Source organism: Nannobrachium achirus (genome assembly GCF_963921795.1).
Source record: "Nannobrachium achirus genome assembly, chromosome: 15".
Lineage (NCBI taxonomy): Eukaryota > Metazoa > Chordata > Actinopteri > Myctophiformes > Myctophidae > Nannobrachium > Nannobrachium achirus.
In genome coordinates, this window is record NC_137822.1 from 19,623,468 (window position 1) to 19,756,925 (window position 133,458).

The 133,458-nt window shown below is 41.9% G+C and overlaps 6 protein-coding genes across 7 annotated transcripts in view; 4 read left to right on the forward strand and 2 right to left on the reverse strand.

The window, feature by feature from the left end:
- Positions 1-27,960: 27,960 nt before the first annotated feature.
- rnf208 (ring finger protein 208) lies at positions 27,961-28,752 on the forward strand (the record flags this gene model as incomplete). The annotated part of the gene is made up of 1 exon (XM_080742966.1): positions 27,961-28,752. The coding sequence occupies one exon, from the start codon at positions 27,961-27,963 to the stop codon at positions 28,750-28,752; it is 792 nt and encodes a 263-aa protein (XP_080599092.1).
- A 13,773-nt stretch (positions 28,753-42,525) lies between these two features.
- Positions 42,526-48,030, forward strand: cimip2b (ciliary microtubule inner protein 2B; the record flags this gene model as incomplete). The annotated part of the gene is made up of 6 exons (XM_080743468.1): positions 42,526-42,590; positions 44,881-45,113; positions 45,613-45,770; positions 46,261-46,390; positions 46,923-47,129; positions 47,936-48,030. The coding sequence occupies 6 exons, from the start codon at positions 42,526-42,528 to the stop codon at positions 48,028-48,030; spliced, it is 888 nt and encodes a 295-aa protein (XP_080599594.1).
- A 2,669-nt stretch (positions 48,031-50,699) lies between these two features.
- LOC308299678 (AP-4 complex accessory subunit RUSC2) lies at positions 50,700-63,249 on the reverse strand (the record flags this gene model as incomplete). The annotated part of the gene is made up of 9 exons (XM_080743469.1): positions 50,700-51,370; positions 51,491-51,537; positions 52,254-52,359; positions 53,011-53,185; positions 53,984-54,060; positions 59,522-59,692; positions 60,191-60,541; positions 61,054-61,339; positions 61,885-63,249. The coding sequence occupies 9 exons, from the start codon at positions 63,247-63,249 to the stop codon at positions 50,700-50,702; spliced, it is 3,249 nt and encodes a 1,082-aa protein (XP_080599595.1).
- A 4,724-nt stretch (positions 63,250-67,973) lies between these two features.
- On the forward strand, positions 67,974-85,472 carry scarb2c (scavenger receptor class B, member 2c). Its single transcript, XM_080742961.1, has 12 exons — positions 67,974-68,191; positions 69,205-69,362; positions 71,004-71,148; positions 71,865-72,062; positions 72,377-72,468; positions 73,613-73,732; positions 74,843-75,021; positions 76,197-76,315; positions 80,243-80,316; positions 80,501-80,555; positions 81,013-81,165; positions 82,544-85,472. The coding sequence occupies exons 1-12, from the start codon at positions 68,069-68,071 to the stop codon at positions 82,595-82,597; spliced, it is 1,470 nt and encodes a 489-aa protein (XP_080599087.1). The 5' UTR covers positions 67,974-68,068; the 3' UTR covers positions 82,598-85,472.
- A 4,389-nt stretch (positions 85,473-89,861) lies between these two features.
- On the reverse strand, positions 89,862-95,466 carry LOC308299679 (glucose-6-phosphatase catalytic subunit 1-like; the record flags this gene model as incomplete). The annotated part of the gene is made up of 3 exons (XM_080743470.1): positions 89,862-89,937; positions 90,724-90,818; positions 94,426-95,466. 3 exons carry the CDS (start codon positions 95,464-95,466, stop codon positions 89,862-89,864), a joined length of 1,212 nt encoding a protein of 403 aa, XP_080599596.1.
- A 2,160-nt stretch (positions 95,467-97,626) lies between these two features.
- The window catches only part of rai14 (retinoic acid induced 14), a 69,501-nt gene continuing 33,669 nt past the window's right edge, over positions 97,627-133,458 (forward strand). For both annotated transcript variants that reach the window (XM_080742957.1, XM_080742958.1), the window contains exons 1-3: positions 97,627-97,945; positions 100,567-100,646; positions 129,292-129,422. In XM_080742957.1, coding sequence (XP_080599083.1) covers positions 100,611-100,646; positions 129,292-129,422 — 167 coding nt within the window. In that variant the 5' untranslated portion in view covers positions 97,627-97,945; positions 100,567-100,610. The remainder of the gene's footprint in view (positions 97,946-100,566; positions 100,647-129,291; positions 129,423-133,458) is intronic.

A 133,458-nucleotide genomic window follows, 5' to 3' on the forward strand; every position in this document is an offset into this window, starting at 1 on the left:
AACCTCCAAGGACCCCCGGAGTTTCGGGGACCCCCAGGTCCCTGGGGGACCCCCAGGTGTAAAAAATTACCAAATGTGCAAAAATGACCAAATGACCACCCCAACGGGGCTGCTCACGGGGCATTCCCGGGGACCACCCACTCCTGGTGCTCCAGAACGGATGCAAAAGTGGTGGCGCCCCCAGTGGAGGACCCCCTGCCACTGCAGCTCACATAAAATGCCGTAACTCGGGCTAGGAGCGACCGGGAGAGCCGGGGCCGGTACCTATTCGTCCGCCTTGGCGGCGAGGAGACCCCACCCCTCATTTCTCACATGGCCCTCTAGCGCCACCATGAGGCCGATTCAGATTTTGCCCTAAAATCACGAAAATCACTACACAGTATGTCTACACTCATGTCAACAACATGGATCAGGAAGATTTTGGAAAAACACATTTTTGCTCTATTTATGGAGATAAGCGACCAACGGTCGCTTATCTCCCGATTAGGGAGTCTTACTGGTGAATAATAACTCAAGGATTAAGATCTGTGAATGTCCCTCTACTATAGAAATTACACAAAACACAATAGAGCTCTCTTTAGTTCCCTCTACTGGTTCGATGTTGCACATGCTGGATTACAAAAATGGCTTACAATGGGTTACATAATTTCCCCTTACAACATTTTCTCTTGTTTAAATCAACATGACATGTAAACACCATGGCACAGAACGTGATGTGGAAATGGAATTATGGCCCTTGTATACCCTTTACATTGTGTAATAAAGCTTCAGTGACAAAGCAGTTTAGTAATAAAATAGGGCTACAATATGCACATCACTGACAGTATGCCATATGACTGCTTTGTTTATTCTACCTTTATATGTCCTATAACCCTCTTCTTTAACCACATACCCAGGGGTAGGCAATCTTAGGCATGGCCGGTGCCATGCCTAAGATTGGCCGGTGTGGGGGGGGGGGGGGGGGGGGGGGGGGGGGGGTGAGTTACTAGGGCCCAAGGTGGAGGGTCCTTAATTATTTTATTTAATTATTTATACTTTAGCTATTGAAAAATAGCAGATATACAAGCTCACAGCGCGCCACACGGCGAGCTTGTAGATCTGCTATTTTTGAAAAGTCAACATCGTGAAAATGTGTGCAAATCTTTTAATATATTTTAAGCAGACATTTGTAACTCAAATTTTGTTCTGGGGGGTCCCTGGAACTAAATATTTTGAGGTGGGAGTCCGTGGCCAAATAATTTTGGGGGTCCTTCACATGAAAAAGTTTGAGCACCACTAACATAGAAACATAGGTTTTTCAAAAAACCTTAGAAGGATTTGAAATATTGAAAGACTTTAAAAAGATTTCACGAATTTCAAAAATAGCAGATCTAGAAGCTCGCTGTATATCTGCTATTTTTCACTAGTTAAAGCACACAATAATTGTGCAGGGGGCCCACAGTGAATCCTTGTACCCAGAGCCCAGAATTTGGTGCAACACCCCTGAGCATTGGCACAGGGGAGGGTGATGACTGGCACACTGGCAGAAGTGTGTGAGAGAGGATCTTTTAACGTGGTTGTTTAAATTAGGTCAACTAATTTACAGCAAAACATCCTGCACATAATTCTATACATTCATTAAAACTCTGAAATGAAGGTGGATTATGATCGTTATAACAATGTCATGCCAATCAAAATAGTGTTTGATGGCGTATCATAAAGGTTTATGTTGACATGGCACACTGACTATCTTTAAAATAAAAACATGGCACTTCATTTCAAAAAGGTTGCTGACCCCTGCCCCAGCGTCCCTATTCTGGGGTGAATATTCGGCTTAATAGCTGATCTACAAGCTCACAAGGATGTTGCAACGTGAGGCACTGTGAACTTGTAGATCGGCTATTACTGGCGAATATATTTGTTGTAGAGCGGAAAGAGGAGTGGGCCTAGTAAAGACCCCTGGGGGACCCTGGTCAACAAAGTTTAAAGCAGGGAACTTCAACCCCTATATGGAGTCTCCACGGGGAATATTAGCTGAAAATAGCAGATCTACAAGTTCACGACGGATGTTATAAGCTTGTAGATCGGCTATTTTCGGCAAAGTGGTTTGGTGTAGAGAGAAGAAGGAGCAGACCAAGTACAGGCTAATGGTCAAGTATACTTGGTATTGAGGGTTTAAGTGGTTAAATGTCTGAAACAAGCAAAAAATATTATCCCTGCATCTCTCTCTCAGCTAAGGGGTCCTTGGCCCAAAAAAAGTTGATTTTGAGTTCCCTGGTATAGAGTTTAACAGCTTAAAGGAGTAGTTCACCTCCAAAATGTTTTTTTTCTATTGATTACTCATGCCATGGAGACTTGAGTTCAATAATATTTTTAGTTTTTTGTCACATTCCTAAGACAATAATGTGATTACAATAAATGTACCCCCCCATTGAATCAATGGGGGTAAATTTACTATGTCCAAATCAATAGAAAAAAATCACACCCGTGTGAAGTGGAGCTGTGTGTGTGTGTGTGTGTGTGTGTGTGTGTGTGTGTGTGTGTGTGTGTGTGTGTGTGTGTGTGTGTGTGTGTGTGTGTGTGTGTGTGTGTGTGGATCATGTGTCCGATTTTTGTGACATTTGAAGAAAATGTGTAGGAAAAGGAGCAAAAAGTGTGTTTTGGAGAAAATTCAAGATGGCGGAAAATCTATCATGGCGCAAATGGGCGTGGCCTATATGGGGATGCGTCATGACCCAAGGAATCCAGGGAAAAAATATTTTTAATTTTCCGACCTACGGTTCAAGAGTTACAGGCCAAAACGTAAAGTGGGGTGTTATGGCGCCACCATGCGGCCAAATGACACAATTATTTTTTATTTAATCCTTGAAATCATTATGAACCTCCTCTCCAAGTCTTGAAACTCTAGCCCCTATGGTTTGCGAGAGACAAATAATTGAATGTGAGTTTTTGCGATTCCCATTATAAGTCAATGGGGAAAATTAATTCACTAATAAATTAATATCAATTAAACTATTGAACCTTTCTCTTAGCAAGTTACTAGCCCACGATTCCCGAGTAAGCCGGTCGATTTGACATATGGCGCGAGTGTGTGGTGGCAAAACTGTGGGACTAGTAGCGTGCCGAAGTTTAGGAAGTTCAGGCTACATACAGACACACACACAGACAGACACACAGACAGACCCACACGGCCACGTATAGGGAGCCTGTGTTTCACACAGCTCCAAAAAGTCATTTAACTCTGCTCTCTCATGCAAAATACTGTACTCTATGGTTTTCAACCAGTGTTAGAGTTATTTTGATCAACATTTGTCCGGTATCTCTCCTATGGTACCAGCATGGAATTGTGGACAAAACTTTATCCAACCGATGACAAAATCTTTTGGGGTCCGAGAGGCTAAATCTCATCAAAGCCCACAATACCCCCGCGTAGCCCTAGGTGTACACCCCCATTCGAGAAACACTGCTCTATAGGTGTGGTTCTCAACCTTTTCAGGCCCCAAAATAATCATATTTGAACTGGGGACCCCCCTACAGTTGTAAGACTTGAGGAATTACATTTTGTTTAACACGGTTCAATTTCTGCCTCTAATATTTGACAATATGGCCAATGTTTAGTTTTATTTAGAGGTATTAAAAAGTCCTTAAATTTACAATTTTGAAATCTGCAGATACTGTGTGTTGGTTTGCTTACCGTTCAGTGAGGAAAACAATGTTTCACATTAAGCAAATCATCTGGGGACCTCCCAAAATAATTTGGGGACCCCCAGGTTGAGAACCACTGCTCCATAGTATACCATATGAATGATTCTGCCGGTGACACACTCACTCTGCCCATGTGTGTAGTGACTAACTGTAAAAGACTACAGGTCAAAAGATAACATTGCACCCTCAGCCTCACCAGTATTGAGAGGAGCCATTTCTATTCCAATGCCACCTCCCCAACACCATCTGTCAACCCCCTTACCCTCTGCCATGAATATCGCGCACAGTCAACATATTTTGAATTCCTCCGAGATGAAAAAGGCATGAGATAAATAAGCCCCAGTGTGACAGTCCATCAATGCTTGTCGTATGGGGGAAATGATCATTACCATGCTGCATGGAGGCTTAGCTCTTACAGGAAGAAAGCACAATTTGAGGATATCTTACAAATTAACCAAAGCAAAAACTCTTCCAGATGTTTGATGAATAGGTTTTGAGAAGTAAATAAAAAGGTAATAAAGCATACTTGGTGACATAAAGTATTCATCATACCGTATAGGCCTTTTGCTCATGTTCTCTAATAAGTGATTATTGTGCATACACAGCCAGGGGCAGGCATGCTCTATCAATGAATTGTACCGTAAACTACAAAGGCTGTCCACTATAAAATAGATTGGACTTCACTTTCCAAATGAAATGATGAAATAGTGTGGTGATGGTGTAGTAGCATGTGGTTCTGAAGCCTATTTTACACATTGATGTATGACCACATCACTAAATGAAATACTGTAAATGATAGGCTTCTACTTTTGGCATGTTGGGGCATATCAGGTGCAGATGTTAGTGACCAGAAGGGATATTAAAGAGTACCCCTATATATTTAGAGGCATATTTAACATCTACTCAGGCTTTTGGGAGCACCCCAGTATGTTTTTAAGTTGCTTGATTCAGTATTTAGATATTTGATATTCAATTTATCATACACTCCCCCTTCCTATGTTATAAACAAATCCGTTGTAACTTCAAACTCCATTTTAACCATGAATCATGGATTCATTGAAAACACCCGTCCTTGGTTCTGGTGACTGACAGGGGTGTCAGAAGGGGGGGACTGTGGGACTGAGTTACTTAATTATGTTATACTTTAGCTATTGAAAAATAGCAGGTATACAAGCTCACAGCGCGGCACCAAGTGCCGCGCTGTGAGCTTGTAGATCTGCTATTTTTGAAAAGTCATGAAAATGTGTGCACTTATTCAATTTTATTATAATTTGATACATTTACCCCCAAAAATATAAAAATAGTAGTAGTAGCTTGTAGATCTGCTATTTTTCAAAAAACCTTAGAAGGATTGGAAATATTACAATTTTCAAGATTTTTCAAAAATAGCAGATCTACAAGCTTGCAGTGCAGCACTCGGTTCCACGCTGTGAGCTTGTATATCTGCTATTTTTCAATAGTTAAACCCCCCTCCTCTATGAAGAACATTCATGGTGGGCCCGCACTGAATCCTTGTACCCAGGGCCCAGAATATGGTGCGACACCCCTGGTGACTGATATTGTCCTTCTAATACTTGAGGAGACTGTGGTTTTTTGAATACTTATTCCATTTTATTATAATTTGATACATTTACCCCCAAAAATATAAAAATAGTAGTAGTAGTTGTTATTGTATTTAAATTAGTTTGTCGCATGTTCCAGCTCCTAAAAGTGGCAATGATTAATTGTGCGCTGGCCCACGATCTAATGGCTTAAAGAATTGGCTTGGCTTGAGGCCAATAGTCTACTTGCAGGAGACTGTGAACCTCCTCACTGTCAGGTGAAAAGAAGTGGCTGGCAACCTTATGTGTAAACCATTCCTAGGAGTTGGCTGTGACAGGGACTATATCGTCATTGTCGGGTGGAAACCTTGTATGTCCAAAACCGTTCGTTTTGTATTTATCATTTATAAAATGTTTTGGAATATATAGTGGAAAAAAGCAGATCTACAAGCAACACCTCTTTGTGTGCTTGTAGAGCTGCTATTTTTGTGCAGCAGTCTTATATGATGAAGCAGGGCTTTGAATTTCGAAAGATTTTGCAAATTTGAAACTTGGAGATACAAGGTTTCTGCCGGACAATGACAATACTATACATGAGGGGGGAGTGCACAGATTATGCAAGGGTATCTCTATAAATGAAATCGTCTTTTTTCCACTGTTTTTTCTTTGCTGCAGTGATCTGAGTATTATTAATTAGGCCTAGAATTATTGAATGCTTTAACCAGTGAGCGTGGCACCGAGTGCCGCGCTGCGAGCTTGTAGATCTGCTATTTTTGAAAAAGTCGGGAAAATGTGTGCAAATCTTTGAATATATGTATTTTCAAAGCGAACGTTTGTAAATCAAATTTTGCTTCTGGGTGGTCCCTGGAACTAAATATTTGGAGATGGGTGTCCGTGGCCATGTACATATCATTTTGGGGGTCCTTCACATCAAATGGTTTGAGAACCACTGACATAGTAGTCTCTCAAGAACAGACCAACTGAGCTCCAGTTAAGTGAAAAGGACCTTTTCTTTGACGATGGCTAGCCAGATTGCTGACATAGAAACAAAGGTTTTTCAAAAAATCTTAGAAGGATTCAAAAGACACTTATAGAATCGGGTCAAAATTCTAATTTTCATGATTTTTCAAAAATAGCAGATCTACAAGCTTGCAGCGCGGCACTGAGCTTGTATATCTGCTATTTCTCAATAGTTAAAGCATAAAATGATGATACACATAATGTGTACCCGTTCTAAATGGGTTAATTTGACAGCATCCAAGCTTGATCAGATACTAAACAGAAATCTCCGAGTTATGCAATAACCTGTCTGCAGTGGTATTTCTTCTGAGGACACTGCTTTTACTCTGGCTGCTTGTGCATGTGCTTATTTTATCTACAGGTACTCGGTGTTCTTGAAATGTAAACCATTGTCACTCAAAAAAAAAACATTCAGCGGATTCAAAGGATTGTTGCAGTGTGGAGTGCAGAAAACTAGGTCTCTAAGCCAGTGGTTCTCAATGTGGGGACCCCCTGGGGTCCGTCCTTGAGTGGCTTCCAGGGGGTCCCTAGCTAAATGATTGATTGTTAGGAAACAAATTACAAGTCTGTAACTCAGAGTGTATACTGTGCAAAGGTGATACAGTATACATTCTGAGAATTAAATGAACATTGAGGATTTTGCAGTGTAGATTGGGGTCCATGGCCTAATGCATTTCTAACAGGTGCTCGAAATAAAAAGTTTGAGAATTTTGTTTTTTTCCGCAATAGTCAGTACATACAATTTGTCCTGGAGATGTTGACTATGATAGATTTGTTTTGTTAAGACTACCAGTCAATACTCCACAAGAAATTAATTTACGGGCTTGATTTATGTTTGTTTTCCTTCCTGTGATCTCGCGCCCTCTGTGGATTACATCTATTTGCACCAGCTTCCTGTATTTCCTGTGTGCCCGCCTGGCCAGCGTGTAGAGGAGAAGAGAGAGAGAGAGAGAGAGAGAGAGAGAGAGAGTGCGTGTGTGTGTGCGTGCATGCGTGCGTGCGTGCGTGCGTGCGTGCGTGCGTGCGTGGGTGCGTGCGTGCGTGCGTGCGTGTGTGTCTGTGTGTGAATATTGCATGCTGAATATGATTCATGGCAAGGTACACAGCCGTCATCTCTAGGCTGTGACTGTGTGAGTGTGTGTGTGTGTGTGTGTGTGTGTATGTGTGTGTGCGTGCGCCTGTGCACATATTTGCGTGTGATACTTGTGTGTGTGTGCGCGTAAGTGTGTGCGTGCGTGCGTGTGTGTGTGTGTGTGTGTGTGTGTGTGTGTGTGTGTGTGCCTGTGTGTGCCTGGAGAAGTGGGAGGGCAATGTTCAGGTTCCTCATTGGTTGAAATATTTTCACTGGCAAGTAGAAAACGTGATCCAGCCTGCAGAGGCACTGCAGCAGATACTGCAGAGAGAGATAGAATGAGGGAGAGAGAGAGAGAGAGAGAGAGAGGCAGAGTGAGAGAGAGAGAGGGAGGGCAGAAGGGAGGGGGGAGCAGAACAAGCTACATGCAAAGGGAGGGAGCCAGAGGCACGGGTCTGTGTGTGTGAGCGTGAACCACGCTGCGCGCGCGTGTGATTGTGACTGTGCGTGTGCGCGCGCCAAGGCGCACTGACTGGAGCAGAGAGACAGAGGAGGAGGAGGAGGAGGAGAGGAAGAGAGCGGAGGTAACGGACGGCAGCTCAACGCAGAGACAATAACAAGCAGGAGGGAAGGAGGCAGGAGACTGAAAGGAGGGAGGACTGGAAGAGATGCAGGTTCACCTGAAGACCTGAGGGTGGGACACCAAAAGGGAGGGAGGGAGAGAAAGAGAGAGAGAGGACATATACTGGGAGAGGAAAAAGGGCAGCACCGGAGTGATTAGATGTATACAGCCTGATTCTTCTTACTGGCTGACAACAAAAGGTGAGCGAGAGAAGCAGAAGGGATGGAGGAGAGAGCGATGATGCTACAAGCCCCGGCTCAGACACGGTGCGGAGGAGGAGGAGAGGCAACACGGGAGGGACAGTGAAGGACAAAGGTAGAGCCAGCATCATCAGCAGAGAAGAAGAGAAGAGGGGGGAAACACAGCTCTCATTCGGAAAAAGAGCAGAGGAGGACGTGACGCATTCCTCCCTCTCTGACAAGCCTCCTCCATCTTACCTTGCTGTCATCCTCTCCTCCCTTCGCCGCCGCTGGCCACCGTCCATCCCCCTGTAAGCACGCCACGGACAGGAGTGGGCAGCTTCCATTCTTCCGTCCTCTCTGCTCAACATCCGCTGCCTCGAGGTACGCCAAGTCCGGAGAGGTTACCTTCGAGGAAGAGATCTGGTCACTGTTGAGCCTGCATCACACTTGTCATCGCTCCCCGGCCCCCCTCTCTCTCCATTTTCAAATATCAACAGCAAGACACAGCAATAACCAGGTCGGAGCGAACAGCAGGCACAAGGTGTACAGTATAAGGACTGGAACACGGCAAAGGCAGAAATAATCAGGTGAGATGCAGAATTAGGTGGGTTTGATGTGTACATGAATGACTTGGTATGTGTGGTATGTTATATACTGTATATTTCTTGCATATTGCATACAGTGTATTGCGTATTGCATATTTGTGTGTCTGCATTGTGTGAGTGCTTCTTGTGAAATATCCCCTGGCAGGTTCTTTGTTGCCTATCAGACAGTGGTTTACATGGCTGTTGCATCATAACCATCTCATGCAAATATAAACACACATGCACATACAGAATGAGGCACGCACAAAGAACCCACACACGTATGCACATACATACATGCATGCATACAGTACATACATACATACTGTACAATACATACAGTACATACTGTACATACATACATACATACATGCATACATACATACATACATACATACATACATACATACATACATATCCATGTTGTCAGATAGGTAGCTAGATGGATGGATAAGGCAGATAGATAGTTCGAATGCATCATCACAATACCTATTGTGTACGCATGCACAGTGACAAACAATGATGAGAAACCGTGAATATGTTCCAAGAGTGTGCAAGCTCCTGGGTATCCTAATCTCCAGAGAGTATGACAAATGACAAACCTCTCCGGAGACAATGAGACAGAGACAGACAGACAGACAGACAGACAGACAGACAGACAGAGAAACGGGGAGGTGGGGGGATAATGAGGACATGGCAGGAACGGCCTGTTCTGTCGCTGTCAGCAAGACTAAAGGCATCTCCATATTGACCATGCATTGGCGCTGCAGTCAAAGGGGGTTTGCTGCCATGCTGGTGATTGCATAACTGCTGCTGCTGCTGCTGCTGCTACACTGACAGCAGCCGCCCCTCCCACATGCGAAGCAGCCAACAAGCCAAGCCACACTAACCTAGTCCATCTCACACAGACAGACACCATCCATCACCCCCCAAATATCTCTCACCTCTGCTTAGACCAGTGGTTCTCAACCTTTTCAGGCTGCGACCCCCCAAAATAATCATATTTTAACTGGGGATCCCCCCACCCTCACGGTTCTATTGTGAAAATAGCAGATCTACATGCTCACAACGCCTCGCGTTGCGAGGCGTTGTGAGCATGTAGATCGGCTATTTTCCCAATTCTCTGCCTCTAATATTTGACAATTTGGCAAATTTTTAATTTGACATTTTAGAGATATTAAAAAGTCCTTAAATTGTCACTTTAGAAATGTGCAGATACCCTCTATACACTTAAACATTATGTTGGTGTGATAACTGTTGAGAGGGAAAACAATGTTGCACATTAAGCTAATCATCTGGGGACCCCCGCAAAATAATTTGGGGACCTCCGTGGGGGTCCCGACCCACAGGCTGAGAACCACTGGCTTAGACCTTCATTCATGCACAGCTGCATGTACTGTACCATGTCCCCACTACCACCTTGTGTTTGAGCCAGCTACAAGCAATGCCGTATAATATATACTTTGTCGTAAAAGGCATCACTTGCCACAAACAGCTGATCTACAAGCCAGATGCCACGATGCATTGTGAGCTTATACTGTACATTGTCTGTTTTAAGCCCATCCCCCCCAATAAAAAGAAAAAAAATCAATTGCCTCATTCAACCAAGCCACTGTTATGATTGACTCTGTGCTCAACATTTCCTCTATAAATCTCCTCTGTGTCAGGACTCAGGAGAGGCTATTATTATTATTAGGCCTATTATTTTATTATTATTTGCCAGTGCGTGTGTGTGCGTGTGTGTGCGTGTGCGTGTGTGTGTGTGTGTGTGTGTGTGTGCGCGTGCGTGCGTGCGTGCGTGCGTGCGTAGGTGCGTGCGTGCGTGTGCACACGTGTGCGCCCTATGTTACCGTGAGAGCCATCAGCCATAGAGGCGAGAACAAAAGGGCACTTGTTAATGAATAGCAAGGCAAAATGGCCGATGTTTTGAATGACAGGCTGACTTGAGTTATTAATAAAAACAACTCCCACATCACATGGCCTACTCTCACATAAGCACATTCTGCTGCGCTCATCCTAAAGCTTGTAGATTCATGGCATGGGGGCGGGGGGGCACTGATATAAAAAGAAAATACCGGTACTTCACCATCTTTAAACACAATTAAACAGAACAATAAGCTAGTAGCCACTATGACTAAATTCATCTGTGTTTATATTACATTTTATATGATTCTTTTACTGTTTGAAATGTGATACAAATTAAGATTAGCACATGTAAACCTGCCACACAGACCGGTACCTTGCTTAAATAACCAGAAAGAAAACATATATTGCGATATAAAGCATTGCTCAATCAGCTGCAGACAGTTTGTATACAGTAAATCTGGGGATTTGACCCTAGCAGGGTCGATGTAATCACAACACATCATAGCCCACGACAAACAGAAATACTGTTATGCCCTTATACGTGTTTATTTGTCAGTTTGCCAAATGAGGGTGTACACATGTACACCATTTTGTAATGTCCTTTGAGCGGCAAACAACGCTCACTGGAGTTAAAGCGTATCTTAGCATAGCATGCATATTTGGCATACTACTTCTGCGTGTGGTATATGGGCAGTGGCACCACGCATTCTGCCCTTTCCAGTTCTGGTCAACTGAGCAATCATCTTCTCTCAACACAGGGGATGGAGATGTGAGAGGAAGAATGTAGGATGGACGGACAGACAGACAGACAGACAGACAGACAGACAGACAGATGGACGGACGGACGGACAGGCAGGCAGGCAGACAGACAGACAGGTTTTTAGCACAAAGACTGACTGATGGCCCTCTGAATCATTCAGAGCGCTGTGCACTCCCGCTCTCTGCCCTGCACAGGTGGAATGCATCCAGGATGAAGGCATGGACAGGGTGTGTACTGTATGTGTGTATGTTAGTCTTAGGGGAGAGAGAGAGAGCAGGCACGTGTCGTGTACACATAGACATCAAAGGGGGCTTGAGAAACTATCTGTCTGTAAAAAGTGCCCTCTCCAGACCATGAATGCAGTTTTGACTATATGGTGAAAGAAATGCAAAATAATCCCCTCTTTCCATGCCATACCTGAAGGTGGCATTCAAAAGAATCGCCTTGTCCAAAGTCTCCTGAACTTGAGCACAGCATCTTATGTTGAAAGAGTTGCCCTCTCTATGTAGAAATCAATGCCGTACACGCCAAATCTCTAGTATTGGCTCGATTATGCTTAGTTCAGTGTGGTATCAACTATCATTCACAGAAAATAGCCGCCCTCCAGCTTGGAGTTCGGCTATTTTCAATATTTTCACCAAAAGGCACCTTTAGAAATGTCTGCCCCTGCCTCTGCCTCTCCCTGAGAGAGAGAGACTGAGAGAGAGAGAGAGAGAGAGAGAGAGAGAGAGAGAGAGAGAGATGAGGGGGGAAGAGAGTTGATAGAGCAGGACAAGATAGATGGGGAAAGAGGGAGGGAGAGAGAGGGAGAGACGGAGAGAGAGAGAAAGTGTGGGAGTGAGAAAGTGAAGGAATGTCTGAGGTGTTTTTGGGTCATGTGTGTTTCTGCTGTGTATATTTTTACTCCATTCATTATGAATGTACCTGGCTCAGAGAGCACACAGGAGTGACTTGAACAAGTGAAGGTTTGAGGCAGACATATTCTAATTCTATACAGTATATACGTCTGTGCATGTTTACGGCCAGTGTGTGTGTGTATGTGTGCGCACACGTATGCACGTGCAAGCCTGCTGGAATGTCGATGACGGTGACGTGCACGTGATGGGCAGAGTGATTGGGCTAGAGTTAAGATGGTGCGTGCGTGCGCATGTGTGTGTGTGTGTGTGTGTGTGTGTGTGTGTGTGTGTGTGTGTGTGTGTGTGTGTGTGTGTGTGTGTGTGTGTGTGTGTGTGTGTGTGGGCTTGCAAAGCTATCTTTGTGGGGACCTCATGTCCCCACAAAGATAGTAAAATCCAGGGAAAAAAACGTGTGGGGACAAATTAATACGTCCCCACAAGGTCTTTAGGGGTTAGGTTAAGGGTTAGGGTTAGGGTTAGGGTTAGGGTTAAAATGAATGGAATGTCCCCACAAAGATAGTAGACTATGTGTAATGTCCCCACAAAGTAGCAATTGCAAACCTGTGTGTGTGTGTGTGTGTGTGTGTGTGTGTGTGTGTGTGAGAGAGAGACACACACACATGCAGGAATGTGTGTTTGTGAATCTTGTTGAAAGGTGGAATTTGGCAATACACTGCTAAACTCTCAGTGTTAATTCATCCATTTGTGACTCTGCCTCTGTGAATCTAACCAAACGGTCCATTTGGTTACATGTGAACACTCTCATGTTAAAAGAACACTCAGGACTGTACAGTGTGGGGCGCCTGTTGGCCTACTGGCCCAGGTGCATACCACTTAGGCATTGCTGCATATAGGCATGGATGCCTGGTGGCGTTGCCGGTTCGATTCCTGATCCGGACGACCTTTACCACGTGTCACTCCCCATCTCTCCCCCCATTTCCTGTCAGTCTACTGTCCTATCAAAAAGCCCAAAAAACTAATCTTAAAAAAAAAGGACTGTACATTGTACATTACCTGGATGAGCGACCAAGGTGGACAGTCTGATGTTCATGTCGTTGTTGTAGGGTGGAAACCTTGTATGTACTAAACCATTCGTTTTGTATTTATCATTTTAAAAATGTAAACTAGTGAAAATAGCCGATCTACAAGCACACAACGCCTCGCATTGCGAGGCATTGTGTGCTTGTAGATCTGCTATTTTCACTAGTTTGATGCGACAGTCTTATATGATGAAGCAGGGCTTTACTTTACGGAAAAACATACAAATTTGGAACTTGGAGATACGAGGTTTCTGCCCGACAGTGACGATATGTCAGTATGTTTTGTTTGTTTACACAGATGATTCCATTGGTACGCACGCACACGCATGCACGCACACACGTGAATGGCCAAGGCACTCAAAAACACACAGATGTGTGTGTCTGTGTGAGAGTGCGCGTGCACGTGCACAAAGCCCCCACATGGCAGGCAGGGCTATGGGATTGCGGCTGCAGTTTTTGCTGCGTTAATACGTTGGCTAGGTCAAACATGAGCCTCTTACATAACTGAAGACGCACCACGGCGGATAATGCAGTGCACAGCGAAATCCTCAGTGTTCGTTTAACTCTGAGAGCATACAAATGTGACCAAATGGACCCTTACGAGTTGCAAATGCAAATAACAAATGCATTAACTCTGAGGACTTTTACTGTGGCGGGCGGGCAGACAGCAAGCCAACATCATCAGCCCCCTTCTGTGACGCTGTCACCAATCAAATGGTCATTTTTAGATTCATTAATTTCCCCCAGGCTTAGATGCTCCTTGGGTAGAAGAGTCATTGTCAGGCAGGTCTATTGTCACACACTGACGACTGGGTTTTTATAGCCTAATACCATCTCATCCAGATGTTGGTTATTATTAAAGATTGAGCAAATATGATTTCCTCTAATTCATATTTTGGCTCAGTTGATAGGCCTGTCTATCTCAACTATTAGAATAGAAGAAAACAAAAATAAAATACATGACCATATGACATGACAGAAGGAAACAATTAAACAAAAACATTATCATTATTTGTATTTTCTTTTCTTTTTGTATTTCTTTGGGGGGGACATAGACCATGGTGACCAACTTACATTTGCTTAAAGGGGAAGACCAGTTCTTGGCAACACAGAAGGGGGGGAACTTTTTGAAGCGGTGAAAGCCGCTTCCAAGGAGTGGCTTTGTCTGTCCCGTACCTGTTTTTTTGAGGATTCCCATAGTTCCTCAAGGAGTGAGAATGTCTGTCCCGTACATGTCCCGTACCTGTTTTTTTGAGGATTCCCATAGATTCTCAAGGAGTGAGAATGTCTGTCCCGTACATGTCCCGTGCATGCAGAATTGAGGATTGGTCAAGCTTCACATGCCAATTTGGCCCTCCAGACAAAATCATTCATTCATTCAGAATTAATAAAAAATCGCACCCGTGCGAAGTGAGCGGTGCAGAAATATTTAGGGACATATATGATATAATGTGGACTTTGATTTTCAAGCCTTTTGTTTAAATAATCATAAATGTTTTTCCCTTTTAAATTGAAGGTATTAAATAATATCTTTATCTTTTACTTCTTTATCTTTTAATCCTGGTCTTCTGGTCTTCTTGTTTTGTATTCTCTTCTCACAGAGTCTAAAGAGAGTCTTTCTAATATTAGTATGTCTAGCTTTAGACAAATACCCAAGGATTCTCCTGGTTTTTTCTAACTCAGCTGTCAACAAGAGAGTACTTGGTTGTACTCTCGGTTGTACTTGGTTGTACTTCTCTGATATTCAATGATCCTTTAGACACAGACTCCTGGTCTTCTGGTCTCAGAGACTCAAAGATTTCTTTGCTAACTGAGCTGTCAAAGACCGTCTTCGTGTCTTCTGTAATGTCCTTTGTAAATACTTGGTTGTACTTGGTCCGCCTTCTCCGATATTCAATGATCCTTTAGACACAGACTCCTGGTCTTCTGGTCTTCTTGTTTTGTACTCTCTTCTTAGAGAGTCTAAAGAGAGTCTTTCTGATATTGGTATGTCTAGCTTTAGACAAATACCCAAGGATTCTCCTGGTTTTTTCTAACTCAGCTGTCAACAAGAGAGTACTTGGTTGTACTTGGTCCGCCTTCTCTGATATTCAATGATCCTTTAGACACAGACTCCTGGTCTTCTGGTCTCAGAGACTCAAAGATTTCTTTGCTAACTGAGCTGTCAAAGCCCGTCTTCGTGTCTTCTGTAATGTCCTTTGTAAATACTTGGTTGTACTTGGTCCGCCTTCTCCGATATTCAATGATCCTTTAGACACAGACTCCTGGTCTTCTGGTCTTCTTGTTTTGTACTCTCTTCTTAGAGAGTCTAAAGAGACTCTTTTTGATATTGGTATGTCTAGCTTTAGACAAATACCCAAGGATTCTCCTGGTTTTTTCTAACTCAGCTGTCAACACGAGAGTACTTGGTTGTACTTGGTCCGCCTTCTCTGATATTCAATGATCCTTTAGACACAGACTCCTGGTCTCAGAGACTCAAAGATTTATTTGCTAACTGAGCTGTCAAAGACCGTCTTCGTGTCTTCTGTAATGTCCTTTGTAAATACTTGGTTGTACTTGGTCCGCCTTCTCCGATATTCAATGATCCTGGTCCTCTGGTCTTCTTGTTTTGTACTCTCTTCTCAGAGAGTCTAAAGAGAGTCTTTCTAATATTGGTATGTCTAGCTTTAGACAAATACCCAAGGATTCTCCTGGTTTTTTCTAACTCAGCTGTCAACAAGAGAGTACTTGGTTGTACTTGGTCCGCCTTCTCTGATATTCAATGATCCTTTAGACACAGACTCCTGGTCTCAGAGACTCAAAGATTTATTTGCTAACTGAGCTGTCAAAGACCGTCTTCGTGTCTTCTGTAATGTCTTTTGTAAATACTTGGTTGTACTTGGTCCGCCTTCTCCGATATTCAATGATCCTTTAGACAGACTCCTGGTCTTCTAGTCTTCTTGTTTTGTACTCTCTTTTCAGAGAGTTTAAAGAGAGTCTTTCTGATATTGGTATGTCTAGCTTTAGACAGATACCCAAGGATTCTCCTTTTTTCTAACTCAGCTGTCAACAAGAGAATACTTGTTGACAGCTTGGTTGTACCTGGTACGCTTTCTCTGATATTATATACAATTATAGCTTACAGTTTTCTTACAGTTTACTTGCACAATAATGTTATACTACTTATTTTGTATAGATTAACATATTATATAACGTTTATTGTGATATCACAATAACGTCATCTCTCAGATGAAATGTAATTGGTTTAATACTAATATGTAGACTACATACGTAACCTACATACATCACAGTAGATGATATATAGGAAACATGATCAGACCTCCAACAATTAAGAAGTGTCCATAATAGAATTAAGGTAAGAGTTAGGGTTAGTGTCATAAGACAGTGTTGTTAAAGAGGTGGTGCCAATATGTTGTCTTGAGCTTGATATCTCTATAATACATGAGAACAAACCACACTTTTAGACAGGGCCCTGTGATTAAAGCGCTCTGTCTAAAAGTGTGGTTTGTTTTCATGTATTATAGATAATACATGACTCATACAATTGAGAAATTCAAAGAACGTCCTGACCTGACTCCTGTCCTGTCCGGGCAAGATGAGAGACCGATTGTACAAAATTCAACAGTAGTTGCAGATCCAAAGAAGAGAAAGAGATGCCAATATGTTGTCTTGAGCTTGATATCTCTATAATACATGAGAACAAACCACACTTTTAGACAGGGCCCTGTGATTAAAGCGCTCTGTCTAAAAGTGTGGTTTGTTTTCATGTATTATAGATAATACATGACTCATACAATTGGGAAATTCAAAGAACGTCCTGACCTGACTCCTGTCCTGTCCGGGCAAGGAGACCGATTGTACAGAATTCAACAGTAGTTACAGATCCAAAGAGGAGAAAGAGGTTCTACTGTTAGCACCGCTCAAATGATTTTTTTATGACGTAATTTAGGCGGCCTAAACGCGTTCTAAGTCAGAGTTAACCAATCGGGTGCCTATGTGACTATGACATCATGGACAGATCAACAGAATCGAAGTGTTTCATTGGTCTAGCGGACTCATGTCATCATCATTTGTGACATCATTTGTGACATCATTTTTTCTGGGCGGTCTATAGGAGCGGTTAGCACCGCTCAAATATAGAACTAAAGCACATAGAAAGTATAGATCTAGAACACAGAATGTATAGATCTAGAACACATATTTGATAGCTCTAGAACACATAGAATAAAAATTCACCGCTTCACTTCGAACCGAGGTTTGATTTTTTTCTATTTCCACACAACTCCTCTAAGGTATATTAATGACATAGTTCAATATTGAAAATGGGTGGTCTTCCCCTTTAATGCATCTGAGCTGCTGGTCAGCAGTAGTCCAGGTCAGAAAAGAACAAAGCATCAGAGCACCCTTTAACAGTGCCTATACAACAGGTGTCTACAATGACTCTAATATCTGAATATGTGTTTATTTTAATCTACAGCAAAGGAATGCATAACAGTCGGGCATAAAGCAGTGCTATTGACATGAAGTAAACAAGAACTAGAAAGATGCAATTGGAAATTGCAAGAGTGGTTGCCTTGAGGCGAATCACACTTGCAAATATCTCTGTATCTGTCAGTCCCTGTCCCTATTTGAGTGGTGCCATTCCGTCCTTGTCCCTTTTATAAGTTTATCTAGGAAGGGAAAATATTATACCAGCTTGTGCTAAGCTAAAACCTTAATTAAAAGAACAGCAATCAGGAGTCAGGATGGGATTATATGAGATAATAATTAAAAGATTAATAAGAAAGAAATATGCAACAGTCAGTGTTCAGAGTCGAATATGTTATTTAACAAGAAATGACAAAAGTCATTATATATCAGGTTGCACTTAACGCAAATTACCAAATATTATCACAGGAGAAAGTGACGTGAATTTCCAAAGCCATATTTTTCTATGGGGCCAGCCAATGAGGAGAAAGTAACGTGAAATGACAAGGCAATGACTAGATGACTAGTCTCTAGTCACCCCATATTTGGCTATGGGGCCACGGCACCAATGGCACATGCCATTGAAATGACAAAAGGGAGTTGTATACAACACAGTTTCAGGAGTGGTGACCACCCTCTGCTTATCACGGCCACTCCCCTTTCCCAATCTACCACACGCCTTCACTCATTAGCCATCACCCGTATCCACGACTCCCGCCTCCACTCACCACAGCCAATCCTTGTTGCAATCACTCGGTATAAATCACCCTGGCCACAATAGGCGATGTAAATGGCATGAAGCTGCAGACACCGGAAGTGTCGCGGTTAATGGAAGTTACGTCATGCGTTGCAGTCTTCCGGTGAAATTCTCCCGGCGGAAGTAGCACCGTTTCATGCCGTTTCAGCCTATTGTCGTAACCAGGCTTTTCTCTTCGCAGATGAGTAAGCCTGGCTACGCGAGGCTAGGTATAAATACACCTGCGTTCTCTCGACCGGCTTCTTTGTTCCGTTTCACTACAGATCGAAGTTCGTCCTCCTCCACCCCAACCGCCTCCTTCCTCCTCAATTTTCGCTCTTCCTCCATCTGTCTCTATTTCTGAAGGAACCCAGAGCAGCAGTGACGGAGCAATGATGGCAGTCAGCTCCAGAGACTACACCCCCACATTGAGTCTTGCCTTAATTGGGTTCCTCACCCAGTTTAACATTCATCTCATTACGTTTCAATAAACTTAAGCAGGGGTGATGTGGTCTCTTACTAGTGAAATGAGGAGGTGACGAGGTGCTGGAAAATGTATAGATCAGGTCTGTTGACCTGATGATAATACAGCTGTTTTTATTGGAAGTAATTGTAAGTTATGTTTTGTTTAGAGTTAGATGTTGGATTGCTTGTGTCTGTAAGAGTGCATGAATAAATCCACTAGTTAGAAGACGCACAGGGTTATATTTTATTTAGCAGTGGGATAAAGTCGGTTCCTCATTTCGACCCCGGGTATGGACTAATGTTTTATTTTATTAGAAGTCTATTGGCCTATTCGTAAATCTTTACCATGCCATACTGGTGCCCTTACGTCCGTTCAGAGGATGGGAAGGCACTGCTGGAATCACTACTGGTGCAGTGAATTATAGACCAGCTTGGCAGAGCTTGCTCCACATGCTGCTAAAAAGAATGAATGGGGAGATCTGCTTCGCTCCATGACTCAGCCCTCCTGTAAAGGTGAACGTTGGATGTGTAGATTTGAGGCAGAATATGAGTAGGAGTTCAAGCTTTTATCAATCAATCAATCAATCAATCAATCAATCAATCAATCAATCAAACAAACAAACAAACAAACAAACAAACAAACAAACAAACAAACAAACAAACAAACAAACAAACAAACAAACAAACAAACAAACAAACTATCTCTCTCTCTCTCTCTCACTCACTCTCTCTCTCTCTTCAAACTCTATCTATCTAACTATCTACCTACTAGGGCATTCACCAAATATTAGAATATTCGAATATCAAAGTCACTATTCGACGTTGTTCACCGAAGTCGAATATTTGCTTATATTATTTTATTGTTTTCTCTTTAAGAAATATATAGTTTATAAAACTTGGCTAGATAGGAAGTCATAAAAATGAGTTGTCAATGCCCCTGGTAGATGAATTTGTTAATGCTCTATACCAGGGGTTCTCAAACCTTTTTAGGCCGTGACCCCCAAAATAAACATATTTGAACTGGGGACCCCCCACCCTGACAAGCACTTGGAATTGTAGGTATTACACTTAATGTGACTCGGTTCCGCAAATAAATATTGTGAAAATAGCAGATCTACATGCTCACAACGCCTCGCAACGGCTATTTTCACAATGTTCGCCTCTTGCTTACTTAATATTTGACAGTTTGGCCAGTCCTGTCGAATATTCGACTATTCGAATACTTTGAGGTCGAATAATGCGAATACTAAAAATCACTATTCGTGAATGCCCTACTACCGGTACCTACCTACCTACTGTACCTACCTATCTACCTACCTACCTACCTACCTACCTACCTACCTACCTACCTACCTACCGTGATTCTATCTGCTACGATGTATGTATGTTGTATGTGCTGTCGACTTGCACAAGAGTCTGTCTGATATTCTGCCTCCTTCCCCTTCTAGTTTTATTTTCTATTTCGACCATGCAAAGTTCAAGCACCGCACGCCAGCGACACGGAAGTGTTTGAAAAAAAAAAGAAGTGTGTGAAAAGAAGATTTTCACACACTCCTTTTCCTTTATGCCAGTAAACCGTGTCAAGAATGTATACATCCGCATTTACAGTAGTACTACCGTGTACTGTATGAGTGTGAGCAGGAAATGTGATGGAGAGGAGGAGGAAAGGGTAAAAAGAAGTGTTCTTTTAGAAAGTGTTGCAGCATTGCGGTGCCGGAGGGACAGCTCTGCAGGAAGAGAAGAATTAATATGTGTGCAGTCTGAACCTGTCAATACATTCATCAGTAATGGATACACGTGGGTGGGTGACGTGACGTAGCGTTTTCGCTGTCCTCGGTGTCAAACATGTATAAATAAAAAATATATTTGTCAAAAACCTTCTGAATATTGTGCAGGACATTAAGCTTTATGTGAACTTACTCAAGATTAAAACATTTCATTCCTCATTTCTTCAGAATCTTCAACCAAACATGGTAAATGTCATCTGGTGTGACTGTCCCGACCTTGTTTCTCAAAGTGGGAACTTGAATAAAACTAAGAAAAAGAATTGCTAAAATTCATTTAAAAATGAATTTAGGCAAAAAAAAATGTCTATTTGTGAGCCTATATCTTTTCAAAGTCCAAGCATAATGTTTTCAGTCATTTCTGATCAAAAAGATTTTGTCCCCCAAACCAAAATCATCTGGTGTGACACTAGTTTGGAAAAATTAAACAGGCAATAATTTGGACACCTACTGGGCTAGAGAGGTCCTTCTTCTGTAAGGCTATTCAGCACTCCCAGCACAACTGCAAGACAGGTGTCTGAGGTGAGTTATGATTTTAACATTTTCATGAAATGCCATCTTGTTGAAACTTTGACAAGTGTGGCACTTCTGGATGTCATCTGGTGTGACACCTTTTTCATTAATAAAGCAAAAGTTATTTGAAACTTTGGTCATAATTACATGTAAATCTAGGTTGTTTTGTTATAGCTAGCATGTTGTTAGCATGCTAATGTGTACCTGGTAGCCTCAAGGTAGTCCTAAATGCAGAAAACGTCATCTGGTGTGACACTTCGTCATCTGGTCTGACATATCTGCTTGTCACGCCAGATGACTTGATTGTCACACCAGATGATATATACTGTATTTTCCTACAGACATAACAATAAATAACAAGTCCCATGTTTCTTTTGTCCATTTAAAACATTTTAACATGTTTAAAACAACGTTTTAAACATTTTTACATAATTTAATTTAGCTTCATTCGGTGATACAGCAAATTCATCAGACAGAGCAGAAACCCCTTCACAGAAACCTAAACCTTATATTGTGGTAACACTTTATAATAACTATCCGTTATAAGCAGTTAATATAAGACACTTGACAACAGAAAATGGGTGGTAACCGGAATCGCACAAACTGCTTCCTCATGAGCAGCATTCCTTATACATGGAGATTCAAGAGGGTCACCTGGAACTTTTCAGAGCGTTCCCATGGAAAGGGCGCACCTGATGGTGTGGGAGGGGTGCTGAAGCGTAAGGCAGACATGTATGTCCTCGGAGGCAGTGACCTACAAACACCGAGGGATCTGTGTGAGTATTTACAGAAGTCCTCTGAAAAAGTCACTGTCATGTGGATCGAAGAAGAGAAGATATCCAACATGGATGAAATGGTCCCTCCATCAGTGCGTCCAGTGACTGGCATCAGCACTACGCACCAGGTTCTTTCTATCTTCCCGGGAAAGATAGTTTACAGAGACCTGAGTTGTTTCTGCCAGTTTCCTCAGATCTGCACCTGTCACAACCCACGGAAATTACAGTTCGACCAAGTCTCCAGGGCTGAGGTGCCAGGTGACAAGACAAGTGATGAGTAAGTATAACTAAATCATTCTCTTTGCCAATTTTATGATACCTGTAATTGTACCTGTTTAATGACAATAAAGTAACTTATGTCATCCATTCATTCCTTTTCTTCCTTAACTAAGTGGTGGCCCATCTGCGGAACTGCCCCCTTCCCAGGTCAGCTGCAGGCCCAAAACAGCTTCCGGAGCTCAGTGAGTATAACATACTTGGCAAACTTGAGGACTTGCTAGTAATTACATTTTACTACTAAAAACAATCTACCTGACAAATAAATTACATTTAAATGTCTCCTCCTGAAGGTCTTCTACTCAGGTGCTGGACACAAGTGCATCTATTGGAGAGGCCCAAGCTGAGGATTCAGACACCTCCTCAGATGAATACACACAAGGACAGTTTGTCATAATCAAATATGAGGGAAAGCCATATGTGGGGCAGATTGTTACCATTAATAAGGAGGGGCTAGAGATAAACTGCATGAATCAACTTGGAAAAATGAAAAATGGTTTTGTCTGGCCAAAGGGGCGAGACTGCATTTTCTACAAAGAGCAGGAAGTTGTCTGTGGCATAGCAGAACCGCAACAGGGCAAACGGTTTGCTACCCTCACCAAATGTGACTGGCTGATGTACAATACAGTCTAAATGTCTATACCCTCACCAAATGTGACTGGCTGATGTACAATGCAGTCTAAATGTCTATTCTAATCTAATCTAATACTTTTGTACTTTCACTCACTGGACTGGACAATGAGGTAAGGTAGGACCCGAGACAAACATAGCGAAAATAGCTGATCTACAAGCTCTCAACGCATTGTGCTGCGAGAGCTTGTAGATCAGCTATTTTCGGAGTTGCACAACCCAGCACTCTTTAGCTAGTGGAGATGTGATTCGTAAATAAATTTGTTCAACTCAAAATGCTGTGTTCAAGTTCAGGAGACTTCGGAAAAAAGTAATACACCTGAATGCTGAGTTGTTTCCAATAATTGGTGTTAATAAAATGTTGCCTTGGCTCCCAGTGTGGCTATGCACCTTATTGTCTCTTTAAGATCCTTCTGCCGTGGGCCGGCAGAAGACTTAGGTGTGCGTAGCATTCCTGTGCACATCCTCATCATCCATCTACTACTACAATTCTTTGTTATCCTATGTTAAGGCCCAACAATACTATCCTGTTCAGAAATATTAAGGCCATGTTATTTAATGTTAAAGCAATTTTACTGTTGCTGTTTTTCCTGGGTAATTGTTTAATCAATCAGTAAAGTTCAGTACTCACTAATAGGTAGGTTAAAACACAGTTTGCTTTGACACATGAAGATATGGTCATCTGGTGTGACACTAAGTCATCTGGTGTGACATTCCAAATAGTGAGAAATCATACCTTTATTAATGATGAAACCGAAAAAATGTGTATGGTTTACATAGAAAATAGTATCAGGAAGAGTCACAAATATTTGTGTAATTTTAAAGAAAGTTTTTGTCAGAATAAAATTAAAATATGTTGAAAGATCGACAACATGGGCCTCACACAGAGTGTTGATTATGAAAAAAATATACAGATTCAATTAATTTTCACAAAACTATAGTGGATCACAGGTTAGTTATGATAAAGGACTTTGATAAAGTGAGTAACTTAAGAAAGGTGTACTCCATTTTCATTTTATGAACAATTATTGTCATGTCACACCAGATGACGGTTTTAGGCACAAGTACAACAAACTGCTCAATAAAGTCTGATTCCAATAAAATATCTAAAAACAAAATGTGTTTCCATAAAGTTGAGAGTGAGTAGAACAAAAGTAAATAATTTTTATGCCTGCTATTTAAAGTTTTTTAAAAAACATGTTTTTTGGGGCGTCACGTCACTGACCCACAGGAGCCTACACAGCAAAATCCTTAGTGTTCGTTTAACACAGACGGTTACCATTTTTACCACACTCTAAGTCAGTGGTCCTCAACCTTTTCAGGCCGCGACCCCCAAAATAATCATATTTTAACTGGGGACCCCCCTATCCTGACGAGCACTAAGAGTTGAGGCATTACATTTTGTATAACACGGTTCTGTTGTGAAAATATTTTCACAATTTCTGCCTCTAATATTTGACAATTTGGCCAATGTTTAATTTGTCATTTCAGAGGTATTAAAAAGTCCTTAAATTGTCACTTTAGAAATGTGCAGATAGCCTCTAAACACTTAAGCTCTATGTTGGTTTCTTAACTGTAGAGTGAGAAAACAATGTTGCACATTAAGTTAATCATCTGGGGACCCACAGGTTGAGAACCACTGCTCTAAGTGGATGTAGTGTGTGTGTGTGTGTGTGTGTGTGTGTGTGTGTGTGTGTGTGTGTGTGTGTGTGTGTGTGTGTGTGTGTGTGTGTGTGTGTGTGTGTGTGTGTGTGTGTGTGTGTGTGTGTGCATAAGTGCGTGTGTGTGTAGGCTATGTGTGTGCTTGTTTTTCCAAGGGACATATGTTATAGCTAAAAATGATTAAGGGGTGCCGTCCCGGATTCGATTCCCGAGCCCGTTGGACCTTTGCTGACCTTTAGGCGTTTAGTACGCTCTTAATCCAGAGCGATTTACAAAATAAGCAAGGTAATGAATACAACGTCAACATCAATACATCAAAGTGCACCATCAATAAATGCAGAAAAAAGCATGTAAAATACAGTTGTGCTTAAACAGTTGAAAAAGATTCCGTTTAGGGTTAGGATCAGGAATCTGGAGGCCGTGTTTAGGGGCTACGATTAGAGTTCAACCCGATTATGCTTGGATGAGAGCCAGTGTCATCATGCACTGAAAATAGCAGACATACAAGTGTTGTGACGCGCTGGGAGCATGTGCGTGTGCGTGTGCGTGTGTGTGTGTGTGTGTGTTTGTGTGGTTACTGGGGGTGGGCACTTCCTTCAGTTACGTACATCTCTCCATTTACTCTACAGTATGTGTGAATCTTCAGCAGTGGTTGGGGGGGATGTGAATTGCATAGATAAAGAGACCATAAATAGATGCCATTCTCTGTCTGTCTGTCTGTCTGTCTGTCTGTCTGTCTGTCTGTCTGTCTGTCTGTCTCTCTCTCTCTCTCTCTCTCTTCCTCACCATTTAGGTCACCTCCTCTGTTCTCTCTCTCTACCTCTCTCTCTCTCTGTCTATGTCTCTCTCTCTCTGTGCTTCATCTCGACTGAAACCCACACACTGAACAGAAAAGATGTGTCATCTTCCTACTGTTGTTTCATCATCAGGCTCTGTTGAAATCACACACACACACATGCACACGCACACACGCGCGCACACACACCACACGGACACAAGGACCCACTCACATTATTGACTATTTTCAGATTTAACGTCAGTCTGTAACTAAGCAGATGCCATCTCTATGAGGATGCTAATGAGCACTGCTAGCAGGGTGGTATACAAGCTCACCACTGTTGTGAGCTTTGTGTGATTGTCTGTGTGTGTGTGTGTGTGTGTGTGTGTGTGTGTGTGTGTGTGTGTGTGTGTGTGTGTGTGTGTGTGTGTGTGTGTGTGTGTGTGTGTGTGTGTGTGTGTGTGTGTGTGTAAGAGCTGGTTTAGTTTGGGGAAGTAGGCCTACCGGTATGTGTACTTTAGGCCTATGTGTACTATGTACACATAGGCCTAATAGTACTGAGTACAATATCTATAACAGATTTAGCAATTAGGCTACTATTTCATCAATAAACATAGCTTGGGAGCGTGTCGCTGTTACTACATGTCATCTTTTCGAAACCCGACTCTAACCCTCACCCTAACCCTAACCTCCGTGCAGTGAGTCGCTAACCCTCCGGTCGAAATGATGGGCGTTCGCCAAAGCGAGATTTCCCCCATAGCTTAGCCTACTTGGTTTGAGACAGAGCTTTTCTGTTCAGGTTTACTTTAGGTCGAGCTACATAAACGACTGTTGTTACAGTATACACATTAAGCATTGTTTTGCCTTATACACTCTGATCTACTTCCAGATCTGTACCCATGTGTCAAATATCTTAGGATCATATGACACATGAAGTGGGATATGTATACAATTTATAGCCTACCTATCATGTGATCATTTTTCCTAATGATTAATGTCTTCCACAAATCAACCTAGTTCTTCCAGTGGTGTCAGTTCAGAAAAAGCTAACATTTATTTTAGGAAGTACATTTTATTTCCCCCCCGTTTCTACGGTTTCTTGGGCTGGATATGGCAGCCTGGAACGGTTGTTCAAGTGCAGCTAAACGTGTTAGTAAACGTGCCTCAATTAACAATAATGCATTGCACCTGTGCAGCTGACCTGTGGAACCTGGTAATAAAGGCTACCATTTAAAAGAGAGAGAATATAATTATAAAACTTTAACCTTATTAAAGTGACCATTTTGTTACATTTTGCATATAGTTATTTTACTGTAATGTACAGTAATAACATAATAACCAGCACAGATAAACCAAGAGACATTCATGGATTTATATTTAAAAGTAACTTTTATTTTCCCCCCTGGACCCAGGGTATGGCAGCTGCATACCCCTGCCATACCCAATTGACGACCCTGAGTTCTCCCTCCTCTCTGTTAGTGCATTTGCCACATAAAATGGTGTTCCTGTTCCTTGAATGTCTTGTGTTGAGATGTTGTGTAATAATAATCAGTCACCTTTTCTCTCTGTCCCCACAGACAGCGGGCCCCATACATCTGGGCGACATCTGGGCTGCTGACAGAGGCATCCTTCAGACTTTTATCAGCCTTTTTACTCAAGTGGGAGGACTTGCAAAGTCAAGCAAACCCTTCACTCCCACCTCCGTGGAGCTAAGATTGGAGCGAGGGAGTCATCCCAAGAGCTTTTCCGTTGCCCCTGGAAAAAACACCTCTCCAAAAAAGATCTCCTTCTTATCAACCGGTTGCCAAGAGTGTCGTAGGTCACCTGACCATATTGGTACAAAAGCCAAGAGGGGAGGTTGTAGGTTGTCTTTCTCGCACGCTCGAGGGCAGCTTTAACACACGCTTAGCTTAAAATAGGAAGGAACTGTTGGTTTCAGGCAGCAACCGCCATCGAAACACGGCTCAGTCTGGTCGGAAAGTCAAGAGTTCCCCTTAAGAGGTGCGAGATAATAACTCTTGAACTTTTTTTAAACTTCCTGTATTCCTTCCCTCCATTTTGTGAACAAAGACCGGTACTATATCTGTATGTGTGAACATCACTGTATGTGCATTTGAGAATATTTATTGGTGTTATCACTGAATGGAAACACGTCTTTGTGCAAAAGTGCTAAAAAATATTGTGTTGTGTATGAACATACATGTCTGTGTTAGGCACCATTAGTGTATATCAGTAACAACAACAACTACCTTTATCTAGTTGACGTCACTGATTGGCCATAGCAACACCACTAAGCTGAACTTTCAGAGTTAGAATAGAAGTTACTGCTTGAGTGCTATAGAAATAGGTGCTACTGCTGCGTCCGTTTGCCAAAAGCATCAACGTCGGGTGGGGTGGGGGGGCCTGAAGGAAACATGGACAGAACCATCCGTCCTCACGTGCCATCGAATGGCTGACTGTGAAGACCGACCGGTGCAGCTCCCAACCTCACCCCCGTACCCACAGCTAGGAAGGGCTGCCCAGCGCTGACTCCAGCCACAGCCCCCCCCCCCCTCTCTCTCTCTCTCTCTCTCTCTCTCTCAGACGCCCGGCCTCCTCACAAGCGAATGTCCTGCCTCAGGCGCCAGACCGTTACCATCCCCATGGACACCGTCAAGATCATCCAGTCCGAGAAGTTCCCCAGAGAGTGCCCCGTGCCCGTCACCCAGCCGCGCTATGCGCCGCCCCCCAGAGTGGCATGGGACGGCGGGGGCGAAGGCGAGATCATCGTCAACCAGGCCTGCAGTGACCTGGCCCTGGAGATGGCGGGGGCGGCCATCGTCCCCTCCTCTCGCCCCATGGCGGCTCCCTCGGCCCCCGTGACGCGCCGGGAGCAGGGCTTCCTGGCCCAGCGCAAGGCCAGCGCCTCCGACATCTGCTACCACCAGTTCCACTACAAGATGGAGGACGTCATCGTGAACCAGTACGTGCTGCGCTCCTCGTCCACGTCCTCGTCCGCCTCCTCGTCCTCCTCGGGGGGGCCCGTCATGCCCTGCGAGCCGCTGGACTGCCCCACGTGCGGCCACACCTACAACTTCGCCGGCAAGCGCCCGCGCATCCTCTCCTGCCTGCACTCGGTGTGCGAGGAGTGCCTGCAGATCCTCTACGAGTCGTGCCCCAAGTACAAGTTCATCTCCTGCCCGACGTGCCGGCGCGAGACGGTGCTGTTCACTGACTATGGCCTGGCTGCCCTGGCCATCAACACCAGCATCCTGAGCCGCTTGCCCTCCGACCCCAACGGGCCCGTGCAGTGGGGCGGGGAGGCGGACCGCAGCTGCTACCAGACTGTGCGCCAGTACTGCCAGTCGGCCTGCACCTGCCAGATCGCCAACCCCCTGTCCTCCTGTGGCATCATGTAGACCGGTGGTTCTCAAACTTTCAAGTTTCAAAGGTCTCCCCCTTAACTGTACAAATGGAACCAAATCATTTGGTTCCATTTGTACACTGTCAGAGTTACAGACTGGTATGAGGCAATTTAGACCCCCCCCCCCCCCCCCCCTAAAGGAACCCACAGAGTCCCTGGAATCCACTTTGAGAACCACTGATGTAGACCAAGGTGACACCAGTGGTGGACAGTCACTAAGTAGTATCTAGTACCTTTTTATTGTTTTATTTTTTTACTTTCAATCCACAACATTTCAAACAGAAATACTTTTGACTCCACTATATTTCTAGGATTGGTCTCTTGGGAACCAATCGTACAAAAATATATCATGAATTGACCACTTAAGCCTTATTTCAAATACATTGAAAATAGCCGATCTACAAGCCCACACCTCATCGCACCTCGAAGCGCTGTGAGCTTGTAGATCTGCTGTTTTCCTATTTTTAGTTTTACTTTTTAAACGTTTATGTTCTAAAATTCAATACAGCAATGCATTGATATTTAAAGAAAATGTACTTCATAATTTGTACTTTTACTTATACTTATAGTATGTACTTGAGTATATACTTTGTCCACCACTGGGTGCCATTCTACAAGCTCACTGTGTGAGGTGGTAGATCGGCTATTTTGGGTGCACGACAACATCGCACGGCGGGTAACGAATTAAGCATTGCCCCCCCCCCCCCCGCCCTCTTCATCAATTCCTCTATCGCTCACATACATAAATCCCTCCACAGATGTATATGTATATATTTAATAGCACAGATGGATGCTGTGTGGGACTAATGGATCCTGATGGATGGACACAGGTTGCAGATAAAACAGGGAGAAATATAGCAAATAAATGTATTTTATGTATGGACTGGAATCCTATTCACCCTCTCTTGTTCGGATGTGTTTGTCATTGACTCATCTCTTTACATGGGAATGCAAAGGGGAGCTCTATCCCTTCTACCGGATACAGGATAGGTGGGCACTAGGGACATCTGGGCACCTCCATGTACAATTGGCTATTTTGTCCATTATGTTAAAAAATACAATATTTGAAAATTGTATAGCATTGTTTCCCAAACAGTGGGTCGGAACCCATTGTGGGTCGTGGACTCATTTTTATGGTCCCTTCATTTTTGTTTCCTACATTGTTTTTAATTATTTCAAAACATTTTCAAAAAACATTACCAAAGAAACTAAGTTTTGTAGCAATTTGCAGCAATTGTTGAAATATTAGACCTAACAGTCGAATTTTTAAGCATGTTCTAATCATGAAAAAACTTTACTTTACTTAAAAACATTTGACCAAATATTTATTTTTATTACATTTTGGAAAAAAATAGACAATTTAACACAGAGGTGCCCACTCTTCCTTGGTGCCCACCTATCCCGTTACCCTTCAACCTAGGTGAATAAAGATTAATCTAATGATAAAACTATCTGTTTGGTCTCGGCTATTAATTATCTGTCGATTCACAGTAGTGGTATTTGGGTATGAGGGCATCTTTTCAGATTTCGGAGGGGAACGGAAATATGGACACAAATATAACCAAAGAGAATGAGCATACCAAAGAACTATGGTTTGCCTTTTGGTAATCTCTCTGCCGATCTCTATTCAGTAAAGATTAAGACACAAAGCACTCATATGATATGATCATAAAAGAAGGCTTTTGATAACCTTCAGCAAGGCACTTTCATAAAGATCCAGAATGAGAAGCCACTGTCAGTGGTGTAAATTAATTAAGTACATTTACTTTAGTACAAGGCACGGGAAGTACAATTTTGAGATATTTGTATTTCCAATTTCCAATAGTTTTACTTCTACTCCATCCACTACGTCTCGGATCCAAATATTGTATTTTACTCCACTACAATTATTTGAAATGTTAGTTACTAGTTTTAAACTTACTTTGCGGATATGAATTATAATATTATATATATTATATATTTTATAATATTATAAAACATACATTAACCACTTTAGCCCCATTTTATACCTAGGTTATGTGAAAATAGCCGATCTACAAGCTCACATCGCGATGTGTTGTGAGCTTGTAGATCTGCTATTTTCAAACATTTTGTACCTTTAATTTTGGTGCTTTAAGTAAATTTGATGCCAATCCTTTTGTAACATTATTATATTAATGTATTTCTACATTGCAGTATTGATACTTTTACCTAAATAAAACATTTGAGTATTTTTTCCACCACTGGCCAGTGGCCACTGTATTATGCAATTATGCAAGACACTCGTACCATATCAACCACTTGAACCATCTAGTCTTAGTGTGTTGCAAATCTACCCTTTTCCGTCTCTTTGACAAAAATAGGTGATTGACTAATGTTCCCCCCAGAATATGGATGCTGGTGTTCGAGTGGGTAAGTCAGACTGCATTCAACAACTGTGTCGTGTGGCAAAACAAAAACTACATTTTTCAGTTTAATATGCATCATTTTTGCAATGCAACACAACCGCTCGATGAAGTACAAATGAGCCTTTATAAGCATGAACAAAAAAAGACACAGGTTTGAAGCTCTGTGCATTATTGTCTCTGTGTCACTGATATGTAATCATTGACAATATACCGGTATGTTACAAGGAAAACACAATTCACTGTATACAGTATATATGTTACGGTTAGTTTGGGTAACTCGGTTAGACTGTGGTAAGAGCGCTTGTTTTGTCGTTCACCACACACCAATCACCACCAGATGGCGACGACAGCCATTCACTAGTGAAGGCGCTGACGTCACTCGTTTGCGACTCTCTTTCTTTATTTACTAGCCTAGCCTAGCCTAGCCTAGCCTAGCCTAGCCTAGCTTGCCCAGGCCTTACGGCCTGGGCATAAATATAACGATTGCATTCACCACGGCTTCGTAACTCGCACGGCGCTCCGCGCCGTGCGAGTTACGAAGCCACTCGCGCCTGCGGCGCTCGGGGGCGAAGAGCAGGACCAAGGTCCGCTGGCCTTCGCACCGCTTGCAATGTCGTGGACAATCGAGCGGCTCCGCCTGGAGGACGTTGTTGTGGCGACCGCTTGTTCCGCCCTGTGCGGCACGGCGAGCGCTCCGTTTCTCTATCTAACCGTTTCTCTATCTAACCGTGACATATACACATGCACATCTATCATCGTGCCTGTCACACACGTACACACGCACACGCAGATGCACGCGCGCACACACACACACACACACACACATGCATGCGCACACACACACACACACACACACACACACACACACACCACTGGAGTATAAATAAGGAGGGGAAGCATGCCATGAATAATAAATAAACATGGGCTACGTTGCATCAAGGATGGCATTTTCACAGTAGCAGAAGTGTCATGTGTTTTTGTCCATCACTTGTTTAAAGAAAATGCTTTCTGTTGATGCAAGCTGGGTCCAAATCAATGTCCCAGGCGGTTTCTGCAGACATGACAACAGTGTGGTCCTTTCATATGGGAATGGTTTTCCTTCTTCTCCGGAACAGCTGGCTCAGCCGATGCCTGCTAGCCTTTTTCTGGGATGGACGCTTCTGTTGGCTTCAGAGAGGGGGTGGGGGTGGGGACAAGAAAGGGCTCATTAAAACTTAAATCCTATATTGTCACTGTCTGGGTGGAAACCTTGTACGTTCAAAAATGTTACTTTTCAGGAAATGAAAAAAAGAAAGAAAGGAATCTATGTTCCAATGGAACCACCATAGTTATTAATTACTCACAAGCTCTTGTTAATACTTTTCATTGGTTAAATATTTATAAACTCCCAGACACACTCCACTTTCAACCACTTTCACTTTTTTCAAAAATAGCAGATCTAAAAACACATATACAGTACCATCTATTTTTGCTACTTTAGCACGACACGCTTGTGCGACAAAGTAGGGCACTATAATTTAAGAAAAAACATGAAATGTGGAGATTTCGGACCGAAGGCAACAAGTACTTCATTGATTAGGGTCACCCGGGGGTCTGTTTCTTTCCTCTATTTTCTCTCTATACAAAATCTCTGAAAATAGCCAATCTACAAGCTCGCATCAGCACATCTTGTAGATCTGCTATCTTCACCGAACCTTCTCGTATTTGTGCTGAATGTTGGCCTATTATGACACGTTGCAGGGTAACGATGCTGGGGTTCATTAAGGATAGCATGAGCAGGTCATTTTTATTTCACTCAGAGAGTGTGAAAATGTAACCAAATGGAGTTAATGGACCCGTAATCAGTATGAAAACTATGACGGAATTCGGCGGCATAGGGGCTACACTGCAAATATCCTGAGTGTCAATTTAAGTCTGAGTCTAAAAGCATAGTCCCATAGTGGTCAAATTACAATCCCTGAGATAAATGAATGCTCCGTATTTTGCAGTATAAAATAAAGTAACCAATGGTGTGCAGGAGGAAGGAACAGATGCTCTCACTATATGCCTTTGAGCACACTGTGCATTAGCTCCGGACCAGTGATCCTGTAAGGCAGGCCCACTGCCACTGTATTCAATTATTATCTCAACCTTTTCAGGCCCCAAAATAATCATATCTGAACTGGGGACTCTCCAACCCTGACAAGAACTAGATGGACTTGTAGGAGTTTACAATGTTTGCCTCTTTCTTATATTATTTGCCAATTTGGACAATGTTTGACCATTTTTACAGTATTGTTTGTTGACTTTTGATGCAGTACAGTAATGGTTTTCTTTCATTTCTTTTTTTTAGGTAAATCGTCACTTCACTGTCATCTGGGGACCCCCCCACCAAAAAAATAAAAATCATGTCGGGACCCCCCTGGGGTCCAGACCCACAGGTTGAGCACCACCAAATCTGGTCCAAATCTGCAGTGGTTGGAGGGGTTTCCCTACTCTACCATTGAGAAATGTTATGTACGGTAGACCAGTGGTTCTCAACCTTTTCAGGCCATGACCCCCCAAAATAATCACATTATAACTGGGGACCCCTCCACCCTGACGAGCACTAAGAGTTGAGGCATTACATTTTGTATTACATGGGACAAGAAAATAGCAGATCTACATGCTAGTCTAGATCTGCTATTCTCACAATTTCTGCCTCTAATATTTGACAATTTGGCCAATGTTTAATTTGTCTTTTTAGAGGTATTAAAAAGTCCTTAAATTGTCACTTTATACATGTGCAGATACCCTCTATACACTTAAACTTTATGTTGGTTTGTTTACTGTTGAGTGAGAAAACAAAGTTGTATATTATTAAGTTAATCATCTGAGGACCCCCCAAAATAATTTGGGACCCCCCCTGGGGGCCCCGTCCCACAGGTTGAGAACCACTGCGGCAGACCTTGGTCTGTCGTGCGGGAGATCAGGTTTGAATCCCGGATTGGACATGAAACGTGTGCATTGCAGCTTTAAAGCCGCACAGACATTTCATAATGAGCATCATGCAATAATAAAAATCTATTATAAAATGTAACTGAAAAGTACTGCAACAGACATCACTGTGCAACGTACTACAGTATATCTCACCTGTTTGTCTCTGTATCTGACAGCTGAGCTGTCTCATCTCTTCTCAGCGTTCCTATCTTCAACTTCCTGTGTGTTTGTTTATTGGTTTCCTCCTTTAAGTCACGAAGAGAAACAGAAAGCAAAACATTTCATCAAAATACAGGCTGATTATCAGATACGTGAAATAAATTCCCCTCATGTGAGTATATTATCAAAGCCATATTAAATCAAATCATTCTGTAAGTTAGATGAAAATTTCATTTAATACGAGAGTCACTGCAACATATCGTCACTGTCGGGCAGAAACCTCGTATCTCCAAGTTTAAAATGTGTTTGTTCTTTTGTAAAGTAAAGCCCTGCTTCATCATACAAGGCGGTCGCACAAAAGTAGTGAAAACAGCAGATCTACAAGCACACAACGCCTCGCGGTGCGAGGCGTTGTGTGCTTGTAGATCGTCTGTTTTCACTAGTTTAAATCATTTTTAAAATGATAAATGCAAAACGAACGGTTTTGGACATACAAGGTTTCCACCCGACAACGACGATATTTGCAAAGCCAAAGGCTTGATTATGTCATTTTTACCTGATTTTCATGGTCCTCTGCTTGTTCAAGCAAGCCATTTATATTAACATGCTGCCCCCTAGAGTTTGGTTTTACCTTTCCTGTAACAAATTACAAACATTAGCTACACAAGATCAACATTGTGCACATGAAACAGGTCAAATCATTTCCTTGAGGGGATATGATAGGAAATGACTCAAATGAAAAAGAGGTCACTCACTTAAATGGTGTGCCAGGATATTAGTATCTGAAGCTGACCTCCTCCGAAAATCATGGTTATCATTATTATTCTGCCACTGTGTTTCTGTGGAAATATGCTCCTCACTGTTCATTTCACAGGTTTCACTAGGAATGGGTTCCTCCGCGATAGCTTTGCAATCACAGAAGAGGGATTCTGAAGCCTAAAAAGAAAGGAAATGGTGATATGGTTTGTGGTAAATAAATTCACTAACAATGCATTAAAGTCCTAACCTGACTCCACCAGTATTTTATACTTTATCATATGACTGTGAACTGTCAGATATCTAAAAGAGACATGCCCCAAAAGTGGTCAACTCTATGATGTAATCCTACATTACCGTATACCGTATGAGTGTTGAGAAAGTAGCTTCCATGCTGTTCAATAATTCATAATCACCACAAATACTGATATGATCTACAGCTAGCGAGGACAATTTGCCAGGACTAAATGGAATTAAGGTAATCTCTGGAATCATAATTACCTGCGCTGACTGCTTAGACTCCAGGAGGGCATCCATCTCCAGCTGTAATCCACGATTATCTTTTTGAAGCCTGGCAATTTCCTCCAACATCTGGCACACTCGCTCTAGGTAACTCAACCCAGGACTGAGGCCTTCCTTCTGCTTGTCACCCTGGTTCTGCACAGTGCAAAAACATGGAATGGTTACATGGGAAACATTTAGAAGGTGGTTTGACATAAATGGTGCATTTATATTGCGCCTTTATCCAAGGCGCTTTACAGAGATTGTGCATTACATTCACCCCTTCACACACACACACACACACACACACACACACACACACACACACACACACACACACACACACACACACACACACACACACACACACACACACACGCACACATACACACACACACACACACACACACACACACACACATTCATACACCGATGGCAGAGGAAACCATGCAAGGCACCAACCTGCTCACCAGGAGCAACTAGGGGTTCAGAGTTTTGCTCAAGGACTCTTCGACACTAACTCTAATACAAGGTTTCCACCCGACAACGACAATATATACATTTCTTGATGTGATATTAAGCCACAAAATCAGCAGGAAAGTCCATAATGTGAGTGCTAAAAGCTGGCAAGAAGCATCACAATCCTGGGAAAACGAGTGACTCATTCTGGATCACAAAGCATTGTACACTCTGTATTGTTCACTTGTTTTGCCAGATCCCATTATTGTGTATGGAGTAACACTTATAAATGTAACCTGGATACAAACATTATACATAATGCAAAAAAGAGCAATAAGGATATTTAACAATGAAGGATATCACAAGCACAACTCAACTAGATGTTCAAAGCAAGAAATTATTACGATTGTGTTCATACCACTATAAAGAGTCTGTTAGGTTCATATATGGAATGGTTTGGAGGTGGATCTCAAACAAAACATAAACATTATACAGTCTAAGAAGATGTGTAAAAGAATTATGCTTAATTGATGTTGAATGTATTGGCTTTTTTATTTTAGAAAATAAAATCGACACTGGGTATCTATTTGGGCTGCACTTGCAATCAGGGTGACCGTTTCCAAATTAATTAGAGAATATAAATACATGTAGGATAGCTATAAATATAATACTTCTAAATGTTATTTACTCCCTGAAAATACCGTTTCACAAAATGTATTAAATATTTTGTGTGCCTCAAAATATGTTATATATAAATATGTGAAGTATTTATTTAATTTATTTTATTTATTTATCAGTGTCATTACGTCACTCCCACCCACACAAATAGTCCGTCTGAGCTAGCTGAGCTCACTGATGGCTCAATTCCTCTCATGCCTGCAGGCTATAGAGCGAACCTGAACAGACTGGTTTATAGTCTGAAACACCACAGAGGGACTCATGACAACTCTCTGCCATGAAAGGGATTCTGTCCATGTAATTACATGCCTGTCGTCCTGTAAAATGTGAAGGCACGTTTGTGTGTGTTGCAACTTGCTCTAGGTGGAAAGGGAAATGGAATTAGAGCACGTCAGTGACTTTCTTAAGGCAGCAGAGAGGTTCCTAAACATTTTCATGTCAAGGAACCCAATTTTGATATGTATTTGGCTGCGGATCCCCATTTGAAACATTTTTGTGCCAGGGGCCCCCATTATCCCATAAGAGAAGATTTGTCAACCTTTGTCAACAGACAGATTGTGAGCTTGTAGATCTGCTATTTTTGAATAGCCATAAAAACGTCCTCATGTTGCTGGGCGTCCCCTGGAACCCCCTCAAGGACCCAAGGACCCACTTGGGCACGAGTGACAGTTATTTAAAAATGCAAAAAAAGCAGTCCAAAACAAATAGCAGTAATTATTTGCTTAGAGGAGTAAAAACGTAATGTCAAAATGGACACATAATCAATTTCTACAACTATAACCACAGTCAGTTCAGTTCAAACAGCATGCATCTCTGTCATGGCTGGCCTGTAGTAACTCACCTTTGTAATGATCTTAGCCTTAGGTAGGCTGTGATGCAGGGACAGAGGTCGTCTAATATGTCCAGATGTGTTCTGCAGGCTTGTGTTCTTTCTGCCCAAACTCCCTGATCTTTGGCCTGTTGTGTAGTCCTCTGATACCTGTCTGACCACTAGGGATGACTTCTGACTCTGTTGCCTGAGCACCACTTGGGGCGAGGGGCTCTGCTTCAGACTCTGCGACCTGGGGCCCGTCCTCTGCAACGCCTGCTCCACTTTGCAGTGCAAGGCCACGGAGCGCTCCCGGGACGACTGTGCTCTGACAGGACTGGTCCATGGGGAAGAGGAAGAGGTAGAGGGAGAGGACGGCGGAGACAGGACAGGAGTCTGTGATGTCGACGGCCGTGTGAGTCCATCCTCCTCTCGTTGTGCTGGAACTGGGTCTGTTTCTGGACTCCCTGTTGTTGACGGCGCCGAGAAGCCCGGTGAAGGGAGTGATATGTCCGAGCTGGCCAGCTCCACCCCAGAGTCCACCGATTCGGAGCGCACACCTATCCCCATGTCGGACACGGACGTCAGCGTGGATCCCGAGACCGTAACTGGATTGCTGTCGTCTCTCCGAAGCCACGGTTCCTCCTGCGTGTGTGAGTAAGGCACTCCCTCAGCCACCCAAGTCTCCAAAAGGTTTCCAAAGCTCCTGTATAGATTCATCTTCCTCACACCTCTTCCACAGAATGAAAATGGTAAAAACCGTCTCTCAAGTCACTGCTTCAGACAACCCACGCAAAAATGACTAACTCAGTCAGTGAGGTGAGGTGGTGATGGAGAATTCAAAACATCTCTGCATTTCCGCCTGTGCTTGTTCACCACACCTCCCCATGCACCGTCTGGCAACACACAGCTACAGTATATGGTGCTGCTTGTGGGTTCTTGCTCATTCTTGTCACTGTAACATGGGGGAGGGGAGGTGACTCACCTGTACACTATTTGAACCTGCAGACTTGCATTGCACCCCAGCCAGTGCCAGTGGTGGAAAGTAATTCAGTTCATTAAGTACTGTACTTAAATAAAACAAATATATATATATATGTTTTTGTTTACTTTTTCAATACTTTATACTTCTACCCCACTATATATTAGAGGTAAATATTGTTATTTTTACTCCACTACACTGAAAAACTAAAACAAAACAGAGCACTTTTTTCACCTCTGGCCATAGCTGCATATCCCAGGTACGGCAGGGACAAGTCACAACACGGTTGAACTCATAAAACTTACTCTGTGCACACACAGTGAATTCCACAGTGTTCATTTTAACTCTGAGTGTACAAATGTAACCAAATGGACTTTTTTACTTCACCTCGACATCGATTATTCACAGAATAGACTACATGGGTATTTTTGGGTATTTGTCACATTCCTAAACCAAATATAATTTGATGACCAGCAGTGGTTCCCTAGGTCGGAGACACAAAGAATCTCCTCAAATTATTGGCCTAGGAATGCGATAAAAACAAAAGAATATCCATGAATTAAAGTCTCCATGGGGTGAGTAATCGATAGAAAAAAGTCATTCTTGGGGTGAACTATCCCTTTAAGTAAAATAGTCAATACTGCAATGTAGAAATACTCCGTTAGAAGTAAAACTCCTGAATTCAAAATTGACTTGTGTAAAAGTACAAAAGTATTGCCATCAAAAAGTACCTTTAAAGTAGGCTACCAAAAGTAAAAAGTACTCATTATGCAGAATGTCCCATTTCACAAGTTCTCAAATAAATCTTTTGAAAATAGCAGATCAACAAGCTCATTTCATTCATACTTGACATAAATGTACAGTACTGTAATGTCACTTACAGGGGTGCCCTGAGCCAAAAATGTTTGAGATCCACTGCTTTACACCAGTGGTTCTCAACCTTTTCAGGCCGCGACCTCCAAAATAATCATATTTGAACTGGGGACCCACTCCACCCTGACGAGCACTAAGTTGAGGAATAACATTTTGTACAACACAGTTCTATTGTGAAAATAGCAGATCTACATGCTCACAACGCCTTGCGTTGCGATCATGTAGATCAGCTATATTCACAATTTCTGCCTCTAATATTTGACAATTTGGCCAATGTCTAATTTGTCATTTTAGAGGTATTAAAAAGTCCTTAAATTGTTGCTTTAGAAATGTGCAGATACCCTCTATATACACTTAAACTTTATGTTGGTTTGTTTACTGATGAGTGAGAAAACAATGTTGCACATTAAGTTAATCATCTGGGGAGCCCCCAAAATCAATCCACAGGTTGAGAACCATTGCTTTACACCAGTGAAATGGATGAATTACCACTACTGTGCATGTGATGATAGAGAGCACTGTGGGATCCAGACCGGCGATGACAGAATGCTGAGATAGAGAAGAACAATACGAATATGACGTATGTGTGTGAGACAAGCAACACAGATACCGGATTTATGGCATACTAGAGGAAGCAAAGATTTGCGATATGTGTGTGTGAGGATACGTATAGGTAGAAGAATTGTACACAGAGGGCAGAGGCTGAAACACTAAACTGCATTTCATAACAAAGAGATATATCTCTGAGGATCTGGACTTCTCGGAATGTGTAAAATACACATGCCTTTTTGCTGATATGATCAGCATTCCTGTCCCCAGGTGACTAGTGACGGTATGGCTCATCAGATCAGAGACACAGACTCATAGATAAACATACCAGCACATACAAATATGACAGACTATCACTTTGCTCTGTATCTATATGTCAATATGTCATGTTGTTTGTACTATAGGACATGAGCCACCATGCCATAAGATAAGTTGATAAGTTGTGCTTTAAGTATTGCTATTTGTGTTGTGACTTGACACTTATGAGCGTTGACTGTTTTTGGCACTTTATGTATAATTTCTTCTTTTTATTGTGCCTTTTGACTAGCACTGTCTGACTGTTTGAACACTTTTGTTTGGCATTGCATTGATAAGTTGTGCTTCAAGTATTGCTATTTGTGTTGTGACGTGAGTGTTGACTGCTTTTGACACTTTATGTATTCCTCTTTTTTATTGTGCCTTGCCCTTTTTTACTGCACACAACAGTACTTTTTCTTTTTCATACTTCTCTGTAATTTGTAAACCTTAAAACTGTTGTGCTGCCTCCGGGCGACTGATTTTTCCCCCTTGGGATAATAAAGGTATCTATATCTATACAGTAGCCTATAGGCATAGTGACAGATTTCGATATATTTTCAAAACATCTCTAAAAAACTGGACTGGCTGATCTAATGTGGAAAATGTTGATACCCCATCGTCACTTAAACCGACTTCACTCACTCACACATAATGGCAGTGTTCAAATAGTGTCACATTGTGAAATGTACGTACATAATGTCAGCAATAATACACAAAATGATACACGAAAGAAGAAGCAATTACCTGTTTTTGATATGTGCTAGCCGCTCCAAAACGTTACTTTGTGTGTAATAAGTATTTGATACAATGTCCATATGTATTTGTACGTCGCCTATCCAAGTCCCTTTTCTAATTGTTCAATATGCCCCCTGTGACATCATGTGGGTCTATATAGATACACTAGTAAGACACCTCAGGGCGACATGCGACGTCGCGCCAATTCTTGACCATCTGGCAAGTGATATACCCATATATGACCAGTTACCCATATATGGTGATTCATGCATGATAGTCAACAATGTGATGTCCGAATATGCCCAGATATGGGTATTACCAAATATGGGCATTCCCAGATATGCCCTTGATATTGATGACATCGGGACAGGGATCTCCATATATGGGCATAAAACCAAGCCCCCAGAACCCAGGGCTAGATTTGAAGCAACCCCGATGGTGGCCAAAGTTGGAACTGCAGCCTAAACGCGCATTTTGGCCCCGCCCCCTCCACTCCAGACAGGAGAGGAGAGCAGCGTGACGTCATTTTGGAACCACGGTGGTTCCAATTCCCCCAGAATGCACCTGGATTTAGCTACATGCTAGCACGTAGCCGTTGCTTCAAAACGCCACTGAGCACTTGCATTGAAATGATAGTGGGGGCGGGGCTCGTCCGCTCTCTATTTTATATATACTCTATGCATAAAACGGACAAGGACGTAATTAATTTGCAAGTGTTTTCTGGGAATACCCATATATGGGCATGTTCTGACATCACATTGTCGACAAGGCCTATATATGGGAATAAAATATATGGGCATAAAAGGGACATCAAGCCAGAGCGTGATGTCAGAGCGGCAAACCCCTTCTGTTAAGAGTGGTTTAAATTAATTATTACTTAATTATAATTATTTGAATAGGCATCTGTTATTCTTATTCATCCATCCATGGCTGATTTTCTCCACTTTGTCCATCTAGTAGGCCTATTAGCTCCAGTTGTCAAGAATCAAGAGGTGTATGTGTCACTACTCACTATTCTGTAGAATCAGAGTCAGAGAGAGGTAGAACCATAGAATGCTTGTGGTAAGGTCAGTCAGTACTGAAACGTGACACTAGGGGTCATCCTTGACCCAATCTGAGAACCCATTCGGTAAAAAATAAAATAAAAAATAAAACATTGTTTACCTGAAAAATGAAAATAACAACGACAATAACAAAATTAATGTCACATTGAAATATTGAAATAGTTCAGGCCTACGGCCAACTAGTAAACTAATAACAAACATACCTAATTTTAGTTTCCGTGAGTTAAATAGGGCCTATTTGAATAATAATAATCACTATTCAGAAATCTGACATTAGCTAGAAAAATGCTCGGTAGGATATAGATTCGGAAGCAGTCCTCATGGAAGGCTAACAGATATCATGTCATTAAGCTCCCCATGCCAACAGGGACAATTAAGGAGAAACAACGTGCCCAATTCTCTCAAGTGCCCGGGCACTTGAGAAAAAACCGTTTTGATAAGTGACACCGTCGTACTGCGGATTGTAAATGAGGGTTTTGTGCAGCCTACATGTCTCACTCCTCCCTACCTCTCTCTAGCAACCAACAAACAATGCTCAACTTTGCTATTCGAGGCTTTTAACATGGACGAATTTCCCCCCAAATTTAGCAAAGTTCTGGTGACAGCTGATCCACAATACATACCAGGGTAAGTAGGCCTTCTGCGACTTCATTCCTTCATTCAAATAGCTTAATGGCCTAATCAAACCAGGCAGCAGGTGTTCTCAATTATGCAACAACAATAGTCTACTTCTTCAGGATATAGTCCATGGGCCATACGACATACGAGTTGTCGGTATCAAAAAGGTGGCAAAGGTTATCATGCATTTTATAAAAGCTCTATATCTGTAGATTATATTTTGGTATGATAACCCTTTCTTAGACACAGCTAAATTGGTGTTATCAGCCGCTAGATTTGTTGTCCCATTAACTTTACATTACAGGAGAAAAAAAAGCAAAAAATGAATCTGCTTTAAGTAGCATATGAGGGGTCAAACTAGGGGGGTTTTCATGATGCTGAATCCATTGCAAGCATCTGTTTTGCACAAAAGCACATTCCTTGGGCTAAAAACTGTCCCACAAGACTATGGTTTAGTGATGAAAAGTGATGAGTCATCACTTTTCACACTTTTGTGGGGGGCGTTTTAGCCCCACGGATGTTTTTCGTGCAAAACAGATGCTTGCAATGGATTCAGCATCATGAAAACCCCCTAGCTAGTTTGACCCCTCTTATGCGACTCAAAGCAGAATAATTTTTAGCTTTTTTTCCCTGTAATGTAAAGTTAATGGGACACCAACTCTAGCGGCTGATAACACCAATTTAGCTGTGTCTCAGAAAGGGTTATCATACCAAAATATAATCTACAGATATAGAGCTTTTCAAAAATGCATGGTAACCTTTGCCACCTTTTTGATACCAACAACTCGTATGGCCCATGGACTAATAGTGTAGGCTAAGCCATGATGTTCATGAGCCGTCAAATTGATTGATTGATTGATTGATTGATTGATTGATTGATTGATTGAAGTATTTATTAGAAGTTTGCATAGGGAAAGGTACAGTTTCATGACAGTACAGCCCATTGGTACAAGGTCAACTAAAAGGAAACTCATCCAGGTAAGACAAGGCTTATTGTCTCCGCCAGGCCGAAAAGGAAAGGCTGATTGTCTCCACCAGGCCGAAAGGCATGGCTGATTTCTCCACCAGGCCGAAAGGCATGGCTGTAATTATGATTTCGCCCCTGTCCGCGTGTGTGCGTGTCCCCGTGTTTGTGGACAGCTAATCTCCGGCATCGTTGGCACGATGGTATTGAAACTGTGCACGCACAATATTCTTTGCATGGGCCTATAAGCCTGCATGGGTTATAGCACCACCAGGACAGTTTTATTGGACAGTAGCCTACTCTTACAGATTTAGCCCAAAATCACACAAATCGGTACACAGTAGGCCTATCTCTATAGTCATGTGATCAAGACTGATCTCTCCGATATTTCATATTCCATCCTAATTGGCTTACTTTGGCTTCCAAAGTTTGCAGGATTGGTGCGTTTTGATTGAACAAATTGCAAATTGCGTGCGTTACATTTTGCACGCACATTCCCACTAGGTCAAGGAACAGATGCCACCCTTTTCACATTGGTTATAGCGCCACTAGCGGGTCAACTTTTGCTAAATACATTTTTGTAACAAAAAGCATCAAATCACTCCTATTATATAGCGCCACAAGGAGGCCAAAAAAACCTACCTGACCTGGCGAAGACCTGTGCTCAGAAGAGCACTGCTTCTTTAACTCATGTGTTGGTGCATATAATATAACATTGAACAGACAGATGGATCACAGTACTATGTAGTAGACATCATCATAAAAACAGTTGTAAACAAAAATACTAAAACAAAAATATAAAATGTGTAAATTGTAACCAAAATAAGTCTGACTTGGAGGAATTTTGTGACACACAAATAAATGGCAACTAATATAGCTTAGGCCACTGTTTCCCTAACAGTGGTTCGGGACCCATTTGTGGGTCGCAGACAGATCTTAATGGGTCCCTTTGTTTTTGTTTCCTACATTATGTTTATTAATTATTATTATTACAAATATTTAAAAAGAAAAAAACATTTCCAAAACAGCTATTTTCTTTTTTTTTTCATGTTTTTTAAAACAAAAATGATCAGTAAACTAATTTCTCTTTTGGGTCACAAGCTAAACCACAAGTTTAACCACTGGCCTAGGCTATATACTACTACAGTATATGCACACACACACACACACACACACACACACACACACACACACACACACACACACACACACACACACACACACACACACACACACACACACACACACACACACACACACACACACAATGAGCACACAACTGTCATAAAGGTGTGGTGGTGGACTGTGCCTTTATTTATGTATGGCTCCTTTAAGTTACGCAGGTTACTGCCCCCAGCTAAAGTTTCACCTGGGTCAAACCTATGGGCAGCTCACAGCCAAGCTGTTGACCAGTCCTGACATGATGAGGCACTCCCAGCGCCTGGTGCTCCATACGGGACGCTTCCCGTCCACAGAAGAGGACACAGGTCCACGGGACGAGATCTGGAGGAGCTTTCATCACGTCGGGGATCAGAGGAGTTTGCAGAGCATAATACCTGGATACACAGGTATCGCATGTCGCCGTTGTCGAATGGAAACCTTGTATGTCCAAAACCGTTCATTTTGTATTCATCATTTTAAGAATGATTTAAAACTAGTGAAAACAGCCGATCTACAAGCACACAACGCCTCGCGACGCGAGGCGTTGTGTGCTTGTAGATCTGCTGTTTTCACTAGTTTTGTGTATGATGAAGCAGGGCTTTACTTTACAAGAAAAAACATACACATGTTTAACTGCCCAACAGTGACAATATGCACATGTAGCCGATCAGTCTACAGTACAAGCTCACTACAACACACGTGTTGTGTGAGCTTGTAGATCTGCTATTTTTGGTGTGTGACACCAGTATATGACGGAGCATAAATTAGTCAATGCTCTTACACGAACACACATGCACGCATGCACACACACACACACACACACACACACACACACACACACACACACACACACACACACACACACACACAATTGTGTTATGTAATGTTTACCGGTTCTATTCACAGGCTTTGTTCCCAAAAGCCAAAACTATTTTGCTCACACGTACGCTGAGACGTGCAGACGAGCGCTCACGGAGTTCCAACGAGACCAGAAAACCAGGGCTCACAACATGCAATCAAATGACCTGCCAGTCCTCAGAAGCTACTCCAGCCCAGAGTTTCAAGTAACAACTCCTTTAACAAACAAACAAACACACACAAACACACACACACACACACACACACACACACACACACACACACACACACACACACACACACACACACACACACACACACACACACACACACACACACACACACGTGCACGCACACACACACACACACACACACACACACACACACACACACACACACACACATGCACACTCGCACACACACATGCACACAGTGTCACAGTCACATGAACACTTGTTGTCATCAAACGCCTAACACACAGGTGTTTAATCATTCATGGTGGAGATACAGTGTCAGTTAATTGTGATGCACCTTTCTCTAAGAGTAAAGCCTAACAGTAGAGCAGACCTGTGGGAAGCTTTCCAATCAGACCACTCAGATTGAATGATTATGTGTCTGAGATTCACATTGATTGTCCTTTATTGTGGCGGTACGCGAAGATGAGGTGCTGTATGTCCGTTTGTCCATCCCCCAAAGGCCCGGGTACCGACCACCCCTCTGACAGCCATCACCACAGAGCCGTTCTCTTACAGGCCTAAGTCTCAGACGGATATGGGATCACCGTACTTCATGGATGACAATAGCCCACACAAGTACTTTATTTCAGGTACAATATATACAAATGCAAAGAAATATAGTATGCAAAGGTTGCAACAAGTAGCATATAATGATACAGTGAGAATACTCCTTAAAAACCCAGAGGGGGCAGTGCTAGTCAGATGTTTGTTACTGCTGCAGTGAGTACTTTTAAAGCACTTGTAAGACATTTAATGTTCAAGTTCATGCAACGGCTGGATGCATCTACTAACAACATCATTGTGGCGCTCTCCAGCCCCATAATGAGCAGTTCACAGTATGTATCCAGACTTAGGGTGCACTGGCTAAAATGCCTGTGAGTTTTGCCTGTGGGTTAAGTTATGGACTATTTATTTTAATTTTGTTATATTTTCTTTATTGTTTATTCCTTGTATCTTGTTATTATTTGGACCTGAGTCCGCTAATAATGATTGAATTGAATTCAATTGAAAAAAAAAAAAAAAAAAAGATTATGTCATATGTGATAGCTTTATCTTTGAGCTTTGGTTGTTACTAAGACGTTCCATTAGCTCACGGACTGATGTCTGTCTCTCTGTGTCCAGGTTTCACTGGATATGTGCCAAAAGCTCGTTTCTTGATTGGCACTGGTTACCCCATTACCACTAATAAGGCCCTGATCCAGTTTGGAAGGCAGTTCCGGGGTGAACCCACCTCCCTGATCCCAGGAGGGATCGACACCTTGCCTCCAATTCCCACTGTGTATTCCTCCACACAGGGCCTGATGCCTTCATACACAGGACATGTGCCAGGTCTTTATCATTATCAACACTTACTTACTGTACAACACAATGGGGGTGGGCGCTATGGAAACATACAATATCACAATATTTTCCCAAGCTGTATCACGATACACAATCTTATCACGATTCTTTTTCATGTTGGTTTTTATGGTTATTTTTCAAGTTACTCAACAGTAACCACCTACAAGGTAACAAAAACTAAAAGAAAAAGGAGTAACAGCCCATTTATTTAGACCAGTGGTCCTCAAAGTGTGGTCCAGGGAGACTCTGGGTTCCTTTTGGGAGGTCTAAATTGATCCTTACAAGTATACTCTGACAGTATACAAATGTGTATACATTTTTTGTATACTGTCAGAGTTAAGGGGAGACCTTGACATTTTAAAGTTTGAGAAATACTGATTTAGACCAAAAGGCAGGTTTAAATGGATTCTGCATTGAATCTCTGTATTAACAATTCAACAGGATTGTTTATAAGGCTCCCTCATTGTATCACGATATATACGATATCTCTGAAAAGGCATATCGAGGAGACATTGTATCGTCTCAGCGATATTTATCACCATATCGCCCACCCCTACAACACAATGATAATCATTATAATATTGTCTGTCAAATTGCAACTCCCCTTTGGAACACATTGCAGTTCTATGTTGTGTATATAATGATAACTCTTATACCACTGCTGTGCAAGGTTTTGTTTAGCAACTTTTGATCAATTTGTGTGTGAATCTTGTCTTCATCTACTGTAGCTAGCAATTGCTTTACCATGATATGTTTTAAAAGTCAGTCATGTCTAACTTGATACCATCCTACAGGATACAAATTCAGATATGGACATACCTTCGGTCATCTTACCCACAACACACTAGGGATGGGTGATGCTCAGAGGCAGATAGAGGGAAGATCGTAGTGGAAAAGGCCAGCAGACCACAGCAAGAATCAAGAAAGATCTGATAAAATGATTTTATGAAATTGCATTCAAATTCAAATTGCATGAACTTATGATTAATTCATGTTATAAGAATTTGCACTGGATTCAGAATCATGTGATTAAATATGTGTGTTGACATTCTATTGAGTTTGTATGATTTATAGAGTGATTTCTGTTTAATTATTTGACTACTGTATGTACTGCATGCTTACCGAAGACTCCACAATACAGAAAAGACAATAGACATATAGACAATGCAATCTTTATTTAGGCAGATTGTCACTTGGGTCTAGAGGATGCATTCAAACATTGAGGGTAAAATATATTGTTATAAAGTTAAGTCATAATTATATTATTGTTATTATAGTTATATAGTAATAATTTCACTATGTTCAGTTTATTGCAGAACACTGAAAATCCTCATCAAATTAATGACAAGACAATTTCTCAGTCCCAATTCTAGCTTATTACTGTTCTATCAAAATGTACCTGACAGACTATATACCTGAAACAACCACATCATGGCTTATTATTTGTGCAACACCTCACAGAGAGACATACTGTACACTCCTAACAATTCCACTCATCTAAAATTCAGCTGCTAAAAAATGCCAACTATTCTACTTGTATTCTTTAATAAAAGCGTTAAGAAGCATTTGGAAAGTGGATTGAGGCATCTACTGTAGCACCTGCAATGTTTTCCATTTACTCATGCACATACATTTAACCATGCTTGGAATTACAGTAGATCAAAACACAGGTGGCCAGAACTGTAGACTTCACTCACAGTCCACACATGAAGGTGGTGCAGGGAATAATTTGGTACTACCAAGAATTATTGTTGGTTTGCAAGAGTGATGTTCATCTTTAGTAGAACCTTGGGTTGTATTGTTATGTGTACCCATTCCTGATATAAGTCCAAATATTGTCTGTCATCTTCATCAGTTGCTATACTTGGTGCAACAACTAAATCTGTAACCCGTTGGATTCTGTGACATTTGAGGGTGATGAATACAATAACACGATCACAAATAGAGAAATGTATTTTCTATGCTGACAGAATCTACAGTAATTGGTTCTTGTTTGTTTATATTGTTTGTATTTATGTAGACTACAAGTGTGTCATAAAATGTGAAAGATTGTTCATGGACAGGTATACAACCCAAGCTTCCAAAAGTTCAACATCACTTTAAATGAAAAGTACAGCAGAGGACGGATCTATAGATGCAGGATATGGATTGTTTTGTACCTCGAGAATGGTAGGAAGTCCTAAGGCAAGTGCATTAACAGTGACATCATTTGATAGAAATGCACGCAGGGTAAATGCAGAAGACAGCAACCCATAACAAGCATTTATACCTTATTCATCCAGAGAGCTAGTGCACGAATCTCACAATTGTCACAAATCTCACCAATCAAGTTCAGCAGTTCTTATGACAATCCTACTGTTTGTGCTTTCTGACCAGTGTGCCATGTGGTTCAACATTGTGCTTTAGAGTAACATGGACTAATGATCGTGCAATTTAAATATTTTGTATTAATTTTTGGTAAAGTGTATAGTCCCTCCTCTATCTTCCGTCCAAGGAGGTCTCAGGCTGGTGTGGTCCTAATTTCTGTCCAAGTGAGCTCCATCACTGACCACACAGATTGGGCCAACAGTTCCAGCTGTGACCTGTTCAACTGCAGCCACTCTGATGGTCGCCTATACAGGTACATGAGAGAGAGAGAGAGGGAGGGAGAGAGAGAGAGAGAGAGAGAGAGAGAGAGAGAGAGAGAGAGAGAGAGAGAGATCATGAGGTACAATACTGATCATGTGTTGCTTGCCATGCAGACAAAAAATAAGCACCTGGACAGATTCAGATTCAGCTAATAATTATGTGTTAAGCATATTTGCACAGAAGGAATTTCACTTGGTGAATCGTAATAAACAAACAGTCAAGCAGAAACCAAATATTTCAATATTATGGAAAAAAAAGAAAAAAAAAAAAAAGACTAACCCAAATAAAATACTGGATCACTGGACAGGGACTGCACGTTTTACAAATGTACTAGCTTCATAAACCAGCCTCCTGGAAAATCTACATTTTCATTTGTGAAAATGTAGATTTCCGTTAGAGGCTGGTTCACAAGGCTACTAATTTACTGGGGTGACTGATGTTTAGACTTGTGTCGGAGTCAAACGATTTTTCTTTTTATATTCAAATAGTCCCACTGTCTGAGCATCAAACCTTTCTACATAACTGGCTAAAGTGCGTTGGACAACTCTTTGTGACTTTATTTCAATATAACAGATTTTGTATTAAATAGATAAAGATAGAAATAAACGCTATAAAGGTTTTATGAGGCATAACAGCAAATATATAGCCCAGAATATATTTTGTGCTATACTAAACTCAGACCGCTCGCATTGTGAGCTTGCAGCTATTTTCGCCACCATTGTGTGACAAATACAAATCACGCTTAAAACAGCATTGTCTAGTCATGAATCTTTGGTCTGAACTAGGCGTTAAGTATACAAAGTAAATATATAGTATTTCTGAATAAAGACGTATTACTGCTGCATAGGTTTATGTCTGTAAAAAATCTGAGAAGAAAATGTAAAGGCATGGTTTTAGGGTTTCAGTCAGTACGTCAATGATAGCTAGTGCTCACCTTCTGGGCTGCTGCGTCCCACTGATGCTGCCTGACACCCTCGGTGTCCTGGTGGACGGATCCATAGCTGCTCCAAACAGTTTGGCCCAGCGCAGCCTGCCCTGTGAGGGACTCTCATCCTGGAACTCAGCCCCTGATGGTGTCGCCGTCTGCCTCTCACTATTCCTCTCTTCTTGTCTCTCATCTTTACCTCGCTGAAATGAAGGACGCGTTTCTGTAGAATTCTGGCAACAGTCCTCCCCTTCAACCACTCCGTCCGCGAAGGCAGGCTGCCTCTGCCACCATCCGGGACTACAAGCTGACCATAGATTTCTGTTAGGCACTGTTGCACCATTCTCCTCCACTTGTTGCTGGGATGACCCTTGCAGATGCTGAACTTGGTGAGGTGACCCAGTTGGTACCATGCTCTCATTGGCTCCGGCCTTTTTGTCGGCTTGTAGCAGAGGCCAGCTGGTCATTAAAAGGGTGGAGCAAGGTGGAGGGACACCATACTCCTCAGAGCACAGCTGTCTGTTGTATAGCAGTCGGGGCTCTAGCAGCAGGTTCAGGTCAAAGGGCAACATTGAAAGAGGCTGCAGCAGAAGTAGCAGCTCCTGGAACAATGGCTGGCTTTGCCCCTGTGTCATGGGCAGGAAACCCCAAGAATGATAGTGTGTTGTGACGACATCTGGGGAGAGGGAAGGAATTCAGTGCATGCTTTATGTGCAAAAAATCAAAATATGTTAGTGATATTTAGGGAGACGTTCATTATTATTGAATAGTGAAATATAAATTACTACGCAAATACCTTTTTGGCTCTGAAGGTGACATAGCCAGTATTCTAAAGCTCTCAGGCTAAAAGAGAGAGCAGGGAAATGTACAGTAAATAGATAATGAAGTCACACGGTGTGCCTCTACACACAGCACATGCATTAATATCCTTCTATAATCTATTGTAAGAAAAGGCTGTTCATATTTAACTAGGCTTATTCAAATCGTACTCTACAATTTATATTCTGTATGCTAATGTTTTCATCTGGCTGCAACATAATTATACTGTATCAGTAACCCAGGGAAGTGTTTACTGTTTTTCTTTTTTTCTTTTTCTTACATAGCTAATATTATTTAAACATGTCTCTGCTTTACACAATGCAGACACAAAACACTCATTACTTTTTATTATAGTAGGGGTAATGAAGGTTGACACGTAAAATTATGTCTATAAAAATGCTAATGCTAAAAATGCTATGCTTCTCAGACTGCTCATTAAGCCTTGGGGCCAGAAATGCAAAACCATGTATATTTATTATTCATAGACTAAGAAGGACTACATATGTATGAATATATAATATATACAATTGTGCCATCAGGACACAAGGCTTTGTATTGAGCAGTCTGTGAAGCATAGCATTGCAAAGATAACGTTATCTTTTAAATCACCACTTGAAATCCATTTTTGTAGACATTATGCAATATGACACTACTGTACAACATGACACTATGCAATATGACACTACACCATGACACTATACAATATTTATATTACTATATTTTTAGTATTCAGCACTCACTTAAGCAGGCCCATGATAAATGCTCTTAGCCGCATAGAGTAGTCTGCAAGCTGGGAACACTGATTGATTTTGGAGACCAGGCTGTTGAGGACTCGTGCACATGAACCTATAGATTGGACAAAGATAAAGACATTTCAAGCAATAATGCATAAGTGTATCAAACCAAACAACCTGTAATGTGTAGTCATGTAGTCGAGAGTACAATGATCACTGACTTTATTCGTCAGTATACTTTGCAGCATTCCCTCTTGCACAAAATCATCTTATACAGCAGGGGTCTTCAATGTTTTCAGGCCAAGGACCCCTTAACTGAGAGGGAGATGAAGCAGGGACCCCCTTCCCTCTACATATTGTATAACTGTTGTGATGGAGATTCTCATAGATTTCATAGATAGATTCATAGACCTTTTTGACACTTAACCACTTAGAATCTTAAATCGACGATACTTAGTAAACTTGACCTTTCACTCTATACTTGGTCTGCTCTTTTTTACCTCTACACCAAACCGATTTGCCAAAAATAGCTGATCTACAAGCTCACAACGCCTCGCAGCGTGAGGCGTTGAGAGCTTGTAGATCTGCTATTTTTGGCTAAAGTTCTCCTCAGACTCATAGTATAGGGATGCGAGGGTTCAAGTTGTTCATTTAAAATAATGATCCTATCACACAAGGATTTGGCAGCCCCCCTGTAGTAACTCTGAGGACCCCCTAGGGGTCCCGGACCCCCTGTTGAAGACCCCTGCTATACAGTATAAACCTGTCTGAGCGGAGGCTTCCACTACGCTCCAAGTGTGGTTACGACGCTGTCCAATGATGACGTCCAGCTTGTGATCCCTGAGTCCGTCCTCCAGAATGTTCTGGATTGTTGGGCACAAGTGTTCTAGGACCAAACCGCCGATGGTGGGACTCCAAGAGCTGTTGCCCAGACGCATCTGTGGGACGATAAGTTCACAGTGTTTTTGCTTAGCCAACATTCAACCTGGCGTCCCTGTTTTGGGCATGTCATTATGGGCGAACATCTTTTTCTTTTTTTGCTTAAAGGGACATTTCACTTAAAAAAAAACGTGGTAATGTTATCGTCTAATCAGGCTTTTGGGAACACCCCAGACAGTTTTTGAGTTGCTTGATTGAATATTTAAATATTTGATATTCATTTTATCAGACACGCCCCCTTCCTATACAAACCCATTGTAACTTCAAACTCCATTTTAACCATGATAGATTCATCAAAAACACCCGTCCTTTTTTCTGGGGACTCATTCTTCCCCCCCGATACGTGAGCTGGCCGTGTTTTGTTTTAAAAACATTTTTTTTGTTGAAAAAAAAAGAAATAATAAAAAAAAAAAAATATATATATATATATATATATATATAATATATATATATATATATATATATATACAAAAAAAGAGAAAAGAGAAAAAGAAAAACACGGCCAGCTCATGTATCGGGGGGAAGTATGAGTCCCCAGAAAAAAAGGACGGGTGTTTTTGATGAATCTATCATGGTTAAAATGGAGTTTAAATTTACAATGGGTTTGTATAGGAAGGTGGCGTGTCTGATGAAATCAATACCAAATATCTAAATATTGAATCAAGCAACTTAAAATCTGTCCAGGGTGATCACAAAAGCCTGAGTAGACGATAAAATGACCAAAAGGTTTTTTGAAAGTGAAATATCCCTTTAACCAGATGAACGCCAACGTTTTGCTGGTCCATGCCATGTCATACCTTGTCTTCAGGGTCTCTGCTGCTACCAAAATGAGACATGATCAAATCCACTGCCAGGCTCACAGATCTCAACAAGCCTAAAGACAATGGATAGACAGGAGGTTTGGGTAGTTGTGTGAACTCAAGAACTAATTTGTCTCCTAAATCCCATGAGGCTGGCATACCATGCCATACCTTTATTACTACTCTATATTGACATATAATACGATCACACATAGTGGGTCAAGAAAGATAGAAATAAGTGAGAATGCAATACTGTGTGTGTCATCTAACTATAAACAAGGACGTAATTAATTTGCAAGTGTGACTTGTGTCGCGGCAACCACACTGGTTAAACTGACTCAATATGTCCATATACAGTATGGGCATTCCCAGATATGGGCTTAAAATTGATGGCATAAAAGGGATTCTCTTGTATTGGAATTCCCAGATATGGGCTTAACTCACTCAATGCCAAGTGCCAAAATGGCTCCAAGGTAGATGTGCCATGATTTTGTATGTTTTTCTTTACTATGCAATGAAAAAAAAAATTAATAAGTTGTTGTGATTCAGTGGCAATTTTTTTTTTGTCAATCAGACAAATGGTTCCAGAGATAGAGCTGTTTGAATCAAAAAAAGTGTCCATCCACTAGAATGAACACACATTTTCTCAATCAGCTAAACGAGGGAACCAACACACAAACAGAGAAAAGCATCTCGCCTTTGATCTAAAGACGTCAAAGACGTCATTGGCACACAGGGCCCATTGAAAAAAGCAGTCATGAGACGTCATTGGCATATCGATGGGCATAAAAGGGATTATATTAGTGTGGTTGCCCTAACAGGGCATCATCTGGGAATCCGATGTAGAGGTCAGCTCCATATATGGAGATCTAGGTGATGATCCAGTCGTCTCCAGGTATGGATATCCAGGGTTCGATCTTTGATGAGGTGATGTCACAACAATGTGATGTCACAATGTCAACAAACAGGTCAGCAGCTATATTGTATGGGCATTCCCAAATATGGTCATCTACCTGGATCTCTTCCATCATGATCTCTTCCATAATGGTGGTGATGTCATATTGATGACGTCACTCTTGCCCAAATATGGAGGGGCGGCAGTCTGCGCACATCGGTGTTGTCAGGCATGCACGGCAACCGGTTGTGTTGTGAGTGAGGTCAAACCAGAGCTCTGCTCAGCATGTGTAAGATTTGATTTCTTTTTATTCCACTTCATTCCACAGAGACCAGAGGATCCAGAGTCCTTACTCAGTGTCGTGAGAGAAGGAGATAGAAAACAGGGAGTCAGAAAGAGGATAAATAAATTGTCCATTGCCCAACAGAACCTAAAACTCTGTCCCTATAACCATGTCCATGAATAGATGGAGATTTGATGATGAACCTCCACTCCAGGTGGCGGTTACAAAGACCCTCACTCACCTTCACGTCACGTGGCTAGTCGTTAGGTAGCCATAGTTACCCGTTGAATGTTGAATCTCTATATGGATAACCGACGCATCTCACTAAGTCTGACCTCACAAGCCCCATATTTGGAACCGGACAACCTATAACTCCATATATAGAGACATAGCTGTATGACATCACACAGTACACAAATGAGCATCATATAAGACCGGCATTATCTACCGACCGATTAGATGCCAGCAGGAGCTTGACTCTGACATGACTCATCCATTCATTAGCCAGCTCTCGCAGAGAGAGTCCATAGCCTTCAGTACGAGTCGGGATATTTGGATGTTGTCACAATCCTCCCAGACTAAGGTCTGCTGTTCTGATACATACTTCAGATCTCCATCGAGCCATGACGACCTCTATTGTCAAATGCCCATAAATGGACAGATCCCCACAGAATCGTTCCAGCAAATTACCAGAATTGTAACCAGCCAGGAACAAGGAAACACAGATGAATCAAAGTCTTACAGTCATCAAACGGTTATCAAGACTTTAACTCAACCAGAAGTGAAGACACATCAGCTGACTTACACAGGGAAGAAAACTCACTTCTGTAAACAGTGTGACAAGAGTTTCAGTCGTTTGGGTCACCTGAAGAGTCACCAGCGTATCCACACAGGGGAAGAACCTTTCCACTGTAAAGAGTGTGACAAGAGTTTTAGTCATTTAGGTAACCTGAATAGGCACCAGCGCATCCACACTGGAGAAAACCCCTTTCACTGTAAAGAGTGTGGTACGAGTTTCAATCAGCTGGGTCATCTGAAGAGTCACCAGCGTATCCGCACTGGAGAAAAACCTTTCCACTGTAAAGAGTGTGACAAGAGTTTTAGTCATTTAGGTGACCTGAATAGGCACCAGCGCATCCACACTGGAGAAAAACCCTTTCACTGTAAAGAGTGTGGTACGAGTTTCAGTCAGCTGGATCATCTGAAGAGTCACCAGCGTATCCACACTGGAGAAAAACCTTTTCACTGTAAACAGTGTGACAAGAGTTTCCGTCACTTATGTCACCTGAAGAGGCACCTACCTATCCACACTGGAGAAAAACCTTTTCACTGTAAACAGTGAAAACCACCATCTGCACAATGGAGGAAAAAAACTATCAACTGGGTGATGATGTCACCATCCTCACCATCAACAGCCAATGCAGGACCAGTATTCTTGGTGACGTCGCCATCAACAAGTGCGACCTTATATAAATAACAAGGTACGCTCTGCTGGCGCACAATTAGGCCTTACAGGCCATATATAGATTTGACTATGTCTGTCTGTGTGTCTGTGTAGGCTGTCTCTGTCTATGCCATGGGCCCATAGCCAATCAGAGAGGGGCAAAGGGTGACGTCATAACATCGAGGCATATAAGGGCCACAAGAGGGGCAAAGGGTGAATATCGAGGCATAAGGGCCACGAGAGGGCCCGTAGCAAATCAGAACGGGCATAAACGGGCATATGTCAGAAAATCTTGAGGTGTGTTGGATTGATTAACTTCACATGACATTTAAACAATAAATCATAATCTATCTATATATATATATATATATATATATATATATATATATATATATATATATATTAAGGCTGGGACTTTAACTGATTAATTGCGATTACCGGTAATTAATTACACATTTTAATCGCACTTAGTTTTTGCACCAGAGAACCTTCTGTTTCGGGCATACCGAACATACCGATGCACCAACCAAGAAGAGACAACAAACGCAAAGAGAGAAGTAGCCGATCAGAGTGCTTTGCTTGGCCCAGTGGATGCGAAATTTAGATAAAAAAAAACACTCGTTGATTCACTCGTACAACAAAATGTGTTTTACTTGAAAGAAAATACTTCTCAGGTCAAATATTGATGTGCGATTAAAATGCGATTAATTGCGATTAATTAATCACAGAGCCTGTAATTAATTAGATTAAAAATGTTAATCGCATCCCAGCCCTAATATATATATACACAATAATTGACTGTGGTTGGCGTAACTCAGAAAGCGTCCGACCTAACTTGGCATGTATGTCTCATATGAAATGACCCCATGGTTTCCGAGAAACAATAAAACACAAATATCTGTATCTGTCAGCTCGCGGGTCAGAGAAAGACTCACAAATTCTCTGTGTGGAAAGCTGACTCGTCAGTCGAGTGGCAGAGCTTTGTGTAAGTAATGTTAGTGCCGCATAGCCAATATAAATGGAATGACATTCTGGGCCGCTGACGCAGCGGTACAGGCACTTAGACTCAGTGTAGCCTGGCAGTGTGTTGTGGGTTCGAGTCCCAATGCCGATGGCCGGATGTCACTCCCCATCTCTCTCCCCCATTTCCTGTCAGCTTAATGTTTATTTCTATCAATAAAGGCATAAAAGCCAAAAAATTAAACTTGAAAAAATTAATTATTAATTAATTAAAATGAAGAAATATAAATAAAATGTCAATACTTGGTGTCGCCACACAACACCAAGTATGAAATATATTAGGGATGGACATCGGTATCGCCTAATATAAAACATCGTCAGGTATTATATCAAACCGGCCGAATCGGTGATCGGCAGGTCACTGACAAAAAAACGGTTTTATGCCAATTGTGTCTATGGCACTGCACAGCATGATGCTCTGGTCCTGTGACTAAAGTAAACATTAGCAAGTAGCAGCCAGTCTATTTAGTGGCAGCCTACAGAATACAGATGGTGCTTATTGCTGCAATGTAAGGATATATTCCATAATCCTGTGTCCATGTTGTCTCCAAAAAGAAGGAGAAAGAAAAACAGACGGTCATATTAGACTGGATATTGTCTGTGTTTTGGGATATTGTACTATTGTGATTGATTTGCCATTAGTGTTCTTCTAGCTTATTGGTACTCAAATTGAAGTATGTCTTGTAGGCCTACTTGGCCTGAAAAAAGGGTATTTGAGCAACCCTATTTTCTAGTTCTTAGCTAAAGAAATCGGTATCAGAAAAATCGGTTTTGGTAGGTCAGACCTTCATAAAACCGGAGGATCGGTATCGGCCAAGAATTTTGCAATCGGTCCATCTCTAAAATATATATGTCATAAGTGATACATTTTCATCTTGCTTGATGCAAATGTGAATGATCCGTGGCATGGAGATGAAAGACTCCTCTGCCGCTGCAGACTAGTGTATCTGTATGAACTTACATCCACTTCCCTTTGCAAATGTCATGGTAAATTCTTTATGCACACACTGAAGCAAGCTGCCTATGGTGCTGCTGCACCCCGCTGCTCACTGCTACTCGCCGCACTCGCCTCATCACTGACTGCCCACAGTAATAGACTCTTTAGTTCATTCATTTCCCGCCATATGGCACTTTCTGAAATAACATGATTGTGTATACCATAAATCATGAGCACTGTAGAAAATTGCAATGTACCCCATACCGTAGCACCCCCTCCCCCACCACCACCCCATCAACCCCATCTCTCCCCTTCTCTGTGCTCTCACATAGGCTACAGAGCAGAAGACTCAGCCAATCACGTTCAGGCAGAGTTAAAAATAGGTCATGTTTGAGAGAGAGAGAGAGAGAGAGAGAGACCCTTCGGGGTATTGAAGGCATTGCTACAGTACTCTGGGTTCTTATTGCTTTGTAACATCTCATCACCGCAGTGCACTGCCACACAGTGGAAGCCAGGCTCTCCAGACTCTCATCATTAAGATCGAAATGTCATTCTTCTTAACATTTGTTGCCTCAAGCACAAATGTTAACAATGTGATTTAGGTAGCATGTTGTTTGGACAAATGCTAGATGTATTGTTTACCTGGTCCAAGTTTCCTCTATTATTTACCTTGTTATTTATTCACTCGAGCTCACGCTTATTTTGCACTTGCAAGTCGCTCTGGATAAGAGTGCCTGCTAAATTATAAACTGTATTCTGCACATACTGTATGCTATGCACATATTCTAATACCGAATACGACACATACAATTTGACACATGGTGATTCTAAAAGAGAGAAACATAAAGATAACACAGAGAAAGCAGACACAGACTAAATAGTCTCATTCCCTTTAGCTCTGATAGAACTGTTGGCAGATTCATTATTTAGCCCTGCAGACATCGGCCGACTCTCACCTCTTCTCTGAAGGTGGCTGATCGACAGGGAGTCATAAGAAGCATCGGGCGAAAGGCAGAACTCCACTGGCGGCCTGTCACTCAGGATTAAAGACTCACGTTGCTGACACTGCCTCTGGTCTGTACCGGGCCTCGAAGATTCCTGCCTCTGCTGTGGCTGCAGCCCAGAGCCTACCGGGGCCAAGGAGGCTGTCAATTTGTTGTGGAATAAATGAGCCTGCGTTGTGTGTGCTACTGATGGACATTGTGGGGATTTCTTTTGGGGTTGTGGAGATATGGGTGGAGAGAGGGACACCAGCAGGGTTGTAACATGGCTGTGACCAGCTGGGGATGGGGATTGAGACAATGCTGCATGGTAGGAAGAACTACGGATATGTATTGGACTGTGATGTTTTGGTTCTGTGCTGGCATGAGTCTCTTCAGGGATGAGATTAATAAGGTCTTGGCAGGTAGCAACTGTCACAAGGCGGGGCTGATTTGGGGCTGAGGCTGTTGAAGTCTGGCTTGGATTAAAACTTAACGACTTTAAAGCGTTGTTGGGTTGAGTTGTGCCTGAGTGTGGGCTTGTGTTGTCCTGGCATGCAAGCTTCTGACCCACTTTTGGTTTCGGGCTGGAGTAAGTTAAGCTGATTTGTGATCCACATGGGCTGCTCTGTCCTTGGTCTGTACTTGCATGACTCCAAGTGTTCCAGTGACTGGAGCATTCTGGGCTAGATACGCAGGTTGAACAGGTGTCGGAGCTGGACGGAGCCTCCAGCAGGATGGGCCCGTAGTTGCCCAGAGGAGATGGCTGGAGGTAGGTAGAGATTCCACTGCATTTGCTCTTGCCCTTGGACCCCAGTAGGCTGCTGCTGCTATGCTTGCTACCCCTCTGACTTATATATTGATCAAGAAGAGAGCCCAGTTGCTGAGCCTGGGGTTTGCCCGGCGGGGTTAGCAGCACACAGGGCTGGATGGGCAGGGAAGTGGGCCTCTGGGCTTTGCTGTAGCGCACCACTGAGGTAGCCGACGAACATGTTCCTGAGGAGCCAAGGGATGAGAAAGAAGGAGAAATATGAATATACAGTAAGGAGGAGAAATATGAATAAAACATACATATTTTCACAAAACTATTCGTCTACTGTTCATCAGACCTGATGAAGAGCCGCTAGGCTCGAAACGTCACGTCCAATGATGGGGTAAAGGAACCAATACATTTTTAAGCTTTGGAGCATATGACCCAGTGTGCAGACTTTATTCTTTTTGGATTCTGAGCTCAGCCCAGCACCTGTTTTTTAGTGAGCGGATGTGCGTGCCTTATTTCTTATTTCAAAGTTTATATTAGTTTGTACAGTATATACTGTATTATAACTATAACCATATACAGTAGTTATAGTTTATAGTAAGTAACCACATCCAACCTGGTCATCCCCCAATGATTCATAACATTTCACAATAGGGGAGCTCCAGCCACTGCAGCCATGCAGAGGCTATAGCTATTTGGGGGTCCTTGGCATTTAAAAGTGTGGGACCCCCTGAACCTATTGCCTTACCATGTTCCTCTGCTTCATTCTCACTGTGATCCTGGTCCAGGGTTACAGATGGCTGGGTAGACACAAAGCTGGGGCCTTGGCATACAATGTTCTCAGCATTGCTCTGGCACACAGAGACTGCGGTATGGGAGAAGTACTGGACGCTGCCTGTATCTGTCTTCTTACACAAGGTTTTCTCAACAGGGGTGGTAAACTGGGTCGTATTGGCATCACACTGAGTGTAGTCAAACACAGTATTGCTCTGTGCTGATGAGGTTCTGGGGCTTTTATTGTGTTCATCTTTTTCCTGCAGCAAGTAGAGGAAAGACAGAAATAGTGCAGAGTAACACACATATCCAGAGTAGGTCAGAAATACTGTAGCTGAATGGGTGCCATGCTGTTGTTTACAAACTGTTTACAGTGATTCACCTTGGTGCATTTGATTTTCCACTTTTCCTTCTTTATCCTTTCAGCTTGTGTGATGTATGTTTACTTGAATATTTTCATGTTTTTTATCTTATATTTAATTAGCTTACAACAGAGCCCTGAGTGGATCTTGTTTAAATGTCTGTCTAAATAGCAGCTGAGTTGGAACTAGTTATAACCATAATTTAGTCGTAGCAGATTCCGTTTACAGTAACAGTAACCATTTTAGCATTACTATTATTATTTTTATGTTGGTTTTCTGGTACTTTTGTATGAATGTATTTATTATTGCATTTTTTTGTTCTGTATTTCTGAGCTAAGGACAACAAATATATGTTCATGTACAGTATTGTCATTAAAACATCAATCAAACATTTACCTACAGCAATGATTTTGTATCAGTCAGTGTTTTTGCAATCACATTACCTCAACTTTGTCCCTTTGTAGTGCCTCTTTCCTTGGGGTGGAAAACAAACAGTCGGATGGAAGGAGGACGGGGCTGCCTCTGCCCTGTCCATCGGGGTGGCTGGGGACACAGGACCAGGCAGGGCTGGGTGACTGGGAGGGCAGACTGTCACACGTCACAAGCTTGTAGTACTTCTGATTGGTCCCCGTAGCCAGCGTGGCCTGGCTCTGGAGACACGCAGTCAGGTCTGAGGCCTCCAGAGAGGTCAGAACCTGGGACAGCGGCCCTAGCGGGTACAGGTTACAGTTGCTGTCAAGACCCTGGGGAGACTGGCATGGTGCAGAGGGCCCCATATTCACCTCTGTTTCTAGGGGAGTTGAGACAGTCCAGTCCCCCTTTTGGACATCCGTATGGGGAGTCTGGGAAACAGGCCGGAGGTTGAGGAAGACCGATCCGTCTGCTGACTGGGAGGGTTGCATCGCGGGGCTGCTGAGGTCTTGAGGGATGGAGGGGTTGTTGCTCTTATTGTAGATGGTACAGAAGTTCACCAGAACTCCGTCAGAGCTGTTACTGGACAGGTCGCTGACAGACTCTGTGCGACCGTTTAACATCTCTGAGCAACATCTGTGCTGGCTGTTATCGAAGCAGGAGACGTGGTCCTTCATCTCCTCGTTCAGTCTGGCCCATTCCTGCTCTCCATAGTCCGTTAAAATGGCATGTGATCTACGGACAAGAAAGTGGCATGATGGGAACGCGTCCAGCTGGTTGGTTCGGTTAGAAAGCCAGTCGCTGTCTCTGTCTGGGTCCAACATGCCCAACTCCTTGCCCCACACACCGTCCATGTCCCCATGAGGGACAGAATGACTGGAAGCATTGCTCAATGCCCAGTTAGAGTTCCCATGAAGCACGAAGGAGGAGTCCTCGCGGTATCTGTGCAGGTTATCTCCCTCGCTATCTTCGTCTTCCTCATCCTCGTCTAACTCGGTACAGGGTAAGAATGAGTTGCGTGATCGCAGACAAGCTCTGGCACCAGAGCCGTCTTTCTTCCTGTGGGAGCTGACGTGTGCGGGTGCCTCCTCTGGCGAGGAATTGGAGTCGTCTCTTCCACTGCTGTCACTGGTTCCCTCTTCCTCCGCTCTGTCCTCTTTGAGGCTACCATCGCTGCTGGAAATGTGCCTGCGGCTACAAGAAAAAGCGGGCTCTCTGTGGAGTGAGTCTTGTTCTGGGAGGGAGACGGCACGGGTCAGGGCCACAGGACACAGGCGTCCCGGCTTCTTAGACGAACCACATCTTCCTGCTCGGATAGGGAGCTGCCAAGCGGGAGGCTGGACAGGGAAGTGGCATGCTATCAGGGTGTCCCCTGATAGGCTGGAAGCCTTGATCATTGATTAGACTTTGCAATGCGTCATCATGGTGGTAGCCGTCTTCGTGGTTATGGGCACCTGAATGGGGCAGAAATGTAATGCATCAATAAATGTTATACAGTACCAATCACAGATTTTAATTGTTGAAATGCAAAGTTTGGGAAGGATAGCGGCAACGGTGCCGGAGATAAGAGTAGGGCCAAAAGTGTGACGTGACGGACAGACGGAGGGACTTACTGACTGACGGAAGGACTGACAGACAGCCGGTGGAGCTTTTCATAGTAACTTGCAACCTGGCGGTCACAACAATGCACTAGGATTGGATAGGATAGTGAAAACTATAAGAGCTAATATTTTGGTGTGGGGGAATGGTTTTCTTTGTTCTCATCAAGACTGTTGATCAGGTTGGGGAAGAGAAGATAAATGTTTGTTGTTATGAGGAGGCTGAAATCTTAAGGCTGCAGCAGATGGACAGCTGGCATAGTGTTGGCTGTGGCAAGGAGTTGTCTAGTTTGGACTGGCATCCATGACGTACGGTGCCTGAACTGACCTTTAGTTTCTTGTAGTAAACATAAAGAATGAAGTGAATAGGTTACGTACATAAATATACGTCCCAATCTTCAAGTTATCCTTTTCGTTGATTTTATGTCAATTCATTAGTGCCATATTACATAAAAGACAGGACACTTCCTGCACTTCATGCTAAGGCAGTCCCTTATTACCCGTGTTTACCATTTGAGCGCTATTTTATACGTTGACTATTTGAAAATAGCTGATCTATGAGCTGTAGAGTTTCTTGTAATAAAACATATTAAAATGTTTGATAAATGCTGCAATGTTTATTGCACGTTTTGAAAAGAATAATAAAATAAAAAAGTGGGACATTTTTTAATGACATGCCTCAAATCGGGACACAGTGCAGGGTTAAAGTGATGGTTAATGGTCAGAAGTGCTGTATATCGGCGAGACAGCGACAGAGCAGCGCAGAACAGTATGAGTCAGTCTGCGACTCTGCGTCCCCCAAGTATAGCCACCACCGCAGCACAGGACACATCTAGTGAGTGAGTGTCCTACAGTATTGTCTGCACCCAGGCTTCAGCATAGCCTAAGCTCCAACATTCAACCATTAGCATGCATCCCCGCTCTTCTCCCTGCCTGGGCCAGCAACAGTCATCCCCAATTATACTCCGTCATACAATGGTGCCGCGTGCCTAAAATAGCTGATCTACAAGCACACAACGCGTTGCAAAGCGACGCGTTGTGTGCTTGTAGATCAGCTATTTTGGGCGTGCGACACCGTCGTACAACGAATCAGGCTTTACTCAGCTGTCTGCACTGCATGTAGGGCAGCTCCACTGCAGAGATCCTCTGCTGGCACAGCTGAGTGTTCCACGTTGCTTTAATTAATGCAAACCTTTTAATTACGAACAGGATTATAATTTTTTTCTCTCAAAATGTTCTACCCCATTCATGAAATCTTTGTTTTGTATTACCTTTTTTTATTATTACAGATCAATAAGAATCAGTCATACTGGCACAGTAGAGACTATACATTATAAATTAAAGATGCATGTATGTACCAGTAAATGCTAATTTATTATTTGTTAGTGAAAATGTTTGTCAATTGGGATTTGTGTGTCAAATGTTGGTAAAGCTATATGATATATTTAACATTTAAAATATATTTTTCCCAAGACATTGGAGGGAGGTGAAGGCTACAGTTACATATTTGAAGTATGACAAAGTCAGACCAGATTTGTAGATAATAGATGATATGAAGAGCAGAGCTTAAACATAGAAAGAGTGCTCATCTTTCTCCAGGCTGTTACAATAGGTGAAGGTTTTGCACAACTATCTTCTGTCAGTTCTGTGAGAACACATTAATTCAGCAACTTTTTACATGCAATTATCTATCAGTCCAGGGCTTTATTCGGGCATAAATGGTGAAGGTGAACAATCTGTGGCATCTTTTGCAGATGACTATGAAGAGGCAGGGGAGCCTTAACTCCGCACAAAACTCAAATAGAAACATCTATAATGGCAACATGCCCCATAGATCTGACCTAACCACTGTACCACACCATTACACTTCCATTAGAGCTCGCTACAAATGTGTTTATTAATCCACATAAATCCATATTTTAATGCTAAAAAACCCAAAGGAAATATATACATACCACAAAGAATAACTCAGGCATCAGAGACTGAATCAAAGGGATGTGATAAATCCAAATGCACTGGACATTTGTGTCAGTTCAGATCAACTATCAGTGGACATTTATGTCAGATCAGATCAGCCATCCTACATGACAGAGGTAATTGCTGTAACGGGACCACAAGACTCTCAGGCCCGATGTTCATCCTGCCTGCTGCCCTCCTCACATCATCATGGTGCTTGTTAACTGTGGTGGGCAAAGTAGCCTATCCTCAACCCCAGTACTTGAGTCACAAGGATACTCTCTGTCAAATATCACTCAAGTACATGTGAACGTTGTTCAGTCAAATGTGCACTTGAGTTAAAGTACTGGAGTAATTGCTTTTTGAAATATTACAAATGATGTGCTTTTAGGGCAAAAGTACATTGCTGTATAGGCTATTCAAATTGAAAGGACCAAAGATTTTCCTGACTAAATATATACTGTATATGGGCAGCTGATATCTACACGCTTGTATCTTCTGTTTCACTGCTGTATGGCAGCTGATATCTACACACTTGTATCTTCTGTTTCACTGCTGTATTGTACAGCCTACTTTTTGCTTTCCTAGAAATGTAGTGGAGTCAAGAGTAGCCTACAATATTTGTCTTTGAAATAGTGGCGTTAAAGTCATACGTTATGTAGGCCAAAGTATATAGGCTACAAATATTATACTCAACAATGTGGGTTAAGCACAGACTGCTCATGTAAATGGCTGTCCACCCCTAGAACCTATTCTGGCCAATGGGACAGTAATTCAGAGCAATGGGAAATCTGACTGACATGCATTCGGGCAAAGACAAGAATGCCCAAATGAAATGCCAAATGAAATGTGACATACACAGTAGCTTACAGTAGGCCTACAGGCAATCATGGTCAACTTGAATGCCATGATAAAAATATACTTTTGTAAGGGGCAGATGAGAATACTCCTTGGAGATGTGCCTTAATAGAACAATGTGAAATGAAATAAGATTAGAATCCTGCTCCTTCTATGGTTCATATACGTGCACGCAACGCAAGCGCGCGCACACAGCATTTCTCTTCCAAGTTTCAACCAAATTCAGCCTATACGTGACACTATCGCACTTTTAATGACAATAATAAAGTCGGCTTTATTCAAAGGGTAGCCTACCTTTTACATAAAATTATATAGCCATAGTAGCCAACTATCCTAATTCTGAGCGCGTAGCCTATGGCATGGACCGCATCATGCATGTACGGTATGTACAGGTAGGCTATAAGAGCGCACTGACATGAACTGCAGCACCACAAATGAGCACAATTCAATTGTAGGCTGCTACGTACATAGGCTACTAAAACCTACTTCAAAGCGTTGCAATTAAGTCAAAGCGAGATTCCCGACCTCTACACATTTTCATCATTATCTCATTGCGTTCATTAGACACAAAACTGACCAATAAAACCCGAGCAGCCTGGAATACATGCCAATTATAAACATGCAACAATAGTTACAGATGTAGCATGCAAATTTGTGCATGGTCTGACAAACAATTTTCAGTAGCCTACGTTGTATCTACTTGACAAGCGCTCCGATGTTCGGTCTGCAGTCTGCACTCTGGAGGATGATAAAGTGGTCCCCACACACACACACACACACACACACACACACACACACTGCTCCTTCTTCTGACAGCTGATGGTGTTCTGCTGCTGGAGGGACCTTGCCGGTCTGTAGGAGGTATTGCGTCACGAATGGCTTTAACCAATGAGATGATCGGAAGAATGCCTGACTCAAGCTCAGTGATGGCAAAAAGGTAGCAACATAAAAAAATACAGGTGCGCTCAGCGCTCTATAGCGCAAGCAAATCTCCGCCAGGCATGCCCTCTCTCCATCAAGAGAGGACATGAATAAAGAAATATTGTATTATATATATTTATTATATTTAATTTTATTTGATTATATGATATAGCCTACTATTTAATAAATAGGTCTACCTTTGTTTTTAGCAGTTTTCTTTTCCCCCCCACAGAATCAAATGTTTATAATGGCCATGATTCACCTGGAGCCTGGATGGATTGGTTCTAGGCTTAAAATAATTGATATGGGCCTACTGTAAATATTTTTGTAAATCTCTATGGGGAAAAAATAAAATACCAAAGGCCTATTTTTGAGTGGAACCAGAAAATGGACAAGATTGAAGATTGATTGAAGTAGGCCTATTTATTAGCTCTTTGAATAGAAAAAGGTACAGTTTATGAAGTACAGTTCACTGGTACAAGGTCAACTATAAGGAGATCCAAGAAAGCCTTTAGGCTTATTTACATAGGAAATCTTTTTGACTTTTTGACTGCTCGGAAACATTGCTTTTATTGTATCCACCATGCATGTGCCCATGCATGTGTGTGATGCTTTTAGCCACAGCCACTGTTTCCCAAGCACTGGGTCAACTTGTACCAGTGTGGCCACTAGATGGAGACATCACTACATTTTATCACAAAGGATCCTACAGCTGCCGCCTAGATGCCAACCAGACTTCTCGTTACGTCACAGACTCATCCTTGGTGTCTTTCTAGGTTCCTAATCTGTCAAAACAAAAACAGCACTCCCATAGCTAGCTCGCCTCCAAAACAAGTTTAACAGGCTGCTAACGCATTATTCTGTCTTGGACTTCGTCGCCACTATGCTGTTGAAATCATGTTGCCTCTACAGTACGGGGGTGTTTGGTATTCTTATTTTAATCGCGGGTATTACCTTAATATTGTCTGAAGTGTTTCCAAATATCCTGAATTCACTTGTCAAAAAGGTGAGTAGGATACATATAGCTTGCTATTAGGCAGTGTGTTGTGTGATAGACTTCTATCACTGATAGTTGATGTTTTGATGTATTTGACACACTACTTAAAATCAATCTGCTATTGTATAATACAAACTTCTACTTGACTGTTAATGGGCGTTCGCTATTTAGTTAGCTTGCTCTGTGGGGTTGTGTTGACAAAGGGAGGTCAGGTCACGAGTGCATTGGTGACACATTGATCGATATGGGCTATAAAAGTGTATGGAGGGAAAATGCTGGTAACCAATGCTACACTGGTGTAGCATTTTATGTTCTCGTTGTGTCAGAAATAAGAGAAGTGTGGTCCAACCAACTCTAGCCTTAATTCAAGAGTCAGACAAATAAATGTCAGAAATTCGAAATCTACGAGTGACAGTCTTATCCAAGGCTGGTCCAACTCGATCTCAATCAATCAAGCTAAAGCTATGTAGCCTAATCACAGGTACACAATACGTAATTATGTCTATTTACATCAATGAGTGTGATTACAGCTTGACTTCAGTGTAGATTGCGACTTAAGTGTTCTAATTCAGGCTAAGCTACCTTTAACACACTTTAGTGTGTGGGAGACTGGGAACGTGGTTGTGTGTGAGTGATGATGAGATCATGGTACGTGAGGAATGAGGATATAGTAACAGGAAGATTGGGAACAAGACAAGAGTGGAGACCTCGATGTAATTGGCTATCTGGTCCAAAATGTTAAATTAATAATATATGTATTTGGAAAATGGTTATTGTAAAGTATACATGATTAGAACATGATTGAACATTTCACAATTCAAGTCTAATATTTCTGCAGTTGCTACAAATAGCTAAAACAAAACTGTATGTCCAATCATTTTGGTAAGAAACAAGAAGTTGAAATGTCACTCTCCCTTAGTGCCCTCTGCCCAGACTACCCACTCATCTTGTATCAGTTTCAGCCACATCGCCTTAATGGACAGTCATCTAATGAGTAATAACCTTTGTCCCGCATACTTTAGGAAGTGGTGCTGAAAAATGGCACAGATGCATTTGAAGCCTGGGAGAATCCTCCCCCACCAGTCTACATGCAGTTTTATTTCTTCAACCTGACCAATCCTATGGAGGTCCTGGATGGAGACCGACCAGCTGTGATAGAGATCGGCCCCTACACGTACAGGTGAGGATAGCAGGGGGGGTGGTGTTTTGCTGTACACTCACCGGAGAGTATGTATGCATGCACAAACATTTTGTGTCACGATCACCTAAACATATTTAACATTGCATTGCGTCATGGCATTAGCCTCAACAAAAGGGAGTTCTCTTCTCAAGACAAACAAAACCAAACATGGGGTGCTCCCCATAACAGATACTGATTTATTTTCAGAGGGAAATATTTAACCTTTGCTACTACAGTATCTGTCTCGTTTGAATGGTCTTACCCATACCATATTTATGACACTAATTTGTAACTTAGTTTGTCCTTTATTAAACAATCATTAACCTTACCTCACTCACCTCTTCAATAGGAGGGAGCTCCAAATATTATTCAGTACAATATCAGGTTTATGCTTCAATATTAGACTTAAGTGTTGAATGAAGAGAGGGTTAAATGCTACTACAGTAACTAAACAAAAATATAGTACAAACAAATAAATCTTAACCTAGACCATCTGAGACAGTAGTAGCTTTTCTTCTATATAAAAGATCAGTTTTCCGTATCTGTGAATTTGGCAATGGTCGATTGAGTCATTAGGAGCTTATCGCCACTGAATCGACTTGAGGACACAACTAAAATATTATTTTTTTCACAATATTTCACAAATTAAAAATAAAACCTTTTCAAGAGTCATGAAAAGAGCAAAAGACACGTTAAGGCTTTATATGAGATATTGATTTTCTTATGATTATTCGATTTTTTGTGCGTCAATATCTCGTCAAAGTTGAACAATCATACAGAGGCATTTATGCATAAATCCAAGACCATGCTTAAAACGCTTTCCTGGAATGAACCTGCGACACCAAATGCAAGCGCACCAAAAAATGTCTCATGGCCATTGGTAAGTTCCATGTGACCTCTTGGGGGTTACTGAAGGGCATGTCGTGGTCTTCGTGGGCTACTTTCACAATAATTCATTCATTCCTGTCACAAGACTGATTTTCTACATTTTAGGCCCCAACAAACCCAAATATGGAGATAACCTGGGAATTGTAAAACTGCCTAGGTCCCTCTTTGGGGATAGTCTAGACTAGTGCACTGTTTCCAGTGGGTCGACTTTAGCCTGGCTTGGTAGACTATATACTAATGCAGCTAACTAACTGTCCCCACCTTGTTTTAACATGATTGTTTAGCTGTGTGTGCCAGGCTAGGTTGACATAGGACCCATCTTTGGGTCCACGGACCATTTTTTTATGGGTTGTGAGTAAATTTCTCTTTTTTTATGTTTCCCACATTAAAAAAGAAATAATAAATAAATAAATGTATAACAACCTTTAATCAATTAAAAACAATTCCAACATTTTTCAAAAGTATTTAATGCATAACATAAACAAATCGAATTATTTTTGGGAAAAAAATTATAATAATAATAATAAGAAGAAGTAGTGAAAATAACAGATCTGTTGTGAGCTTGTAGATCTGCTGTTTTCACTAGTTTGGGGAACCTGGGCAAACATCCTAAAATGTTTTGGGAACCACTCTAGATCTTTCAAAGGTATAAATGACTTATTTGTCAGATTGGAAAGTGAAGTCTGGAAATCTGTGGAACTGTTAGTGGATGAAGTTTGTAACATCGCATTACTGTCATGGTTTCTTATACAGGGAATACCGTCCAATGGAGCAAGTGGACTTCCTGGATAATGGTACTAAAGTAGCAGCAGTCAATACTAAGACCTACATATTCCAGCCCAGCATGTCCACTGGCCCAGAGAGTGACCTCATCAGGACTGCTAACATCCCTGTCCTGGTGAGTACTGGAGGAAATTAATAACTGTCTGTATTATAGATGCTGTAACAAATACACAGTGTGATCTTTAACAACTTAAAGGACAACTTTGGTTTTTTAAGTGTTCATACTTTAGATAAAACAAACATGAGTGTTAAAATGTTTTAATTTACTGCTTTCTATTGTTTTACCAATTTTAATGATTTTGATTTCAGTTTGGCTAAAAAATGAATTTTAATTAAGACACAATAAGCCACTGATTTCTTTATTACTATTTACAGTAACACTACTAGCCTCCATAAGTCACATCTGCCCATGAAAGATTGCAGTGCATCTTGGGAATGGGCTTATTGTGTTTAAAAAGACATATTTAGCCACTTGTACGCACTGAAATCAAAATCGTTAAAATTGCTAAAACGATAAAAAGCTGTTCTTTTCCCATATCAACCATCTGGTCAAAACAACCTGTTTTCTATGGACCATAACGTACACACGGCGCATCGCGGTTGTGTTTTTTCCTCTCCGTGTGAAAGAAGAGACGTTCGGCATAAACAAGCAGAAATATTTAGTATTTACGAACAATCAATATGAGACAAGGTGGTACTCATAAATTATGGCTACTCTAGGATATTTAATCTACTTTGTGAATCTTCTTGATCAAATGTAATGATTGTCTGTGTGCTTACTTTTCACAATCGTTTGTTCAGGCATGGTTTCATTCATTGCTCTCTTTATAGACCGTGATGGAGATTCTCAAGTTCTCAAAGTGGGAGGCTGAGCTTGTCTTTGATTTAATGAAGAGTACGAAAGAGGGTCTCTTCACTACTCGCACAGTCGGAGAGCTGCTGTGGGGATATGAGGACCCACTTCTTAAACTCTTGAAACCTTTACCACCACATTTGATTAAGGATACTGTCTTTGGACTCTTCTATAAGGTTTGCTTCAACCATACACATTGTACTGTCTATATTCTTCAAGGGGGGGGGGGGGGGGGGTCTAAGGTTGCTGTACCTTAGACCCCCTTAGCCTAACTTCTCTTCACAGGTCTTATGTTATATGAATTACATAATATTGATTTGTCATATTCTTCTAATCATATAATCATACAAAAGCTGTATATGAAATATATTAAAACAGAAGTATCTGATTCTTTAAGAAGAGCTCAACCACAGATGAAATATCTTTTCAATCCAGTGCTTCATAACAATACCTTTTTTCTTTTCTTTTCTTTCCTTTCTTTCTTTTATAGGCCAATGCTTCAAATGATGGAGATTATGTGTTTTTCACTGGTCAGCAGAACTACAAGGACTTTGCCCGAGTAGACACATGGAATGGGAGAAGGTAAATTATTTGAGAATTCTTCTCCCCACCAACACCAACATAATGTCTATCACCTTGTTTGTAAATACAGGATTCACACGGTCATGAAATTCCTGGAAAAATTTTGTAATTAGAAACATATTTTTCCAGTACTGGAAAAGTTTTGGAATTGATCAAGGGTCCTGGGAGGTCCTGGAAAAAATAGCTATGCATTGTCTTTGGTTATTGATTTTGTTAATACTTTGGTTAATACTTTTTGTTAATGACAAATTAAACATTGGCCAAATTGTCAAATATTAGAGGCAGAAGTGAGCATGTAGATCGGCTATTTTCACAATAAAACTGTGTTATACAAAATTCCTCAACTCTTCAAATATGATTATTTCGGGGGGTCACAGCCTGAAAAGGTTGAGAACCACTGGCATACACTACCTGTCTTTGGGCATTGCACATAGGAGTAAGCGACTTGTTATTGTGCTGAATTATTGTTATATAGTCCTGGAAATATGGTTAAATATTCTGGAAAAGTGTTTGAAAAGTTTTGGAAATTAATTGGTAAAAATGTGTGGGAACCCTGTAAATAATAACGGTTAAAACAACAAGCAAATCATAAACATCAACAACAGCAAACCCTCACAGATGGAGCAAACTGTACAGAACGCTAACTATTCATGATGGCAAACATACTGCAAATGTATTTTCAACGTGAGCCGATGCCAGCATAACCTCTGTGAACAGAATTAGAATGATAAGCTTACTGTAGCCTTTTTTATTATCCTACTCAAAATATGCTTTACAAAGTACATTGCAAAGCACAACCATGCTACCGTGCAGCAACTTACTCATCGTGTGTACTGTAGTTAGGCGTTCAGTGTCTTGCTCAAGGACGTGAAGAGCAGGAGGACTCAGGGATCGAACCAGGAACCTTCCGGCTCCAGGCAGCCGCTCTACCTCCTGAATCACTGCCGCCATAACAATAGTAATAATAATAATTTGTCAAACTAGGTATTGCAAATCAAATATGATCAAGACTCTCAAAATAATTAAGGTTAAAGTATAGACTATTATACATTCCTTTTTGTTCCATAACCCATTTATATAAGCAAAACAAACTATCATGTTATATTGTATTATAATATATTCTGTGGTTGTTCTATGTATGCAGCAACCTGCCATGGTGGACCACGGATGAGTGTAACATGGTTAATGGAACAAATGGGGCTTCATTCCATCCAATCATCACCAAGAATGAATCTCTCTACATATTCTCTTCTGATCTCTGCAGGTGATCCAACTGTTATTCCATTATGCTTGAAATTCTTTTAAATTCTGAGGCAACAAAATATTGATGCAATTAGATTTATTAACAAGATACTATAATGGAATACTGCAAGAAATTGCGTTGTTTTCTTTTTTGTTAGATTTTAAGGCTGAGCGTGCATTCTTTTGAGGTTATTAATTATTGTGATAGGAATGTTTCAGTTTGGTGTGCTTTCCTCTATTTTGTTGAACTTTGGCCTATGTTCGGCTTAGTCTTATTATTTGAGTTGCTTAGTGTTACTGCTGTTTACCCAACTATTCGTAATATCCGTCTGTATTATCCAGGTCTAGATACTGTATAAGATTAAGGACACAGATTTAGCCTTGCTGGTAGCATTACTGGTTAGTTTGCTTCTTGAATGAGGTCAGTGTCAGCTCGGCACTGCTTGAGGCTTATTACTGTAAACATACTGGTTCTTTCTGATTGCTCATACAGAGACCAGACAATGCACTGCTTGAATGCCAACTAAATACAGAATTAGGTAGTGAATTGCTTGATGAGGGTAATTTCAATTTGGTTGTAGCATAATAAAGTGTGGGTTATCCTACTAAACAGTGAAGTCCTTCATTTGTTTTCAAATTGTAACCCAGTAATTAAAGCAGTGGTATCACCTTATAATGTATTTTTTATTTTTTTATTTTGGAGGGCTGTTTTCCATTAATTGGCTGTAACGCTGATTCCGGTAGAATGTAATGTATAGAAGGAATGGCTGATCTACCAGCTTGCAACACATAGTGAGCTTGTAGATGCTATCTTCGCTATTTAATATATAAATAAAAACCTGATGCCCCTATTGTGTGGTCACAATTGAGATATAATTCATTTGAATCATTTATTTATGATGTACTCATTTAAATTACATCTGCAAATTACTAATTCTGTAGTATCGAAGCAAACCTGAGTTGTGTCTTCCAAAACGGTAGGGAGCGCTTCACCCAGAACTGTGCCTATATACAGCGGAGCGCCATCTTAGCCTCATTGTTTGTTCACAGAGCACTGAAAGAAAACAACCACGTCTCTGTTAGGGACATCCGGCGTTAATGTGGCTAATCAAAACCCTTTTCTTTTCCCAAGGTCTATGTATGCGCTGTACACAGAGGATGTGCAAGTGAAAGGGATCCCTGGCTACCGCTTCGTACCACCAAGCAAGGTGTTTGCCAACCTTACAGTAAACCCAGATAATGCAGGTTTCTGTGTCCCTGCAGGGAACTGCCTGGGCTCTGGCCTGCTCAATGTCAGTGCATGTAAACAAGGTGGGCAGTTTTAAATGGAATATACTGTTGTTAAAAATTATGTTCAACCGTGAGGGAATAGCAGCATCATGACCCACAGTTTTTCTCCTCGCTACTTGCTTTTCTTACTAGACTGCACTCTTTATAATGTCTGAAAAGTTGCATTACATTAACCATTTACCCTGGCATCCCTAACGGTAGTTGTGCAATCATTCAAATTTATTTTGCATATTTTCAACAATAGCAAAATTAGCCAATGACAAGCTTACCACCCATCTTGATGCAATGTTTTGTGTGCTTGTAGTGTATGGATTTTCTCATTTGTCATATGACAAGTAAATATTGACATCATTCCTCATAATTTGCTATTCATGGGTTGCATTTGTAGTCCTACACCAGCCATGTTGAGGACCAACACAGGTGTTCTGATTGGCGTAGAACATTAGTTCTGTGCCAATCAGACAAATTGAAACAGCTGTGTTGGTCCTCAACATGGCCGTTTAGGACTACAAATGCACCCCATGAATTGAGAAAGCGTGAAGTTATAGGCTTTTACATTATCTGACTTTATAGCTGTTACTGTATAAAGTATTGTTATGTGCATTTTTACTTTCCAGTGTTTGAGGGATCGCATTGGTGGAACCAATGTCAATTCTTAATCTTGTATTCTTTAAAGGTGATACACCATGAAATTTAACTTTTCCTATTTTAAAACCTTTTTTTGGGGTCCCACTAGCACCTTCTATCCTCACAAAGTCCCATTTCTGACCGTTGTGTCTTTCTCTGGTTTTGAGAAGGTGAAGGTTAAAAGTATCCCACAGGTTCTCAAAACAGGCTATCCAGATTTGCTGCCGATTGTGACGTCATCATCGGCCGTTTTTGAAGAAAAAAACTTTTTTTTTTCAAAAACTTTTTTTTTTCAAAAAAAGATTTTTTTTTCAAAAAGATTTTGGGGGGGGTGGCGCAGTTCAGGCCAAAGGTGGTACTGCAGCTGAAAATGCTCTGAGAGCCATTCAAAATGAGAAAGGCTCTCTATTCAGGAGTGGTAATTTAGCCTCAAACCTTTTGAAAAACGTTTTTGGGACATAAACAATATGACATAAATACTTTTTAAATGCATGGTGTTCACCTTTAAGTATACATTATATGTTCTATTGTGTTTCCAGATCATTGAATACAAAACTCTTCTTCTTTAGGTGCTCCGATCATTATGTCCTCACCACATTTCTACCAGGCAGATGAAAGATTTGTAGAGGCTGTATTTGGGATGAAACCCAACAAGGACCAGCACCAGACTACCATTGACATCAACCCGGTAGGCTTTAGGGTCGTTGCCCTTGAGCTGAGATTTATGATTAGGAAGAACAAATATTGAGTCCGTTCTGCACCTTATACTTACTTACTTACGTATCCTTATTTCTTTGCACAAAGCAAAAAAAAAAAAAAAAAAAAAAAAAAGATTCAGATGTACGTTGTTGCATCTTATTCTATAGAACAGTGGTTCTCAACCTGTGGGTCGGGACCCCCAAGGGGGTCCCCAAATTATTTTGGGGGGGTCCCCAGATGATTAACTTAATGTGCAACATTGTTTTCTCACTTAAAGGAGTAGTTCACCCCCAAAATGACTTTTTTTCTATTGATTACTCATGCCATGGAGAGTAGAGTTCAATAATATTTTTTGTTTTTTGTCACATTCCTAAGACATAAATGTGATAACAATAAATTTACCCCCATTCATTTCGGATGGTGACCCGTTTCGAAACGGGTCACCATCCGGAATCAATGGGGGTAAATTTACTCAAATCAAATTTTTGTCTTAGGAATGTGACAAAAACTAAAAAATATTATTGAACTCTACTCTCCATGGCATGAGTAATCAATAGAAAAAAAGTCATTTTGGGGGTGAACTACTCCTTTAACAGTAAACAAACCAACATAAAGTTTAAGTGTATAGAGGGTATCTGCACATTTCTAAAGTGACAATTTAAGGACTTTTTAATACCTCTAAAATGACGAATTAAACATTGGCCAAATTGTCAAATATTAGAGGCAGAAATTGTGAAAATAGCCGATCTGCATGCTCACAAGGCCTCGCAATCACAATAGAACCGCGTTGCCTCAACTCTTAGTGCTTTTCAGGGTGGGGGGGTCCCCAGTTAAAATATGATTATTTTGGGGGTCGCGGCCTGAAAAGTTTGAGGACCACTGCTATAGAATAGGGCATTAAAGGACATGCAATTAAAATGTTGCTGTTAAATAAGTGTTAAATAGCTATATTCTCATTGCGACCGTCAGGGAGCAGTTTACTATGAAAACCTCCACCGGCCGTCCGTCCGTCCGTCCGTCCGTCACGTTTTGTGACCATCAACAAACGTCACACCTTTGTTGATGTTTAAATCGAAGAGTCTTGGTCAAATACTTCTGTTGGTTTCTGCACTGATCATTTATACAATTCAGCTGTGTTTGCTCGTGTCATCATGATGAGGTCATAAATCAGCCATGCCCAAATATAGATTTTACGGGTTTACATGCTTACTCAGTTATTCGTTATGTGAAAGTCCTATGACGTCTATGATATCTGACATCATCATACATACATTCCCTTTTATGCCCATAAATGGAGATCCCCTCTGTAGAACCAGCCACTGACATCACTGTAATGTCAGGGGAACCAAATCCCTTTTATGCCCATATATGGAGATCCCTGTGATGCCAGGGGAACCAAATCCCTTTTATGCCCATATATGGAGATATGGAGATCCCCGTGTTGCCAGGGTAACCAAATCCATTTTATGCCCATATATGGAGATCCCTGTGATGCCAGGGGAACCAAATCCCTTTTACGCCCATATATGGAGATCCCTTATGTCATCAATATTAAGCCCATATCTGTGAATATCTTTGGGTACCAGATGTCTCCATATATGGTTAAATGGTCCGATATACATCACTGGCCAGAAGACCAAGAAATGGTGCAACCTCGCCCTTTGCTTTTCTCCCTTAGGCATCTTACTGGTAGGTAGTTTAATGAGGAATGCAGTATGGTGGTAGGTAGGTAGTTATGGCCTTTGATGTAAGATTTTCACTTTCTAGGATAACTATATTTGCTATTCCCAGATGATGCCCTTTTAGGGTACCCCTCATGCCCATATATGGAGATCCCCAGGCTTTACTAATTAACATAAGTTTTATGCCCATATATGGAGATCATTGTCCCAATGTCATCAGATATATGGGCATAAATGGACACAGGCAAACTAGATGAGCTGTATGGATATCCAGATGTGTGATGTAAGTGTTTTATTCCAAATGTGGCACCCCACAGACATATTTCCAGAAACAAAATCCCTTTCATGCCCATATATGGAGATTTCTGATGTCATCAATCCCAGGCCCTGTAAAAAACATGGTTGCTATGGTAAACAGTTGGTTGCTAGGGTAAACAGTTGGTTGCTAGGGTAAGAAAACATGGTTGCTATGGTAAACAATTGGTTGCTAGGGTAAACAGTTGGTTGCTAGGGTAAAAAAAACATGGTTGCTGTGGTAAAAAGTTGGTTGCTAGGGTAAACAGTTGGTTGCTAAGGTAAAAAACATGGTTGCTATGGTAAACAGTTGGTTAGTAGGGTAAACCTTCAATGATTTATTTTTGACATCTTGTTACTAATCTGTCGGTAGATAATGCCGGTCTTATATAAGGGTCATTTGTGTACGGTGTGATGTCATACTGATGTCAGCAGTGTGACAGGAGATAAGCGACCAACGGTCGCTTATCTCCCGATTAGGGAGTCTTACTGGTAGTAATCATTGTTGCGACCGTAGGTCACATTTACTACCAAAACATCCACCGGCTGTCTGTGAGTGAGTGAGTGAGTCAGTCAGTCCGTCACACTTTTGCCCTGCTCATATCTCCACAACCGTTGCCCCCATCCATGCCAAATTTTGCACACACACTCCTTGACTGCCAAACTACAACCTCCAAGGAGCCCCAGGGACCCCCAGGTCCCTGGGGGACCCCCAGATGTAAAAAATGACCAAATGTGCTCACACGTCACACTTTTTCCCTGCTTATATCTCCGCACCCGTTGACCCGATCCATGCCAGATTTTACACACACACTCCTTGCCTGCCAAACTACAACCTCCAAGGACCCCCGGAGCCCCAGGGACCCCCAGGTCCCTGGGGGACCCCCAGATGTAAAAAATGACCAAATGTGCAAAAATGACCAAATGACCACCCCAACGGGGCTGCTCACGGGGAATTCCCGGGGACCACCGACTCCTGGTGCTCCAGAACGGATGCAAAAGTGGTGGCGCCCCCAGTGGAGGACCCCCTGCCACTGCAGCGCACATAAAATGCCGTAACTCGGGCTAGGAGCGTCCGGGAGAGCCGGGGCCGGTACCTATTTGTCCGCCAAGGCAACGCGGAGACCCCACCCCTCATTTCTCACATGGCCCTATTCTAGCGCCACCTTCAGGCCGATTTTTAAAACACATTTTTGGACACTGCTCCTACAGTTTTTGCCCTAAAATCACGAATATCACTACACAGCATGTCTACACTCATGTCATCAACATGGATCAGGAAGATTTTGGAAAAACAAATTTTTGCCCTATTTGTGGAGATAAGCCACCTACGGTCGCTTATCTCCCGATTAGGGAGTCTTACTGGTTATAGAGTGTTTGTTCAGTCACATACTGTAGATCTCCCTGTCTCTCCAGCTCTTACCAATCTACTCAAGAGGGAAAGCTCATACAGGATACAGGATAAAGAAGTGAAATTGGGAAGTGATGAAACAGAGAATAAGCAGACATCATTTGAATCTAGACAGGATACTATAAAGAGAGAGAGAGAGATGGGGAAACCTCTGTTACTGAACACTGTCTGCAGTCTCAGAAATGCATTTAATTCAGAAATAGAGTGAGGCAACTATGGCAATTTTACCACTAGATGGAGTAATATCCCAGCATTGAAAGGTTTTTTCCTGCATCTTTCTTATATTATATTATCATATTACTTCTAGCAGTGTTAGCCAGTGCAGATAACCAAATATATTGGTTAACATCTATCTTGAAAAGTGAATTGATCAAAAATGCATTACATGGCTTGTGCTGAATATTCAAGTGAGAGGTTTTAGCCCAATATTATTGGCCAATTCTATAATGTTCTCTTTGCAGCTCACAGGAATAATGTTGCACACAAGGCACTGTTGATATATTGACACTGTTGTATTTGTATACCACAGCTTACAGGAATCATACTGCAGGCAGCCAAGAGACTCCAGGTCAACGTCTACTTGGAGAAAGTCCCTGCCTTTAGGTATGTACGTATGTAGCACTAAGCACATTTATGAATAATCAGTTGCTTATTTAAGTGCTTCTTCTGAGTCACTGCCATGCTGGTACATTTCGAATGCTGCAACAGCGTTTACAGTATGTACAGTATAACAAGTCCTTAATACACAGTTACACACAACAGTAACAATAATTTATTTTCATTTTAGCCACATAACAGGAAATGTGACAACAGTGGTGTTACCCGTGGTTTATCTCAATGAGGTAATGTACACACACACACACACACACACACACACACACACACACACACACACACACACACACACACAAACACAAACGTTAATTTGTTAATTTTGTGCACAAAAATGTTAAGTCTGTTAGTGAGTTTTATAAATATGTAACCAATAAAAAGTATTAACACGAGTTTGTGACTAAAATAGTAACTGCAATGGTTGTATTTGAATGCAAATTAATCCTCCATTACCTGGAAAAATTACAATTTTGGACATACAAGGTTTCCACCCGACAGCGACGATATCTTTCCAGAGAGTAACTTCCAGAAACCAGACGATAAACTTGCCAAAGCACCTGCGATACAAAGAAGAAGAAGGCTTTTCCCCAAAACCAAAGCAGAAGAATGATGCTGTTCATTTGTCATGCGCTTCCTAACGCCCCAAATTCTCTGTTACAGTCCTAACCGTTCCTATCCTCTCTCCAGAGTGTTGTCATTGATGACCAGTCAGCCAAGAAGGTGCTGGTGATTGTTGCTGAGGAGAACATAATCGTCAACATTCCATTCATGTTCATCGGTCTAGGCATTCTCCTGGGAGCAATCTTTATGATTCTGATGTGTCGCCAGAAGGAACCACAGGTGAGAACTTGGAAAATTGTTATAGAGAATGTAAAAGTAATGAAAAGACATGCCTAAAAGTTAAGATATTTCCTGTTGTAGTCAACAAATTGCAACAAAGTTAAAGCTACAATCCATAAGAATGTCTCTTGCATGGGAGACTAAATAGCTAAGACGCAGCGCCCACTTGGTCACGGAAATATTGTGCTTCGGGCAATAACATCCAATAGTGTTTGATACAGGGTCTAAATTTCTCGAAGACCAGAGAGACCACTTCCAACAACTGCTACTTTAGTTATATTGTATTAACATGCTCTACCACACAGATTGGGCAACTAATTTATTCGCCGAAATACGTTCTGGATTAATAATAATAATAATAATAATAAAACTTTATTTGTATAGCACCTTTCATGACATGAAATGCAGCTCAAAGTGCTTTACAGAACATAAAATGAAGCACAAGTGCTTAACATAAAAAAGAAATAATTAAAATGATTACAATAAAGCAAGAAAAAATAAAAGCATAGAACATTTAAGAACAATTTCAGAGCAGTGTGGACGTCAATAGCAGCACAGGGATTTAAAAAATAAATAAAAAATAAATCAGCTAAAAGCAAGAGTAAATAAATAGGTCTTGAGCTGTGCTTTAAAGCTATCCACCGAGGCTGCCTGTCTTAGGTGTAGTGGGAGTTTATTCCAAGCTGTCGGTCCATAGAAGCAGAAAGCTGCTTCACCATATTTTTTATATGTCATTGTTGGCGCCTCAAGTAGGTCCGCACTAGAGGACCTGAGTGGGCGGGTTGGAACGTATCTATGCAGGCAGTCATAGAGGTACGAAGGTGCCAGACCATTAAGAGCTTTATAAACAAGTAAAGGAATTTTAAAGTCAATCCTAAAAACAACCGGGAGCCAGTGTAGCGACGCTAAAACTGGAGTAATATGTTCTCTTATCTTAGTTTTTGTTAAAACTCTGGCTGCTGCATTTTGAACAAGTTGTAATCTGTCAGTTGTTTTCTTTGGCAGACCAGAGAGAAGTGCGTTGCAGTAATCAAGCCGAGAGAAAACAAAAGCGTGGATCAGCGTTTTTGCATCGTTCAGCGACAGATAGGCTCTAATTCGCGCAATATTTCTAAGGTGAAAGAAGGCAATCTTCGTGACATGATTAATGTGTGTATTAAAATTTAATTCAGCATCAATGATCACCCCCAGGTTCTTTACAGACGTGTTACTTTCTTTAGCCAGGTTACCAAGTCTATTTATTATTGCAGCTTATTGAGCTTAAATAGTACCTTGATTTTATATATTGAGGTTAGATCTAGCTCTAACCTCAAGACATCATTGTTTGTGGGTACTACTATATTGTGTGCATTCTTTCTTGTTTGGTTTCTCTCTTCAGTACACGGCTGCTGAGCGACAGCCCCTGCTTGGATCACACTGCCAAACACCATGAGACACTACAGGAAGACATCACTGCATGCATCAGGACGACTTCTGTGTGTCCAGGGCACAGCAACTCTTATCAACTCCAAGTACCAGTTTACTATCCTATGCGCACATCAACACACTTTATTTTCGCACTGGCTTAACCCTATTTAATTGAGCAGAGCTTTTACGTAGGGTTAACAACTTACTGATGTACAGTAGCATTACCTGTATTTCTATGGCTGTTTTATACTCGTAAGAAAGTAGTTGACAACAAATATTACAGATTCTAAAATGAAAAGTGTTGAGAAGCTGTTATTCTTGTTGACCGAAACTGTCAACAGACATGAGTATAAAACTGCTTTACTGTTTCTGAATGAGTTCCATCTTTGAAGGATTAAGGGGAGAGATTTGTCTTAAGTCAAAATCTTTTGTAAATCCAATACCAAGATGCACAAATATTCCACAATTTACAATGCAATTGCAATCTGCAAACAGTTACACAAATTATATTTTATGATAAATACACACACAAGTATAATTTTTCTTTTTACAAATTACAAATGATAGATTTACAAGTCACAAGTAAATTATTTGTGAATCGTTTGTAAATCCAATACCATGATGCACAAATATTGCAAATTTGCAAATATGTTTTTCAATCTGCAAACACAAATGATATTTTATGATAAATGCACACAACACAAATGATATTTTATGGTATGCATACACAATTATTCTTTTTACAAATAAAAGAAAATAGATTTACAAACGCCACGTGTAAGCAATTTGTGTTTGCAGATTGCAAAATACATTGCAATCTGCGGGTGGAATATTGGCATTGGATTTACAAATAATTTTAAGGCAAATTTCTCCCTGTAACGGATGGTCCTTTTACCCTATATCAGGGGTCTTCAACAGGGGGTCCTCAGAGTTACTACAGGGGGTTCTCCAAATCTTTTTTATATCAACCACTTGAACCCTAGTGTCCATATTTCGATAACTTTAGCCAAAAATAGCAGATCTACAAGCTCACAACGCCTCGCCTCGGCAAAGAGGTTTGGTGCAGAGGGGAAAATGAGCAGACTAAGTACAGAGTGAAAGGTCAAGTTAATTAAGTATTGACGGTTCAAGTGGTTAAATATCTGAAAAATATATATAATTGACATGAATCCAAAATACACTGATGATTGTGCTGTCAAAGAATTAAACTATATGGAATCTATGAAAAGGTTGTGGGGGTCCCTGCTTCATCTCTCTCAACTAAGGGGTCCTTTACTTGAAAACGTTGAAGACCCCTGCTCTACATACTTCTAGGAACTACATGTGTTGTTTTTTTGTTGTTATCGTATAGAGGGTATGCGCGTGACATCCTCATCATATCCGGAAGTTATGCGGGAACGCCTACTGAGTGGCAAAAAACTGCTTTCTAGCCTTGACAGCCCATACATCCAAACAGAAAAGTCCTATTTGATTGCATTAAACAACGTTAAACTCACTTTGCAACTCACTTTGCCACTCGATTTGCCACTCACTTTATGCATGCACATACCCTCTATTGTACTGTAATTTTGTTTTTAGTTATGAGCGATACATTTGTGGGAGTTTAGACAGAGAGGAGTTGACTTTTCGGGTAGCTGCCAAAATCAGCAGAACAGTAATGCACTGTTGATAAAATTGCACTAATAACATAGAAATGTGGTCATGTTTAATCTTGGTCACATTCTTCTCCAATTGAAGGTTGTATCTGTGTTTCATGAACAAAACAGCATACCGCATTGAACTATAATCCTGACTTTATTTAGATTTTCCAGACATCTCATGTTTATGATAATATCGTTACTGTTGTGTAGAATCCATATCTCCATATCTCAACTTGTGTTTTTCTTTATAAATTAATGCCCTACTTCATCGTACAAGAGTATTGCACAAAGTAGCGAAAGTTGCAGATCTACAAGCTCATAACGCATCCCGATGCGATGCGTTGGGGGATTGTAGATTGGCACTTTTCATTATTCTATCACGAAAGAAAAAGAAGAAAAGTAACTGTTTTGGACATGGAAGGTTTCCACCCTCCAGCAACGATATGGCAATTCAGTGTAGACTGTAGACATAAGGGAAATGCCTTTAGTATGTAAATCAACCTTTTATATTTTTGTATATGCCGTCCCAACTGGCTTGAGGAATGATTTGTGCAAGAGATGTAACTGCTGCTTCAATGTTTTGAATTTTTTAATTCATGGGATGTGTCCACTCTAGTGTATGTGATTAGAATGTTGCTTTTGTCTACTATTTTGTTTTCTGGGGAAATTGTGGGTTTATACTGCAGGGCATTATTTCACTCATCCTATTTTCTCAACAAATTTAGCAAGATATTATTTGTAAAAGCAGGGATATTGTTTGTACGTTAATCTCATTCGTTTGTCGCGGTCAATAATGCTTTCACTGTGTAGGCGTGTACTGACTTTAAGATTGTGCAATAATGAGTTTGTAAAGAAATAACAATTTCCATCAGTTTTTACATTTGATTGTCCATTGTTGTACTTTGGAGTATTAATTGATAAAATGTTGTATTACTAAAAATACAAAATAAGTTCTCACTGTGTTCAGCCAGGTCTGTACTGTCAAGGGACTTGCACATGCTAACAGTACTAAAAGTTGCAATACAAAGGGAAAATTTCCATAGGGGTGGAATACCACATCAATGATGGCACAGTAACTGTGACACTAACTATCTTAAACAGTTGCTATCTGTTCTCATTCTTTTTCCATAAATGATGATTTACCATTAACCTATTGCTTTGTATGACCTCCACTATTATCTATTTGGATGACAGATTTAAAATCATATACTTTATTGTGACAATGACATTAACAACGTGTTGTTAAAATAAAAAAATATATAAATTCAAATTAAACGTTTTGTGTGTTATCTGTAAATGTTCTTGTTCCTCCAGTAAAATAGCAGCCATTGCTTGACATGGGTGATGATGATAAAGCATAAACATATTTCTGACCTTTTGTCATTATAATAATTAATTTATTTCTAAACCATCACACAACGATACATTATTGTCTTTTCTATATTAGTATAGAGTGTTGTACAAAGGCAGTACGACTGTCCTTTCATCTACTGTTTGGTCATAGAGCTGCAAAACGTGTGTGTGTGTGTTATTGTAACACCACATTGTCTGCACCACCACAACTAGAGCAATGTCTTGTTTTGAATTCTTTGTTTCAAAATAATATTTAAAATAACGTGATTCACCTCATTGTCGTTTCACTACAGCCTATCAATAAACTCGGTGTGCTTCAACGTTCTAGTGGGTATGTTTGTTCCTTCACCATTTTCACATTTGAAAGTGAAAGGAAAAGATAATCTGTGAGTTTGAAATGCTTGTGCCGCAGCTTTGGCATGGAATTTGAATCAATCAAGAGTAAAACAAAACAGATAGGCCTACACTTAATTAAAAGTTGCTTGCAAACACTGTTGTGTAGTAGCTACAAATACATTAAAAAAAAAAACTCCAAAGAAAGCATTTGACATTTGAGTGGTCGGTAATGGCAAAGAACAGTCACACCAATGCAGACAGTAATATAAAAATATCTCTCCCCATCGTTTTGTTTCTTTCTGGTGCAAGCATGTGCATAGAGGCACAGGGTATATTAATTGTCACATTTAGCATGTTACCTTTAATCACATGTGGGCTATAAGTGAACTAATCTCAAGAACAGATGTAGTGCTAAGGAACAAAACAGAGAGGGCGCTGTTTTTCCATTTTCTTTGACTATGGCTAGCTAGCCAGATTGTAAGTGAACAAACAGGCTCTCTCCCATGCATGGGTGACAGTTGCAGTGTATCTGTCTCTCTGTGTAGAGCACACAATCACATGGTGCATGGGGTATGGCACATTTGGGCTGTAACAGAATGTACAATGGATGACCACACAACGATTGTTTGTGGAATTTGACCACAGGCTGTAATTAATAATGAAGTCCATTATCATTACTACAATGCAATTACCATTAGTTATCACTTGTAAGGCTCTCTTTCAACAGGTCTGGAGATTTTGTATTTATTTTCTATTTCCATTCTTACATGGAATTATCTAAAAAAATAAACGTTAAGCAACTATAAATATGAACAATGATAATAATAATTGTGAAACAGGACAAAAATAAAGTAGATTTATTAGATTTTGTTTGCTTTAAGAAAAACATTTTGAGAAAAGTCCAATCAATACATGTGTTTGCCTACATTACATAAAATCTGATGCGGTCAAACTTTTTTCTGCAGTTTTCCATTGTGTATGACAATAATAGTAGGCCTATATTGAATTAGCCATTTTAACATTGTTTAACTACAGTGAAACAAGACTTTACGATTTTGAAATAAAGAATCATCTCCGATCTACAAGCTCCATTTATGTGTGAAGTTACAGAGGCAGACCAAACAGAAGTGACCAGAAGGGGGTGCTGTAGCTGCAGTTGTCACTGGTCTTCAATAACATTTGTCAGCTTTAGTATGATGTCTGCTGGCAGCCCCAGTCTGACCAGTTCTTCTTTGAGCTGTAAGAAAAACAAAATGTTTTTGATTTATGATAACGACTATGTTATCTTTTGTTTCATCTGGTTTGGATGGCGTAGTCTGAAGGAAGTCGAGCTGGAGAAATAGTTTGACTGATACATATCATGTGTGTGTTCCGTAAGTTAATACTATCGTATAACTTTCAGTCCTACTGTATAATCACCAGTAAGACTCCTTTTTGGGAGATAAGCGACCGTCACGTCGCATACACAAACTTTAGAAGGCAATCATAGCCAATCAGGAGGGAATATGGGAAATGGGACATATCCATGTTGATGACATGACTTTAGAGGTACTGTGCACGGCTTCGCGTGATTTTAGGCCAAAATGTGTAGGAGTAGACCAAAAATGTGTTTTGCACAAATCGGCCTGATGGTGGCGCTAGAAGAGGGCCATGTGAGAAATGGGGAAATCGCGCCATCTTTCGGGGGCAGAGGTCAGGTGGTGCCATTAAAATCCTGTCAGATTGCTTGCAAGACGTGCTGTGAAAATATGATTTGTACATTTGTAAAGTTGTTAAAGACAACATGAATGACACATTTTTCACACTCTCTTTTCTTTCTTAGGTGTTCATGTGTCAGTGTGATTACAGTACCTTCGGCAACACAATATTCTCGATGTCCGCTTCGGTTAAAGACGTCAATGAGGAGAGCCCCACCCTCAGACCAATGACGTGACCTACAGGTAAAATATCCAAGAATTAGAATTCAGACAGGAATGATATTGTTGATGATGTTGATGTGGGTAGAATGATGTGGGCCATTCCTGGTACTTCAGGGGCCCAACGCCGTCACGTCACACACAATGTAACGTCAGTCTTATTTTATCGCACCATATTGCATTAGTAGTGCTCGTCAGCGCTATTCCCGTAACTTGGAAAGCGCCCAAACGAACAATCTTTTGGGAGGAGCCCTCAGCCCGCTTTGACGTGTTCCACCACTGTGACTGTCTAGTAGCTGCCTGGTCTGGTGATATAAATCACGATAATATCATAATAACGTTATTGTCAGCCATCACTGTTAGTTGCTCCATTGAGTGGACTGGAGAACTATCATATAATCTCAATGTATTGTGAAGCAGGTCTCGGAAATCACACTGTTAATTAAATTACGAACAAACAACAGTATACCCTTATGTAAAGACATTTGAAAGAGGATCCATCGTGCTACACAAACCAATATCAGGAAACACAAGTGACAGTGATATATGAAACAGAAGCAGCAGGAATAGTTTTCCTAATGGCAGTATCACCTTTGTTCACATTCAGACCTGGAGAGTGAAAGAAAACATCGGAGCACAGGAGGAACAGATAAACATGAATAACAACATTTGTATTTGACATATACAGTACCTGCACGATACGATCTGCTGCACAGAACACGTGAACATTTTAACAATGTAGCATACATTACTCACTAGACAATGTTGTCAAATGCTGCATAGTGGTATGGAGTCCTCTCTAACTTGGTTTCACCATTCAGTACCATATAGTACCACTAAATGTACCATTTAATACTAACAACATGGTAAAGATGACTTCCACACTAGCTCTATTGACACTTTTTGAGCGGTGCTAACCACTCCTACATCTGTCTTTGTGTGTATGTATGTCTGTCCGTATGTCCATCCCACAGCCACAGAGCTTGGCATTGGCCAAGCTTCGCTAGCCTGGCGTTGCTCATACTAATTCCTCACTGCGTGAACACCACCACTACCAACAGGGGGTGGTGTTGTGCAGTCTGGTTTATTAACCAGGCTAAAGCTTCGCAGGATGCTTAATGAAATGAAATTAACAAGGCACTGCGCACTTCACACTGGATGTGATTTTTAACTTACAACATGAGAGTTGGAAAAAGTAAGAAAAGAACAAAAGAACATTTTATCACACTTACGAGATCCAGGAATGTCGGTTGTTGTTTCAGGCGGTGGAGATGTCCCATTTGTAGTAGGTGTTGTAGTCGGTATTGTAGTAGGTGTTGTAGTAGGTGTAGTAGGTGTAGTAGTGGTTGGCGCTCCTGTGGTTGTCGGTCCAGTGGTTGTCGGTCCAGTGGTTGTCGGTCCAAAGGTTGTCGGTCCAAAGGTTGTCGGTCCAAAGGTTGTCGATTCAGTGGTTGTCGATTCAGTGGTTGTCGGTCCAAAGGTTGTCGGTCCAGTGGTTGTCGGTCCAGTGGTTGTCGGTCCAAAGGTTGTCGGTCCAAAGGTTGTCGGTCCAAAGGTTGTCGGTCCAAAGGTTGTCGATTCAGTGGTTGTCGATTCAGTGGTTGTTGGTCCAAAGGTTGTCGGTCCAAAGGTTGTCGGTCCAGTGGTTGTCGGTCCAGTGGTTGTCGGTCCAAAGGTTGTCGGTCCAGTGGTTGTCGGTCCAAAGGTTGTCGGTCCAGTGGTTGTCGATTCAGAGGTTGTCGGTCCAGTGGTTGTCGGTCCAGTGGTTGTCGGTCCAAAGGTTGTCGGTCCAAAGGTTGTTGGTCCAAAGGTTGTCGGTCCAAAGGTTGTCGGTCCAGTGGTTGTCGGTCCAGTGGTTGTCGGTCCAGTGGTTGTCGGTCCAGTGGTTGTCGATTCAGAGGTTGTCGGTCCAGTGGTTGTCGATTCAGAGGTTGTCGGTCCAGTGGTTGTCGATTCAGAGGTTGTCGGTCCAAAGGTTGTCGGTCCAAAGGTTGTCGGTCCAAAGGTTGTCGCTCCAGCGGTTGTCGCCCCTGTAGTTGTCGGTTCAGTGGTTGTCGCTGCTGTGGTTGATGCCACTGGGGTGGTTGCTCCAGTGATTGTCGGTTCGGTGGTTGATGATCCTGTGGTTGCGCCGCAGAGCAACAGCAACAGGAATGGTATTGAAAAGAGACGCATGATTTGGTAAGTGAGTTTAGTGAGTGAATGTACTGTAAGTAAGTTACACCCTACACTGGCAACCAGGTTATGTACTGTAGCTTGGTATGAGGAAATGATGACAAACTGTGATGATGGGAAGCGGAATGCCAAACAGCAAAGGAATCTAGGTAGCCTGGGCCAGCCTAGATACTAATGCATCTAGCTAACTAACTGCAGTATCTATTTGAAGAGTTAGTGCACGACTCTAGACCATTCCCTCCTTGTTTTAACATGGCAGGGATGTCTAGCTCAGCTAGGCTAGAATCTAGGCTCCATAAAAAGTTTGTTTTCCGGCCGCTGACAGAGCTCTGAATGTGGACTTGGCTATTAGGGCTGTCACGATTACAACTTTTATGAAGATGATAATTATGATACGCCATTTCAAGTGGAGTGTATTTTTGCAGAAACCCGCAGCGATGGAAGCACTGTCTGTACTGATGAGACTCAATTATTATTATCCAAAATAATTGGGATTTTCTTTTTTTGGTGGTTAAGTGGCTCAATAGTTAATGCAGACATACTTTAGTTTTAAAATGTGCAGCACACAAATATTAATGAAAATGTTCATTATGAGCTGCCACGGTGATGACCCCTGCTGAAAACACAGTAGTAATTGTAGTCGGAAAAAAAGCAAAACGGTGAAATCAGCTGGACACACTGGGGCAGTGTGGACAGTGTGATTTTATTATATTGTATTAAGGATCCTGCACCCTGTCCACAGCCACTGTCCAGTGTGGACACACTGTGTGGACAGTGTGGAAACACTGGGGCAGTGTGGACAGTGTGGACACTGGGGCAGTTTGGACTAGAGGGTAGCACGGGTCCCAAAATGGGAGCCGAGACGAAACGGAACAGAGAGTGATTGGATCCGGTCCGAAACGCTAAGAATACACTCGTGCACTCATGTTGCTCACCAGTGCTCAAGTTGCGCTCAGAAGGTTGGGGTGTTTGCTCAGACCGATGAAAAATTTGAGGGAACATTGATCACATCCATTAGCTGAAGATACTGGTAATTCAATGCTCTGTTAATGGATTTGTACATGATTATTTTGTAAATGATGTACTGTACATGCTAAATACAGCATTTAATGAATAATAGCTTCAGCCTCCCACATGGGGTTAGAGCTCCCAAACCAATGAAAATGTGGATACGGTATATGGATATGGACATATGGTCATATGGATCGCTTGAAGGTTAAATCTTGACTTTAAAACACTTCTGGGGTCGATTCCTCTGGTATTGTGTGCACCCCTGTTTTCTTTTTTTTTTAAATAATAAACTGGTTGGTGGTGACTGATATGAGGGGGCATTTTTGATTCTGGGCTTATAGGAGGGGGTGTGTCTGATAAAAATGTATAAGAAACCTCTAAATATTAAGCAACTTCAAACTTGTGGGATGCACACAAAAGCCTGAGTAGACGTTATTACACCCCGTTATTACCCCAATTGTTAGTGAAATACTCCTTTAAAACATGTCAATAATAATCATTTCACGTTAATCATATAGTGCAAACTAACTACCATTTCTACCCACTCCCCATCTTTAGCAGAAACGCAGTTTCCTGTGATTAAGCCTACTCCCAACCCTTATTTTATGAGTAATGTCCTTTATTGTAAGTAGAACTAGATGCAGATGAGTCATAACCAACTAAAGATTCTTTAGTTGACTCCATCTCCACATTTCAGTATTCAGTAAATAAATATGTTTAATTTAAACAATTGTAAAAAAGTCCAAAATGTAATAGTTTCAAATGTTAATTATGCTAAACTCTCCACCTGTGTATATAGGACTATATCTTTTGAAATATTTAACTTAATCGTGCTTGTTGCCTCACTGGAAAGGCTGTCCTGCAGTAACCTTAGTTAGTTAGTCCATTTCGCACAAAGCTTTGATGAGAAGCCTTCCTTCCGGAAGGGGTCTAAAAACACCCACACTCAGGCCCCTGACACAACATTCTCTCCCACAGAACAGAGTCATAATTCTGGCTTGCCAGAAACTTCAGCAGAGGCTTCCCAGGTCATTTCATGTGCTTCACCCAGCCTGTCTTGTAGCTGCGCAACATAATGTAGCCCAGCCTCTCCACTTATATCTCTGGCTCCGGCATTGGCCACTAGAAAAGTCTGACGTTTCCAAGTGACCACTGCAGGTGTCCTACTCGACACGATCTGTGGTTTGCTCACCAGAAGAAGGAGCCATGACAGCAGTTGTTTGTATATGTATTGTGGCCTGCAGCTCCCAATCACATGCCAACACAAACCAATTCAATTCACATGGGGACACGGCTACATCCTGCAACTAAACGAGACGCAGTCCCCATAATGTAATCACATTCCCAATACAAATAATGAAAATAAAGAAAAACCTGTGGCAGATGCAGCCCTGGAGGCTCTGTTGTCCCTGTGTGAGCGTCACCTGGTCTGGAGTGTTTGTCTCCATCCGGCTCTCTTCTTCCAGACACCTGTGCCCCAGAGGGCAATGACCTCTGCCTCCCTGGTTGTCAATGTGAGCCAGGACCACCAGGGGTCTAAATGGACCCTTATGGGTCTGGAACTCTAAATGGTCCATACTTCATCTAATAAGTATTTATGATAAACATCTTCAACTCAATTACCACGTTAACTTTGAGCAAGGTTCAGCATGATATGACCATTCACATCCATTATAAAGTTGAAAGAAATTATATATTTCAAAACAATATACTGTGAGGAACACACACACACACACACACACACACACACACACACACACACACACACACACACACACACACACACACACACACACACACACACACACACACACACACACACACACACACACAGTCAGAACCTCTTATAGATGGCTAGCCTAAGGTGACACATAACTTGATCATGAGTATTGCCCACCCTTACTTCTTTGTTTTACACAAACTCTTCTCCCTTCTGTATCGCAACTGCAACTCATTAAAGCTCTACTTCATTGCTTCCATCCTGATGGGATCCAGCTGATCAATTTCCTCTTTCCGTTTTTCAATGCCCCAAAGATTCTCTTTCCATTTGTTGTTGATGAGACCCAGCTGGAATTTGAGATGTGCAATCTCTTCTCTGTGATGTGCCGCTGCTTCCTGAAGGTGACAGTGTTCAACTTGTTTTGCCCTCATAGCCACCTATGTTCCTGCCTATGCCTCCTTTCCCAAACTACAACCTCTTGGTCTCCCTCTTCCAGGGTGGTCTCCTGGCCTGCTGAAATCCTGCTTTTCATTGTCCTAGAGAATATCTTTCTGTCGCACTTTGATAAGACCCAGCTGGTATTGGATAGGCTGTATACTGTAGTAACTGTATAGTGCATTCTTGGAGATGAGCTCCTTGGAGAGTTATCAAAGCTGGAAGCTCTCAAAGCCTATTCTCAGCCTCCATGCAGGGCCTAGAGTCAAGGCAGTCTCTATCAATGATTAATAGCAGAAGGATAAAACGTATCCAGTGTATGCACTGTGCTGATTGTATTGTATTGTATTGTAAGGATTGTAAGGATTATTTCTTCATTGGGGCAGCATAGCTCAAGGGTAGAGAAACCGTTATTAGAGCACGAAGGGTTCCCAGTCGAATCCGGGCTCCCCTTGAGTTAATGTCGAAGAGTCCTTGAGCAAGAAAGACTCTGAATCCCTAGTTGCTCCCGGTGAGCAGGTTGATGACTTGCATGGTTTCCTCCACCATCGGTGTATGCATGTGTGAATGTAATGCACAATCTGTGTAAAGCGCCTTGGATAAAAGCGCTATATAAATGCACCATTTAAAATTTACATTTACCATTTTCATTCATTTCAATTTGTACTTGAATTTTTTGTTAAAAAATAAATTCTAAAGTTGTCCATACATTTTTGTAAATAATAATACAGTTGAACTAACTCGTCAAAGCTCTGAGCAAAGTTGCTCTTTCCCTTCACAATGACGTTTAAAATAGAAATTGCAAGGAATCACTAGCTGGACCCATGTGTTGATCCCATCCACCAGGATCCTAAAAGATTTATAATTACTGTATAATAATAATAAAACATAATTGTGTGGCCAGTCTATGTTGATCATCTCTATGACACATCTATCGTGCACAACTCCACATTTGGGCAGGGTTTCGAGTCCGAGCTGACTGCTGTTCAGTTCTATTTGTTATGTAAAATGTAAGAAAAAATCACACCCATGCAGTGTGAAGTGAGCGGTGCCTTTTATGAGTTTGTTTCATTAAACGTCCTGCGAAGCTTGGCCAATGCCCAGCTTTGCGGGACGAGCACACGGACATACATACACACAAAGCCAGATCTAGCTCAACAATATATAATATATATTATACAGTAATTGAAAATACGTAGGCCTACTGGCCAAGAAGGTACCTGAAAATATTAAAAATAAGCACAATAAATATTGTGCATGATAAAACACAGCTGTTGACACAGTATGGGATGATGCTGACTGTGGTCAGAGGTACGGCGGCACTCTTGCAGAAGTACAGCAGGTAGAAGAGGGCAGCGTCGTGTGTGGGCAGCTTGAAGGAGTCGATCAGGTGCAGCAGGACCAGGGAGGTGACGACACACAAGGCCTTGACCAGGGCACTGCTGCCCTTGGACTCGGTGTAGAGCGGAGAGTGCAGGCCCAGGCCCAGGCCAAACAGGGTCCCCATGCTGCGCATCAGGATGGCGAAGGAGGAGGTGTTCATCTGGATCCACTCGGGCCTCGCGCACCACTTCTGGGCTTTCTCCATCGTAGACAGCAGGTCCACGCCCACAGCCCTGAACAGCAGGTAGAAGCCGACAGCAATGCAGGTCAGGAAGAGGGTGACGCAGAGGTAATTCTTCATGCTGGCATGGTAGATCCACTGAATCCTATTGAAGGCCTCGGCCACGATCATGCCCATGATGACTCCGAGTATGACCTGATGGGGGAAGTGAGCTGCGACGAAGACCCTGGAAAGGCAGACGCATGCCTGGACAACCCAGAATGCCGTCCACAGAACGGTCTTCACGTACCAGATCTGGCCGGTGGATCTTTTGTCGCTATGTTTCTTGTTGGTCATAATGGCCAGGATGGAGGTTACCAGTGTGTAATAGACACTCGCATTCCCCATAGCGTGGCCGGACGGGCTGCCCGGCCCAGTTTCACACGTCACAGAGTACTGCTCAAAATGAGGAGCAACGGTGTCGGCATAGTACTGTGTCTCGTGAACCCACCAGTAAGGTCTGCCCTCAAACAAAAGCCATTTGAATACCAAGTTGAGCCAGTCGCCGATCACAGCCACCCAAATTAGCTTGGTGCCCTCCGAGGAGCGCAGTTGGAACAAGAGGGGGAAGAATATAAAGAAGGTATTCCTGCGGTCTGAGGCCCATGACACCCAGAGGAAGAAGCCATCCTTGTAGTTAGTCTGCAGGTAGTGTGTGGCGCTCACCCCAAACCCCCGTAGGGGATCCATTATACTGTCGATCATTTTAGCACTTGCTCTGCACCCCACTCCTACTTTCTAGCTTTATGTAATCAACCTTGTGCCTCTGATATACAGTACACTGCTAGACATAAACATGAAAACAATGAAGAGTGCATTTCCTTTAACACGTTGCCATGAAAAAAGTTCAGAAAATTCAAACCCCTTACAGACCAGCTGTTTTATACTCCACGATCTACCACCCTAAGAACTTTGATGATGTCACCCATTTCAAATCCCTGTGTTAAGCTGTTGTCCGCCAGAGTAGATTCAGCCAATCAGGAGTGTGCAACATATTTGGCCGACTATCTTTGATAAGCGCGGTTACCTGACTTGTTAAGAGTATTTGGAGGCCAGCATGGATCTGTGTGGAACTCCACATTTGGGCAAGACTGATGTCATATTCTGTCTCTGTCATCAAATATGTTGTCTGGCGAAATGTGGGATATGGATACTAGGGAAATACAGGTGGGACTGATGCCCTTTCGGTGCAATACCCGTTGTCAGAGACAGAGTACTTAGTGCAGTACCCATTATCAAAGTAGCCTACTTGTGTGTCACATCATATTGATGACAACAGAGATCTCCATATACAGTATAGGCATAAAAGGGACACTGTTGAATAAATTATTAATAAAGTTAAATAAATATGGATATGGATAAATCCATAACCAAAATAAGACAGAGACGAGCCAAAGGACTATCAATAAATTGCTGTATTTGAAGAGAGTCAGACAAAGAAGACAATGCAGTGAGCATACCACCCTAGTGGCAGCTTGGTAATTCTCTCTCTTCCAAGATGGAAGTTAACATACAGTATATAAAGAGTACAGTTATGACATGTAAGATCGTGGGACTTATTGATTCGTTCCCAGATCATAACAAGAAGACAGACACGTAGAGTGTTGGTAATTTTCCACTAGTGACATACAGTATAACATGATTTCGACCGGTAATCTATTAGCCTGAACTTACAGTATGCAACCAAAATGTGGTCTCCTATACTGTAAGTTCAGTTCATAATATATCCTTATATGGTCATATGAGCCTCATAAACAAATCATACAATTATGTATCATAATTCATATCTATCAGACACAATACACATACAGATAATAGATATAAACTTAAGCGTTGCTCCTGGAAGGATCTAAGCGCCATCATCTGGCCTGCATCTTTGCACAAAGCGCCCAAAGTTTGTTGTACACACAGGGTCGCCTTTGCAGAATGCTTGAAATTAACTAACTTAACTTAAGCGCTCACTTCACACGTGTGTGATTTTTTTTCTCCTGATGGATGTAGATAAATGGATAGATATGATCGATGTGAATCAGCATTACACCCTGAGCGGACTGTCTGCAGCCCAGACATGTCCTTACCTGCAACACTATGCTTCACTATGATGTTGTTGTGACACATGCGGTTTCAACATAACTTGCCATGCACACTAAATCTTGGAGACAAGACAGGTTATTTTCTTGGATGGGCAGAAATTCACTGGAGCCCTCTTCTCTTCTCTTCTCTTCTCTTCTTCAAGGCAACAGAAAGAGGTATGTCTATATTCTATTAAATATAGCTTGTGCTTAAGGGCATAGTTCACCACCAAAATGGCTTTTTTCCTATTGATTACTCCACTCATGCCATGGAGACTTGAGTACAATAATATTTTTACAATAATCTGATCACAATAGATGTACCCCCATTGATTCCCAAATGCATTTGGGTCCCCATCCGGAATCCATGACTAATCAATAGAAAAAGTCATTTTGGGGGTGAACTAAGGACAGTGGTGGTTCTCAAAGTGGGGTCCGACCAGGACCCTCTGGTTCTCTTGAGTATACACAATGAAACCAAAGGGACCTGTAGCGGGCCCTTGATTCCATTTGTACAATGTACGCTCTCTGAGTTATGGGGGTCCATGAAATAAATTAAAAGGTTTGAGAACCACTGCTTTAGGGGACTACCCCTTTAATCTGAACATGAATGGGACACACACACACACACACACACACACACACACACACACACACATGGAGAGAAAGCCGTGTCTCTCTGTCACGGGAGCATTTGAAGAGTGACGTCACCCATCCTAAACCGGGTAACAACCCACCATGGGTAACAACAATCGCTGAGAGAGCTGAGAGCTCCTCCGTCCCGTCCAGAGAGTGGAGAGCTAAACATGGGCTCTCTTCTTGAATAGCTCAACTTTTTTAATGTATTCAGGCCGCCTCAGAGGCAGAGCATTGTGTATGCAGCCAACAAGGCGCACTGTTTTGTTCTCCTTTGTGCGTTTTGCTTTCCCTGTTCGACTCTACTCCACTCCACACGGGATTGCCCAGTCAGGCTAATATGTTAGTTGTTTTACCGGCTTAATGGTGTTAAAGAAAAATCGGTTCCGTATCAATCTTTCCCCCCCTCTCTCTCCTCTCTCTCTCCCTCTCGCTCTCCTGTCGAGTCCTCCTCCAGCGACTGCAACTTTTATAGGGTAAGTAAAGTGTTCCTAGTCAATTCAAGACAAAGTTCATTTAGAGTAGACCAATGTGTTCACTATGTGCACTGGTGGTGTGTGGGCATAATAGCTAGCCTACTCTTGGTGGTTGGTTACAGTGAGTGAGTCTAGATTCATGTATTTTACCACAGATTGTGCTTAATAATATTAATTCATTCTCCGTCGTACGACGGCGTCGCGTGCCGAAAATAGCCGATCTACAACAAGCTCACAGGGACGCGCTGTGAGCTTGTAGATCGGTTATTTTCGGCACGATCCCCCGCTCCTGCATCCGATGATACATCATGGATACAAATAATATCATGTCGCGCGCATTTGCTACTTTTGTGTCAAAACGCACCAGCTTAATTCAAAAACTGCCTGATAGAAATGTGTCTGACTAAACGCTGGCTTTTCTGAGAATAATATAATAGACTATATTGCTAATTAGGCGATATAACCCCTGTTTTTATTGTTCACCAGTTAATGGATATACGCGCAACCGTTAACATTTTACAGGCGTTTTCTGTTACTCAAAAATACTGCTCTAATAGAAAGTGCATGTGTTTCAGTGTTGGTAACGTTTTTACTACACCGTCCGTACAAGCTGGTTCTCACCGTGGGGGTCCGTCCAGGGACCCCCCAGGGCCAGGGATCTTTAAGGGGGTTCTGCAGGAATCCCCTGGATTTTAGGAACCAAATACTGAACCCACACTGACTCTCGAGAGAGAGTGTACACATTTAATCAAATGGCATGCTTTATTAACAGTTTACAAATTGTACAGAGAGGTATGGTTTACAATGATTGTTAAAAGGTTAACACAAAAAGCCCTTGGGACATGTTTCCATTGTTGTCCTGTGTATTACAATATGTATATTATTATGTACAGTAAACATGCCCCGCCCCCCATGTTTACCGGTAGCCTACATAATATACATATTGCTTCGTTTCTGGTGCTAAGCATATAGAGGGCTTTTCTAGGACTATTTACAAATTGCAGACAGGTGCTTCACTTGGCTTTATGGCGGTTTTGGAGGAGGGTATAAGGAGTTGCACTTTTTGATGTTTGTTGGAAAGGCATTCCACATTTTGGTGGCAGGTTTGTGCCGAATATGGAGTTGAGGATGGGGTCCCAGCTTCTAACTAATCGTATCATATGGCTATCTGTAGCCTAATGCAAATGAAAAAGGTTGGAATGGGAACCTCTACTGCAGTAAACTGGGATTTTACAGACTTGTGTGTCAGGCTACAGAACCATACCAGGAGTAGCTGACTGATCTATTTTGGAGAATACTTGCTGTGGGGTTTAGTTACAGCCCTTTGAGAGTGGGGTTGCAGTCAACCAAGTATAGGAGTTATTTAAGAAATATAGTCTAACAAAAAAAGTCTAACAGTGACAACAGTAGAATGTAGAGCAATGTCCCACAAATGACTACTCAGGTTTCACCTGGGGTCATGATAAAGGATTATTCGCCTTATTCGTCCAGGTGGCAGCAATATAAGTACTTTAATCACAATGGCATGCAATTATTATAGAAGAAAAAATGCGTACACAAGTAATCAGCTATTTACCAGGTGCACGGCTCAAGACCAGCAAAAGACCACAGCACTCACAGAAGTGAATAGTGAGTAGTACCCAGGTACTCCTGAAGCTAGTAGCTACTTTTATTCCAGTCAAAGGCAAATCAGGCACGGCCTTCCTCAGTGTGATCAATCAATCACGCTGAGGAAGGCGTTGGCCGAAAAGCGTTTGTTCGTGGTTTGAGTTGACCATGCCTAATTTGAATAAAGGTAAGCAAACTACCCAAAGGACACCTCTGCGAGTGCTGGCAGTCTTTTGCTGACATGGAAGCTACTTGGTGCACATCTGTGCTTTGTGATTCTAATAGAATATCAAAGTAATGTATTAATCCAGATGTTGGCCACATTCCCTAAAGCAGTTATCACAATGATGAATGTGGGCCAGATTGCTCACAGGCTGCAGAATCAAATGAAATCAATTCATCAACAGTCTCTCTAGGGCTAGGATCAAACTGGTAAAAGGAAAAACGGAGACCTCCCAGGCTCCCACAGTAAAATGGACCATTTTTTATCACTCTCAGTTACGGTAAATGAACACCTGTGCCAGCACTGTACTGGCACAGAGCATGGCTGAACAACATGTTAACATATAAGAAACTTTCTGTGCATGTCACTAAAAGAAAAATAACAAGAACTCAAATATTAAATGTGTGGATTCCCACTTTGATGCTGCACACATGAGACTGTGTTTGAGGAAGTGTAACTCATGGCGAGACAAGGTTTTCAGTCAAGCTAAATGTAGGTCTACACTTTGTATAACAGTGTCATAATGCAATGCGGAAAATGTTTCACTTCAGTTGAATATCAGTTAATATGATTGACACTGACAATGTATGTCAGTCTGACATACTCATTTATTTCTCCCAGAAAAAAACCGAGCTACTTTAAAAGCGTACAGCGTGTCACAAAGAGCTTACAGATATATAGTTATTTTTGCTATTTGTAGTACGATGAAGTATGTCAGGCTTAAGTTTGGATGTGATGCTGACTTGACGGCAGTGTGGGGCTTTAACCAGCATTTTATCTTCCCTCCCAGGCCTTTCTGAGGGAGTGAGACAAACTGCATGGACCAGACTGAACATGAAGAGCCTCAAAGCCAAGTTTAGGAAAACCGATGTGAGTAAACTATACTGTAATCTAATGGAGGGAAGTGTGTTTATGACCATGTGTGATGGTGTGTCACGTGTAATGTATGTATGGCGCTTTAAAACCATGTGCAAAACTTGTGCATTACATTCACCCATTCACACCATCCATACACCGATGAAACCATGCAAGGCACCAACCTGCTCTTCGGGAGCGGTTAGGGGTTCAGTGAGTTGCTCAAGGACACTTGGACACTAACTCTGGGGGCGCCTGGGAATCGAACTGGAAGTGGCCACTCTACCCATGAGCCACTGTATGCACGTCCACACATTTGTGTCCATGCATATGGATGTTTGGAGCAGTGTACTTAAACAAAATACGTGTATAGACAGACACACACACGCACACACACACACACACACACACACACACACACACACACACACACACACACACACACACACACACACACACATACACACACACACACACACACACACACACACACACACACTATACATGTTGAGTCATTTAGGAGGTGTCTACACAGATCAGAGCTGTGAACACTTTGAATCGGTATGTAAAAGCCACAGATTCCTTCTAGCAGTCTGGCTGAACTATTCCAGACATGGATTTGATCTTGTTCAGTATGAATCAGTCTTTTGGGAGGTATACGTTTTCCATGTTAGGACAGTCGATGGTTCAGTCACTGTTGTAAGATTCCCTCACAGGAAGCGAGGCGCCTGCACACAGCACTGTGACTCATCTGTTGTCACGGTGACCATAATGACACAGAGGCAAGCGCCAGACAGGAAGAGTCTGGTGGTGTGTTGGCTAAAAAGTATACATTTTAAGGATGGAGGGTGTGCCAGAGAGGTGGAGTGAAGAGGGCTTGCTAAATGAGATACTTTGGTCAGCATAGACAAGAGTTTCAAAGAGGCTCCAAGCTTAGGTGGGGTAGGATGATGAGCTGTGGTTAAGCGTTATGCTCTGTTGACATAGATGGTGCCAGAGAGGAAGACTGTGTTTGGGCACATCCCTCCTTAAAGTTTTGATCTGGTAGGCCTATCCAGGAAACGGTAGTACAGAAGCTGTTCATAGGGTTTTGGGATATTCACTGTTATTATTGTGTTAGTTTTAAACCATCTAAGCTTGTTTGTTAGATATCACAAACACAGGCCTGTTTGTGTGTGGGAGAGAACAAGAATGAAAGAAAATTGGTAGGTGGAACAGCAGGCTGCAAGGTCGTAGTTGCTTTTCTGTTTCCTTCAGTCTTACACCTTTACCAACATTGTCCACCCAACAACAAAGATAAAAGCTTTAGTTTTAGTGAGTCGTCATTTTGACAGTGCAAGTCTGTGGTGATGTTGTAATCCACGTATTATTTCAACGGTATAAAAAGCATTCATTGTAAAAAAGAGCCTGTGGTGGGTGGCATGAAAGAAAAAGCAGTGGAGAAGAATTGCTGTGAATGTTGCTAAGGAACAAGTCTGCATCCATTTGTAATCATACATACAGTATTCTAGGCTAGCATCTGATGCCTCACTCCCACATTCACTGTCATAGCATGGTCTCTTTGATATGTTCCCTTTTTCAATCACTTGAAGCCTAGCATATTTCAGAAGCGCAATCTAATGTAAATTATTCATTATAAAACTACAAACCTAGAATCTGGGACTGCACTTGATAACTCTCTTCTGCATATTTATGTATCCAAGTGATGTATACATATTGCTGCTTTTTTAACAGAATTCTCTTGCTGATTTAATAAGTCAATAATGCCATGCCCTTCACTGTATGTGTGTCATACATACGTATTGATTTTAGGATCAGTCAGAATGGGGGGTCCCTGCTTCATCTCTCTCTGCTAAGGGGTCCTTGGCTTGAAAAACAAACAAACAATGAAGACCCCTGACCTATATAGTGTAGTACAACAACAACATTGTTTCAGAGAACATTTTAGGCAAGAAATAGGCCACGCAGTTGCTATTCATTTGATTGCGACCATAGGTCGCATTTACTATCAAAACCTCCACCGACTGTCCGTCCGTCCGTCTGTCCGTCCGTCCGTCTGTCTGTCACATGTCACACGTCACACTTTTGCCCTGCTCATATCTCCACAACCGTTGCCCCCATCCATGCCAAATTTTGCACACACACTCCCGGAGCTCACACCCCCGGAGCTCCAGGGACCCCCAGGTCCCTGGGGGACCCCCAGGTGTAAAAAATGACCAAATGTGCAAAAATGACCACCCCAACGGGGCTGCTCACGGGGAATTCCTGGGGACCACCCACTCCTGGTGCTCCAGAACGGATGCAAAAGTGGTGGCGCCCCCAGTGGAGGACCCCCTCCACTGCAGCTCACATAAAATGCCGTAACTCGGGCTAGCAGCGTCCGGGAGAGCCGGGGCCGGTACCTATTCGTCCACCAAGGCAACGCGGAGACCCCACCCCTCATTTCTCACATGGCCCTCTTCTAGCGCCACCTTCAGGCCGATTTTTAAAACACATTTTTGCACCTACAGTTTTTGCCCTAAAATCACGCAAATCGCTACACAGTATGTCTACACTCATCCCATCAACATGAATCTGTCCCATATAGCGCCACCTTCAGGCCGATTTTTTAAAACACATTTTTGGACACTGCTCCTACAGATTTTGCCCTAAAATCACGAAAATCACCACACAGTATGTCTACACTCATGTCATCAACATGGATCAGGAAGATTTTGGAAAAACACATTTTTGCCCTATTTGTGGCGATAAGGAGTCTTACTGGTTCTTTTAAAGGAGAATTCGAGCTGGGATTCAAACCACCGACCCATGGATCATTGGATGAACTGCTCTACCTCCTGAGCCACATACTGTATATGATATGACATAGAGTAATTGCATAAGCATTTCTCAGCTTGGTTGCCAAGTCGCAGCGATATTGTCACTAGACATCTCACAGCACAGCTCCATGTCACTAAGTGTAGCCCCAGCTACCATTGGAAATGAATGACTGCCGGCCGTGATCGGCTTGTGATCACTGACGGTGTGACCGCTGCATCGCAAGACTGTGGTTGTACTGGGACGTTTCCAGGTGTGAATGTGTACAATTGCAGGGCGTTGCTGAAGAAGAACATTTGTGCTCAGCACAACCTACCGTGGGTAACTGAAGCAAAAGTAAAACTCATGGTCATAGTTACAATATGACTCTCCTTGAAACGCAGCATGTTTCACTTCTGAGCCAATAGTCATCATTCCATTGCACTTTTTATAAACCCATAATCAAGGGTAATAGAAAGAAAAAATCTCCTTGGTTCTATTTTGGGATTTGTGTGTCAGTGATAGATTGCGAAGGAATGGCCTCCCCCCCCACCCCCCTCCACATTCATTCTCCAACAAAACGAGAAGCAGGATGCCTACACAAATAGCTTCCTTTTTTTTATGAAATTGGGCATTTGCCAGATTGGCCTTTGTAAATGGAGTCACTGTTTTAGCTGGGGGTTCAGAAATATTAAGACAAATCTCTGCTAAATGTTTCACTCTCAGGACCCTCCTCCATACTAGCAAGCTGAATGTATCTGGCAGCCGATGTACTACACTCAAATGTCTCTGAGAAAGAGGCCTAAATAAGGTAGAGACTTCTTAACCACACAGACCCTAGCGTCACTATTCTAAGCATATAAGTCATAATAAGCAAACATTCCGTGAGAATAGGCAAAGGGATTTGGTGTAGAGAGGGAAAAATGGAGAGGACCGCTGGGGGACCCTGGTCAATAGAATATATACTTACATTATATAGGGTTTGAGTGGTTCAATTTGTAAGAGAAACAGCTATTAGATATTACTGACATGATATTCAGTAAACAACACTGTAACAACACTAGTGAAAAATGAAAGATGGGGCGCCTGCTAGCCTTGCGGTTCAGGTACATACCACATACAGTAGGCTCTGATGCCTGACAGCGTGTTGCGGGTTCGAATCCCGACGACCTTTGCTGCGTGTCACTCCCCATCTCTCTCCCCATTTCCTATCAATAAAGGCATAAAAGCCCCAAAACAAATCTTTAAAGAAAGATGACTAGATTGTCAATTTACTATTAACCCTAAGTTGTTTAGTTTAGAGGTCCTGCTTCCTTGACTAGTGTGCTGCACTGGATTCTATTACTGAAAGTACTAGAGGCTTGTTTCTACTATTAGAACATTAGAGGGATGCCGAAGTGAAAATGAAGGTCAGGTTGAAGATCAGTCTTGTCTAGAGCGGATATTGTTAATGCCCCATAGAAGTGAGAAAATAATAACATTCTTGTTCTGACGAGGATTCAAACCTAAGCCCCTCACGTGAGTGCCAATTTAGCTATAAGAGAGCTAGAGCACGTTTGGAAAGTCGAGTTGTTTCCATTTGAGTTTCATGCAATTTCTCTTGTCAACCAGTAGTGGTCCTACCGAACCACAGGCTCTAAAAGTCTGAACAGAAGAGCGGGGTGATGCAGATTGGTTAACATTTTTATTGCATCTTTAAAACTTAAAATCTGATGTAGGTTTCACTTAGCACAAAAGGTTAACAATAGACCAACTCTACCTCCTGGACTTTGTCATGCAGTGTAATCAGCAAAGTAGTTGTATCATGCTCTGATGTTTTATTGCATGAAAGATTGTCTGCAGATGCCTGCCAATGCCCAGGAATGAAGGAGAGTAGCATGCATTGTGCCTAATCAGAAACCATGAGCACTGAGCAGATATACAAGGTCTAACAGAATCATTATTTAAACCACATTAACCCCCTAGTGTCCCTATTTTGGCCGTGTCATTATGAGCTAAATATTTTACAAATATATCTTCTATTATATTTTCAAAAATGTAATTTCTTTCCAAAACTTTCAAATGTCTATTATAACATTTATGTTTGCCATGGAAAAGGATGCACATAATGTATTTTAGATCTGGTCAGTACTAATCATATTAAAATTGCTGCCAATAGTCAAGAACAAGCTTACAAAATGTAATGTTTGAAGAACTAATATTTGTTTAATGTCTCAGAGTTTAGCTGACTTTAGACAGGTGGACAACTTTAAACTATCGCTAAACTATTGCAGAGTGACCAGATATTTTACCTGGGTTAGGGTTTCACCATCTGATAATCCAAATGAATGTTGTCAAACATGAAACAATGACTCATGTACGGTAGCGTAGCTTACCGAACCGGTATATTAATCCTGCTAATGTTACTGTACCGCGGGCGTCAAAAAAAACGCTTGTCTTGACAGCATGCTCGGGCATGGATGTACGTGACTCAAATCTGGTTAAAAAGGCTTCAATTTAAGGATTTTTCAGTAATGGCACTGTCTTGCAAAAAAAAAACTACAAATTTGAAACTTGAAGATACGAGGTTTCTGCCCGACATCGCAGAATCCATCACATCCCCAGAATCCATTCCATCAGCGCATTTAGCTGGTAGCCATGCATTGCCTGCTAATGAAATTAGAATACATTTACAAGCAATTATTTATTTGACAGCCCTAGTATGTTTGCCTTTGTGTGTATCATTTCCTGTGTTCATGAATGTGAGTACATGTTTGTGTCTCTTATGTGTGCCCAAAGTTATTAGGCATACTGTACATTGGGAGCTGTTTTGGCTACTAGTCTGTTTGGCTCAAATAGTGAATAGAATCTGGTAGGTGGTGTGCATGCAGTGCGTGCAGTGCGTGTTTGTGTGTGTGTGTGTGTATTAGAGTGAGTGGATTTTAAAAACTGGCAGGCATTGTAAGATGGTTTCTGGGAATGTTTTTTGGCCAGCAGCCACAGACTTACAAGGAGACATTCCTATATACTCTGCTTCTCCCGTTACCAATCAGTATGTTCTTAGTTCTTAGTCTTACAGTCACTTCCATGGTACAATCAACATCACAAATGATTCCTTTGTTGCTTTATGTTGATTTGACTTCTTTGAGTTCAGATAACTTTCGATGAGCATTTACCATCGTACTGTCTTGTACTTTATTACCTTGTTTTGACATAATTCTGTGATCTAGATGTAGAGCTGCAATTTTGGGGCGAAGAGATTATGTGTATGTAAAAAAAGAACGCACCAAGCATCTCGGGTCCATTTTACTAAGAATAGAGGGTTAAAGTGGTTAAAGTGAAGTAATATTGATAAATTCCAAATAGTTTAATAAGATTCTGTGCAATCTGTGGCACCCCTGGACTTGCCCCTGGTCTAAATCTTCAAAAAGAAACTGATGAATCGATTATGCAAATAAGGTTTTGGCTATTTGCAGCCTTAATGAACTATGTAATTTTTCCACCCATACACCGTACACAGACTACACACATGTATTCTTTTTAATATCTCTCACAGTACATTACCTGTGTACACTATTATCTGTCTACTCCATTATCTGCATACTCATTATCTGTAGTGTTTAATCTTTATCCGTTTACAGTAGTCCTAGTATTACCCTGCACCCGGCTCTACACATGGTTACCCTACTTTACCCTGCTCCCCAGCTGTTAGACTGAAAGGGATTACACACACACACACACACACACACACACACACACACACACACACACACACACACACACACACACACACACACACACACACACACACACACACACAAACACACTCCCACACTGCATTCATCTTTCTACATGGAGTTGTGCAGTGCAGTTACAACACACATCAACACACATTAGGCAACAATTCAAAACCAACACACACTGCACCCCCCCCCCCCCCCCTTTATTCAGTGTTTCAAAATGTGTCTAATTGATGTGTGAGCTCGTGTGGATTATGCTGCCTCTCTTGCTATCCAAATACAGACATTCTCATGGCTTAAGGGTTGTTCACTGCATGATAATGATGATGATAATACTGTGAGCATTCAAACCGATCCTTATAGTTGTGGTGTGGACTCTGCTATCTACTTGAGTTAGAACACATTTTAACAATACATTTAATGTTAGGGTTAGAATCAGATTTGTTTTGATCAATTCTGAACATCAAAATAACACATGGAAACGTACTTTTGTAAAGTACACTCTGGACAAGTGTAAAGTGTACTCTGGACACTCGGACACTAAGGCCATGTATGATGTGATGGTGTCACTTGTTGAAAATAGCCAAATGTGTCTCATCCCAAGATTCCTAACACATTTTGAGCTTGATAATCTCTATTTCTGACACATTACACCGTCGTACAAGTAGGCATTATTCATACTTATGTCGTTACGTCGTTACCACAGCAACCAATGCAGATACTGTAGGTCGTTGATGTTTGAGAAAACAAATCCAATCTGATCACGTAAATAAGTCACTCCTAAAGATTATATTTGAAAAACTAATTGGATTTGCCTGCAATCTGAACCAAGCCTTTCAAAGCCATCTACACCATATGTTGCACTTAAACTTATAAAGTTATGTTGTCTATGAAAACTTTAAACATGTATATCTTTTTATTGCCGGGTCTCAGCTAGGGTTTGTTCATTTGATTTGGCTTGGCTTTGCTAGGTTTGGCATGGAATGGTGTGGTGTGGTTGTGTGTTGTAAAAGGGTATTAATGCTGTTAAAACCTTCTGGAGCAGCAGAGGTTTAATCTGGGGATCTAAGAGAGGGGGAGCAGGGGTGGGTATGTACATCTGTGTATAAACATACAGTATATGAGAGAGAGAGAGAGAGAGTGAGAGAGAGAGAGAGAGAGAGAGAGAGAGAGAGAGAGAGAGGTTTGTGAGCAGTTTATTCTTTTTAATAGTTTCCAAATATATGAGTATAATTGATATGCTTTCTAATCTAATGATTATTAAACTATTAATATGGGTCCATGTGGACCCATTGCCAGCTTTCTGATTCATTGGTCCCTGTGACTCCCTGACTGACATCAAATATCAACTTTGTCTTATGAGCATTCATGAATCATGATGAGCATCACCCTCCTTCCCATCACCCAGCATCAGCTGGGTCTGCCCTGTACTGTAATAAAAGCAGTTTTTTTGTTCCATCATGTACAGTACCATGCCTTTGTTTTGCATGCCATCCTCCCAGCCAGGTGTTTGCCGTCTAAAGGCCTGTCCATTGTATCTCCGAAACCTCCAAAATGTTTGGTGAGTTGCGAATTTCCGACATGCAAATTTCATTTTGTAGTCGAACCGAAAAGTTCGTTTTCAGAGAAAGTATGGACAGGCATTTACCCTCTGGTCTGGATTCAGACAACTAAGACCGCAACCTACTGGATGGTTGGTGGTGGTAATTGTCTTAGCTTCTGTGTGGTCAGCAGGTCTGTGAAAATAAGTCCCAGTGAGCCTGAGAGAGGATGGACAGAACATGGACTGTAGCTATTTCAAAGTGATGAAAGAGGAAAGAAAAAGGGAAATGGCGTAGGTCTTGTTTAGCCATGGATCCAATTAAAGCAGGAACAGTCCATGATGGCTCTTTATTTCTTATCTCCTGTTTACATGAACTAGGACAGACATATGGACTGGGAAACCCAGTATTCAGCAAATATGTTGGGAAGTGTGTGTGTGTGCGTGCGTGTGCGTGCGTGTGTGTGTGTGTGTGTACACAGTATGTGTGCGTGCATGCATTGTCCACGTGCCTACATTTAAGAGCTTGGGTGTGTCATTTTATTTGAAGCTTTTATGGTACTAGTAAGTCCAGTGTGTAGTGTGTCTCAGCACACCGACAGAGTTGTTCGCAACATTGAGAGCTGGATGAAGAGAATGGCATTTCACAAGACTAAGAGCACGGGTACAGACTTAAAAAATGCCCTCCTCGGAGCGCAGCTCTCAGCCTGAAGGCCTGGTTGCTGCTTTACCTTACCCAGGGGCTGTGTCAGTGTCAGTCCTGGGGTGCAGCTGTCATGACACAAACGACGAAGCTGCGGGTGGAAATAGAGTTTGTACGACAGACAATGCAACTGCTCGCAGTTGAGACACTGTGGCTATGGGCAGAAGTGAAAGCGCTGTTGGAAGTGCTCTCTATAGAGGCATCTCAACATGCGATTCCAATTAGAGCATGATGGCTGATGGGATGCCGTTTTTTGGGGGGTAAGGAATAGGCCCCGACACAAATTGTGGGCAATTACAGGCAAATGGTTAATGGTATAGTATCAAAACCTGGTTCTGTTGACGCTGACATTGATGTAAGGTGGGGGAAACTGACAAGTATGTGTAGCAAGCAGAGTAACTCACTGCCTCAGCCTGATGGCCTCAAAAGTCTAATATCTCCTCCGGTCCAAAGAGATATCCCTTTGGTCTTGTGGTTAAGATATTGGACTTTCACACGGGAGACCCGGGTACGAATCCTGGGCGTTACAATGGTGTCGTGACCCGGACCGGGTTTCCCTGTGAGAGGAGGTCAAAAGGAGGTTAGCAGAGTGACTTTGATGGCCTCAAAAGTCTAATATCTCCCCCAGTCCAAGAGGATATCGCTTCGGCCTAGTGGTTAAGATCCCGGGCGTTACATAAGGAAGAGACTATATCTTAATGGATAGAAAAGGAACCGTGGTGCTGGGGAGGAGAGATGATGACATCTTGTTGCATTTACAAGATGCGGGAGGGCCTTGAAAAGAGACGAGGTAGTGTATGCCTGCAGCCCTACCTCATCTCTTTAGGGTAGGCTTCCCTTGCTCAAGGGCACTTAAAGGTCACCACTTTTCAACCTGTCTTCATATAATAGGTCCTCACTAATGTTCATGATAAAATAGCAAAAAAAAATTCTATTCAGTCTGGGTCTCATAGGAGAGCTGTCAAATCCTTCCTACCGGTGACATCATCGTTTGACAAAAAATAATAATAATATTTTTGAAAAAAAGAACAATGGCTTCCACTTTAACATTGCAACTTTTTCAGGAATAGAAAGCCTGCAGTTTCTATTAGCTTGCATTTCCCATTGATGATGTCACCGGTAGGAAGGATTTGACCCACCCACAGCTCTCCTATGAGACCCAAACTGAGTAGAAAAAAATTGTGATATTTTATCATGAACATTAGTGAGGACCTATTATATGAAGATAGGTTGAAAAGTGGTGGAGTTCCCCTTTAAGCATTTATGCCTGCAGCAGTGTTCAGTCTCCTGTCCCCTGTCCCCACTCCAATCCTCATATCCCCTTTCTCTGTAAGTGAGTTAGGTTCTGCAGAGTATTTAGGGTAAAGATATAGGCCCAGTTCAGTTAAAGATCTTTATGAGAGGAGGCTGTTTGGCTTTGAGCTGGCAATCTTTCAGTTTACTTCTGAGAACAGTTTTTGCTGCCAGGCATTTGTCAGATGTGCTTTTAGTCTTGTTTTCCCTGTTTTGTTATTTCAGCCTGTATTTTAGCCCAGTGGTATAGCGAACCAAAATGAAAGTCAGGTTTACGGTTGTACCTCTAAAGTGGCTCAGTGGACCTAATGGTGCCTATCTCTTATGTCTTGTGTTTTGTCAACCAGAGCAGGGCAGACACCTTGTAGTCTATCTCCGATTTCATCTTGTGTTTTTTTCATGAATCAATCAAAATGTGTTATGCAATATATATCAGTGGTTCCCAAACCTTTACAGGACCCAATCCAGTGAAAATAACAGATCTGCAAGCTCACAACGTGTCGCTTCATGCAGCGTTGTGAGCCCCTAAAAATGTTTTCTAATTTATGGAATTCATTGTATTTTTTTAATTTTTATTCATGAAAATCTTTTTGGGGAATGTTTTTTGAAAATGTTTTGAAATAATAATAATTCCAAACCAAATGTAAGGGATCCATAAAAATGTCGCAAATGGGTCCCGACCCATGCAGTGCTTGGGAAACTGTGATATACCGGTATATGATAGTGTCTCAACCTCACACGGTGTCGCATCGCGATGCATTGTATTTTATTTTCTGTATTTTTGTAACTTCTGCCTAATAATGACTGGGCCATAATAGGAAAGCCAGGTTGTATTTAGTGCTTAAAATAACCAATGAAAAGTAGTAACAAGAGCTTGTGACGGAACTCATTTTTCCTTGTGAAGTTTGCCAGTCTGTGTGTACACCTATACATTTTGTGCAGGCTATATGTGTTTTTTCAGTTACATTTTAATTTCTACAGAATGTGCGCACTGTAATATAACTGAGGGAGAGGTGACATGTGTGTTTTTCCTATTACTGTACATTAACTCTCTCAGTAGCTGTTAAGTGTTGGAGTCTGGGTGCTTTCCAAGTCCAACACTGTTTATTTATAGGGCAGGATAGGCTATTTTTGTGTCAGCAGGAAGTGTTGCGTGACGACTATTTTTACTGGGGCCTTCTAACAACCACAACCAACTTATCATGGACTTTTTACACAAATCCCCCAGCTTTAATGAAGTAAGCACCTTGAGGCAACCAAGAGTCGTTAACTGTTTTCAGATGGAAGTACCCTGTACTTACCCAGTAAAGACTCGTGGTTTGTATGAGTTTGATTTTTGTTTAGTCTTCTTATTCTTTGCTGGTATTTTGTTCCACCAATCCCACTGAAGCATGTGGAATGTTCTTAAGGAAAACAATAAACAAACAAATAAATACATAAATGCAAGAAAAGAAAAGTTGTGTTTGAAAGGAATATAGTGTTCATGAAAAAGGTCTAATGATAGAATATCATTAAGCACTGTGCTAATCCCTCAATGTTAACGCAGCACGACCGCAAACGTTTAGAAATATGGCCTAGATCTAGATCATGAAACTTTTTACGTTTACAGTAGCTGACCACTCAAGCCCCTATTTTCAAAATGGAAACGGTTTCAATGTCAAAGTTGTCCAAAAATAGCTGCTATTCAGCTTCTATAACTGGTAAAAGCAATATGAAAGAACTACAAAAATGGCATGCCTAAAATAGAGACACTGGGATTAAAGTGGTTAACTTAACATTTTGGTAACATGTCCTTGGTTTGAACTCCCTTCGGTCCGACCACCTAAACCTAACCTCAACTCTAACCCTAACCCTAACCTCAGTAAAACTATGCCTAAACCTAATCCTAACATTAACCCTAAGTCGGACTATTGAGAGGTCGGGCTTGTGATCTGTCCCCAACATTTTGTGACGATTAAATTATAGACTCGTTATTGCTTCCTGTGCAGTCCTGCGTGGACGACAGCATTGTGAAATAGACGAACATAGTGTTCTGTGGTCGCAGTGTTCTGTCTCAACATCTCCAATGTGAGACCAACCATCTGCTCTTTGTTTAACAGCCATGTCTACCAAAGTCTCACTCTCTTATTCTGGGTTATAGTTTCAGAGGCCACTAAACTGTTGTTGTCGCGTGTGTGTGTGCGTGCGTGTGTTTGTGCTTGCGCGTGTGCGTGAGTATGTGTGTGTTTGTACTGGAGAGGGCAGTAAGCAGTTTCAGCTGTGTCTCCAGAGAAAGGATGTATTGTTTAGGGACATTTGAGCATCTGCTTTGTTGTAGATAAGCGGTTTGAAGTTTGCAGCCGTCACTGATCAAAGAGCTCAAATACAGTAGACACGTAGCTCATTTGTGCATGTAAAACCCTCACTGATAATTTAACTCGGAAAGAGTGTACAAAATGGAAGCGTTATTTTTTTTGTACACTCTTCTAAGTTAAATTAACACCAAGGATTTTATTTAAAACAGACACAGGTGCACACACATACACGCACGCGTAACACCCCGGAATTCGAACCCAGGTCTCCCGCGCGGGAAGGGACACTAGAGCCAAACATCTCAGCCATTAGCCTGAAGGGGAATTCCCCCTTGGCCTAGTCTTGGTCTTCAGGCAAAGCCTCTAAGGCACCCTGCCACACACACACACACACACACACACACACACACACACACACACACACACACACACACACACACACACACACACACACACACACACACACACACCTCTCCCCTACATACTGTACAATATCCTCTATCTATACACAATATCCTCTTTCTGTCATTCATAATGAGCAGTGCTGATGTTATTTGTTTGTCTTTCCCGCCCACCTATAACCTAATTTGCCTCTCTCTGTGTTTACATCGTTTTATTATCTCTCATCTGCACAGGTAATCCCTGAGGTACTGACAACATTTTCTTCTTTGTGTTAGAGGAGACAAGGGAGTAATGTCGGCGTATAACTATTTTATGTGAACTGGGGCATCAGTTGATTACAGCAGACATTAGGGATGGGATGATATGACAGTTTCATGTCACGATTCATTTACGATATTATCGCGACAATCAAAATATCCCCAACATCCATTATCCGGCAGAACATTTGCCAAAAAATTGCCGATCTATATAGCCGATCTACTAGCTCACAAGTTGTGAGCTTGTAGATCGGCTATTTTTTGGCAAAGACATTTGGTAGAGAGTGAAAACAAGACTGTATCAAGTACATTATTTCCAGGTCCGTTTTACCAATTATAGAGTGTTTATAAATTGAATTGAAAAAGGTGAATTGATCTTATATTGTAAAAAATTACCTCTCAGTATACAGTCAGTGTACTATAGATTAGGGTCCCAGTGATGAACAACAACAACAGGGTAAATGGTAAATCTATATAGTGTTTTTTATCCAAAGAGCTTTACATAGATGGTGCATTGCATTCAGCTATTCACACACACATGGCAGAGGAAACCATGCAGGCACCAACCTGCACATCGGGAGCAATTAGGGATTCAGACTTCAGAGTCTTGCTCAAGGACACTTCAACACTAGCTCTGGGGGAGCCTGGGATCGAACTGGGAACCTTCCGGTTCCCATCCGGCCGCTCTACCGGCCGCTGAGCCACTGCTGCCTCGGCTACATCATGTTAAATGGTAGTGTGGCCATAATGCATATCAAATCAGGGGTCCCTCAAATGAAAAAGGTTGAGAATCACTGTTCTACTAGCACCACCTTGGTGCACTTCTTGTTCGTGCAGCTACAGTACAGGCCTTGTGCAACAAAGTATGCACAATCGTTTACTTTTTGTCTGCCATTCTCTGTTTCTTTAGTGATCTGTCTACTCACATGTTTGTCAGTTTGCTAATCCCGCTGCTCCTCAGTAGCAGACAAAGAGGAGATTCGGTACTCTAGTAGTTTCTGTACATAGTAAAATTAAATATACCGCCCATTTTTACACTGTTAAAATTATAGCATTTGCTGTAGACTATCACAGTTATAACATCTTTTACAGTTAAGTACAGACAATCTCACTTTCTTAAACGTTTTGTACAATATTGAAAGTACTGTAAACAGGAGAGAGAAGAAATGTATTTAGTTAGTACTCATTTAGTATTTGTGCAGTCGATCCATACCCCATGTCACCAAACAACAAAGCAACTCCCTCCCAACTTCCATGCCACCCAAATCAAACCAACAAACAGATCATCAATATTATTATTGGTTCTTCTAAAATTCTGCCTTTAATACGGCCAATTAGTCAAGCAGCTTAAGGGGTGATTTAGTCTCTTCCCAGGAAATGTAGCAGGGTTTCTTACATAAATGTTTTCTTATTGATCTCCATCTCCTTGAAAGTGGCTGAACTCTACAAACATACAGAATGTAGCAGAAGGAATGACTGCTTTCCGGTCTTTGTTTGTTTTTCCTTCAGAGAAATGGAGGTTCCGAGGAATGAGAACCATTCCAGGGCAACCATATGTACTGTATGAAAAAGAAAATTAAGGCGCGCTTTTATGAATGTCCCAACAATTAGCTCATAGCTTTTAGTGCTGGTTGTATGAGTTCTGATTCATTGACAAAGAGAGGGAGAGTTTGAGGGAGCGATCAGGACAGCCATCTTTTTCTTAACAGTCAATTGGACATAACGTAAGACAATGAATCATATGTTAAGGTGCAGATGATATGAGGAAGAATAATTTATAAACAGCTGTAAACAAGAAAATGTTTTTTTGGTTATCAGTGTTAAACCTACCAGTGAGGCTAGCAGTTGTTTGACGCTAAAGCTTTGGGTGGAAAAGTGTTGTGTGACAAATTTCCAACGTGAAACGTGTTAAAATGCGCAAGCGACGCATCTCTTTCACCAAAGCGAAAGCATTTCTCTCTCTCGCTAAAGTTAACAGTCAAAGATTTCAAGATGAATTGAAAAGGCAAGGATTGATATTCTTAATTCTCTTGTTGTTTTAGGGAAACAATTGAAGCCTGAGGGGAAATGAATGAAAATCTTCTCTCTCTCTCTCTCTCTCTCTCTCTCTCTCTCTCTCTCTCTCTCTCTCTCTCTCTCTCTCTCTCTCTCTCTCTCTCTCTCTCTCTCTCACACTCACTGTTCTGTCTTTGACTGTCTAGATTTCAATACCTGTTTTCTCTCTTTCCTTCTAGGGATGGGACGATAAGTGATTTATCGTGATAAAGATATTCATGATAATCGTATCGTGGAGATTTAATTTATTGTGATATTGTCCTCTGTCGATAGCACTGGGATCAATTCACCTTTTATTTTCCGAGCTGCATATCTGGTACCACTTGTCTTAAACCCTCTATAATTGGTAAAAGGTACTTATAATATACGTACTTGATACAGTCTTTTTCACTCTCTATCAAATGTTCTGCCCCATGATAATGGATTTTGATTATCGCAATAATAATATCGTCACAATAATCGTGATATGAAATGTTCATATGGTCCCATCCCTACTGGCTTCCCTGTCCCTCTGCCCAGCAGACTCTGGCCTGGGCAAACAGGAAACACTTAGTGTTATCAGCAGGCTCTCTGTGTGTCTTAATGAGTGTCAGGCCAGAGACGGAGAAGAAACAAACACTACTGTCTGTCCACACCCCGATCCCACTGTAAACACACTTATCAGTGTTGCCAGATTTTGTGAGAGAAATACGCATCCAGGTCTAGGAAAACAAGCCCAAAAGAAGCAATTTAAACATACTAATGTATATACTGTATATATCGGCTATTTGAAAATAGACGAGATGCGACGAGTCGTGAACTTTTCAGAAGGGGGGGTCCATGACATGAGAACGACTGTTTCTAAAATGTTAATTAATTGTTTATTAAATAATAATTAAAACATTTGGGAAGAAAGCCCAAAAAAGCAATTACACTTCAGAAACCAGCAGGGGAACATATCCATTGAAATTCCAGGACAACGATCCACTGGTCTTAGACAATTCGCACTCCTGGCCCCACAAACTGGAATAAACTCACTCCCTAGCTTCCGCCGTGGTCTGAAGAATCACCTCTTCAGACTTCACCTTAGCCCATAGCACTTACCGTAGCACTTGCCTACCCTCAATACATGTAAGTTATATAGCATTTTCTAGGTTTTTAAATAAAGTTTTTACTGAATAGGTGCTTGGTCTACTTACATTCTTCTTCTTAGATTACTATTTCTATGCATTTGATGAATTGATGTTGATGTATTACCTTGCTTATTGTAAATCGCTCTGGATTAACTCACTTAGCGCCGAGCGACTTTCGGGGCGACTAACTAATGATGGCGTTTAGTGCCGAGCGACTCGGAGCGACTTTTATATAAAAGCATTGTTTAAGCTTTTAATTTGGGTTGATAGACGGAGCGGAACGGTTAGCTTACCTTCGACTAGCATACAGATGAAAACCGTGAAAAAAAAGGATACGATTATGACGTCACCTTTAAGCCATAGCTTCCTGTTTACGTAGGCCTCTGTTAGCCGCTAGGCTCAATGCAAACCATCCGACCCTCACGTAGCTTCACTAGGTCGGATTTTGATTCGGAAACTTTCTGTGTGGCATCTATATACGTTCCGATGCCCATACCAATGGTGGTTTGAGACGATCAAGCACGAATTGAGCAGTATTGAGCTCAAATGGCGGCCCGCGGCCTGTCCATTGAATGTCAATGGAGAGCATGTCATTGTACCATCCTGTTATGTCATGAACCTTGTTTTTTATTCTGACTTAACATGGGACCATGGAAAGTCAATGGGCTATGGCTCACTCTAGTGGTCATCTTGTGGCATCTGCAGGCACGTGTACCTGTTTATGTAATGTGATTTTGGGGATTCAATATAGCTATTTCCTGGCGTTATAAGCGCAGATTCATATTGAAATCTGGCTCGCTCGGCGCTAAGTGAGTTAAGAGCGTCTGCTAAATGCCTAAATTGTAAATTGAATTGCTTAATTGTTCTGTACAGTACGTTAGTCGTCTTACTAGTTTAATAAGTGAACACCTCATACCTATTATCTCAAGGGACCCATTACAGCGTTATTAATGGGTGCACACATGTTGGTTAACTTCATGCTTTTCAGTCGGCCTGCCTGCCAATGCAGTTAGCTTGCCAATCCAGACTATAGGCTCACAGTAAGCTGGAACATATTGTCCAGGGGCTTCATTAGAGCTCATATACAGTGATTTACAGCACATTGTGGATGAATTAGCTGTTGTCCAACAGTTCCCTGGAAATAGGCATAGACTGCACTCTGTCGAGGTGCCAACTTGCGGCTTGTGCACTCGTGGCCATGTATGGCCTACTTGTGCGCCAGCAGAGTGCCCCTTGTTATTTGTATCAGGTTGCAGTTGTAGATGATGGCGTCACCAAGAATACTTGTCCCTCATTGGCTGTTGATGATGATGTCACTAAGAATGCTGGTCCCTGATTGGCTACGGCGTAAACGCAGACAGACACGCCGGATACAAAATCACTGAGCGCAGTACTAACAACAACATACAACGCCAATAACATACAGCGCCAAATTCACTGATGGGTGAATCGCAACTGTGTCTGCAAATCGGTGTTGTTGGGAATGATGTCAAGGTTTTTGTTTTTTGTGACATAAGACCAGAGCTCTGGTCGGCCTGAATAAGACATGAAGCAGTTTTTAAACAACACATTTAGTCTGAGTACGACCAATAGAAGGTTTTTACAAACGGGCTGTGCTGTGAGAGTCAGAGAAGCAGTAATATTGGTACATAGACATCTAGAGGGGGAGAAAGAGATTGACAGAGACTATGTTAAAACATAATCTTTCCAGACCGCAAGAGACAAAGAAACGCCAAGTCCAAATAGCAGCAGCGATGACCATGAACCAATCTTCCAAGACTCAGGTCTCCTGTTCTGTATGCCCATACGTCTTCACATCTCGGGTCTTCCTCCATGAACACATGAAGTTGAGCCACAACGACCTCTACTGTCAAATGATAGCAAATGGACAGCTGCCCTCTTCTTCCTCTCGGACAATCTCCAGCTGTGTAATGAGACAGAAACAAGGAGACACACACCAACCAAGATTTTGCGAGGACTTCAACTCAGCCGTGAGAAGTAAAGACTCATTTGATGACTTACACAGGAAAGAAAACCTCAAATGTGATAAGGGTTTCACTGAGGTATTGACGCTCAAGAGAAGTGGAGAAAAAACCTTCATCTGTAAGCAGTGTGACAAGAGTTTCAGTAGGTTAATTGACCTGAAGAAGCACCAGCGTGTCCACAGTGGAGAAAAACCCTTTGTGTGCAAACAGTGCGACAAGAGTTTCAGTCAGCTAGTTAACCTGAAGACACACCAGAGTATCCACAGTGGAGAAAAACCCTTTGTGTGTAAACAGTGTGACAAGGGTTTCAGTGTGTTAGGATCTCTGAAGAATCACCAGCGTGTCCACAGTGGAGAAAAACCCTTTGTGTGCAAACAGTGTGACAAGAGTTTCAATCAGCTAGGTCACCTGAAGATACACCAGCGTCTCCACAGTGGAGAAAAACCCTTTGTCTGTAAACAGTGTGACAAGGGTTTCAGTGTGTTAGGCAACCTGATGAGACACCAGCGTGTCCACACTGGAGCAAAACCCTTTGTGTGTAGACAGTGTGACAAGGGTTTCAGTCATTTGGGTTCTCTGAAGACACACCAGCGTGTCCACAGTGGAGAAAAACCCTATGTCTGTAAACAGTGCGACAAGGGTTTCAGTGAGTTAGGTTCTCTGAAGACACACCAGCGTGTCCACACTGGAGCAAAACCCTTTGTGTGTAAACAGTGTGAGAAGGGTTTCAGTGTGTTAGCCAACCTGAAGACACACCAGCGTGTCCATACTGGAGAAAAACCCTTCATCTGTAAACACTGTGACAAGGGTTTCAGTCATTTAGGTTCTCTGAAGACACACCAGCGTGTCCACACTGGAGAAAAACCCTTTGTTTGTAAACAGTGCGTCAAGGGTTTCAGTGTGTTAAGTTATCTGAAGAGCCACCAGCGTATCCACAGTGGAGAAAAACCCTTCATCTGTAAACAGTGTGACAAGAGTTTCAGTCAGTTCAGTAACCTGGTGAGACACCAGCGTATCCACAGTGAAGAAAAACAAAAACCCTTCATCTGTAAACAGTGTGACAAGGGGTTCTCTGAAGACACACCAGCGTGTCCACACTGGAGATAAACCCTTTGTGTGTAAACAGTGTGACAAGGGTTTCAGTGCATTATGTTCTCTGAAGAAGCACCAGCATGTCCACAGTGGACACGCTGGACACGCTGGTTGAAAAGAGCTTCGATCAGTTAGATATTCTGATGACGAACCATCATCCCCACACTACACCAGACAGCACTGACCAGTCAGGCCATACTTAAGCAAAACGAAAAGCGATGATCCACACAGCTCAACTATGCACAACTGTAGTTAGCTTGGTCGGTAGTCTCTTGAGCCCGGCGACTCTTCCCAAACTTCAAACTCTACACATTCTGTTACAGACACTTACTTCACCTCCTGAAAATGTTGAACGGGAGAAGATCCGCTTGTCATTTCTAAAATCTTTAGAATCTATAGATTTGAACTTCCATTTGGTCTATGCAGCAAGCTAGAAAGGTTTTGACTACTTAAATTGACTGTGAGGCTTATTTACAGCCAGAACTACTAGACTGCACTCTGTCGAGGTGCTAACTTGCGCCTTGTGCACTTGTGGCCATGTATGGCCTTCTCATTGGCTGTTGATGGTGACGTCACCAAGAATTTCTCTCTTTGACTCATTGGCTGTTGGTGACGTCACCTATGCTGGTCTGTGATTGGCTACGGGCGTACACAGACACCCGACAGGGATGCCACTGAACGCAGTACTTGTGAGCTCTGCTGGCGGAAGTAATTACTTGTGCCAGCAGAGGGCACAAGTACTGCGTTCGGTATATATGTTGCGTCCTCTGTTTGTGTTTACGCTGTAGCCAATCAGGGACCAGCATTCTTTTTTTTTTTACCTAAATATTTTATCCCATGATTTGGTAACCCAGTACCAATTCACCTTTTTTCAAGTCCCGCCCATTGTCCCGTCCCTCTTCACACCCATTGGTTGCAGTGTCTCGGTGGGATATTCGGTGGGACACTCCATCCACTACCATTCTAATTCAGTTGCTTCATATAGTTATTCTGTGTGTTAAATTCTAATTCCAAACTTGGTTTCAGTAAAATGGAGCTGCTCAGTGGCAGTATAGTGACTCAGCATGTTTTTAAATGTTTTTATTTCTCCAAAAACGATGTTTTTGCAAATTCAACATAAAAAAGGCAGAACCAGGGCGGGACAAGGCAGATAGAGCCTGCTGGTTGGTCAGTCAGGGACCAACCAGAAGGCTTACAAAGGGCTCGACTTACCTTTGCCAACCTGGGGAGGGCCCCGAACCGAGTTCATGCTTCCGTCAGTGCATGAGGAGTGAGCAATGCCGCTTCTGTATCATTGTTCAAAATTTGAATCGGCTACCAACTAGATGTTGCGCAGTCGTACGCTTACCACAGCTTGGGAATCACTGGTCTAAGCCAGTGGTTCTCAACCAGTGGTCCGGGGACCACCTGTGGTCCTTGAGGGTGTTCCAGGTGGTCCCAATAAGGGTCCATTTGGTTTCATTCTACGCTTTCAAGAGTTGAATACAATTAGTCTACACAATTAGAGAATGTAGAAGTAGAAGATCTACATATGCCTGTTATCTCTCCTATGGTACCAAATCAATACAGCATGGAATAGTTTTTTTTAATATACTTTACTAATTATTTATTTATTTACAAATACATACAAAAAGATCTCATATGAAACAAATGTCCACAAAATAGTTCCTCATATGTATATGTATGATACTGTGCACCAAATTCATTGACCCTTTAAAGGTCATAGAAATACACAAGTCCAGATAGGGAGCAAAACAAACATTACATATCAACAACACTTTTTCTTTTTTTTATCACCCAATGATAATTTACATCTTGTCTTTCATAATTTTGCTAAAACAACACCAATCCAAATCCACCAATATAAGTCATGCTTTTCCCTCTGAAATCTATCTCCGAAAACACCATACCAAGATATTCTACGTTTTGGGTCTGAGAGGCCAAACCTCATCAAATGGTGGTTTGGTGGCTCAAACTGGGTCTAAGCTAGCATTGAGAGCTGACCCTGCCAGGAAGCTTGCCCGGGTCCTGGTCGTATTTATGATGTTTTGGAGAAAGAGGGTAGATATAGCTATCAAAAACAAGGTCTGGAACACATGTGACCAAAAGCTGTAGCACAGAGGGAATGTCTCTTTGTCTGGGTGTTTAATGGGTCATAGTGACTTTACAATGGTTCTTGAGTTTGTTTTTGAGAGGACAACTGAAATAAATAGTTAGATATAACTAATAGTTAGTTATATCTTTTCGGGGTTTAATACTCTCTCAACCAGTACATTATCTAGTCTAGAGCAGTTGTTCCCAAACCTATTAACCCAAGAAAGACACAAAAGACAAATTAGACATTTGCCCGGGACCCAAACTAGTGAAAATAACAAATCTACAAGCTCACAACACATCGCTTGCCCACTGTTTGGGAAACATTGATCTAGAGGATGTAACTGTCCATGCTATCAGTAACAAGCACACGATATTGATGCATTAATGGCTCAGAAAACACTCTCTGTGCCCACTTTCTGTCAGGCTCTACACAACAGACGCTGATATTATTCCACCTCTGTCAGCACCATTATCGCACCAGCCTTCCTAGGATGCCACTAGCTGTGTGTGTGTGTGTGTGTGTGTGTGTGTGTGTGTGTGTGTGTGTGTGTGTGTGTGTGTGTGTGTGTGTGTGTGTGTGTGTGTGTGTGTGTGGAAACTAGAGCAGTGCATTCCGCTCCACTTAAACCTGTCCATTACAATGCAGGCCAGTGTCACACCGTAGATGGCCCTTCAGTTTAGTTCAGGCTATAATCAACACACAGGCCATTAAACAGGGGCACCTATAGGGCACCGATGCATTGCTGTCATTTCTCTGTACTGTAGCTGTGGTAACCGAGGGTTATTTTTGCTTTAGTCTTGTCTAAGAAGACAAGAGCATTGTTTGATTCCCAGATTCCCACTTTAGTCCCAGTAATGAATGTACGAATGGTTCTTTCTTATTATTAAAAAAAAGATTGAGAAGATGAGATGTTCTTTGTCTAAGGGGCCATGTCCACAGAAAGTGAATTTTTGAGCGGTGGTCACAACGCTCCTATACGTGGCCGTGTGTGTGGGTCTGTCTGTCTGTCTGTTTGTCTGTCTGTCTGTCTGTCTGTCTCCGTGTCCGTAGCCTGCACTCCTGCAGTAACCTTTTCTGACCACACATGTTAAGGGAGGGGCGCTGTTGCACACACACACACACACACACACACACACACACACACACACACACACACACACCACCGCTCAGTTCACACGAGTGTGATTTTTTAAATAGCTGCCAGTGTTTTTTGCCATGCAATTCTTTTTGTCGATATTTTTGGGTGTTTTCTGCCTTTATTTCAATAGAACAGTGTAGGTTGACAGGAACAGGAGTGAGTCTGGCTTGGGAATCGAACCCAAGACTCAGTCAGGCTGCAACAGAGCCTACACTAATGTTGTATGTATGCCCCTTGGTTAAGGGGCAGCCATCGGCTCCTCTTCCCAGCGTTGCCTTTCAGCACTCTTGGCAACCAGCGTTTGCTGAGCGTGGCTCACTGGGTGCCTTGAGCAGATAATAGTTAAGCTTTTGACATCAAAGACAAAGAGCACTTTGCCAAGCAGAGGACAACACCTGTCAAACATTGAGTGTCTCATTCAGTGCAGTGCAGTGCTCTGGACGTGATGTCCAAAACGCTTTCTGTGGTCACAGCATCAAAAAGTGTTTTGTCCGTTGTCACACTGTGTGACAGGATTTAAGTTCTCAAACTCTTTTGTGACATCAAGGACCCCCCAGATTGATATTTATTTAGCCGTGGACCCCCATCTGGAAAATATTTGGGGCAGGGACCCCCAGAAGAGAAGATTTGTGTAAAAAGAAAAGCTAAATTATTCAACATTTTCCAGGTCTGGTAGATTGTAGATCTGCTATTTTCGAATAGCCAATGTATGAATGGATAACCTGGTTACAATTATTGTGACGCTACCTTTGCTGGGGACCCCCTGGAACCCCCTCAAGGTCCCCTGGGAGTCCCCAGACCCCACTTTGAGAACCACTGCTCTAATGGTGTTTGGATACACTGCAAGATTTTGTCTGTGATTTAAATAAAACAAATAAGTCGTAGCCGATGCAAAACTATTTTTTACTACAGTATAATATCTAAAGCAAGCCCAACACTGTGATGTGAAAAAGCTCAAATCATGACTTTCCACCTATTCAGACCATGAGTTGAATTGAGTCTACCTGTCACATTGTGTAATGAAACTATGTCCGATGTCTGCCAGCATATGCCGGGAAATGTTCTACTTCCAGAAAAACAAAAACAATGAAAGAAGGGAAATTTGGACCCAGTCCGACTCCTGACTTGACAGAAGAGCACGACATGGGTTGGAAATTCTCCAAAGGGAGCTGATAACATCTACATGCCATTTCCACTAGTGATTTATTCCCTGTGATGTGACTTGTGAAACATCTGACGTCGACAGTCGACTCAGACCTCAGATTGTTGTCAAATTTGAACAAGAAATATAGTTTTAATCTACTTGGTGGGCCATTCATGCTTCCTGGATAATGACCATTATCAGTAAATAACAGCTACTGGTCCTTGAACACCGTGATAGTAGAATCCTCTGGTGCCCTCGCCCCCACCCCTCCTTTCTCTGTAAATATACCATATGATTCTACTGAGTTTTATTCCAATTTGGATTGTATTGCATTATGTATGACTGAAGAATTGAGTACAATGGACCACAATGGAAACATTTGTGTTATCCTTTTTGCATAACCTTTGACTGTACTACCTGTACCGTTAACAATCTTTGCTAATAAAGTATCCAATCAGCCGATCAAAGCTGTTCCCATACTGCCACAGTAGTTGAACCGAGTAGGGATGGGACGATAAGCGCTATTATCGTTTATCGTGATAAAAAAACACTCACGATAATCGTATCATGGACATTTAATTTATCGCGATATCGTCCTCCGTCATGCACTGGGATCAATTCACCTCTTATTTGCCGAGCTGCATATCCGAGCTGCATCCCTAGACCTGAGTCAATCAGGGTGAAAAGGTTTGAGAACCAGTGCGCTCGCTGGGAATGATGAGTGTAATCTTATCTGCTTGGAAAGTCTTTCCTATCCATCTATCGGCGCGGCTACTTCCCAGTGTGTCATGTTGGAGTACCAATCATTATGATGGACACTAACAGCCTCGCGTCTGACCTCCCTGCTCCACTTTCACTGGCCCAACATATGTACACACACACACACACACACACACACACACACACACTGACACACACACACACACACACACACACTGACACACACACACACACACACACACACACACACACACACACACACACACACACACACACACACACACACACACACACATCACGCTCACGCTCACGCACTCACAGAGCGAGAGCACCTGCAGTTGCTTTGCTGTTTCTAATTCAGTTTAAATACATGCATACAACGTGCCATGTCTGCCTGCATACATACCTATGTACGTATGTTTGCTATGCACACGTTTGTGGTTTCAAATGGCGTTTTCCCAAGGTCCGTATCCTGGGGTGTCATACTGTAAGACTACTGTCTGAGGGCCTGCCAAACAACCCAGTGTGTGATATTCTCAGCCTGTAGAACCACTTCTCAACCACCAGATTTGTCCTTGGGCACTGATTCCCAAACACATTTTTATGGGTCCCTTAATTTTTTGTCTCCCACACTTGCCACATTTGTCATGATACCGACGGCTTAACTTGCAGCATGCAGCATGAGGTTGAAAATCAGTCATACTTTCTGATTTCTGAAGGAAAGCACCACTGCAGAAATGGGTGATATGACTTCAAATAATCACAATTAATCACAACGATTACAAATAACAATTATAAAAAGTAAGAAACAGCATTGTGTGCTATGTGGATTGGCTACTTTCACTATTTCCTTTTTTTTGCCACTATACAGGGTTAATCAGTGGTTAATCAGACTACAGGTAATCAATTTAGTCTACTATAAAAAAAATCTATATCATTTTTTTGTTGATATTGATATATGAAAGAAAATACATGTATACAGTATATTAAACAACTGCTTCTCCATTATTCGATTATCCTCCATGAGCAACATCAAGTTGGTTATTGGTTCTAAACATGGATATATCTTCGTATCTTCGGCTAATTGCCCAGCAGCCCTTCTGCAGAACCACTGTGACGTCAGCCTGAGTCCTTTCACCCGCTCTTACTTCAGCGCGGCTCCGTTGACCTGTGACCTTTCACCTCAGCTGGAGGGGATGTTTATAGCCTGGGCGCTTTTTCCACAAGCTGTGCAAAACGCATCGCAACAACAGCCTTTGGGTGTGTGCCACCGATGCTATTTACACCCATCATGTACTGCTACGCTCGCCAGCTTATATTGCTGCACTGAGCACTTACTGTACTGTATGCCAACATGGCTATTTGCGGAGTGGAGGGAGAATTTGCTCCCCTCATCACGTGTAGGTCAGTGGGCTATCGGGTCAGATCTAATACTGTACTGCATCCTAATAAGTCCAGACTAATGGTACAGGGTGGTGATGGTCTGGCCTGGGGGGTTGTGGCGGAGGGGGGATTGTACCCTCTAGTCATTCATTTCTTATCGCTGGTGGGGATAGATTTTATCCCTGCATGCTTCTGGTCAGACTGAATTAAATACATGATGCATCTCCTTTTGGGAAATGTAGACTGCTATCGTTGTTGTCTGGTGGAAACCTTGTATGTCTGAAACCGTTCGTTTATCAATTTAAAAATGATTTAAAATAGTGAGAAAAAACTGGCATGGCGGGGCTCGTAGATCAGCTATTTTCACTAGTCTTGTGCGACAGTCTTACGAGGTTTCTGCCCGACAGTGACAATATGTTTGATAGTGTTCGACAATATCACAATTTAACAATTTAAATAATTTTTTTTCACTTGAATATAATGGAATATGGTTGAGGATTACTGTGATTAATAGGTAAGCTTACATTTCATATTGCACAAACCATACCTATAACTTTCCCTGCAAACCCCCCCCCCCCAAAAAAAAAGAAAGATTTTGGATATAACATAAAGGCGGCCCACGGGCCGCCAGTTGAATACCCATGCTAGTATAGAGTAACGAAGTTTGACGTCATTTACACATTCTACCTGGTTGACGTGAACCAGGTAGGATGTGTAAATGACGTCCCATTCTGAATTCCCATAGACTTTTTTCCTATCACGTCATATAAGAACTGTGTTCCAAACATAAACAAATGATCTCCGCTGTTTGACTCATATGGATATGAAGAATCAACTGATGGTGAGAAAACGCTAATGTCACTGTCGCCGAATTAATTACATTTTCACCAGAAACAGACTGTATCAAATATGAGAGACTGACTATCATAAGCGATACAGAGACACCTCTCTGACAATATCGCGGAGACAGTTTGTTTATTTTTGGACCACAATGCTTATATGAGACGATTTTAAGATGACCTAATGTTATTCTCCATAGAGAGAAATTACTTCTGTGAAACGGCGATGAGCCAGTGACGTAATGACCTTGTTAATCTATTTTGGGCAAATTTGTCCAAAACAATCAACATCTAATAGCAGATAAGCTTGGATAGACTTAAGGGCTTAAATGGTTAACAAAATGTACCCCCCTCAGTTTCTTTTAAGAAATCAAACCTTGGCTTCACTCATGATTGAGTTTACTAATATGCTTGCCAGGGAAAGTTGTCGTTCTGATACTATGCTGTCAACGAAAGGAGTACTTTGAGCACTAGCCAGGTGTGTGTCATCACGTGCCATTTTCCATCTCCGTTTCTTGCTGGTAAGCACTCGGCAGTAACAAGTCCTGGATGTCATTGACATACTTCCTGTTTGATCTTCTAGCTACAGGCCACTCCCTCCCTGTCCTCGCTGCACTGTGTGATAGAAGACGTATAGCGGCGTTCACACAACGCTGTTCCCATGACAAATTGCTATATTTAATTTTCTTTATTTTTTCCCTTAACATCTTTCAAACATGCATCCCTATTTTGGGCACTTCAATATAGGTGAAAATGTTAAACAATTTGAGTAAAACCTGTTTGAAACAGTGACCTACAAGGTTACCAGTTGTGATGCGTTAAGCTTTGTTTGCTAGTGGAAAAAGGCTATTTTTGCTGTAAAGAGCTGTGTTTAGCGCACTTTCAAACGGTGCTGTGCAGTGAGCTTTCAGACTGTGAGATTGCCTTTCTATGAGGTCATGGTTGAAACACTCCAATAGCTGAATACTCTCTATCTCAGCACAAGCTGTCAGCAATATAAATTAGGCCCTGTTAGCTTAGCTCTGTGTGGGTGTGTGCATGCACCCACACACACCAACACGCGCACGGTGCAATTTACATTTGGGTACAGTTCTGTCCAGTGCATTTGTCTATAAGCTTAGATGTGTTTGTTGTTTTTGTTACTGAATAGTCTAATGACTGCATGTGGATATGTATCAGTGTGCCAATACAGCAAACAGAGCTGTGTGTGCGTGCGTGCGTGCGTGTGCACAGGAATGTATGTAAGTCTGTATGCACACACTTGGACGGTCACGTACATGTGTATGTGCGCGTATGGGATTGTGTGTGTGGCCACACACTTGCACGTAAGTGCACAAGTGTTTTTGCATGAGCTGCTACAACAGAGCCAAAATAACATGTTCTTCTTTTTGGGAGCATTACTAACATTCAGAGCATCTCAGCCATTTGCCTTGAGGTTAGTCTAATGTGTGAGTGAATGTCTGCACACAGCATTACATTTGCAGGAATGTATATTCATCATCATGAGTTGGGGTGGGTTAGGGCTGATGTAGAATGTTTTCTTTGTAACAGGAGTCACATTTCTCACTAGGCCATGTGTAGATCTCTGGTTCTCATTGTGGGGTTCAAGGACCCCCAGGAACTCCCTCAAGGACCCCCACGCTGAGAACCAACTAAAGTAAGGAACCAAATTGACCTTCATGGGTCTGTGACTCCAAAAGTGTAAAAAAGTGTAAGTGATTTCATAGTGTAGATTGCCAATGCTGAGAGAAAGAATAATCACACACAGTTTGGAACTTTGGAGTGAGTGGTGCTTTTTGTGTGTTAGTGTCCCACGAAGCTTGGCCAACAAGCCAAGTGTGGGTACATACTGTATATACAAAGAGACAAGCCGGATGTAGGAGCGGTTAGCACCGTTCAAAAAGAAAAGGAAAAAACAAAACATGTCAAGTGGGGGTCCTTGAAATTCAAAGTTTGAGAATCACTGCCTGGTACATAAGTCATCCTCATCATTAATTTCTGTCCCCTCTCTCCCCCTCTCATTTCTCCTTCCTTCTCTCCTCTTCACGTGTCTCCTCCTTCCTTCTCTCCTCCTCCTCTCTCCCCCATCCTAGACCCATGAGTGGAACAAGAACGACGAGCGTCTGCTGGCTGCGGTGGAGCATGGCGAGGTGGAGAAGGTGGCATCGCTGCTCGCCAAGAAGGGCGCCAGCTCCGTCAAGCTGGACAGCGAGGGCAAGTCAGCGTAAGTAGCCTGCTCCAGGTGATCACAACAACAGAACAAGAGCAGTGCTTCTGCTAGACATTGTGTCATCGTTAAGTTTTTACAGCATGCTTACTGCTAAAACGCCCCATTCCTCTGTAACGAAGGTCTTGTGAACGAAACAAGAATTGACACACAGTCAATATAAAATCTGGTGGATTGGTGTGTTGAAGTTAGTGTAAAAAAAGTTTGAAAAAAAAACTTTTTTGAAAAAAAAAAAAGTTTGAAAAGGGGGGGCCCTTTTTTAGGGGGGCCCCTCGCGGGGGTTAATCCGTCCCTGGGCTCGGCCCTCACGGGGGTTAATCCGTCCCTGGGCTCGGCTGACACAAACACACTACGTTGTCAATTCACCATACAGTAAAGGAGGGGAGCGCACTTTTTATGATCTATTACCACTTTGCTTGTTTCTCTCCCATAAGTCTGGCAACACGCTTTCTTCCTCCTCTCTCCACTGTCCACAGTTTGGCTAATGGCTAATGCTAGCTCCGGTAGAACTGGTCGTTTTAAACTCTATTGAGGGAATTAACAAGAAAGAGAAGAGAAAACGCTGCAATTTTTCCAGTGGTGGAAAAAAGCGTGGAAAACACTAGCCCTTTCTGGTTTTACATTGTGTAAAGTAACTACGTACATTTACTCAAGTACTGTACTTATAAGTACACTTGAGGTATTTGTACTTTACTTGAGTGTTTCCAATTTCCAATACTTTTACTTCACTACATCTCGGATCCAAATATTGTACTTTTACTCCACTGCATTTACAGAGTAGTTCTATATTGCAGTATTGATACTTTTACTTAAGTAAAACAATTGAGTACTTTTTGCGAGAACAGGACAGGAGGAGAGAAACATGAGCCTGTCTTCCATGCGGAGAATAACACAGCGTTTTTGAAACTATTCATTTCATCAATATATATATCCTCCTTCAAATCACTTACTTACCCCAAAGTCGTCCATAAAAAGTTGTTTTTGTATCCTTCTACTTTGAAACTATTACGCTACGGCGACGGGCGCTGATTCATAACCAGCTCTGATCCATAATGAGTTGACGCTATGTCACCAATGAGCCCTTGCGAGGCAGGAAAGGCTGCGCACCCTCTCATCCGTAGTAAAAATAAAATATACAGTTTCGCTACTCACCAAAACAAAGACGGATTTAAGGAGTTGAAAGCCTACTTTCCTTAGTGGGAATCCTCAGATCCCCCCACCCCACGTCTAAAATACACTTTTTGGCCAGAGAAAAAAAAACTTTTACCGGAGGTTTTAGTTACTCCACACCGCCCTCTACAGATCTTGTCAATAGAAATGTCCATTGACCAGATTTTGCCTTCCGGTGAAATATTATCTTCTCTGGATAAAAAGTGTATTTTAGACGTGACGTGGGGGGCTTTGAATGTTCCCACTAAGTAAAGTAGGCTTTCAACTCTCTAAATCCGTCTTTGTTTTGGTGAGTAGCGAAACTGTATCTTTTATTTTAACCACAGACGAGTGGGCACACCGCCGATAATGCGAGCACAAGGGCTCATTACAGTCATTAGTGACATAGCGATCTGTAATCTCTACTCTTATCTGTACGTTAGCACGTTAGCTGCTAACGGCTAGCTAACACTTGAAATGAATGAAGACAAGTAATGTACAAATTGATGAAGAAGGGGGGAGTGTTTCTTACCTCTGCCTTGTCTGATGACGTTTTCCACACTTCTCATATTATATCCCCAACCATGGTCGCCGTTACATTAGCTTAGTGCCAATATGGACAGAATAGCACATCTTCGTCCCCCCGACTTTCAAGTTAAAAAAAAAGAGTCACATGGCTTGTTCTGTTTTATTTATCACAAGCAGGCTAGCCAGCTGCAGGCCTACTGTACATACTACGTTTCAATGAAGGTGTATGATTCTCTCTGTATAATAAACATTTGGTTGCATAACACAAAGAATGATAGCCGATCTACAGCTGCAGAGTCTTTTATCACTGGCTCCCGTTGCCGTTTGTAACCCATAGTCTGGAGGAGCGTTAAACTCGCCTGCGATTGGCTCTAATGCAGTTCTTTTCCCCCCTTCCCCCCCCATTGTCTGGGGGGCCGCGACAGCCAATAGGCAAATAGGTCCCCTGTATGTGGTGCCAGAACAACACCGAAATGTTGAAATCTGTTTCCAGATTTAAAAACGTTGTGCCTACTATTAACCACTTGCAACCTGGCAATTTGGGAAATGTCTGAATAGGGCTTGTGAAAATAGGAGGGGTGGACGACGTCGCGGCCATGACACGTTGTCGTTCGCGGTAGGTCAGGACGTCCTCATTGAAACAAATGTATTTTAATGAGATTTCATCGTTCGTGTCGCATCGCTTGGGTCGCATTGCGGGCAGTGAGCAGTGAGCCTACAATACAAGGGACCATGTACGGTGCATGTACAATATTACATCAAATGTTGCCATTTGATTTATGGTACCAGATTTAGCTTCAGCTCATTTCAATCTGCAGTCTCTTGGCAGGTTGCAATTAATACACAAGCACAGTCCACAGCATACTGTAGCAATATCAATATATGTATAGCACTTCAGATAATAGGCAATTGAAGTACAAGTGAAGACTGTGTGTGGGATTATTCAAAATGAGACTTAACTGGAGGATAGAGATGGGATGATGGATTTGGTTGTGTTAGCTTAAGCAACAGAATACACTACCGACATTTACCAACTAGTCTGAACTCTGAAGCCAAATTCTTCTCACGCTAAGGCAGTCCAAATCTTATCAGTGTGTAGATATGCCTGTGTGTGTGTGTGTGTGTGTGTGTGTGTGTGTGTGTGTGTGTGTGTGTGTGTGTGTGTGTGTGTGTGTGTGTGTGTGTGTGGGTGTGTGTGTGTGTGTGTGTGTGTGTGTGTGTGTGTTACCGTCCTGAAATGGCCTCTATAGACCAAGACCATGAGCTCATCGCAGCAGCAGACTACAGCCTAGCTTTCATGGTTGCTTTTTTAAGCTTTTTTTTTCATTGGTCCATTTGAATAAAAAGCAGTAAAGATAACCACGTAAATAACCATTTATATAAAGATACTCAAACTATCCATACAAAATGTCACGAGTTGTTCACCCTGGAATCACCTTTTAAGTGTTAAGTCAGGAAAAGAGGTGTCATTATACACTTAAGCCTAACTCCGTCATAGAACGAAAATAGCGGATCTACATCAGCTTGTTGAACTGATTTTACTGCTGTACAACACTGGCATACGCAGTGTCTATATATTAAATTGCTGAGACTTTTTAATGACATGCTCAAAATGGGGATGTCTTGTTAACCTTGTGGAAAAACATGTATTTAAACTTCCTCAATATTGTGTGGAAGGAAGACAGTTTGCGATTCATCTGAACTTGTATGCTCCTGCTATTGGCATTAGCATAGTCATGGTCTTATCTACACATACAGCACATTGATTAAGTCATGGACAAACAAAGAAAGGGTGATTTATGGCTTCACATTAACACAGCGGGTGCCCAGGATTATTCAACATTTAATCGGCAGGTGCCCATGGCAACCCGCCATTTTACCTACCTTTGAGGTCCTCCTGGCAAAAAGTAATCTGAGTAAATGTAATCCAAGTATGTCCTGTTTATCATGATAATGTTTTCTTTCATTCAAGACTGTTTTTAAACAATCGCGGGCCACAGTGCTTTTGTAACGGCCAGTAGAAAAGGCCATGTTTTGAACATGAAGGTGAAAAAGCTAGATGAGGAGAAAAATGCACTTTTCTGCAGCAGCGTAACATGCATGTCTACAAGGGAGACAACACTTCCCGGTCACGTGATCTCGCGCTGCATTTCGGGAAATGGACTTAATGTGTTTTTGGTCTGTGATGTCAGTCATCCTCCATGATGTCAGAGGTGGAAAAAGTACGTTTTTGAGCGGTGTTCTGCTACGTCTGTGAACAGCATGCACACACGTGGTGCATGATCTATGCATGGGCTTGCATGATCTGTGCACTATGAATTACATGGAAGTCTATGGAGACAGTCTATGGAGCCAT

Bases quoted from the DNA above. Each gene is read 5' to 3' on its own strand.
- scarb2c (XM_080742961.1), top strand. From the start codon at position 68,069: ATGCTGTTGAAATCATGTTGCCTCTACAGTACGGGGGTGTTTGGTATT. The intron at 80,317-80,500 runs GTATGTACGTAT...TTTTCATTTTAG, and splicing joins GAGAAAGTCCCTGCCTTTAG to CCACATAACAGGAAATGTGA. The intron at 81,166-82,543 runs GTGAGAACTTGG...TTCTCTCTTCAG, and splicing joins GTCGCCAGAAGGAACCACAG to TACACGGCTGCTGAGCGACA.